At 34.2% G+C, this 144179-nt stretch overlaps 1 protein-coding gene across 1 annotated transcript; it reads left to right on the forward strand.

Moving 5' to 3' along the window:
• Window positions 1–26457: 26457 nt before the first annotated feature.
• Window positions 26458–102016, forward strand: LOC113522201 (connectin-like). Its single transcript, XM_031911033.2, has 3 exons — window positions 26458–26585; window positions 82495–83559; window positions 96532–102016. The coding sequence occupies exons 2-3, from the start codon at window positions 82518–82520 to the stop codon at window positions 96945–96947; spliced, it is 1458 nt and encodes a 485-aa protein (XP_031766893.2). The 5' UTR covers window positions 26458–26585; window positions 82495–82517; the 3' UTR covers window positions 96948–102016.
• Window positions 102017–144179: the final 42163 nt, after the last annotated feature.

Here is a 144179-nt window from a genome sequence, read left to right on the forward strand (position 1 = left end):
CGACCAGAGCGAGATGCACACGCGAGTTAGTGCGAGAGAGCAAGTGCCACCAGCTGACCGAGACCGCTGAAAGAGGTAAGCAAGGTCACGAATTTCACTTTTTGACCGTTAACGTTTTTAGTTTAAAATAAAATCACTTTTATTAGGTTTAATATGATTTACAACACTAAATTATTTTAACGTTTATTTAGTCCGTGTAATTACGTTTAATTTGGTATATGATAAGTACTCAAAATTGAATGTTTTATGCGATTTAAATAATTACTAGTGACAGCGCAATTGATAACAATGTTTACGACACGAAAACTCTTTGTATTGTTAAAACTGCTCATATTATTCTTAAATATATTCCATGTACAGAGATTGTATAGTTACAATACAAACATTACATTAACGTAGCAACATGCAATGTTATTTTTTCATTAATTGTCTAAATAGATATATTTGGGTTTCTCTGAAAAAAAAAAAACAAGTCTGACAATTCTTTGATAATCAGTTCGCACAAATCATCGCATCACATAACTTAGTTCTCATTGTCGATAAAGTGGAAGAGATCAGTTGCTAGGACACAGTATAAATGGATCAGCTTGCTTTCAACCAATAATAAAGGGGTATATTATGTTATATTTCCGGTCCAGTGTAAGACCTTGCGCACTTACGCTCGAGCGGAAATGGCGCCGTATCAGGGATTTATTTTCACAACAAATGTAAATATATTTCATCGAAAATATCTTCAAAATATTTGTATTTATTTATGCTATAAATATAGGTTTTAATATGAAATTCAAAGTTGAAAAAATTTTACTAATAATAATTAAGAACTATGATAGAGCAGGCATTCTCGGAGGTGTTTTTGTTAGATGTAATACGAGATGATGTGAACCTCAGAAAACCCGAAACCGAGAAAAAAAGGAAATATCTCGACCTGGCTCATAAGCTAACCAAATGGGCGGAAGGACATCCACCGAAATTATTCCTATCGTTTTGTCAGTAAACGGTTTTATTCTAACCAGTCTGGGGCAATACTTCAGAAGGTTGTGATTTTTAGGCAGCTCTATTTTGATAAAGATACAGGGGATGATATTCAGAAAATGCGATCCCTGTAAGACTTCGATGGGCTTTTAATTTTACTTTCTACTTTGAATCCTCAGAAAAGCCGATGTCTTCAAAATATATAAAATTAATCATTCTGGGGACCAAGTTTACTGAATATTCGAAACCAAAAAAGTTTACCGAAATTAAACAGAAATCGCACTTGCAAAGAATCACCCAGAGATTTGTGATCCTGTGATATTGCCCAAATAATGTGCCAGTTTGTCTTCCTGGGTCTCAATGCCTTCCGGCTGATTGTGTTTCCGCCTGGGATTAGTTTGCTATGTTTTATTCTTCAGAGGGAAGAGGTGAATTATTGAATAATATAATGGTCTAAACACAACTAGTGAAAAATGTCACTTCATAGTGTTATAAGGTGCTATTTTAGACTACTTGGATACACATCTAGATACAAGAATATCTAAAAATACTTATGTATTATTACAGCATAATTATGGTACACAACTTAGTGCTTAGACCAACTACGTAATTGGCGTAGGTTGTAGTATAGTCAACTGGAAGTAGAAGGCTACTAAGATGATACCAGAATAATTTGTCGACTTTAATTCCCGGAATTTTGAACTTTATTGTTGCAGTTTTTATTTATGTACGACTGTAGAGAGAAAAAAATTATTTAAATTTATCAATAAATAAGATTGTGTTCCACCAAAAACCTGATCACATTTGTGGCAAAACCATTTACTTGATTTTAAAACTAAACTCGAGACTTAACACAATGAAAAATTGCAGGTAAATCGTATCTATATAGCTGACTTCTATTACCGACGTTTCGACGTGAATTGCACCACGTCGTGAACACGACAGGATTGAAATGAGCGGCGAAGAGACTGCGCAGGCTGTCAGACGAAGATGTCAATCCAACCTTAAATTCCGATAGTGTATTTAAAATATCTGTCAACAAAGTTAATGCAAAGTTTAAGCTTTGCGTATCAGATAGGGTTGGATAATTCAGAAAAGAGCAGCAACGAAGTAGAGAGTCCTTCACAGTCAACGGTAACTATATGAGATACAGCTATTCATCTCCGGCAACACTAGTCTCCACCACCGCTATATCCGATCCCCTTCCCTTTCTTTATAATTCGAATAAATAGTAATTACTAATTTTGCAATTCGACTACTAAATTAGTAAGGTACTAATTTACATTTATTTATTAATCAGGTCAACTCAGTTATCTTCGTGCCGATTCATACATGAACAACTACTGATGAATGATTTTAGCTATTAGTAGAATCGTATAGCGAATGAAAATTATTCGAATAATCCAAATGAACTGTTCAATCGGATTTTTAGTCGGATCTAGTAGTCGGATTAGTAAGGTCACGCATCGCTACGTTAAACAAATCTTTCAAGGTCTTATTATTTTTCGACAGACTGCGACCCCCTTTAATAACAAATGCGACCCCCTCTCCCCAAGGGTCGCGAAGCCCCGTTTCAGTAACGATGGCTTAAATAATCACTATGAAATTTAGTACTATATGGGACGGAGAAGGATATAGGCTACGTATTATCTGTCTCGTGGACGAAGTCGTAGGTAAAAGCCAGTATTAGTGACAGTTTTTTTTTTTATATATACACAAATAAAAAAAAACGTGTATAAAATCCAGAACTGCTAAATTGAAGTATCAACTTCAACCTTTGTTTCCAAGTGACATTCATTTGACTGAGTTTTACAAGGCCCGGCTGCTCGTAATATTTTTTATAGATTTAATTCAATTTCCCTTAATTAATACAAAAGAAGTTAGGTTAATTAGTTGCTGTATTTTATGGCAAATAAGCCAGCGTGGTACCAGTAAGCTAAATTGGCTACCTCGCGAACTGACTGAGTGAAAGCTTTGCCCATAGAATAAAATTGATGTAAAATGATACTGGAAGGGCGGTAAAAATGTAACACTGTTTTCATTTATTATTATTTATTATTGTTTCAAATTTAAATCATTTATTGCACGAATATGGGTACGTACATTAGATGAAAATATATTTTACAAGACCATTAAATGTACAATATGAATTTTGTTTGAATGTTTAAAAATATACTATGTGAATGCAGTTTACGAGTATTATTACATTAATTTTTACTTGAAATTTATCCACGTGTTTCAAACTGATTGAGCTGTAATATATACATTCATACCTACATACTTTGGCCGTGTGGTCCCGGCATGGAACAGACTACTCCTTTTTTACCCGTGGATGTCGTAAGAAGCGACAGAAGAAGAAAGAAGGGTGAGGAACGGGCGGTAGTGTCCGTCTTAAAACATTTCTAAAGCCTAACTGCGGTTGCCAACCCGACTGCCAAGTTGGTTTGATTTCTAATAAGTCGATTTTGATTCCTGAATATATAATATTTTATGACGATTTGATAAGTGGTTACACTGTCAAGAGGTAACAGACTCATTTTTAGATTTATAATATTAACATAAGTAAAGACTACGCTCTAGTCTCTTCCAGTTGAGATATCAAATAATATTTATAGATCCTTACAGTATTTTTTAACTGTACCCAATTAACCTTATTTCTGTACTTTGCTTTGGGAAGCCAATTACATTAGAGTTTTAAAAAAGAGAGGTAGTAAATATAAAACACACACTTGTAATATAGGAATTACTATGTTTAATTAAGTAGATATACATACATTACATGCCTACGTAGCTGGCCCGGTAAACGTTGTTTTGCCACACTTCTGCGTGGCGTGAATTTACTAGGTATAGAGAAATAACACCTGAGTCCTCAGGAATGGCAACGCATGGGGGGTATCATGGGCGAAACAGTATACTCTGTTATGTCCATGGTACTGCTCATGTCTATAGGCGACGGTTACCACTTTCCATCAGGTGGGCCGTCAGCTTGTTTGCCATTCTAAGTTGTATAAAAAAAAACTTCTGCCACTTACGACTCCATTTTTTCTTATCGAGATAAAAACTATCCTATCTGTTTTATTGTCAGGGAAGCAAAAGAGTGCACCTGATGGAAAGTGGGTATCGTCGTCCAAAAACACCTGTAACACGAAAGGAGTTGGCGGCCTATTAAATGTTTGTTATTCAATGTCTAGTTGAAGTCGACAGTTATACATGGCTTTGTTTTAGTTTGAAGGGTGGGATATGGCGTGAATTTATAGGGTACAGAGGAATAACATCTGAGTCCTCAGGAATGGCAACGCATGGGAGGTATCATGGGCGAAACAGTATACTCTGTTATATCCATGGTACTGCTCATGTCTATAGGCGATGGTTAACACTTTCCATGAGGTGGGCCTTGTTTGGCATTCTAAGGTGTATAAAAAAAAACATTAATAAAATTGCATTAAAATCGGTTGATCGGTTTCGTATATTAGTGTGAGTAAAGCGGGATTTGTATTTAATACTAGCTTTTACTTGCGGCTTTCTCCGCGTGACCGGGACATGTTTACTGACCAGGATAAAGAGCAGCCTATATCCTTCTCCGTCCAATATAATACGTACGAGATACCGAATTTCATAGTGATGGGTTAAGCCGTTAAACCGCTAAAGATAATAAACAAACCCATTTTCAAATTTATAATATTAGTAAGGTTTATTTATTTATTTATACTTTATTGTACACACAAAATTACAATGATATAATTTATATTAAATAAAGACGTACAACAGGCGAGCTTAACTCTGTAAGAGTTCTTTTCGCAAACCCTGAGCGGAAAAGAGCATTAATTACCAGCAGGCAGTATGCGTACAATATATACAAGGTTTTTTTTTGATTGATGAAAATGTTATGGTAACCCCGCCTGCGCTAACGGGATACGCTGGCGGAGCACCAGTGAAGGGTGATACATGAGAATGAAAACAGGCCAGTTAGCCCATCATGATGAATTCATCAGGAATTAACCATGATAGTTTCCAGGGAGAAGCGCGAGGAGGTCGACCTGGTTGAGTATATTGCTAGCACAATGGGATTTTCAGTCTCCATTACTAACAATCCTTTTCTCCCCAATATATATATATAAGGTTATACAATAAGAATAAAATTATTATTATTTGTTATTATTACAGTATGTTTTAGTGCAATACAGAATATATAAAAGAATATATGAAATATACCACCGTTCTTTCTCAATCTTTGAAAGTTAAAGAAAACAAAACGCAATACAAGAGAAGATAACTCGAAATAAAATGTTAGATTGTTTATTTATTTATCGTGTATATACGTGTGGCTCGCCCGAAGGTAAGTAACTACCGCTCTGCTGCCAGCCTTTTAGAAAGGAAAATGCTCTTATTAATATTGCAATATTATCATCATCATCATCACCATATCAGCCTTTATCTTTTCTTTTATACAACTTAGAATGGCAAACAAGCTGACGGCCCACCTGATGGAAAGTGGTAACCGTCGCCTATAGACATGAGCAGTACCATGGACATAACAGTGTGTACTGTTTCGCCCATGATACCCCCCATGCGTTGCCATTCCTGAGGACTCAGGTGTTATTCCTCTGTACCCTGTAAATTCACGCCATATCCCACCGTTCAAACCGAAACACAGCCATGCAAACACAACTGCTTCACGGTAGAAACACAAATGGGACAGAGGTACCCAAGCATAAACCTCCCCCCTTGGGAGGGTTTGCCATTTGCTATGCTTGGCAGGCGAATTGGCAACCGCAGTTAGGATTTGGAGATGTTTTAAGAGGGACGCCGTTGCCCATCTACCGCCCTACCTTAGTTGCCTCTTAAGACACCCACCGGAAAGGAAGGGGTGGCCTATTATATATATATATGTATATATGCAGGGACCACACGGGCACCATTATAGACTATCTTAATTATTTAAGTGTAACATGCACTTACTCCATTAAGTGAAATAAGATATCTAACTAGTTTAAACTAGTTTTAACTTTGCACTTATCAATTCGAAACTTGAAACTTTAACGACTCAACTTGACAGTAAAAAGATTCTTTGGTCTTTTTAAGACATTCACTGTGAAATATCTTATGTTTTATTTAGTCTTTCAAGTAATTAAAGTGGATTTATTTTTAAACTCCTTCAAAGTGAACTAAATATAAACTAAATAGAACTGAAATGGGTGAAAATGGTATGGTATCCCCGCCTGCGCTAACGGGATACGCTGGCGGAGCACCAGTGAAGGGTGATAGATGAGAATGAAAACAGTTAGCTCATCATGATGAATTCATCAGGAATTAACCATGATAGTTTCCAGGGGGAACCGCGAAGAGGTTGACTTAGTTGAGTATATTGCTAGCAATGGGATTCTCAGTCTCCATTACTAACAATCCCTTGTTTTAAGAGGGACGCTGCTGTCCCTCGCCCTCCCTTAGTCGCCTCTTACGACACTACGAAAGGAAGGGTTGGCCAGTTCTTTATTCATTTATTCATGCTAGGACCACACGGCGATATCTATATACGTACGGAAAATTAATGAATTCACTGTGTTTTTGTCGTTTCCGACAATTTTTTCGACGTTATCCGGAAGCCTTCTTCAGGGGGCGCTTAGCGTTTTGCCTCACAGCGCCTTGCCATTATTAATTTCCCATATGTATGTATATAGAAACTGATATGTATAGACGTATGAGTGACAAAATGTTTTTTTTTTTATACAACTTAGAATGGCAAACAAGTTGACGGTCCACTTAATGGAAAGTGGTAACCATCGCCAATAAACATGAGCAGTACCATGGACATAACAGACTATACTGTTTTGCCCACGATACTTTCCATGCATGGCCATTACTAATGACTCAGGTGTTATTCCTCTGTACCCTGTAAGTTCATTGCCATATCCCACCCTTGAAACTGAAACACAGCCATGGAAACAAAACTGCTTCACGGTTCAAACACAATTGGGACACACAGAGGTGTGTTGTCAAAATATTTAAATGTTAATAAACAAACATTTTAACATGTTGACAACAAAGTTTTAAAGTTATAATATTAGTAAGATTATTCCTTTGGCACTTGTCTAATGAGGCTTTGTTCCCCGGCCATTTGATAATCTGATATTTCAGTGTATTTCCTCAGCGAAGCTATTGAATTAATTAGCATATTCTATTCTAATTGCAATTTAGCGTCAATCAACTTAATACCGTTCTCGTATATCATAAGACGAGGGTAGATTTGGACAGATTTCTCAATCCTTTGGGAAATCAAGAGGTCCACACCGCGAACCTTTGAGTCACTAATTCGATCCATTCTTAGGTACAACGGTGTTTCACGTAATAGTGCAATTTAACTTGGTATGTACCCACCGGGCATAAAGTGTTTGAGTGTAAAGTTTAATTATTAAATATATATTTTTTTATTATTTATTTTATTTTAATATTACATCTGGAATCAACAGCTTATATGTAGAATGATTAATAATATTATATTTACACCATAAATTAGCTAATAACAGATTCCCAATTTGTATACCAGACAATATTACGCTTTTTTTGGAGGGTAAGTTAAATTAAATAGAAATATAAAAAAAAAATATAAAAATAAAATCTATAAAGATACTTATTTGAAACGTCGCATCGCTGGAAGTTCAGCAATAATTAGTGTAAAAGTGTGTATTATTTGTATGTGTAGTGTTGCGTGAATGTGGTGTACAAAGAAACAAAATGTCATGTGGTGTAAAAAAAAGTGTATTCTGCGTGTATTTTTTTGTATAAAGGTTTTGTATAAATTATTGTTTTAAAATATTGAGTGTAACGGCTAAATATTAAATATTTTATTATTTTAATATATTAAATATTTAAAACAATGAAATGTATAAACTAAAAATAGAATTAGGCACAATAAATGTATGACGATCCTCTAGGCATTTCATAGGTTATTAATTACTAATTACGAGCGGTATTATTTGCTATTCTCATCTTCATGTATAATAATAGTATATATATATATTTGTGTAAGTATATTTATTATCTATATTTATTTATTTATTTAAATATGTAAATCCATTTATACTTGTTAGTAGTGTTGCAGCAAGTTGTAGTGCAGTGTTCTGCATTCTAACGCTCGCCTAAAGATGACTGCGAGATAACGCTATTAGCATTAAGTCCACCTTGTACACATACATGTACTAATTATTAATTAATTAATATAATCATATTTTTTTAATAAATATATTGTAATTAAAACCAAAAAGTCACGTAATACCTACTGGGGAAAAGCTAGGTATTGGATTAATAATAAATTAAAAGAGAAGGAATAACAAAATACAAATAAATTCGCTTTCCTTAGCGAAATGCGAGCAAAAATTTATATTGAGCACTGGTATTTACAGAGGAGCGACTTAGCGGCATGTTGGTAAAGTGAGATAAATTCACTACTATTACGTAGGAATGTACTGTACCAGTAGTAGAACGTTTTGTATGATGAATATGTAATAATCTCGACTGAATTTGCTACAACACTACTCTTACTGTATTAGAATAATTTATAATATAAATATATAGTTCCATAAAAAAACCGACTTCAATTATTTTAAATACACAAAGTAGGCTTAGGCGATGTAAAAGCCAACAGCTCAATAGTCCTTTTTTTTTTATACAATTAAAATGGCAAACAAGCTGACGGCCCACCTGATGGAAAATGGTAACCGTTGCTTATAGACATGAGCAGTACCATGGACATAACAGAGTATACTGTTTCGCCCATGATACCCCCCATGCGTTGCCATTCCTGAGGACTCAGATGTACAATCATACATGCTTCTTTATTGCCGACGTTATGACCATGACTTGATTACGACTGGACTAAAGTGAGCGGCAACTTCGTCTGGCAGTTCGTAAGTATATCGTTTTAAAATAAGAATTTTCCAAATCGCTTTATGATCGGAGTTATGAGGTAACAAACATAAAAAGAAATACAAACGAATCGAGAAGCTTTTTCTTTTTGAAGTCTATTGAAAGTCGACTGTTTTGTTATTTACACGATGGACATTTTGAAATTTCCGTTTGTGTAAGCAGTATATTTGCACAACACGTGTGCTTTGTAGCATATAATTTTTAAGGTTTATTTTTAAGGGTTTTATTATGGCCGGACTAAAATCTACATAGTAATTATGTATGCAAATAAAATGTTCGTTGTTTGCACTGGCCATAAATTTTTTGACTGAAACGTATCTGTGTTTTTTTTTTATATATCTTAGAATGGCAAACAAGCTGACTGCCTACTTGATGAAAAGTGGTAACCGTCGCCTATAGATATGAGCAGTACCATAGACATAACAGAGTATACTGTTTCGTCCATGATACCCCCTTGCGTTGCCATTCCTGAGGACTCAGATGTTATTCCTCTGTACCCTGTAAATTCACGCCATATCCCACCCTTCAAACCGAAACACAGCCATGCAAACACAACCGCTTTACGGTTAAAACACGAATGGGACAGAGGTACCCAAGCAATCGACTTTTGTACAAAGTCTCCCTCTGGTAGACTGTCCACTGCTGAACATTAGCCTTCGCCATAAGGGTGGTTTTGCCAGTACTAGTTTGTACAGTACTACTTTTGGCAGGTGAATTGCCAACCGTCGTTAGATTTTGCTGATGTTTTACAAGCTCATCCCTCGACTATTAAGTTTCCTTAATCGTTTTTTAGGACAAACGACTTTTGTACAAAGTCTCTCTCTGGCGTGTGTATGTGTCGTAAAGGAGTATGCATATATTTTATCAATACTCTTTCTTTATTCCTTTTTTTTATATTAATACCCGCCCACTATGTACTTTTTATTATAACACATTTGTGATTTGTTAATCTTTGTCGGGTGCCCACGATACAGGTTCGCCTAGTGTGGGGCCCATTGTAAGTATCTTGTGTTTGTAACTTTGTTTTTTCTTTTTTTTTGTCTCCACGCTATGGTGAAAAGAGGTGTTAAGTGTGAATTCCTTAATGTACGTGGTAATGATACTTATAAATCTCAGAGTACATTGATTAATTAATTAGAGTGTTTTATGTGTGAGTCTTTGAACTATTTTGTCTTTTTCTTGTGCATAAATTACGAGATGTTTGATGTATTTAGGAAGATGTGTGTAAATTAATGACAAATAATATCTATAGAATTGTTCCCCCGACGGTACTCAAGTAACATAAGCCTCTATCCGAAATTGTTCAATGTATAATGACAGTGTCCAATCTGATAAGGGTCAACCCTGGGGCCAATCTGAAAGGAATTCCAGTTAATGTGTCCGTTATTCGAATAGGGACCTCCATCTTGGACGGAATAATCTACCAATCACATGTGTGGGCATTAAACGTGTATCGCGACACTATTGCTGTGTTCGTATAATTACAGACGTACGTTTTACATACAGAAGCGGCAATGGTTGCTAAAGTAATTTGAAATTCACACAGCAAATGGATTTATAGTAAGTAATAAACGATTGGACGTATGGGTACGGTTTAAGATTATTCACGGTTGAATAGTTATTGTAATTTGATGTTTGAAATGGAAACTTGGACGTTAATTGCAAAACTTTCTTTAAGTAGTGCCCACTTCTTGATGGGGTAGTAAAAAGTTTATGTGCCAAGAACAAGTTTTGATTTGTTTCTCTAATAAGTATGTTCAATATTTGAGCATACTAAATGTTTGGTTGCTTAATACCAGTTGCTAGGGAAACTACAGTGTGAAAACGGATTCTAGCAATGTTATAGAAGATTTTTCCCCAATCATAGCAACATAGATTTTTTTTATACAACTTAAAATGGCAAACAAGCTGACGGCCCACTTGATGAAAAGTGGTAACCGTCGCCTATAGACATGAGCAGTACCATGGACATAACACAGTATACTGTTTCGCCCATGATACCCCCCATGCGTTGCCATTCCTGAGGACGCAGGTGTTATTCCTCTGTACCCAGTAAATTCACGGCATATCCCACCCTTCAAATTGAAACACAGCCATGCAAGCACAACTGCTTCACGGTTGAAACACGAATGGGACAGAGGTACCCAAGCAATCGACTTTTGTACAAAGTCTCCCTCTGGTAAATGTCTTACTGCTTGACAAAAGCCTCCTTCTAGTGCTTCCATCTTGCACGATTGATGGCCAAGCTGTATCAGTTTTGTGGAACTGTCTCGAAATCGTCTCTCTATGGCATACGAGGTCTACCGCGACTTCTTTTTTGTTTATCAGGGAACCAACATGGTTTGGTCCACCTTTCCCATGTTTTAGGGCAATAAAGAATATATATAGTATATGACAAGTAATTTGGAATTTCCTATATCAAATTATTAACAAATTACGAACCAGTGAAATTAGTACAGGAAGGCTCTAAATTTTTTTATATTTTTTAGGAAAATATTTCTGTTCATTCGCGTTCGATATATATATTTCTTTTAAACCGAGTTCAAAAAGAAGAAAGTTCTAAATACAATTACATTTTTTAAATGTCCATTGGCTCATAACTCCGTTGGCTTAAATCGATTTAAACAAATATTTTTTATTTGACAGGACACCTATAGATTATCCTATGGAAATTTTATTAAAATAATTAGTTTTGTCAAAAAAAAAACGAGTTCCAGGTTTTTTTTGTGGAACACAATTTTAATTACTCTCATTCAATTTTTCCAAATTATCAAATCTGAAAAGGCAACATCCCTATTCCAATGTTTGACGCTGTATCATCTTTAAGTTTTTTATTAAAAAAATTTTCAATCATACAACATTTATTGGAATGTGATTTAAATATATTAATTTAATTACAATTAACTTTGTTATAACGATTTTTTTATGGGTGAAATTGGAATGGTTACCCCGCCCGCGCTATCGGTATACACCGACGAATGCAGGTCAGTTGGCCCACCATGATGAATTCGACAAGAATTAAACATGTTGGTTTCCAGGGGGAACCGCGTGGAGGTCGACCTGAGAGGGTATATTGCTAGCAATGGGGCTATGAGTCTTCCATTACTAACAATCCCTCTCCCCCCTGTTATAACGATTATAATATACACAATAACCATTTACAAATCGAGTATTGTAATTACAGTAAAGTAGATTTCCATATTGAATATATTTTTGGCGCGAACCGCATAAACAATTATTTGCACTGCGCACGTCTGAGCCTATTTACTTTTTCTGTCAAGAATCATTCTTCTGAGTGTCAAGAGGCATAGAAAAGGCCACCCCTTTCTTCCCGTGTCGTAAGAGGAGACTAAGGGTACTTAATGGTCGAGAGATGAACAGCAGCGTCTGTTTTAAAACGTCATTAAAGCCTAACTGCGGTTGCTAGAGGGGAAGGGATTATTAGTAATGGGGAGGTTAATCCCCATTGTAATCAATATACCCTATCACGTCGACTTCCACGCGGTTCCCCCTAGAAACTATCGTGATTAATTTATCGTCGAATTCGTCACGATGGGCTAACTGACCTGCCTTTTCATCCTCACCTATCTCCAATCACTGGTGCCCCGCCAGTGTATACCGACAGCACAGGCGGAGTTACCATGCCATTTTCACTTGTTAAAAAAAACTGCGGTTGCTAATCTACCTGCGAAGTATTTTTATTTTTTTTATGAATGATAATGGAATGGTAACCCCACCCGCGCTATCGGTATACACCGGTGGGCCACCAGTGAAGGATGATAGGTGAGGATGAAGTAGGTCAGTTAGCCCACCGTGACGAATTCAACTAGAATTGTTCACGATGGTTTCCAGGAACCACGTGGAGGTCGACCTAATAAGGCATATTGCTAGCAACGGGGCTGTCAAATTCCATTGCTAACAATTCTTTTCCCCCCACCTGCAAAGTATTGCAACTACTGGCAGAACTCTTCTTATGGAGAAGGCTTATGTTCAGCAGTGGACAGTTAATGTAACAATAATAAAACAAGGACACAGCATACCTTACTAAGTAGTATATAATTCTTTTCAAAAATTATTGAAAAAAATTTTGTTTGAAGTCTAAAACTAAAGTTTCTTACGTCTAGCTTCAGTTATAACAGAATTCCAATACAAAAATGTATTTATTTCATCCCTTTAGAAGTAAATTCAAGGTAAATCAAAAGTGAATAAATATATTAATTTTTGTTTTGAATCAAGAGTCTAAATCTAAAATTTCATGTGTAACTTCAAAACTGACGAAATTCCATGCGAATTTTTAACCCCCGTTTCACCCCCTTAGGGATAGAATTTTCACAAGCTCTTTCCTATTGTTTACCTACGCTATATAAAGTCGTTATCTCCAAAATTTCAAGATTCTAGGCTTATTGATTTTGGCTGTGCGTTCATATGTGGGTCAGTTAGTCACTCACTCAGCATTCTCTTTCTTATACATACACATGCGGAAAAATTAAAACATAAAAAAAATCTAAGTTTTCGGCGAAATTTCAAATAGCTGTTAAATTGTTGAAAAAATGGTTGTATTGGAGTAAACAAAAGCTTTAATTGTTGGATTTTGCAAAAAAAAAAATTAAAGTAATGTATCGTACAATCTTAATATCATGAATTTTTTTTTAAATTTTACGCTGGTATATATGTATATAATATGTATATAATTAGTTTATATTTATATAATATATATGTACCTATATTAGACCTTATTATAAACATTTGGCAGTGATATCGAATGCGAAATTTTAATTTTCAAGATATGTAAGCTTATAGAATGACTCGTCACAACTGTCCATCCTATATGCACGTAGTACATAACAATCATCATGATTGCATCTGTCTTGTCATTTGCAATTCGAGTATGCAAATTGCAATATGTTTATTCAGTTTCACTGTGTGCACATAATAATAACATATACTACTACAACCACAAACCACCATAATTAACTGGGAAAAACAATTAACTGCTACTCACATGCCACTATGGAACCTAGACAAAGGAGTTATAAACAATGGCTCTACAATTATTTATGAGGTCAGTGCACTATCTACAGTGTGAAATTTAAATCATTTATTTTAAAACAAGTATTTTACCAGTGAAATTAAATATTTTTTCCAAAGAGACAAAAATTTTAACCTCCCGTACAGTTGGAAGGTCTGAGTTAGTATGAGAAGTTAGCTAATAAAGGAATAAACCTTATTGATTGCTGAAACTATTATTAAAATCAGTTTAGAACTTTGGAAATTTATTTATTTAAATACTTTTGTACATTTATCTGTAATATAAATGGCAGGGAATCCATCCTCACACCTTAGAACCAGAATGGTCACGCACAATGCGATTTCACAGGAGCTTTCTACCGCGAACACTTGGAAATAATCTTGCTGCGGACGCTTTTCCTAGAGACTACAGCATGGGGTTCTTCAAAAAGGGCATATTAAGGTTTCTTAAGGGTGCATTGTCGACTCACATGACGTTCCATCCCATCCCATCAGTGTAACAAGCGTCCATAGGCTACGGTAACAGCTTAACATTAAGTGGGGCGTATGCTTTCATTTAAATTACAAGGTACACAGGCGGATTTGTCCTTTGAAGGGATTTCTTTGATTCTTCCTGCCAAGCGTGGCAACCCCCCAGTCCGCCCCCCCCTCCCTCCTAAGGAGGAGGCTTATATTCAGCAGTGATCAATTAAAAGCTAATATGATGATGATGATAGTGAATACAGATTAAAATGACGGTTTCAATTATAGAAGTCAGTAATCGCCTACATAATAATTTGCATTAAATTAGAAGTGCGCCATTTAAAAAAAAATGTTATACTGGTTTTGTCAAAACGTTTGTAGAGAGGGGCTTTATCTAGACGTTATTAGTCCAGCAATTTCTATCAAAGTTACCCACCTAATATTGTCTATGGTCATATTTAGACAATACTCCTGAGACAAAGCTTGGAGTGGCATGTCCTCCAGTGTCGAGCCTCCCTTTGTTCCTGGCCTCAAAGTTGATTCTTTTAGATCTGGCACAAAGATTAAACTTTACTACGCATTAATAGAATATGTTATCGTTGTTTCTGCTAATTTTAATGGGAGACAGGCGTGACAGATATGTGTGTATGTATGTATGTACGTAATAAAATATAATAATAATAGTATCACACAATTACCTAGCTCTCAAGTTGAGATATCCTGTGTTATGTAAGAGTTAGTGATATATGGTAGTACCTATATATTGTAGTTACAGTATTTACACATATATAGGCCCAATAATAGATATATTAACTATAGGTTATCAATTAATAATATCTATATATTCACCAGAGGGAGACTTTCTACAAAAGTAGATTGCTTGGGTACCTCTGTCCCATTCGTGTGTCAACCGTTAAGCAGTTGTGTTTGCATAACTGTGTTTCGGTTTGAAGGGTGGGATATGGCGTGAATTTACTGGGTACAGAGGAATAACACCTGAGTCCTCAGGAATGGCAACGCATGGGGGGTATCATTGGCGAAACAGTATACTCTGTTATGTTCATGGTACTGCTCATGTCTATAGGCGACGGTTACCACTTTCGATTAATTAAGTTATTATGTCTCTAAAAGGTAACAAACAATCTCTCTTTCATCAAACTCATTTAAATTTTTTTTATACCATTAAAATGGCAAACAAGTATAGAGCCCGTCTGATGACTGGAAGCAAGTGTGCGTTGCCGCCCCACAAGAAATTTTTTTTTATACCACTGAGGAGGCAAACAAGCATACGGCCCACCTGATGGTAAGCGGTTACCATAGCCTATGAACGCCTGCAATACCAGAGGTATTACGCGCGCGTTGCCGACCCTAAATAAACCTCTTTACCCTCCTTTTGAAGAACCCCATGCTGTAGTCTCTTGGGAAAACCTCGGCAGGGAGCTCATTCCATAACCTGAGTGTTCGTGGGAGAAAACATCTCTGAAACCGCGTTGTACGCGACCATTTCAGCTGTAAGGTATAAGGGTGAACGATGTCGATGGCAAGCCGAACGATTAATACACCATTTTTGAAGAACTTCACAGCCAGTCTCTTGGTAAAATCTCGGCAGGGAGCTCGTTCCACAGTCTGAGCAACCGCGGGGGAAAATTTCTTTAAAACCACACTTTATGTAACCATTTTGGTTTATTATTATAGTAAAGGTCTCTTTATATATAATCTTTTATTTATTTACGTTCATTGTTAAAAACGCTACGTCTTTTCTATTGCACCAAATCTAGTCTCCCCGAGCATAGATAAAGGAAATACCGTGAGTCAGGAACTGTTTTTTTTTATATTATAACCACAGGAGGTCGCTTTTGTCTACAACGATACGCCTACAGGCAAACTTTCATTCTTCAGAACTAAAGTCTGTATTTTCTGGATTAGGAATATCATGTCTAGAAATAGAACATTTACATTTATCAAATATTTATACTTGAAACGTGATGTTGTGTTCACGAAGCTACTCAAAATGTCATCAAAAGTTTTATTTTATTTATTTTATTTTATTTTTTATTTATTAGGCGCACATAACAGAAGTTTACAAATAAAAACTTAAATTATAATATGCAAGTACATAACGGGTATCAGGTAAACTTGCCACAACATGTGCACACAGCATAATCCAATAATAAATGCGACTGCAACAAAGCTATTAGGTTGCAACTATTAGTGAAAAATTTAAACATAAAAATAAACATAAACATAAAGAAAGTTAAATAAAAAACCAAAACAAAATTATTTAAGAAATTTCTAAATACTACATTATTTTATATAATTGTCTGCGAAATTGATAATTAATTTTAGTAATAAATATGCTCATACTATAAATTTCTAATAGAGTAGTCAGAGATATTTGTCGTTTTTTGCTATAATGTAACACATGCGCTCATTTCGTCGAGCAAAATTTAAATATGTACAGATACTTAATTTTCCTTAAATAATAAAATACAGCTTTTTTTACCTTATGCTAAGATACCCATAATTATATTATCCGAGACAGACAATGGTGATTACTTATATAAAGAAATGACATCCCATCAAAAACATAAAATCTAAAAATGCCAAGTCTTATATCGCAATTATTCCGCTACAAAAAGTTTTGAGATCATATATAAAACTCAGTCACTTATTTTATTAAATGATTTCATATACCTTTTCAATAACTGTTACAAATTGTTATCAAAACAATTACCTTTCAACATTTACCAGAGGGAGACTTTGTACAAAATTCTATTGCTCGGGTACCTCTGTCCCATTAGTGTTTCTACCGTGAAGCAGTTGTGTTTGCATGGCTGTGTTTCGGTTTGAACGGTGGGATATGGCGTGAATTTACTGGGTACAGATGAATAACACCTGAGTCCTCAGGAATGGCAACGCATGGGGGGTATCATGGGCGAAACAGTATACTCTGTTATGTCCATGGTACTGCTCATGTCTATAGGCGACGGTTACCACTTTCCATCGGGTGGGCCGTCAGCTTGTTTGCCATTCTAAGTTGTATAAAAAAAAATATAGTGACCTTTTCAATATTAAACATCTTTATTCTATAAACAATATAATGACTTGGAAATTGCACAGCACTGTAAATACAAAAGAATAATGTAATATTAAAAGTATTAATTCGATTACTAATTAAGTGCATTTACAAATAAAATATTTTATTATTAAAACATGTTATGTATGCATTCTACGTAAAATACAGAATTCAATTTATAACTGTATCTTTGTTTACGCAAATAAATTATTTGATTGTTTGATTGATTAAATTATTTGATGTTTGATGATTAAATATAAATATATAGTAAATTTTTTTTATGGGTGATAATGGAATGGTAACCCCACCCACGCTATCGGTATACACCGGCGGGGTACCAGTGAAAGCTGATAGGTGAGGATGAAGCAGGCCAGTTAGCCCATCGTGACGAATTCAACAAGAATTGTTCACGATGGTTTCCAGAGGGAACCACGTGGAGGTCGACCTAATATTGCTAGCAATGGGGCTGTCAAACTTCATTACTAACAACCCCTTTCCTTTCATCATTCTTTTTAAAATTAACCAAAAAAAAAAGTAATTACATTCAATTTGTTTATTCCTAAGTTCCTGTTTATAACAGGGTAAGTACCTTGTAAGTTTGTTACAGTTATTATATTAAATTATAGGTATATATTAAAAAGGAAATCTTTAAATTTCATTGTAATCTCTCGCGTAATGTTATAAATTTCGTGTACAGGAACTAAGTTGATAATTGTTGTGAAGTCTGTTCGTTTAGATAAGCTTAATTAAGTAGCTTTGAATGTTCAATAAAATTGGTTCCGAGTATTTTGAGTAACTTTTACAATCAGTAGATAGATAATTAGTTTTTACAAATATTTTTATTACATTTTTAAGAAATTTTGCAACGGAAATATTTAATTAACGGTTTTTTTTATGTTCTGTGATATCATTGCCAGTAAATAGTTATGCCATGTGGTTCCGCTATACATTGGGTATTTGCTTTCCCGTGGGTTTCGTAAGAGGCGACTAAAAGAGTTTAATAGTCGAGGGACGTGCAGCAGCCCCTTTAAAATAATACCAAAGACTAACTGCAAGAGTATCTACTGATACAAAACTTCTTTTAAGATCTATCCTTTAATTCCTTGTTGTTGTTTCGTTTGCAATGTTACTAGATTTAAATTTATTTAACACACACACACACCTACAAGCGCACGCACACGCATACACGTATGCGCTCATGCACGCGCACCCGAACTCACGCACGCACGCATGCACGTACGCACGCACGCACGCATGCACGTTCGCACGCACGCACGCACTCACTCACGAACGCACACACAAACACACACTTTATTTTTTTTATCTTGACTGTGTTCATTTTGAAATCTTCATGATTATTCATAATGAACCATTTGTTATGTTTCTCAGTTTAGAATTTTTAAAAAAGCCTAGAAGAATTTATATTTATTTATTTATTTATATTATGCAAATGTTTGAGTCGCATGCACCTTTTCGCAATTGTATCCTATACATCCATGCATTTTTCAAATATGATGAAAAATAAAATAATAACATATATTTTTTTTATAATCATACTTAAATATGTAGATAAACAAATTTTAATGAACTTTGCTACCCAGACAGTCCACGTAAGTTGCTATTTTTTTGTAATTTACACGAACAAAGCATAGTGTATTATATTGCTGTTTACCATAATTTACAATATAATACTACATTTATAATATAATACATTTATCACCGAAGATCGGTTTTTAACAACAGCTTGGCCTTCGACAAAGGCAGGATATATATATAAAATAAACTACATATCTGTCACGTCTGTCTCCCATTAAAGTAGACAGGAACAATGGAACACCAAATGCTTCAATTAAAACAAGCCTCTATAAGATTAAATAACTTTGTTTAATGGGTGACTGCATTGACTCCATAATAGGTGCGAATGAAGTCAGATCATTTAGCAAATCGTGTCGAATTCACTAGAAATTAACTATGTTGGATTCCAGGAAGGATCGTGTTGAGGTCGACCTAAAGGGTATAAGTGTAGTTCCCCTTACTAACAATCCTTTCATTGGAATGTTGATAAACGCAATGAGCCTATTCAAATAAAGACGATTCGAGTTTCCGCGTGGAACAGAGAAAACCTTCCGGCGTAAAACAAATTCTGACCGGCCGCAACAATAAAGTCAATTTGTTAACGCTTATTAAAACAAACGTTTGCTAATTAAGCTGTTAAAAGTTAAATATAATTAGTCTAATGAAACGTGGAGTGTGTTAATTGGATTGAAACTTCACGAAGCCGTCTTCTAGATATCACTTCGATGTACACGCGACGAAAGGGGAACACCGTTGCAGAAAAAATATTGTGAGTCACAAAAGAAAAAACGATTTTAAATTGTGACAGAACGCAGTTCTCAAAACTAAACTACTGGATAGATTTTGATAAAGTCTCTTTGTGACCAATATGTAAGTATATCCTTGTTAGAGAACCGATAATTCCTTCTAAAACTTCCTCCCTATTCATGCTGTAGAACTACAAGCGCCCTCTGTTGCACGAAATACGATTGTTAGTTTTTGACAGTTAAAAAAAGGAACTCATGACGTGTGGTGTGTGTAAAAGAAGAAAATTTCCGAAAGGCTAAAAACTAGTGTCCTGGGACTAAAGAAAAAGCAGCAGACGAAATCCAGTAAGTCCTTATCCTTTCCCTTTTATTCGGTTCTCTATGAAATAAATAAAAGAGCAAAATTTTAATATAAATCGAACAATCCTTTTAGATAAAAAAAGATGTTTCCAAATCGGTTTAGATCTAAGGAAAGTTATAAGATGACAAACATTAAAAAATACGAGAACCAAATTTAGAGCCTTCTTCTTTTTGAAGTTGGTTGAAAATTGTCTCTTTGCATATGTCTGATTCATTTGTGTTTCTGCCGCGTAGCTGTGTTTAGATTTGATGGCTGGGACATGATAGTGAAACTACAGGGTACAGAGACTTTTCAGGAATAGCAACGCATCAGTGGTACCTTATATGTGTCGATTTGTTCATATTGTTGTTTATGCATATTTTTGCCGTGAAACAGGCATAAACTTGCAATGGTGTGGTTTGGTTTGAAAAGTGGGATATGATGGTGTACAGGTAATAATTACAAGGAACAGAGGCATAATACCCTCATCACGTTAACCGTTATTTGTCCATTGCTGAACATAAGCTTCTCCCATAGACTGTCATAAGGAACGGGACAATGGGGGGAGGGGGATTTGTCAGTAGATGCCATGCTTAGCAGGCAGGTTAGCAACCGTACTTTATCTTTAGGTGACGTTTAAAGAGGGAGACAGCTGCTTATCCCTTGACCATTAAGTGATGTGCATGTGGCATCCATGTTCACATGTTCGCATCTAAAGGTTATTACTTTCCATCAAGTGGGCTGTCAACTTGTTCGCTGACCCAAGTTGCATAAATCAAAACAAGAGAATAAAGCCCGAATGTTATAAATATACTGATTGCGATTTCTTAAAATAGATATTTCACTCGGAACTGACAAATTATCCCAGTTGAGGGCAGCAGAAAGCTTAAAGTCGCTTCCCGAGGTGTGGCGAAGTCTATTCTCGGAATTTCCAGAATAATCGACGTACTCAGAAGGATTCTCTATGAAAGGACAGATTACCTTTGCTTTAGTTCGCCAGCTTTACTTTGTAACCGAAAGGTTCTTAAGGCACCTCAATAAAATTTACGTCACGATCTCTCGTAAGTACTTGTATATTTATTGCCACTATCTTTACTATTATTATAAATTTGTTTGTTATCTCTTAGCGTCTTAATAACTTAATCAATCGCCACGAATTTTAGCTTACATACGTTGTATTTTTAGAACGCTGTCGTGTCACTACCCCTTCCTTTCTCGTGAGCATCGTAAGAAGCAACTAAGAAAATGTAAAGGCCGAAGAATAGGCAACAGCATCTTGCTTAAAACATCACCTAAGACTGACTGCGGTTGCTAACCTGCCTGCCAAGCGTGGCACAATCCCCCAAAGGGGGAAGATGTTTTAAGAGGGACGCTGCTGCCCATCCCTCGCCCTCCCTTAGTCGGCTTTTACGACACCCACGGGAAAGGAAGAGATGGCCTATTCTATGCCGGGACCACACGACAATCATCATTTATTCATTATCATCATTTATTAATCATTGATAATATTTAGTATCAATTCTAATCACTTTTTGACTCAAATAATCTGCTCCCGCTTATTTATAAAACGCAAGCATAATCCCCAACGGTGCTAGTTTTAAAAATTACAATCCAGCAAACAATTCCTCTATTTCTTGATGTAGACACATAACACGGACGTTAAAAAATATCTCACTTAGTTATATTTTGTTTCAAAAAATTAAAAACTCCGGCACGTTGGTACGACGTTGCGAAGCAAGTTTTTTTTTTATTTTCTAGGCGTGTCGTGTACTCGCATCGTAGCTTGCAGATGTGCTTATAAAAATACAAGAACCGTCATGGCGGTGGAGCGTATCATGTAAAATTTATACATACAACTTTTTGCGTATTCAGAAACGATGTTGAATGTATTGAGACTGCGTCAAGAATGGGTGGCGGTATTTTTTCTTGAACACTGAATGTATCAGTAATTTACATACATTTTCAAGTTACACCAAAAAGATAAATATATTTGCATTACTTATAGTACACAAATAACAACACATATAAATACATACAAAAAAAAAAAACAATACATATCAAATAATAAAATATAATAATAAAAGGAAACAATCCTACTTCTGGTGTTACTGAAGTCTGACTGACTGACTTCAAAAGTCATGAGTTTAAAAAGTTTGTTAAGTTTTTTAAGTTTGTTGTTTTTATGTTTTTGCATCAATTAAAAATTTTGCACTAAATCTTCGCTTAGAGAAAATACGAGTACCGTTAAAAAATTAAATTCGATCGATTGACAGCAGTAGGCTCGATCCCTGCCATGTTTATTTTTTCTTTATACAACTTAGAATGGCAAACAAGCTGACGGCCCACCTGATGGAAAGTGGTAACCGTCTCCTATAGACATGAGCAGTACCGTGGACATAACGGAGTATACTGTTTCGCCCATGATATCCCCCAGACTCTGTACCCAGTAAATTCAATTATTTGTTTTTAGAGAACTAATTGTATTTAGAGAACATTTCTCTGATAAGTCTAATTTTGAAACCGCCGATATTATTGGCCTATCAGTCAATAGTTGCTGCAAAAAAGAAACAGGTCCACTTGTTAATAGAAATATACCTGAGCCCCTTTATGCAACTGCGACATCTATTTATTGTCACGTCTGTGGTTAGCAGCCACTCCTCGGAATACGCAGTGTCGGGAATTAAATTAGAATAAACATAATTAAACAGTTGCCCCCATTTGCTTCGACTTTCAAAATGACCGTATTTAGGGGATTAAAAGGCGACCCAATGTTAATAACTCTGGATTTGGGGATGAAAAAGATGCATTTCGTGCCTTTTGTGTGCCGATTTTTTTGGGGTCCCTAAACTAAATGGCGAACGTGGAAACAGTAATACGAATAATTATGTTATAATAATCAATTACATACAATCTTTAAGCTAAGATATCTGGTGGCACAACCCAGAACAATCAGAGTAAACCCAGAAAATTTTGTTTTTTACATTGATTTGACTGGGGATCGAACCCAGGACCTCATTTGTATAAAGCAACATGCCCACCACTATGCCGCGGATATCGTACCTTATTCTCTTGAAATTCATAAAATTATACCAAATATAAGTATACTAAGAGAATTAACATAATTCAAATGAAAGGATTAAATTACTTCCACATGGCACCCTGGAAACCATTGTAAATAAGTCCTGATGAATTTGTCCCAATGGATCAACTGACCTGACTTTATTCTCAGCTAACATCTGTTACTGGTACGTCGCCAGCGTAAACCGATGGAACAGGCGGAGTTACCATTTCGTTCAACATCATATTCCTGACCCCAATTTTATAAATTTTGAAATCGACGTAATATGTCCCATTTTTATTCATATAACCCAAGGTATTGGCTTTGAGTTTTACGACCGCTCATCTGCATATCAACCCTCCTTAGAAATGCATCTTTGATCATATCCGCTACTTATGGTATGGAGGAAAGGATTGAGGAAAAAGAAGGAAGATTTTGGGAGTGAGTAAAAAAAATTGGTGGAAAAAGGGATGAAGGATTTGTGAGAAAAAGGGGAAAGAGAATACTGCAGTTGCAGAGGGTAATCTGGTCAGAAAATGTATTGGATTGGGGTTGTATACTCGTATGCCTTTACTCTAGAACCGGACATGTCACTAGAGAAGAACTTTGGCTTACAGAATACGATGTTACCATTCCATTATTATCATTAAAAAAATTTTGGAAAAAGGATTTGTCCAGATCAGGTACTAGGTCAAAATGTTTCAACTTGTGTAATGCTTGAAACAACTGAAAACTATAATCTCACTACGGTGACACGAGCGGACAAGTAAAAACTTAAACACCTACGGAACCCCATTAATGTTTGCTCAACACACTATTGGTTGGTTTTTTACTTAAATTAACAAGCGACCCGGTTCCACCCTCGTATAATGGCACATTCCCTTCGATTTATTTTGTCACTAAATGGAACTGACTGACATTGGCTCGTTTTTAAAAGCTAATAATCAAGTTTGTTGGGGGAAGGGATTGTTAGTAAATGGAGATTAAAGGCCCCATTGCTTGCAATACACCTAACCATATTGGCCTCCACGTGGTTCCCCATGGAAACCATTGTGTTGAATGCTAGGTGTATTCATCACGATGGACTAACTGACCTGTCTTTTCATCCTCACCCATTATCCTTCACTGGTGCTGCACTAATGATGCACACAGGCAGATTTGCAATTGCCGTCCATTAAAAAATCATGTTTGTTTGTTTGTACATTCACTTTTAATATAGATATCAGATTATAAAGAAAATTACAGTGTACTCAGGGGTATTTATCCCTTGAAGAGATTTTTTTCAGTCAACCTTGAGATCCCGAAAGAAGAAAATATCTATTGGCGTGTATAGGTACATATAAAACATAACATATAGTGAAAAAATAATGCGATGCAGCTCAAAGAACCGACAACCGATGGGGACTTTTTTCCCCCACTTTTTTTCTTTGATCTATGTGATTAGCCCATTGTCACTTCAGCTTGCTTATCTTCCTCATTTGTCGCTATATCGTAGGTGTCGTCAGAGCCGACTAAAGGAGGGCGAGACATGGGCAGCAGCGTCCCTCTTATAACATTTCTATAGCCTGATTGCGGTTGCCAATTCGCCTGCCAAGCATGGCAAAACCCCCAAAGGGGGAAGCTAATGTTCAGCAGTGAACAGTTAAAGGCTGATATGATGATAATGTCTTAACCATCATCACCATTTCAGCCATTATCCGTTCACTGCTGGACATAAGCCTCCCCCATAGACTGCCATAAAGAACGGTCCTGAACCACCTGCATCCACTGACTCCCTGCAATACAATTGTCTCAATATATACTCAATATATATTATTGCATCACAATTATAGCATAAATTATATAATATGCATACAACTAATCGTTTAATTAAAAGAAGCAGATACCTTATTAGTAAACTAACCAAAGGTACAAACCTGTATTTATTTGCGGGGAATTCATACACATGTTCATATTGGTTGATTGAATAATAAGCTTATTAGGTATTCTGTGAAAATGTATAGCTCGAAATTAATTTCCAACTAATCGCTACTCGACATTATAGTTACTGTTTGACTACAAAGTTATGTCTTATTTAGCTGGCATTTAACTGTAATAGTTACTTCCGTTTTGTAATACGAGTACTAAATTGTTTTACTACGTTATTAGAATTTTTAAGTAGTTTAGAAAAAGTTTAGATTTTTAACTCATCTGTGCTTTTAATAGACTTCGAAAAAGAGGGAAGTGCTCAATTCGATTGTCTTTTTCTTTTGTTTATTAGCTTAGAACTCCATCATTTATAAACCAATTCGGAAATTTCTTATTTATCTTAGCGCGTATGTGTGTGTGTGTGTGTGTTTGTGTGTGTGTGTGTGTGTGTGTGTGTGTGTGTGTGCGTGCGTGCGTGCGTGCGTGAAAGGCTGCGTGCGTGCGTGTGTGCGTGCGTGCGTGCGTGCGTGCGTGCGTGCGTGCATGCGTGCGTGCGTGCATGCGTGTGTATGTGTAAATGTATGTGTACGTTCATAATTTTCAACAGAAAATAATTAAAATTTAAATAAACAAATGATAAACCCGACCAAAAGACAGTCTTAATGTCCAATTGTAGTACAAATCAAGAGTCAATTAATTGCTTGAATGCTTCCATTTGTTCCTAATTTCATTTAGAGAGTGTTTCTGTGATAATTTCCACAAAACTCGGTTACCTTTTTATTGTTTTATTGAAATATAGACTAAGTAGGATTTTTTTACAGAAAAAGCACAAGCGTAAATCATTTACAAGTACAATAAAATGTTTAAAATTATTATAACAACAGTGTTATTTATCAAATCAATCATATATGGTATGTATATGTGTGATTATACTGAGATAGGATAAACCTATAATCACATTGTCAGCGTGGAATAATAAAGATTTTGTTTCCTTTCAACAGCTTATTCAGATACACATATACATAAATTAACTTCATTCTATATCGAAGAATTAAGGGGATTGTGAAATGATGATGATGGACACGGTTTAGCGAAAGGGATTTGTTATGCTTAATAAAAAAAAAATATCGTATCGCTAAACGGAATGATCTTACACGTATTTCGCAAACAATTTGTCAATGGTAAAATAACTTTACGTTTTCATTTCTCCATTTCATTACCGTTCTGTTTTTGTTAAACTTTTGATGCGGTAATGTATTGTAACTAATACGTTTTCAACGGTGTTATGTTGCGCATGTTTCAAGCTCAGTAGACGAGCGCCAAAGATATTTTGAATTGAACCCTAAACTCAGTAGATTCCGTAGCGTCGTAGAGTATGGACGAGTAGTAGTGAATTTACTACGAACTTGACGTTTCGGTACTTGAATGAACTGTATGTGATAAGGACTTTCAGTGTGAGCGTATTGTTTTCGGTGGGAAGTTTATTGGATTTGTTGGGTAAGATATTTTTGTAATATGACGCTTTTACACTTTGTTTGTGACAGTTTTATAAAAATAGTTTGACTTAAGTTTTAAGTTATTAGTAACAAATGTTTTGGTATACTATTAAAATTAATTATGCACTGGAGAATTTATTTAAAATAAATAAAGTATATTATAATTATTTAATTTATTGGTGTGTAAAAAGAACTCTTTATATGAATACATTTTTAATAATAATAATTTTAAAATAATGAAATATATTAAGAAAAGTAAATAATTTATTTGAAATAATAATATATATTTGTTAAATTTATAAAAATAAAAAAAAAATATTTTTATAGATCATCGACAATTACACAGCTATTCGTAGTTTATTTAAGCAACAATTTTCTATATTTTATTATAATTAAAAAAAAAGATACACGCAAGATTGTTTTATCAACGGACCGAATAAAGGAGAAAAAATGGCTAAAAAAACTCCAAAATATAATTCCAATAAAAACATAGTTTTGCGATAATCGGGCAAAGAGCCCGAACGAACTTGTGTTCATGTAATATGAACGAAATGTGATATTGGATCAAGAGTTACATTTAAGGATGGAGCTTCATAAATAAATGGATACAGGATAGTGGAATTTCATAGGAGAAACACATAAATTATTTATTAGTCTTTTTTGTGTCGGTTAAACTTCAAAATGAATGAGATTAATTTAATTTTTTTGGGCGTGTGATTATGTTATTTTTTTAATACACACTATTTATATTTTAATATTTATTATATTATTTTATACATATATGCATAAACCTTATTGCTAATTAGTCACAATACCTAAACAAATGTAAAATTATTTTGCATTTGCAAAGTGTTGAGCTTCTTGCGAGTTCTTCTCAGCAGATAATAATATTCAGAGTCCAGCAGTAAAATTACAAAAAAAAATAACAATTTCAAAGAGCTTGTAAACAAGTCTATTTAAATAAACATTACTTCTATTATATTATTATTGTTCTTTTTTATTTTGTTTCATAAATACAATTGGTTGTCAATACAGCTTATCATTTTTTCTTTCTTATTCTTTTATTTTTCCAATAGACAAGATTTACTCTTCTGTCAGCCAGAAACATTGGCATAACCATAATAAAATATTAATGAAACAAGGACAACAGATTTTTTTTAGATAAACGAATTATTTAAAATAATATTATTAAGGATCCTTTTCATTAATTTTTATAACAAAAATATATATTTTTAGGTGACAATATTAATTTATTAAATCCGAAAAAATAGCTCCGGGCTTAACGACTTTGCAAGAACGTGCACAATTTAAACATCAACCTTACCGCAAAAATAATTTTATACATTCTTTTTTTTTTATTTAGCCTATTTAGAAAACAAAACTCTGAGTGATTAAATATTGTCGGTGTAATAAATTTTATTTGTAACATTATGTAACAAAGAATATAAACTATTGCAATAAAATTTATTACTTTTTTTTTATTACCTTTCACTTTTAGTAAAATAAATTTTCTTTTGTTTAAAAATAAACAAATGTTTGACATACTTTTGTAATAATATAATAATATATATAAAAAATTATATAAGTGTAAACATGGTATTGAAAACCTGGTTATCAGAAGTTTCACTTTCTTGTGGTGATACGGATTCTGCCTTACGATTGGACAAAAGCTCTTTCTATTTTCATTTCTGATAAAACTGTTAATTATTACAGTTTTAACGTTACACTTACATTATTAATCCACTAGTTTTTAGTCTCGACTTCGTCTTCGTAATCGGGATTTACCTATTGATTGAACGGGACAAAAAGCAGCCTACGTCTTTCTCAATCCTAAATACTATTTGTGTATTAGGGGAAGAGATAGTACTGACTAGCGGCTAGGTTTTTATTAATATACCCTGTCAGGTTGACCACCACACTGTCACCTCTTGCAATTATTGTGGTGAATTTTTAATTAATATCTTACGATAGACCGATAGTCAGATGGCTTACTTTTCTCTTCACTTGCCATCCTTTATTGATGCCTCTTCAACGTATACCCGTAGCGCTGATGGGATTAACCTTCCATTAACATCCATTAAAAAAGTACATGTGCGCTAAATTTATGACAAGTATGGGGTTTAAAAAATGCATTTTATACGAATCATAATAGGGTTTGATTTGTATAACCCGCCAATGTAAGTATACTAGTCTGTTAATATTATACACTCTGTGAGGGAGGCCTATTCAACTCGACAGGTTATGCGAAGCGAATTCCTTTGTGATTCGTATAAGGTGGACTTTTGAACATAGTTGGAAAAATTAGTTTTTATTGTACAAAAATATAATGATAAAAATATTTAATTTTAAACGTAATGTACAAAAGCGAGATTATTTCTAATAAGACATTTCTTCCAGCAAACCTTTTCATGTGAATTAAATTTGATATTTAAAAATAAAAATAGGCAATCACACGATTTGTATACATTGCAATAAAAATACTTAAAATTATTAGTATAAACTTATATTTTATTAATTACACAAAATATAAGAAAAACCCTGAAAATATATATGTATTACAATAAATAATACATAAAAAGTACTAGTAATATAATACCCTATCAGGTTCACAATCCCGTGGAAACCATCATGGTTCTTGAATTCGTCACGATGCGCCAACTAGCTAGCTTCATCCTCACTCATCATCCCTTACTGATGCTCCGCTAGTGTATACCGGCACAGGCGGGGTTACCATTCCATTTCATTTCAGCCGTTAACTGTCCATTGCTGAACGTACACCTTCCACATAAGAGGAGTTTTGCTATTAGTTGCCACGCTTGGCAGGTGTATTGACAACCGCAGTTAGATTTTAGAGATAAAGAGAGACGTTGCTGCCCATCGTTCTACCATTAAAATGCTTTAGTCATCTCTTACGACACCCACAGAAAAAGAAGGGGTGGCCTATTTTATATCGGGACTACACACACTTACAATTCCAATACATTTCAATACCATCCATAAAAACCTTCTAGTTGAGTCGTTAATAATAAACAAACAAATTAACTTTGACATTGAAAATATAGGTAATTATTGTAACATTATATTACACCTATTTCTAGTAAGCACTACAGGTTATTAATATTTCATATTGGAGCCATCATTAAGTCGCTTCAATGTAACATATTCAACGAATATTATATGTATTTGTTTGCTACTAAATCATACATAAGAGTGTTTACAGAAATATCTAGTAATACCTAAGTATTTATAAACAACAATCCTATTAACATTGTAAATTAGCAAGTCTGTATATACTTTATATGTTTAGGTACTAAGTACTAAGGATGATATCCTTGCATCGTTAACTGTCCACTGCTGAACATAAGCCTTCCAAGGGGGAAAGGGATCGTTATCAATGGGGAGGTTAGTCCCCATTGATAACAATATAACCTATCAGGTCGACCTACACGCGGTTCCCCCTGGAAACCATCGTTATTAATTTATCGTTGAATTCGTCACGATGGGCTAACTGACCTGCCTTTTCATCGTCACCGATCATCCCACACTGGTGCCCTGCCAGTCTAACCGATAGCGCAGGCGGGGTTATCATTCCATTGTCATCCATTAAAAAAACATAAGCCTTCCCCATAAGGGGATTTTTGCCCGTAGTTATTACGCTTGGCAGGCGAGTTGGCAATTAGGCTTTCGGTAATGTTTTAAGAGAGACGCTACTGCCCATCTCTCAACCAGTAAGTTCCCTTAGTCGTCTTTTACGATACCCACGGGAAAGGAAGGAGTAGCCTATTCTATCTATGTCGGGACCACACGGCGATATTTGATACTCAGTCACGCTTACATCGTTGAAAGGATTAGAAAGAAATATGGTACAAAGATAGGTTGTATCGTAACTTAAATAATAAGAGATAGAAAGAGAGAGGTAAAAATTTCTATAATTTTATATCTTTAATATCTCAGCTATAAAACTTGTTAATCATAAATTACTTGGATTAGCACTACAAAGTAACAATGAACCAGTAGTGGCTACAAAAAATAAACAACGCCATTAGCGTTTACAAAGTTACCCTCATAAACACGAAATAATGCAAAGGTTTACATGCTGAGACCTACTTGAAGAACTTTTTGATATGATACCTACAGCCTTATTTCACCATCGCACCGCTCGCCTTCGGCAGGGAATCCATCCTCCTTAGAACCAGAATGGTCATGCACAATGCGATTTCAGAGGAACCTCCTCCCGCGAATACTCAGGTTATGGAATAATCTTTTTGCCGAAGCTTTCCGTACAAACTACAGTATGGATTTCTTTAAAAAGAGCGTATTAAGGTTTTTCAAGTGTCAGCAACGCGCGAGTGACATCCCTGGCGTCATAGGCGTCCGTAGTCTACGGTATCTTAGTTTACCATCAATCAATTAATCAATCATTTTTATTCGTATACATCTGTAACAAACTCTCTTACTTACAATTATAATACAATTCACATTAATACTATATTCAAATCCATGCATTTTTGTCATTTCGATAGTAATTTATTTTATAATATGCTTTTGTATAGAGAGTCATTTTTACATATATAAAAATTTAAGATATACATCTTAAATTTTCTTTCACTTAAATGTAAAACCTCATCTGGAAGTTTATTATAAAAACGTATACATTAGATGGGTCATATGCTTGTTTGTCACCAAAGTAGTGTAAAAAAATACTTTTTTTTATAACACAGGGGCAAATGAGCATGCAGCTCACCTGACAGTAAGTGACTACCGCCGCCTATGAGCACCTACAACACCAGAGGCATTGCAGGTGTGCTGCCGGCCTTTTTAAAAGAAATTTGCTCTTTTCTTGAAGGTTACGATGTCATATCTGTTCGAATTTAGAAGCACTTGTAAACAAGTCTATTTGAATAAAGATAATTTAAATTTATATTTACAGGTGGTAGAGCCACGCTGTAATACCATATGATATTGCAGCATGAATGGGCCGGCTCGACCGGGGAAGTACCACACCCTCACAGAATACCGACGCTAAGTGGTTGCACTTTCAGTGCGATCACATTCCGTATGGTGAGTGAGGGAGTCCGGAGGCCCATCCCATACCCATCCCATACCCATCCCTTCCCTATTCCTAAAATCCTTTCCCCAACCCCGTCCCCCTATCTTACAACACGCAACCATGGCAGTGGAATTAAAAAAAAATAACATACCCCAGGGAGGTACCAGTAACCATGTTGCTGGAGAATCCTCTCTCGAGCAACCACGCTCGGGCTGCCCTGCGTATTCTGGGGGGGGCAAAATTCCGCTCTTTGGAACCAAGGGCAAACGGAGCAAGATTTCTACGGCATCCCCTTCGCTCAATGTGAGCTTCTGCAATATCAGGGGATTACATTCTAACCTAAACGCTGTCCACCACCACCTAGAAACGGCGCGGCCGGCATTGCTCTATCTAACGGAGACACAGATATCCTCTCCAAACGAAACTTCATACCTGACGTACCCGGGCTATAAACTTGAACATTGTTTTGTTTCGCGTGCCGGTGTATGCGCGTATGTCAGAGAGGATATCTGCTGTCGCCGCCTTGGAACTCTTGAAGGTACGGACCTGTCTGTTTTATGGCTGCGCGTAGACTGCAATGACCATCCTCGCGTCTATGCTTGCCTATATAGGTCCCACAGCGGTAACATCGAAACCGACCAACTCATTGAGCACGTCCAAATGGCTACAGATTCCCTGCTCGAACAGATTCCTTCCGCTGAAGTCGTGATTCTTGGCGATTTTAATGCCCACCATACCGAATGGCTTGGTTCACGTACAACCGACTATGCGGGAAGATCTGTTCATGACTTTGCTTTGGCTTATGGTCTGACGCAGCTTGTTTCCTCGCCTACGCGAATACCTGATGTGTTGGACCATTCACCTTCACTGTTGGACCTTCTGCTGACCACCCACCCAGACAACTATGTGATTTCCGTCGAAGCTCCGCTTGGATCGTCGGATCACAGTCTGGTGCGGAGCAAGGTGCCTCTCATGAGTCCGATTCCACCACGTTCCACGGGTAGACGTCGTGTTTGGCACTACAGGTCAGCAGACTGGGATGAGATGCGGATTTTTTTCGCATCTTACCCATGGAGGCAGGTTTGCTTCACACTGGATGATCCCGACGCCATTGCCGATTCCATTGCTGATGTGGTGCTTCAGGGAATGGAATTATTTATTCCTAACTCTGTGGTGCCCGTCGGCGGGAAATCCCAGCCCTGGTATGGAGCCTCTTGTAGAACAGCATCTCGTCTGAAACAGGAGTGCTTCCTAACCTGGGCTAAAGGTGTGGCGTCGCGAGATCCTAACACCAGTGCTCTTAAAAAGAAGTATAACTCTGCCTCTAGGTCTTTCAAAAGAGTTATAGCCACAGCGAAGTCAGAGCATATTAGTAGAATTGGCAAGAGATTGGCTAGTTTGCCCTCTGGAACTCGAGCTTTCTGGTCTCTTGCCAAAGCTGCACAAGGGAATTTCTGTAAGTCATCTTTTCCACCATTGCGCAGGGAGGATGACTCGTTGGCCCAGAACGCTAAGGAAAAGGCCGATCTTCTTGGATCCATCTTTGCGTCAAACTCGACATTGGATGACGGGGAGAAATCACCACCGACCATCACGTGTTGTAGGAGCTCTATGCCTGACATTAAATTCACGCATAGCTCAGTGCGTAGAGCACTTTTCTCCCTCGAAATCCATAAGTCGAGTGGGCCCGATGGTATTCCTCCAATTGTGCTTAGGACGTGCGCACCAGAGTTGGCTCCGGTTCTTACGCGTCTTTTCCGGCTTAGCTACTCATCGGGCATAGTCCCAAAGTTTTGGAAGACTGCTCTGGTGCATCCGATCCCTAAAAAGGGAGATCGCTCAGATCCAGCTAACTATAGGCCCATAGCTATCACTTCCTTATTCTCGAAGGTTATGGAATCCATCATTAACCGTCAACTGCTCCGGTACCTAGAAGAGCACCAGCTGATCTGTGATCGCCAGTACGGCTTTCGACAGGGACGTTCGGCTGGTGATCTTTTAGCTTACTTAACACACCGATGGGCAGTGGAAATCGAGAGTAAGGGAGAGGCCTTAGCAGTTAGTCTGGATATCGCGAAGGCCTTTGATCGGGTGTGGCATAGAGCGCTGCTTTCAAAGCTACCTTCATTTGGGTTGCCTGCGAGACTGTGCATTTGGGTCGCCAGTTTTCTCAAGGAACGTAGCATTAAGGTCGTAGTCGACGGAGCATGCTCTGATTTAAAACCTTTGAATGCTGGTGTCCCGCAAGGCTGTGTACTATCTCCGACTCTGTTTCTTCTGCATATCAATGATATGTTACAGATAAGTAATATTCATTGCTATGCAGACGACAGTACAGGAGATACATTATATACCGGTCATGCAAAGATCTCGCGGGCACATACCGATGAGTGCCGGAATAGACTTGTGTCTGAAATCGAAACTTCACTCCATCAAGTTTCGATCTGGGGTGAACAAAATCTTGTCTAATTTAACCCCAAAAAGACACAAGTCTGCGCGTTTACCGCAAAAAAGACGCCGTTTGTCGTATCTCCTCACTTTCAGGGCACTTCCCTTGATAAAAAGTCGAGTCTAGGAATTCTGGGCGTTGATATATCTTGCGACGTCCAGTTTTGCGGTCATCTGGAGGAGAAGGCTAAGATAGCTTCCAAAAAGTTAGGAGTGCTCAATAGGGTGAGACGATATTTCATGCCAGAACACCGCCTGAAATTATATAAAGCCCAAGTCAGGCCGCATATGGAATACTGTTCTCACCTGTGGGCAGGAGCGCCACAGTACCAACTCCTTCCGTTAGACCGCATTCAGAGTCGGGCGGCTCGAATTATCGATAGTCAACGCCTTACTGTCCGGCTTGATCCACTGAAACTGCGCAGAGATGTTGCATCTCTGTGCATCTTCTACCGAATTTATCATGGGGAGTGTTCTGAGGAATTGTTCGGATTGATACCTGCTGCTGATTTTCACCACCGTACAACCCGCCACAAACTAAAGTTTCATCCCAATCATCTGGACGAGTGGCGGTCTTCCACCGTGCGTTTTTCAAGGCACTTTCTTCCACGCACAACCATTCTTTGGAATCAACTTCCAGCAGCAGTATTTCCGAACCGATACGACAACATAACCTTCAAGAAAAGAGTATATTCCTTTTTAAAAGGCCGGCAGCACACCTGCAATGCCGCTGGTGTTGTGGGTGAATGATCACCCATGAGGGCGGCGGTAGTCACTTACCATCAGGTGAGCCGCATGCTCGTTTGCCCCCTGTGTTGTAAAAAAAAAAAAAAAATTTGAATTTGGAAACTAAACTAATTTGTAGGTTTTTTTTTCTTTTTCTTAGGGAATGTCGTTTCCCAAATTGTTCAGATCTAATTACATTTAGCTAACGGGATACTAAACGTAATAATAAATTTGCGGTTTACTTAGTTTGGTCTTAAGTTTTTCTGTTTTTAACTAAAATGTACATTACATACCCAACTTTGAAGTGTATCGATTAGGTACTTTTAAAGTATTATCGTAAAAACTCTACAGTGCAGTCTTTTGGGAGCACATTTTTGTAGCGCAAGCGAATACAAATACAATCATATATCATCTAGTAAATTCTCGTTCTTTTGATATTGGCTGAGAAAATGTTCAAAGTATTTTCTTGTTTAGAAATATTTTATATTCTTATCTAAATTTTTTATAATACTAAGAATGGCAAACGAGATGAAGACCTATTAGATGGGAAGTGGCAATCGTTGCCTATAAATATGAGAAGCACTACGAATATCACAAAATGTATGTTACGAGTTCCTAAGGACAATAGACTAATTAACGTTTTGAATTGTTCTTTCTATTAATTATCTATGCAATGTAATACAATAATTAACAGTATCTATGGTATTTGTCTAAATTAATATGTTGGTAACATTGTTTATAAATGTTGTCTGTATTGTTCTTTCCTTTCTCTGACTTTTTTTCTTATGAATACTACGTGTAATGTCGGTCTGATTTTATAAAAATATATTTTGTCTATTTTTATTTAATCTACGTATTTCAATTATATCTGCATATCTCTCAAATTGATCCTCCTCCAAAATTTTCAAGTAAGCATAGTTGCTTGAAAAAAAAACACGAGATGCAAACGTCATTTCGTGCAAAGTTCTCCTTATTTAATTTCAGACAACAAATTTTTGTTAAAGCTTTTGGGTGGCAACCCCATATGGGCAAACGCAGTGTAGAACGACCCCCACTAGACAGGGTAACGACCTCAAATATATTGTAGGGAGTCAGTGGATGGAAGTGACTCAGGATCGTTCTATATGGCAGTCAATGGGGGAAGCCTATTTTCAGAAATAGATAAATTGCTAATATGTTAATGTATTGCATTACAAGATATTCTAATATTATGATTTACTAACCACAAATACGGTCCGACATACTTCATTATTCGACTTGAAGCGCCCTCACACATTAACGATTGGACGATAGTTTATTGGAATTGGACAATTAGTTGGCAAACTATGAAGTTTGAATGTAATGATTGACTGATTTTAAATCCTTTAAAGCGTTTACACATACCCCATATAACTTCATGCTTTCCATCTATCAAACGATGAAAAGTTTACGATGTACTCTCTGCTTAATACATTTAGTTTGGGCATTATATAAGGCTGGTAAATTGATTAGGATTACGCTATTTTTTTTTTAAAGGATGCTAATGGAATGGTATCCCCGCCTGGGCTGTCAGTATACACTGGCGGGTCACTAGTGAGAGATGATAGCTGAGAACGAAGCAGGTCAATTAGCTCACCGTGACGAATCTAACAATAAATCAATCACGATGGTTTCCAGGAAGAACCACGAGGAGGTCGACCTGATATAGTAGTAGTATATTGCTAGCAATGGGGTTACTAATCCCCATTACTAGCAATCCCCTCTCCACCCAGATTACGCTATTAGTAGCAGTCAATGCTCAAACGTTAGCAAGTGGAATTAAACAAAATAATTCTAATTAACTAACCAATAATAACGGGGAGAAAGGGATTGTTAGCAATGGAAACTGAGAATCCCATTGCTAGCAATATACCCAGCCAGGTCGACCTCCTCGCGGTTCTCCCTGGAAACTATCATAATAAATTCCTTGTGAATTCGTCATGACGGGCTAACTGGCCTGTTTTCATTCTCATCGATCACCCTTCACTGGTGCTCCGCCAGCGTACCCCGTTAGCGCAGGCGGGGTTACCATTCCATTTTCACCCATCAAAAAAAAAACCAGTAATATAGACTTCCGCAAAATAACAGCTAACTTGAAACACATGCCATTTAGATAATAGTGAAAAATAGTCCACAGTAGGTCATGTTATATCTTTCGCTTGGTATCATAGAAATTAGGACTTGAAATAAATTGGTTTCGGATAACAATAGAAAAAAATCATTTTTACTACTATTACTCGTAAACATCATCAAATTATCGTTTGGGCGACTCAATTACTATTTTGTGTACATTTTCAACCGATTTCAAAAAGAAAGAGGTTATCGAATACGGTTGTATATTTTCATATGTTTGTTACCTCATAACTCCGTCAGTTATGAACTGATTCAGAAAATTCTTTTTTGTCTGAAAAGATATACTTACCAGATCAGTATCATAGAAATAACATAAAGTCCGTTTAGTAGTTAAGTTTTTAAATCAAAATTTTGAAGCATTTGAAGTAAATAAGACAAAATCATAAATTGTTTCATATCTCTAAACTTCATTAGTTATAAATTGATTTGTAACATAAATTTGAGTACATATATAGCAGACCCACTGACGGAATCCCGACCTCTAAAATACCTTTGAGTTCTTAGTTACTCGTGAGTCCTCTAACACTTTATTGTCTTAAGAAGAGTCCTATAGTCAAATTGCGAGCCTAAAAATTCTAGTTATTAAAATTACTCTGAAATAAAACGCAAAATTAATACTGTGCCAAAATTAATACGTATATTTCATATGTTCCTGCTGTGTTCAAACAAAAATAAATACCATTTAATGGTACCACCGTGCTGTACTAATCCCTGTACCATATTGACAGCCGCGAATCCTTAATCCGTGTATATGTGAACAGGTTTAATATAAAATTAAAACATACTACAAAAGGGTTCCGACATCTATTTTTAAATAAAAAAATGTTATAACCACCAATTTACGTCGACGGTATTTTGAGATATTGACGTTTTTGTTACAAAGTTTTTGGCGGCTTTACGTTATTTTTATAATCTTTTGTTTAGCCTCGCTGTCTTTAATAAAATTCTACAAGATAAATTATGACAAACTTCACTGTGCTCAATTGAGTTGAAATTTTGCATACGTAAGTCGAGATGACTGTGCAGTTTTATTGTGTCGTCAAGCTAGTCTGATGATGGGGCCAGAATATAGATATAGGTTTTGGTAAAGTTCCGCTATCGTTAAGGCTAATATATTGAGTACGAATTTATTAGATAGAGACTCTTTATTGTTTCCTCCAAAAGACTACAATAGTAAACTTATTATCAATATAAACAATTACAAGAAAATATTACACTGAGAAAACAATGGGCGACCTTATCGCTAAAAGCGATCTCTTCCAGGCAACCTTTGGATGGAGTAATTATAAACAATTTGATCGAAGGCACGATGAAATTCTATTATTTTTAAAATATAGACATGTAATAATGTAAATACATATCCCTACTTGTTATATATACTTTTATATATATATATATATATATATATATATATATATATATATATATATATATATATATATATATATATATATATATATATATATATATATATATACGTATATACATTATAATATTTATTTCGATTAGTAGTAACGTAATCATTATTATAAGATTTTGTTAATGGATGATAGAGGAATAGTTGCCTCACCTGTACTAACGGTATATACTGACGGGGCACTAGTGAAGGATGATAGGTGAGAATAAAAAGGCAGCTTAGTTCGCCCACCTTTTACCAGAGGGAGACTTTGTACAAAAGTCGATTGCTTGGGTATCTCTGTCCCATTCGTGTTTCAACCGTGAAGCAGTTGTGTTTGCATGGCTGTGTTTCAGTTTGAAGGGTGGAATATGGCGTGAATTTACTGGAAATACAGAGGATATAGAAAAATAACACCTGAGTCCTCAGGAATGGCAACGCATGGGGGGTATCATAGGCGAAACAGTATACTCTGTTATATGCATGGTACTGCACATGTCTATAGGCGACGGTTATCACTTTCCTTCAGGTGGACCGTCAGCTTGTATGCCATTCTAAGTTGTATAAAAAAAACCTTGATAAATACATCTGAATTCAGCACGATGGTTTCCTGGAGGGATCACGTGGAGATCGACCTGGCAGGCTATATTGCTAGCAATGGAACTGGTAGTCCACAATTACTACTAGTGTAGTACTAGCAATTCCTCTCCCTATAATCTAACGTTCAATAGTACTGCATTGAGAGGTAGAATAGATTATTAATAATGGGGTTTAGCGGCTCCACTAACAATATATGGCTCGACTTCCACCCGGTTCCGCCTAGAATCCATCGTTGTTAATTCTTGATGAATTCGTCGCTATGTGTTTACAGACCTGCTTTCATCCTTACCAAATCATCCCTCACTGCCCTGCCAATGTTTACCGATAGCGTAGGCGGGGTTACTATTCCATTATCACGCCATTAAAAAATGGTGTTGCATCTAAAAGCCTGTCTCGCAAAAGTATATGAATAAAAATCGTACCAATTATAAAAAGTAGATACGTCTGTCAGATTACATTTTTGATTGACACAATAATAAATTTTAAACAACTTTACTTACTTAAATAATGTTTTAACACTGAAATTAATTCCTGTCGGTTTGCGTGGATTATGTCGAAACGTTTACAAAAGTGAGAAACTTTGGGATCTAAGCGGTTTGTCTTCGAGCAAAGAAAGTCAAACCACTTCCGAACATAACGAGGGAACAAAAGCCGAATTCTGTACTACGAGTATATTATAAAGTGATTTAGTGTAATGAAATTCAAAAAGTTTTCACCGAACAGTGGAAAGCCCTTTCTTCCGTTATTTCATTTCATTATGTCATATATAAATCATTATGTAGCCCAGCGGGGAAAAAGATAAGAACTATGTACCTCCACCTTTGAAGGACCGTCCTATTATTTGGTCGTCCAGATGTTATTATAAAAAGTATGTCCTAGATATCAACATATCAGCCTTTAACTACCCACTGCTGAAGATAAACCTCAACCTTGAGAGTATTTGTCAGTAGTTGTCACACTTGGCAGGCGGATTGGCAACAGCAGTTAGGCTTTAGAAATAATTCAAGAGGCATGTTGCTGATCGTCCCTTACGACACCCACAGGAAAGGAAGGGCTGGCGTATTCTATACCAGGATTACACAGCAATTTTTGTATAATCTCCTAGATATACAGAAATAATACTAAGCAGGTTCTACCTCGCAGATAACTGGCGACAATATCAGCTTACTTATTGTATCACACTTCATCGATAAATTACAGATTCATATTTTCTTCTCACCATTCACACTCTCACTTATTATTTATTTAAACTTTAATGCACAGTAAAATTCTATGTACATATGGCGGACTTAACATCGGACGGTGTTCTCTACCAGTCAACCATTGGACAAACTGAGAAATACGTAGCCACGGCATTTTTGAACAGAGAAAATAATAAAGCAATATTTGATAAATTCATGTTATGTATTTATCTATATATTGCGAGTGTCTCATATATCTTTTATAATATAATATATTTTTGTTTTTATAACTTAGAATGACAAACAAGCTAATGGCCCACCTGATGGAAAGTGGTAACCGTCGCCTATAGACATGAGCAGTACCATGGACATAACAGAGTATACTGTTTCGCCCATGATACCCCCCATGCGTTGCCATTTCTGAGGACTCAGGTGTTATTCTTCTGTACCCTGTAAATTCACGCGATATCCCACCCTTCAAACCGAAACACAGCCATGCAAACACAACTGCTTCACGTTTGAAACACGAATGGGACAGAGGTACCTAAGCAATCGACTTTTGTACAAAGTCTCCCTCTGGCGATATATGTATATACTATCCTAACACTAATATTTGTTTTATTGTTGCTTGTTATTTAATTTCATTGTTGCGCATAGCACTCTTTGTACAGGCTTTGACGAAGGACCAGCGTTGGTGAGCCGTAAGGACTCTCAACACATGCTGAGTAAGAGCCTTTTTAGTGACTAGAAATTGTTTTTATTATTTGTTGTTGTAATATCTATGTATATTATTAAATAATTTATTTTTCCTTTTTATTTTTTACTTATTATAATAATTAAGGAAACCTACAATCTATTTTTTTAATTATACTATAGATGCGTTAAAAGCGTTCACGACTTTAGCTTGTGATAGTGTCGCAATTATGTATCAATTTCCAAAAACAATTAAATCAATTAAGGTCAGTCGATTAGAATTATTTTGTTTAATTTCACTACCATTACTAACATAATATTACATAACTATAACATTTGAGAATTGACTATTATTATTATTAACGGAAGTTCAAGTATCCTATATCAGTGATTCTCAACCACTGTGCCGCGGCACTTTTGTGTGCCGCCAAATTTTAAAAGTGTGCCACCAAATTTTGCAAATATTTAAAATTTTTGTCATAAACTATTTATGCAGTGTGTTGTAGTAAGTAAATAATTTTTATCTTTTTCTTTGTGTGTCGCCAAATTTTGAAATCGTTAAATATGTGCCGCAACAAAAAAAAGGTTGAGAATCACTGGTCTATATAAATATATATCATCATCATATCAGCATTTAACTGTCCACTGCTGGACATAAGCCTTCCCCTCAGGAGGGGTTTTGCCAGTACTACCTTGCTTGGCAGTCGGATTGGTAACCGCAGTTAGGCTTTGGAGATGTTTTAAGAGGGACGCTGCTGCTCATCACTCGCCTTCCCTTAGTCGGATCTTACGACATACGGGAATGGGAAGGGCGGCCCATTCTATGCTGGGATCTACACGGCATTATATGAAATTACTATTTATATTATATATAAATATTCATTCCATATTAGTCATCAATTTCCAATCAATTATTAAGCTGTCAATAAGAAATAGATTTTAAAAATAAAAAAAAACAACATTAAATTTAATCTCTGAAATATAAATTTCGGTATTTTTAAGACTTTCATAATCTTACGACACTACTTTACCATAAAAATGATATATATATATATATATATATATATTTCATTTATTGCAATCCATTCTGTGATGGCTACGCTGCTGTACAGGTCTATAGACGCTTGTTACCAAGTTACCCTTTCTAACAGATGGACCGCTAGCTTGCTTGCCATTCTATGTTTGATAAAAAAGACTTAATAATATTACAGTATTCTAACGACCTTGGTGATGTGGCGGTTTAACACAGAGACCCTTCCGTTGTTTGCATGTTCAATCTACGCATAATATGAACATTTATATTCATGTGTACCTATGTATATCTGTTTTAATGGTCTGAACTCTGGACATTTAAATATTTAAAAAAGGTCTATGTAGTTTTAGTTAACTCTTTATGGTCCATTAACATTTATTAATGACAATGTTCTTATAGTTATTACAATATTTATATAATCAGTTATATTTTGTTATTGCTTTGTTTTGTACGATTTTTGACCATAAATTGATATCCTTAGAGTGCATCATTTATTAAAGATTTTTTTTAAAGAGTGTCCTAAAATAGAAAGTTAAAGAGAAAGTTAAGAAGAAAAAAAAAATAAGAAGAAAGTGCACGACCAAGAAATAACTACATGTGATAGGCATTTTTTTTAATGGGTGATAATTAAATGGTAACCCCGCCTGTACTATTGGGATACGCTGGCGGGGCACCAATGAGGGATGATAGGTGAGGATGAAAAGACAAGTCAGGTCGTGACGAATTTTCACTAGAATTAAGCACGACGGTTTCCAGAGAGAACCGCGTGGAGGTCGACCTGATGAAGTGTATTGCTAGCAATGGCTCAATTAGACCCCATTACTAACAATCCCTTTCCCCTAAAAAAGGCATTAGGTGTCGTATCGTATAGAGAGGTCAAAGGTTGGAAGAAAATACATGATTTAGTTGCACTAACAAGCGAAAATTCTTAAATAAAAAAAGAGAGTGCACCATAGAAAATATCATGAAACATGCTGACATATAAAAATCCCGTGTATGTAAACACAACTGCCTCACAGTAGGAACACGAGTGGGACAGAGGTACCCAAGCTACCGACTTTTGTACAAAGTATCCCTTTATAATATATAGTTATAATTTACAACAAACAAATCGCGTATATTCGATAATATCCAAGCTTAAACTATATAATTAATAAATGAATATCCAATACCTAATTAGGTAAAATTTAGTACTATTATTATAATCGTATCTATCGATACATGATAATCGACGCTCAATTTGTAAGCGGTTAAACCTAATTAACAGGAGTGGCCAACTTGACTAGACTCAAGATTTACTATTTACTGACGAAACCCTGTGCGATTTACCAATTATATACTTCTTGAAATCTCAAATAAAACACACAGTTCAGTACACAATTATGTAGTATTTGTTGGAGTTTTGATACTGGCTGTTGACACTGAGGTCTTTTAGAACAATGTATAATTTTTAAGTTTGTTCTATGTCAGATTTTTATATGACATATCTTCTATTTTTTCACTAAACTTATTATTTTATATCACAAATGCATATATGTTTTATTACTGCACTTTGCTATTTACAACAGTATTGTAGTTTTTTTTTTTTTTTTATTAAGAGGAAAAACATAAATGATCCGACTATAAGACAGTCTGCTGGCTGTGCTATTACTGATGATTAATTGTAGTATAAAACAAAAATCGATTTATTTAAATACTTCAAATATGTAGTATTTATGTGTTAACTTCAATAATATTTGGTACCCTTTAATAAAGTGTTATTGTAAAAGAGTGTAATTTATCTAATCGTGACCCAAAAATTGTAATAAATTATTGGAATTATAAAAAGATTGAATAATTTACTTATTACAGTAGTAATTATAGGTTGATAAGTACCTAATATAAGTGCCAGAGGGAGACTTTGTACAAAAGTCGATTGCTTGGGTAACTCTGTCCCATTCGTGTTTCAACCGTGAAGCAGTTGTATTTGCATGGCTGTGTTTCGGTTTGAAGGGTGAGATATGGCGTGAATTTACTGGGTACAGAGGAATAACACCTGAGTCCTCAGGAATGGTACCGCATGGGGGGTATCATGGGCGAAACAGTATACTCTGTTATGTCCATGGTACTGCTCATTGTCTATAGGCGACGGTTACCACTTTCCATGAGGTGGGCCGTCAGCTTGTTTGCCATTCTAAGTTGTATATAAAAACAAAAAAAAAATCGAATCAATAATGATTAATGTAAATGTAAAAATAAATTACGTACTTTATATTGGTAACTGTAATAAAATATTTTTTTTATATTAATAATAATTATATATTTTATTAAAGTGAGATACCGTTTCATAAAGTGTAATTTACAAATTTTTATAATTTATATTGAACGAGAAAAAGTCTGCATTACCATCAGTCCCGAAACTAAGCCAGACCTGTATCTTGGAGACTATAAATATATATAGTTTCATATAATATTTGAATGAAATATTTTTAAAATTCTAGAATATTTAATATATGTATACATATATGCATGTAAGAACTAACAGAATTTTTCTTCGTGCCTCCTACCAAACTGTTTATAATTACTACTCTCCATCCAAAAGTTGCTTGGAAGAGATCGCTTTTAGCGATAAGGTCGCTCATTGTTTTCTCATTGTGATTATTTCTTGTAATTGTTTATATTTATAATAAGTTTACTATTGTAATCTTTTGGAAGAAATAATAAAGAGTATCTATCTATCTATCTTATATATCTAAAGTTAGAGAGTATAAAGAGTTTCTAATGATACATAGATACATACATTAGGAATAATAATACTTTTATTTTAGACCTCTCTCAATTATTTTTTATTATTTACAATATTCTTATAGCAAATGTTAATATAATATTCTTATGAAAATATACACACACAAACACACGTACAGGAGGGAAAGGGATTGTTAGCAATGGAGTTTGACAGCCCCATTGCTAGCAATATGCCCTATTAGGTCGACCTCCACGTGATTCCCCCTGGAAACCATCGTAAACAATTCTTGTTGAATTCGTTATGATGGGCCAACTGACCTGCTTCATCCTCACCTATCATCCTTCACTGGTGTCTCACCAGCGTATACCGATAGCACAGGCGAGCTTACCATACCATTATCACCCATTAAAAAAAATACACGCCCACACATGTACGCAAATATACACATACACACACACACATTTGCACACACACACACACACACACACACACACACACACACACACACACACACACACACACACACACACACACACAGTATTTACATGAACAATTCCATTGGAATTTGCGCAACAGTAATTACTTTGTTTTTAATTAATTGAATCAAATAATAAAATAATATTAAAACAATATACGTATGATGAATATCGAGCTCCCGCAAAAAAAAAGCCATCATCATCATAATCATTATCTCAGACATTATTGTTCACTGTTTAACATGGAATTAAAAAAATACTAAATTCATTACTTCAACGCACATATGTACATAATTATTAGGTTGTTGAATGGACCATTGTAAAATCATTTACAATTTGTAAATTTATAAATTATTCATATATTTAAAAAGCGGTATCTATAATTACATTTCAAAGCAAATTAGTGACTCTTTGTAGGTAGCTATTACAGTCTAATTCAAATTACTATCAATTCACTATCGTTAAATTTAAACTGGCAATTTAGAAAACTTTTTTTTTAGTACCAAAAACAGTGACTTCGAAATAACGACATTTTCACAATTATTTTAGTGTTTAGTTTTATGGCGGGACTACACGTCCGAGTACGTGCGTGCGTGCGTGCGTGCATGCAAGCGTGCGTATGTGCGCGTGTGTGTGTGTGTGAGAGAGAGAGTGAGTGCGTGCGTGCCTGCGTGTGTTTGTTCACTATATGTATACTTGTATCGTAACATTTTCACGTTTTCAATTTCGTAATGGATATGCATTTTATTGCATTTTTCCAGTATGTCGGGTTCATTGCTATGCGTGAACCAATATGCACTGAAGCTTAGTACGCTTTCATGTCGATATTACATAAAGCAAATTGACAGGCACGAGCATTTCTATCCAGAAGTGCTTTCAGACCAAAATGTCGTAGTTATTACTACATTGAAAAATAACGTAAATCGTTTCATTAATTAAAAGATTACAATAGTAAACTTATTATAGATATGAACAATCACAAGAAATGTTCACACTGAGAAAACAATGGGCGGCAAATCGCTATCGCTAAGAGCGATCTCTTACAGGCAACCTTTGGATGGGGAAGAGCAGAAAAATACCTTTTTTTAACAGACGATCAGCATCGTCACGACATAGGCCTACTTCATAGACTGCCATAAGGAACGAGAGTTATGCCAATTTACCACTGGGAAGATTTTGCCAGTAGTTGCTACGATTGACCGGAGGCATGGCAACAGCAGTTTGACTTTTAATGATGTTTTAAGAGGGACACTGTTGAACAATCCTCAACCATTAAGTTCCTTTAGTTACCTCTTACGACACCCACGGATGGGGAAGCGGTGGCCCATTCTATGCCTGAACCGCAAGGCTGGTTAACAGTCGATGTTTGAATTAAATCTTTAAGAAACGAAATAGTTATGGCAACTCCAACTAGATGGCGTTAGTTTAGTCGACGTATCGTAGCGAATTCACTAGGAATTAATTACAGTGGTTTTCATAGCGACTGCATGTAGGTCGTCCTGACAGGGTATATATTACTACTACTACTGGGGGAAGGGATTGTTAGTAATGTAGACTACCGGCTCCATTGCAAGCAATATATCCTAACAGGTCAACGTGGTTCCCCCTGGAAACCATCGTGGTTAATTTTTACTAAATTCATCACGATTGGCAAACTGACCTGCTTCATTCTCACCTATCATCCCTCACAGATGGGGTTACCATTCCATTATCACCGATGAAAAAGAAGTTAAAAAAAATTAGTACTACTACTATATTACTGTCAATAAGGTCGCCACACTATTACTAATGCCTCCCCCCCCCCCACCAATGTCACTCAAATGTAGACGTATATTATACTAATATACGTCTACATTTAATATAAGTTCTACACAGTCATATCTTTGATTAAAAAGATTGACCCCACATTCATAAAACGTTAAACCTCTTATTAACCCATTATAGTTATTAAAGTGTTTTGTCTCTTTCTTTTATGCTAAATTCTTAATTTAAAAGTGACAAAACTATGTAATTGTTAAAATAGGTTTGTTAAATTTTGTTTCATTTTTTATAAGTAATGGGGAGAATGCCTCCATAGAAATATTTCGCCAAAAACAGGTCAACTTTTTTATGTATTGTGTGCGTATACAAGTGTACGTAAAATAGGGTAAGTAATGTACATATATCACTCAAGAAAATTGAAAACGGCACAGAATTGTTACGAATGTATTTGTAAGATCAAGACTAACAGTGCATAAAGAATCGTAATAGTATTTACTGAATCTTTAAATTATATTTAAGTATATAATATGTTTTCATTCTTAAATCAATGAAAATGGCCGTGATTTTAATTCATATATATGTATATTAATTTCTAAACAACATGTACATATTTATAATATAATAAGAAAAAATAGTTCTCAATTCAAATTAAAAAAATCGATCTGGTTAAAAAATAAATATCCAAGTACTGACAACATCGAAGAAAAAACCACGTTTCGTTTTAATTAAAAAAAAAAAATTACAGTCAAACGGCAAATTAGCAGACTTTATAACACTCGATGCCCTATTTATGTAATTTAAGAATCACTCCAATCGTCTGGACCTCAGTCTATAATACCCTGTATCATCTGAAATGAAGTAACAAATAGCTAAAGGTACAACCCAAATCACACAGATCCGAACCAATCCACTTTTAATAGAAGATAATGGAGTGATAGCCACGTGCGCTGCAGGTATAGACTGGTGTCCAGTGAAGAATGATAGGCGAGGATGAAAGCAGGTCAGTTAGCTCATCGTGACGAATTCAACACGAATTAATCACGATGATTTTCAGAGGGAACCGCGTAGAGGTCGACTTGACAAGGATTATTGCTAGTAGTAAGCCCATTAGACTCCATTACTAACGATCCTTTTCCCCCGTGAGACACGGAGAACAACGTATATGATCAATATATATATGTTTAAAATACAATTATACTGTTTAGGTTATTTGTATACAAAATGGGGAGGTAAGGGAAAGGGGAGGTCAGTCTTAATGTATACTTAGTTGATTTATTACGTGGAAGGAAGTACGAAATTAGACACAATTGTGTACAAGATTAATGGTGGAGGATACAACAAATTTTATGCTTTGAATGTTCGAGTTGGGATTTAAGTGGGCTTTTTACAACAAAGTGTTCATTTTACAATGGTTGTGTTGTTTTATCGATCGAATCTGAGACACAGCACTGACAAGTATATATTGCTCTACAAAAAATATTTTGTATTTATTTATTTATTTTATAACGCAGGGAAAAAACAAGCATGCGGCTGACGTGATGGTAAGTGACTACCGCTGCCCATGATTACCACCAACACCAGAGGCAGGTGTGCTGTGGGCCTTTTAAAAAGGAATACGTTATTTCCTTGAACGGTTACGATGTCGTATCGGCTCGGAAATACTGCTGTTTAAAGTTAATTAGAAAGCGTGGTCGTGCGTGGAGGAAAGTGTCTTGAAAGACGTACGATGGAAAACCGCAACTCATCCAGATGGTTGGGATGGAACATTAGTTTGTTGCTGATTTTTAATAATAACAAAACACAAAATTCTAAATTTAAACACTAGATAGATAAAGTTTGAAATTAGAACACGGATTCAGATGTCCACAAGTAACTGATACTTTTAAAGTATTTGCATACACCTTTACTTAATATAATAATATACTAGTACTTATATATATATATATATATATATATATATATATATATATATATATATATATATATATATATATATATATATATAATATACACGTATTTTGTAGACACAAAGAAAAGAGAAAAACGAATATAACAATAGGTAATTTGATAGTAGTAAAGAATGTCTAAATTTAAATAAATAAATAGAATAATAAAACAGCCAGGTGTCAATATTAAATTAGCAACAAGGTTTAACAATTTAAAAATCTTCGCAGTCTCAAGATGGCGAATTACATTACAAAAGCGTGTTTTGATTTTTTTAATAGAAAAATATTTGTTTCTTATGAAAGTTTTGACCATATTGATCATTAGGGGTGCTGTCAAGTTGTCTTCCATTAAAAAAATTAAGATATCACCTTATTTATTCATAAGTTTATTTTATAAAGATTATATAACTTCCAGCAGCAGTATTTCCGAACCGATACGACAACATAACCTTTAAGAAAAGAGTTTTTAAAAGGCCGGCAGTGCGCCTGCAATGCCGCTGGTGTTGTGGGTGATCATGGGCGGCGGTAGTCACTTACCATCAGGTGAGCCGCATGCTCGTTTGCCCCCTGTGTTGTAAAAAAAATAAAATAAAAGATTATATATATGTTCGCCTGTAAGAGACTTTTATATTAGGCAAAATTATTCTTGTGTTATTTGGATTAAGTACCATAACATAACATAAAACTTAAAAAAGTTGTAGGTGTACCTTAAAAATAAAAAATAATTTCATCACAGATTATTATTTATTAATTTATGTTCTTAAGTGGATACTAATATATTCTGGAGTGCTTATATTTTTTTATGTAATAATAAATATATTAGAAATTCAATATCGTTAAAATAATATTAAGATATAATTTTATTAAGTTATAATATAATAAATTATGTAGTAGATATTATTTCGATTAAACTAAAATAATTTAATAATATTATCCTATAACAATAAGCAAGGAATAAGTTATTTGAAAATATATATCTTTTATATAAATATCTCTCAAAGTCTATAAACTGAAGTGGCAGAGGCCTATCACATCTGTTTAATGAAGAACGGCAGATTGGGGGAAGAAATTATTGAAATAAAGGCCACGTACAGGAAAACGTTCCATGGATCGTTTTTTAATGGATGATAATGGAATGGTAAACCTCCGCTATCTGTAGGTATACGCTGGTTTTTTTTTATACAAATTAGAATGGCAAACAAGCTGTTGGTCCACCTGATGGAAAGTGGTAACTGTCGCCTATAGACATGAGCAGTACCGTGGACATAACAGAGTATACTGTTTCGTTCATGATACCCCCCATGCGTTGCCATTCCCTGAGGACTTAGATGTTATTCCTCTGTACCCAGTAAATTCACTGCCATATCCCACCCTTCAAATCGAAACACAACGATGCAAACACGTTGGTTTCCTGGGGTAACTACATGGTCGTTGACCTGATAGAGTATATTGTAGTAATGAGGGAAACGGATTTTTAGTAATAGAGACCCTAATTAAATATACCTTTCTAGAAACAGCCCCATTTCTAGCAATCAGGTCGACCTCCACGCTGTGCCTCATATTCAAATGGACACAGTTTATAGCTAAGTGACACCGTTGTAATGTATTTCTTTTTAATTTTGTTTATTGTTAAATATTTTTTGTAATTAAGTGTAAAATTAAGCACTACATAAATCTTTCTTTATTTCTCTCTCTTTATTTCTTTTTCTCTTTCTCTTTCTTTCGGTCTTATGGTAAACTTTAGTTTACTCCATCACCTGAAATTGTCAGAATGTTAAAGGTAAAGTAAAAAAGACCTAATATATATTTTCAAATTATTCACACTAAAATGCTGGCAATAATTAAACATTATAAATTAGTTCAAAGTTTACAAAGTGCCTGCGTTCCGTGTTCAAATACATTAGAAGACATTTACGGAAACGGAACCTTCGTATTTATAGCACCTATTGTATTTACTTTAGTATATATAATACTATGAATATACTAATTTAAATTCATCATTTAAACTGTCTCTGTTATCAGCTCTCAGTTATTTAGAACTTCGTTATTTGAATAGAATAAACTGAGAGTGACAAGTTAATATCGCCACAAATGGAAGTATTGTCATAGCGGTTTCATAATAGGAATAATAATTACGGTAGACCGTTGACAGCCCGCGTTCTATTAGAGACTTAAATCAGCTAGGGCTTGCAAGCAACAGATACCGCAGTGAGAACGTGCGTATGTCACGTGAATTATATCGCAAAAAAATATTGTAAATTTATCTATAATTTATGTACATGTATTATTTATTTTATATCATTTATTTATTACTAGCGACCCGACCCGACGTCGCACGGGTGGTCATGTTTAACATTTCCCTTCACTGCTCTGCTCCTTTTGATCGTAGCGTGATGAAAAGTATACTATAACCTGCACAGGAGTATGAAGAATAATTGTACTAAGTTTCGTTAAAATCCGTCTAGTAGTTTTTGTTTTTACAACGAACATACAGACAGACAGACAAAAATTTTACTGATTGCATTTTTGGCATCAGTATCGATCATTAATCACCCCCTGATAGATATTTTGGAAATATATTTCATGTACAGAATTGACCTCTCTACATATTTATTATAAGTATAGATTTTTTAATCGCAAATAAATTTTTGACGACCCTGGAAGGCCCATACGGAGTCTGAAGGGAGCAAGGGTACGTTTTATATTAAATACGTTTATGTGTAACATGTGTATGTATTGATCATTTGAACTAAACTTCAGTCCTTAGTTTATATAGATAGAGTGTCTCCATACAAATACTTCGAAAAAAGTGGATCAAGTTTTTCATACAATTTCGCGTGATAAATAGTTGTGTGTTCCCTTTATAACTTCTATAGTTATTTAGTTTTTTAATTTTTGCGTTTAAAAAATTAAATATAGATACACCAATATATATTATGTGCGTAAGTATATAGAACACTGATAAAAAAAAAGTAGACCCGTTTTTAAAACTGGATGCTCTATCTATATAATCTAAGACTCGACCTAATCGTAATTGTTTTTTTTTTTTTTATCAGAACGTTTACTCATACTTCACATCTATTTAGGACCTACTCATAGAACTAGTTGAGAACAATTGTGCGGAATAAGGCTTCATCACGAATATCAAGTTTCCTGTGACGTTGTTGTTGACTAGACACAACTAAAATCTGAATAATTCATGTTGCGAAACTTTCCTCGTCTTAAGTTCGTTTTATCGTGCTACACGCACTTTCTAAATTGCCGCCAATTTGTACTACAAAAGACAACTCAATTTAATTTTCATCATGTTACCAAAGAGTTCTTTGTTCGAATTTCAAATAACTTCCAATTGCGTACTATTAGTAACTGGCCAGTGTTAAAGTTTCATTTGACCCTTTTCTATAAATATCTTTTTAAGCAGCTTCCAAAAGAAGGAGAAACTCAATGCGTTTGATTTGGAACTTATTTGTAATTATTATAATTAGTTAGGTCAAATCTTGCATAGTAAATTAGATTACTTTCATCCGATCAAGCTAAAATTTTGAATACACCTTTAGCTCTGATGACAATTCAGTTATACAATACTCAACATTTCAATATTTTAAAATGGCTGCCGTCTCAAGATGGCAACCATTTTTTAACCACCTTAATATGAGTACCAAATGAAAGAGCTCGAAAAGAAAAAAAAATTATAAGGTAAGTAATATCACAGTAAATTTAATATTGCCGCTACTCCAAGATCACAGATAACATTTTAAATTTTTGTTTTTTTTTTTTTTAATTTGTTCTTAGACAGACTTGTTGTAACTCTGTTGACACTCACCATTACGTTGCTAATTTTGAACCTTATATCATATTTTTTTAAATCGATTGATTTGCTGGTTGAGTTTAACTGTTAGATTTAATGGTTTTAAGTTTTACTGTTTATTTATTAATTTAATGACCATTTATCATTTCTTAATTTTTTTTTTATAACAATTTAAATATTTACAATATTAGGTATCTACGAAATATCTCATCATCTTCAGTGTATGTACTCAACAAAACTTTCATGCGGAGCAAAATGTTCATATGTATAATACATACATACATATCTGTCACGCTTATCTCCTATTAGGGTGGGCAGAAATAATGGAACGCCAAATGTTCATTAACGGTTAAATCAACAAAATCCGTAGTTTAATGAATCTCGAGATTAATGTGCTCATATAAACACAGATAAATTACTTATTAAAAATGTGTGCGTAATTTTTTTATTACGCGTTAAGTGGCAATACACTAAAATCCTTACTAATATTGTAAATGTGAAAGTGAGTTTGTTACTTTAAGTCGTGCATAAAAGCTAGTCGTATATAATACAGAAAACTCTTAGACGGATATAAATATCACAATGAAGTAGCATAACGTCGGTATTAACTAGTTACTTCTAAAAACATTTTTAACCGACTTCAAAAAAGGAGAAGGTTCAATTCACTTGTATTTTTTATGTTTGTTACTCAGAAAGTCCTTTTTTTTATACAACTTAGAATGGCAAACAAGCTGACGGCCCACCTGATGGAAAGTGGTAACCGTCGCCTATAGACAATGAGCAGTACTATGGACATAACAGAGTATACTGTTTTGCCCATGATACCCCCCATGCGGTACCATTCCTGAGGACTCAGGTGTTATTCCTCTGTATCCGGTAAATTTACGCCATATCCCACCCTTCAAAGAGAAACACAGCCATGCAAACACAACTGCTTTACGGTTGAAACACAAATCGGACAGAGGTACCCAAGCAAACGACTTTTGTGCAAAGTCTCCCTAAAATGACAGAGTTTAATTGGCTTGGCCGGTTTATAAAAATTTAAATATGTACTTATTAATGAAAACATTTATATTTGAATTGGTCCCACAGAAATTTCATCAAAATCAATTCTGTAGTTCGATTTTTAAAACAAAATAACTAGTTACGTCATCATTGAAGTCGGTGTTTTTGGAATTTACTTGTCAATATTGCTTAATGATTATTTTTGAGGTGTTCTAGTGACGAACTAAAATATTCACGCATTCACGAATATCGGTTTTTGGTTGTGCTATATCTAGCGCAAGATACAAATACCTTCGTACTATAATATCTTAGTTCTTAATCTTACCGCCAGAGGTCCTATGTATTATGCAAATTCCAACACATTAATTATTTAGCACACAGAAGTTGGTAACACCTGAACAGACGTTAAGAATTCAATCGGGTTACCACTGTCACAGTTTAGGATGGTTATACACGTGCTGTTTACACGTGTTCAATGACAATAGACGTATCTGTTTATTCCATAGCCTCTGTATATCTGTAGAGTTTATGAATAAATAAACAGGTAAATTAGGATCAAAATAGCCAATACATCATCATGCATTAATAATCTGAATTCGAAATTAGAATTGAATTGAAATTTAAATTTGCTTATCCTCGTTTTCAAATTAATGGTTGAATAAAAACGTATGTCAATCCATCAAGCATGAATTATTTGCTTTTTTGTTGCCTTAGATGCATAAAAAATGTAGCGTAAATAAAAAAAAAAAATACATTTTGTGTTTATTTAACTTATTTATAATTATGTATTTAGCATTACTGTAAACCTACGTGGTTTCCTAATGCTTAAAATTACAGAAAGACATATTCTAATTTCTTTCTGTAATTTTGAATAATACAATAATAAATGTTAAAAAAAATAACATTATATGAAAATAAGATTATTATTATGAGGGGAAAGGGATTATTAGTAATGGGATCTAATAGTCTTATTGCTAGCAACATACCCTGTTCTTTCGACCTCGAAGCATTTACCCTGAAAACTATCGTGCTTAATTCTTGAATATAAAAGTAGGGATATATATTTATATTATTGCACGGATTGCATTTCCATATGTGTTTAAAAATAGAATTTTCATAGTGCCTCCGATTAAACTGTTTATAATTACTCCTCTCCATCCAAAGGTTGCCTGGAAGAGATCACTTTTAGCGAAGGTCGCCCATTGTTTTCTTATTATGATCATTTCTCGTAATTAGTTGTATTTATAATAAGTATACTATTGTAATTTTTTGAAGGAAACAATAAAGAGTATCTATCTATCTGTCTATAATCCATAAAAAACACTACCATCCCTTCATTACCATTTGATGCAAGTGTGTAGCCAGCTTTGTGTCAAAGTTCGTACTGTTGCCACTTTAACTTTTCGTTTTACTGCAGGGTTCGGTGCACGAGTCCAGTAATGTTCACATCTTATGAAACGGTCAGGACTCCACAAAAGACTGAGCTCGATTAAATGAATGTTTTATTTCAATATTTCGAGTTGTCTATTGTACAGTGGGTTTGTGGTGGTGGCATCTTATTAGGGTTCCGCATTGCAAAGAACCCTTACGGTGTGACTTTATCTGTCCTTACGACACCAACAGACATTTTTAAATTAGTTGTATATTTTTTTACCTTTTTTTTTTCTATATCAGATAGAGAAATATTTTATATTTTTCGTTTTTGGATAAATTCAAAATTAGGATTTTTTTCACTTTGTTCTCGCATAAGTGAATGAATGTATGAGTACATTTTATTTGAAATGAAATGAAATGAAATGAATTTATTTTGCTAGAATGCAGGTAATTTTAGATGATAGAGGTTTATATTTCCCGTGTACATTCTGCCTCTATGTCGGCGTGCAAATTTTTAACAATATAATAAATTTATATATATATTCTACATTATATTTCCTTTCCTTAGTCATACAATAAATTATTATTATTTATTACAGTAAACAGAAAAAATAAAAGCCTATACAATAGTTGTCCAAATTAATAAAATATTTTAACAACTGTATCTCTAGTGTAGGTTGTGAAGTGCATTTGTTTTTTTAGCGAAATATTCATTAATGGTATAAAACCCGTTACATAACAGCCAATTTTTAAGTTTACGTTTAAACACTGTATGAGCTGTTACTTCTCTAATGTTATTTGGTAGATGGTTGTAAACTTTAATAGCCATACAGTATGCGTTTCTTTTATGTAAATCTAACCTGCACTTTGGTACATATAATTTGTCGTTTGGTCTAGTTGTACGTGTTCTCGAGTCCGATATTCTTTTAAAAAAGCCAGCATGTTCCCTTACAAATATACACAAATCTCTAATGTACATACATGGCAGTGGAAGAATATTTAATTTCTTAAAAAGAGGGCGACAACTTTCTCTAATTTTTGCACCACATATAGCTTTAACACACCTCTTTTGCACAACAAATGCTCTGGAAATTTCTGCAGAGTTTCCCCATATTAGTAATCCATATGAAAGTATGGAGGATACGTATCCATGATAAGCACTCAGTGCAGCCTGTTCTGATACTGACAATCTTAATTTTCGTATCGCATGCACGAATCTATGGAGATTGTTACACAAGGCCTCTATATGGGCCTTCCAGTTACAATTTCTATCTATAATTATGCCTAAGAATCTGGTACTATCCACTAATTCCACTGATTGATTTTGGTAATTTATATTTATTTTTACAGATTTTGAATGATGTGTGCCAAAATGTATTATTTTGGTTTTATTTAAATTTACTTTTAAATTATTTTCTGTTAACCATTTTATAACATTTTGTAATGTGTCATTAATTTGTGTTTCTAAGTCATCTTTATTTTTACATTTTATTAATATAGTTGTATCGTCAGCATATAGTATACATTTATGTGTGATTATATTAGGCAAATCATTTATATAAGTCAAAAAAATATATGGTCCAAGAATGCTTCCTTGAGGAATTCCTACTTTATTTAATTTTGGGATAGATCTATAGATTTTTTTATAGCCATTAATAATTTTAAACGTCTCGGTACATTGTTTGCGATCTTGTAAATAGCTTTTTAGCCAACTATGTGCATTTCCTCTTATTCCGTATTTATATAATTTGTTTAATGCTATATTATGATCTAAACAGTCAAAAGCTTTAGTCATATCCAAAAATATTGCAGCTACGTGCTCCCTATTATTCAATCCCTCCGTTACAGATTTTATTAAATCGAAACAAGCCAAAGATGTTGAGCTATTTTTCCTAAATCCATATTGTTCTTGTTTTAAGATATTATTTTTAGTCATAAAGTCATTGAGCCTTTTTAACATAGCTCTCTCAAATATTTTAGAAATTACTGGGATAAGTGCAATAGGCCTATAATTACTCATATCACTTACATCCTCTTTTTTATGTAATGGCTTTATTATAGACATTTTTAGACTATCTGGAAAACAGCCTTGTTCAAACGACATATTAATAATGTAGGATAATGGTTTACACAAGTGAATAGAGCATGTTTTTAAAATTTTTGTGCTAATTGAATCATAACCTACTGAGTTTGTATTTTTTAATGTCTTTATAATATCCATAACTTCTATATCGCTACTAGGTGTCAAAAATATTGTTTTGGCATTATCATTCATACTGATATTATGGGTATAATTAGATTTTAATGTCGATTTTTTATTTATTGAATTTACGAAATAATCATTGAATAGATTGCATATTATATTTGGATCATTATGTATTATATTATCTATTTTAATCATATCAATTTGTCTATTTTCAGCTTCATTATTAATGTTATTATTAATTAATTTCCATATAGCTTTTCCTTTATTTTTGCTTTTTTCTATATATTTGTTGCATTGTATTTGTTGTGAAGTATTAATACATTTTTGTAAAATTTTACTATAGGTCTTATAAATTTTCGCATTTACTTTTTTATTGTGATTAGCATGTTTAAATTTTAAATAGTATATTCTCTTTTTGAGACAACTCTTTTTTATTCCTTTAGATAACCATATAGATTTCTGATTATTAGATTTTAATTTAATTTTAATTATCGGAAAGCACAAATTATAAAATAACAATAGCAGATTATGAAATGCATCGAATGCTTTATTCACAGTAACTTGCTCGTACAATTCACTGAAGCTCAATTGCCTCATGCTTTCACAAAATTTATTAATATTCAGTTTACAATAATCCCTACGATATTCTGTCCAGGACGTGCTACTTTTTCTTTTATTTATTTTTAGTGTGATAGTTTGTGCAGTTTCGTGATCAGATAACCCTAAGTAGTAAAGCTTAGCATTCACATTTTTTATATTGCTTGCGATTTGCATTATACAATATTATTGCCGTGTAGTCCCGGTATAGAATGGGCCATTTCTTTCTTTCATCATAAGAGGTGACTAAGGGAACAAAATGGTCGATGTATGGGCAGCAGCGTAACTACCAAAAGGGTGGGTTTTGTATGGGGGGGGGGGAATGGGGGAGGCTTATTATGTTCAATAATGGACAATTACAAACAATACAAACTCACATACATACATTTAGGTAAGGGTCCTGATGACTTGTAATACAGGTTTAATTTCTAGTACAGGCACCAGCTCCCACAAATAATATTATAAAAATATTTTGCAAGTTATAGATATTAAGTTCTTAATTGTTTGTGGTGAGAAATAATAATAAATATTTTGCATTTTGTTTAATTCCTTTTATGTATTTACTGTGTCTGACTTGCGCCATCTACCTTTCTCTCTGTACTTATTCATTCTTTATGCCAGGTTGTCTGTAAGAGATTGCTTTTAGCGATAAGGCCGCCTTTTGTATATGCATATTCTGTATAAATACTCCTTGTATACATCTCTACTGTGCGCAATAAAGAGTTTATTATTATTATTAAATAAATAAATACATAAAAATGTTAACTCGTTACGTTCCAAAAAAAATTTAATTAGAAACGTCCAACTATCTAAACGTCCAAACATCTATTTCCATCCAAAAACTTCCATAGGGCCAAAGCGGATTCGTGTTGCCAGTACGGCCGACCACATTATTAAAGTTTACAAACTTTGATAGCTTCTGACTTTCCTAATGATGGCCATCAAATGAAAACAAACGGGCCTAAATTCTCAACAGTGGAAAACAACATCGATGCTAATCTACATACTTTTAGTACTAAATTGGATCAAAAGATATTACCCGTACTTACATTAAAAGGAGACATCTAAATTAGATTATTAATTAGGGAGACTTTGTACAAAATTCGATCGCTTGGGTACCTCTGTCCCATTCGTGTTTCTACCGTGAAGCAGTTGTGTTTGCATGGCTGTGTTTCGGTTTGAAGGGTGGGATATGGCGTGAATTTACAAGGTACAGAGGAATGACAACTGAGTCCTCAGGAATGGCAACGCATGGGGGGTATCATGGGCGAAACAGTATACTCTGTTATATCCATGGTACTGCTCATGTCTGTAGGCGACGGTTACCACTTACCATCAGGTGGGCCGTCAGCTTGTTTGCCATTGTAAGTTGTATAAAAAAAAATATGCCATTGGCAGTTTTATACAATACGTTCGTACACATGGATTAGAGAAATATTAAAACCAATATTTGACCAATATTTTTTATTTGCATGTACTTCATTGTTATTTACCACATCCATATGCTTTCTTTACATAATTTATAATTTAACATTATTTGCCAACTGCTTTAGCCATGGTATGTGTACACCTACCTGAGTTATAATCTAGTTCATAATATTGTCTTTCTATAAATGTTTATAATGTTATCGATTGTAACCTGTTGTGTATACCTTTTAAATAAAATAAAAAAATAAATGAAAGAGACCACTGGAGCCATGCGGTCCTAGCATAGAATGTGCCACTCTTTTCTTTCCCGTGGATATTATAAGAAGCGACAAAGGAAACTTAAAAGTTGAAGGATAGACAGCAGCGTCCATATTAAAACATCATCAATGGTTAACTGTGGTTGCCAATTCGCCTGTCAAACGTGGTAATTACTGGCAAAACTTCTCTTCCCTTCCATCCTGAGTTCAGCAGCGTACAGTTAACGGCTAATAATTTCATAATTATCTCGTCTCGAAATTTAATTAATTTAAAATACTTATTAAATTTACAAATTGTTTTTGTTAAATCAATGCACCACCATTTACTCTCTCTGTTTAGCGTAACGGTATACTGATAAAGTCCGCCCTGTAGACATATTTCAATGTGTTTTTTATTTATGCAACTTAGAATGGCAACAAGCCGATGGTCCACCTGATGGAAAATGGTAACCGTCGCCTATAGACATGAGCAGTACCATGGACATAACAGAGTATACTGTTTTGTCCATGATACCCCCCATGCGTTGCCATTCCTGAGGACTCAGATGTTATTCCTCTGTACTCCGTAAATTCACGCCATATCCCACCCTTCAAACCGAAACACAGCCATGCAAACACAACTGCTTCGCGGTAGAAACATGAATGGGACAGAGGTACCCAAGCAAATGATTTTTGTACAAAGTCTCCCTCTGGTAAATGTGTGCAAAAGTATAAATAAATTAATAATAAATAAATATTTTGTCTAAATGTTAATCATGCTATGTACACATGTTTATCAATTGTAACCTAGCATACACTATAATTGTTTAGCAGTGGTCAATTAACGGCTGTTACAACAACAATACACTATAATTACCTATAATATAAACTACCTAACAACCTAACCCAACATGATTATAATGTTGTATGCCCCATTAAAACAAAATAAAAACTGTTCGTTAGTAAGCGTGTAAATTTGTTGTTAACGTCTAGACCAATTTAATTAATAGTGTCATAATTTTTGTTCAAAATTAACCTTTTTACATATATTGACAATTGTAGTTTTTTATAAAAAAGGAAATTGATAAAACAATTGAAATAGAACAAAAATATATATACAATACATCAAGTCAACAGACGGCAATTTTATTTACAATTAATTTAATATAAATAATAAATAATACCTATATACCTACAACAAGAACCAGCATATTTTACAAAACATAATTAGTGGTCCTTCGATAGCCTACGCAATTGGATAAATAATATTTTTATTTATTTAATTTAATTTATTTGACTAATTAAAATGTCAAAATCTTTTTGATATAAATTATTTTATTGAATAAAAATATTTTTCCCGGAGCCAACGTTTAAATAACATTTAATTGAATTTAAAATAATTTAGAAGTAATTCTCATATATATTTTGTAATGTTATTTTATATAACTTTATTGCTATAAGCTACTTTTTATAAGAATGGTAAGTTTAACTTAAAATCAATATATATCGATAAAATAATAAATATACAATTTAAAAATAATACGCTTACAATTTACTACTGCGAGTAGGTATAAATTTATTTATTTTAGGATCATAATCCATCAATGTTGTACGCCTACGGTAATTTTTGGCTTCTAATAAAATTGCCTTTGTTATCGACAAATCAGATTATAAAAGAATTAGGGACAACAGTATCCGTTATACATACATTCTAAATCGATGCCATAATAGATATCATGAATATTCAGAATATTCATTAAATATTAATATTTTACGGAATTAAATATATATATTAGCTGTATATTATATTGTATACATATTATTTGATGCTCTACCCAAATGAATAAGTACATAAACCATCTCTTGTGCTAAGTTAGAATGTAACCTACCCGTGTACTAATATATACCAATAAATTCCAATTTTTACTCCAATATATATATATATACACAAACAGATTACAAAAAGATTTGGCTTATAGTTTTACGACCGGTCGCCTGCCTGACGTCAATCCTATTTGGGAAATATATATTAAACAATTATAATAATATATAATAGAAAAATAAAATATTTATTTTAATCATTTGGTGGATAAAGATACAAGTCACAAAGCTGTCGAGAAGTAAATACTCAATTCGGCTATAGAATTATTTGGGGTAACAGCACGCAGTGGGGTAAAAGTTCGCAGGCCTTGTTTCTCAAAGCGAGGCAAGGGAGACGAACGTTCAATGAATTTAATAGTACTCGAGTGCCGATATCAGATCCCTACGCAGCTTATATGTGAATAACTTCGTAGGCGAAGTAAAACGGAATGTTCAAAATTAACTGAATTATTTCTAACGGGGATAATTCTATACTATCCTTGTATACAGGCCAGTAAATTGTTTTCATTACTTCCATGTGATTATTTTAGTTAATTTTTTTGTTTTTAGTTTAAGTTTTTTGATTGCTGACATACGGGATAGTCCATTCATTACTTCCTTCAAGGGAAGACTGAAATCACATCTTTTAATCAATTGTACATGATAATTCTATGCACTTATACATATGTATATATATATTTATCTATTTATTTATTCACGTATTTATTTATTTATTTATTCACAATAGTGTTTGTTGTATTTATATTATTTTCACCGGTACCTTTCCTGCACTGGATAACCCAAATTAAATTATTTTCTCTCTAACTACACTGGGTTGGCTGGAAGAGATCTCTTTCAGAGATAAGTCCTCCCTTGCTAACAAGTTGTTAAACTAATCGTCGCATATATTAAGTGCAACAAAGAATATATATATTATTAATATCTGCCTTGAATTATTGTAATTTAATGAAATACTTGTAATCTTACCCCAGTATTTGTAAGAAAAAGTGCGAGGTAAAATTACGTATGAATACGTAAAATCGTGTATGCAAAGTTTAACCTCATTTTATTATGGAATCGTTATAATTATTTTTGTTGTATAAAGAATATATATGTTAGTATAAAGTCATTATTGTTTAACATAATAAAACATAGGCTAACATATACATATACATGTTAAGTTGCAATGTTAATAACATTGCATTTTCTCATCATTGAATAAGACCATAGACTATTTTTCTTGTGGAAATAATCAAGATACAAATAAGATAAACATTTTAAAACCTCATAAACAATTCACAAAACGTAGCACAATGTAATCTAATAATACTGCCTCGAACTACTGTGAGCGCAGCCTGCCTTAATTTTAATTAAGTTCTCAAGTAATGCAATAGGTATAATGAAAGCTGTAAACAAACACTTCCTTTAGTTTGAATACAAATTCCTCAAATGTGTATGTTGGGCCTGATTAATTGTAAGACGATGAATAAGGTTTATATTTTGATATGTTGTTATTTAAATAATTATTTTACATATATGAGATTCGCTGAATCTTTATCTGTATGGTAAAAGAAATTATGTATTAAAATCAATTTATGTTTAAAATCTGATGATAAAATGACAAGTGATAATATGTGTAATTATATTTGTATGATAAAAAGTACTTTGATATAAAGACGTATATATTTTAATATATTAGATTTTTTTTTAATTTATTCAACTACATGTGGTAGTTGAAATTTTCAACCTTTTTTAAAAAGATGGAAGTTCTCAGTTATGAACTGATTTTTATCTGAAAGGATATACTTATATATTAGTCCAATGGAAATTTTATTAAAATCGCTTCAGAAATTTATGTTTTAAATCAAAATATTTGTTTTTGTTTCTTTTTAATGCAATTTAAAGCAGCAAAATAGCTGAATATTCGCCTGATGGAAAGTGGTAACCGTCGTCTATAGACATGATAGACATGAGCACAACAGAGTATACTGTTTCGCCCATGATACTCCTCATTAGTTGCCATTTCTGAAAACTAAAGATTTTATGAAACACAGACTTAAATTATCGTATATTTTTAATAACAACTTTATTGAGGTATGTGTAATTCGACCAAGAATTGAGTTCTTTTTTTGTAACTCTTCGTTTTACTGTATGAATTTACTTATTCGTTTCGAAATAAGATCAGCGTGATTAATTTAAACTAGTTCACTAATAAATATTAAATTTGTCGTGAATTTAACGTATTTATTTATTTTAACGGAATAAAATTTAATAAAAATATTACGATTTCGTTAGTGTATTCCATTAGAGACGGTGTATGGCCTTTCACACCTATCTGCTGTGCACTCTAGCTCCGAATTGAACATGCCAGTGTAACCAAGTGGCGGTGACACATTGCATGTAACGTGCTGAATATTAACTAGACAAACTTCAACGTGGTCATTCCATAATCTATTTACGAGATTAGACTTGCCGTGTACCCATTAAGCGTCTGAATAAATAAAACACAAGTACATTCTTAACTGTAAGAATAGTCGGATACACGTAAGTCAAGTGTATTTTCATCGATAATGCTCGACTAGTTTCCAAGTCGGAGTTGATAAAAATACCGGATTGATAAAAATACATTTAAATCAATTCGATTCTTTTTAGTGTTATATTATATATAATGTGTGTGGACGAAAGGACTGTATGCTGGTATGGAAACACGGTGTTTTAGAAAGATAATATAATTATATAAAAAATAAACATAGGAAACCAACGGAGTAAAAAAGCGAACCAAAAAAAAAACTAAACCTGACACACACTTCAAATTAGAAACAAAACTAAAAAGGTGCGTCATGCACAATGTGTATTTACGAAACTGTTAATAATAAAAAAGACACAAATAATATTATAAAAGCAAGGTATTTTCAAATTCAAACTCAGATTCTGTTTTGCAACTTTAGCCATTTTTCTTCCTTTTCGTTTTATTATTTTTATGCATTCATTAAAACTTTAATAACCACTATAATTGTATATATATTTAACAGATTTAACACCAGATGGTGTTCTATACCAGTCAACAATTATTTTTAATTTATTTATTTTATTATTCATGTACAATGCAGTTTACTTATTTAGTTATCAGTATGCTAGACAGCTGGCTGCTTTTTGCACATACCATCGAATTGAACAAACAACGGTAGGCAGGTGTACATTCAAGAATTAAGGAATGTTTTTTATGCAACTTAGAATGGCAAACAAGCTGACGGACCACCTGATAGAAAGTAGTAAGCTCCACCTATTGACATGAGAAGTATCGTGTACATAAAGTACCTAATACTTAAGTGTAATTACATTATTATAATATTATAAACTAATATAAATGTACAAAAAATAAGTAATTTAAACAAATAATATATAAGTATATAATAATAATACCAGAGGGAGACTTTGTACATAAGTTGTTTGCTTGGACACCTCTGTTCCATTTGTGTTTCGGTTTGAAGCGTTGGATATGGCAGTTTACAGGGTACAGAGGAACAACACCTAAATCCTTAGGAATGGTAACGCATGGGGGGCTATCATGGGCGAAACAGTTTATTATATCCACGGTACTGCTCATATCTATAGGCGACGGTTACCACTTTCCATCAGGTGGGCCGTCAGCTTGTCTGCTATTACAAGTTGCATAAAACAATATAAAAAAATATCCATCATTACATGGATGAAAATAATGCACAGTATGATTTAAATTATACTAGGTACAGGAGCGTACTTCGAATAAATATTTATTTTTTCCAGCTCAACTAACAATTTTCGGTAGTATAACACCAAACAGTCCGGTACCGGTAAACGTGAACGCAATTCACTAAAAAAACATCGAACAAATACTCACAAAAGTGTTTTCCTAAATTTAGACAAAAGCGAATACAAACACCAATTTTGCCTGTGTGTTAACAACTAGGCACATATTCATACGTATGTACACACCAATGTAAAAGTGTGTTTATAAATAACAAGATTATAACGAGACCGTTTCAGTACATAGAATTTTTTTTTTTTAATTTATAATGGTGATTAAAATAATTATCAACTTGGAGATACCTTGTTAATGTTTACTTACTGATATAATAAAATTGTAATAATACAACCTATGTATATAAGGGATTTTTTTTATACAACTTAGAATGGCAAACAAGTTAACGGTCCACATGATGGAAAGTGGTAACCGTTGCCTATAGACATGAGCAGTTCCATGGACATAACAGAGTATACTGTTTCACCCATGATACCCCTCATGCGTTGCCATTCCTAAGGACTCAGGTGTTATTCCTCTGTACCCAGTAAATTCACGCCATATCCCACCCTTCGAACCGAAACACAGCCATGCAAACACAGCTGCTTCACGGTTGAAACACGAATGGGACAGAGGTACCCAAGCAATCGACTTTTGTACAATAATTCACGTATCATCCCTCACTAATAAACTAATTAATACCCAGTAAGTGTAGAAGCTGTACTGAACTATACATATATATTGATCTGATAACACGATCTACATGATCAATTAGGTATTTTTTTAATTTATACTATTTGATGGAAGACAAATTTCTCAGGAACCAGCTTATATAGCTTATGAGATGAGTTACAAATGTTTACCAGAGGGAGAATTGAGTTGTACAAAAGTCGTTTATTTAAGTACCACTGTCCCATTCGTGTTTCAACCGTAAATCAGTTGTGTTTGCATGGCTGTGTTTCGGTTTGAAGGGTGGGATATGGCGTGAATTTACAGGGTACAGAGGAATAACATCTGAGTCCGCAGGAATGGCAACACATGGGGGGTATCATGAGCGAAATAATATACTCTGTTATGTCCATGGCACTGCTCATGTCTATAGGCGACGGTTACCACTTTCCATCAGGTGGGCCATCAGCTTGTTTGCCATTCTAAGTTGTATAAAAAAAATAAAGATGTATGTACGACTAGATTTTTGACATTGACCTCTCTACCTATCCCGCAGCGAACTCGCTATGTAGACAGATAAAATTTCATACTGTACCTGAGACAATTTCCTATAATACCAAGTAACGCCACTGATATTCAAATAGCATAAATCTGGTCGTATATTAGCGATAAATCAAGTGCTATCGTAAATTCCGTGAGAGACAGAACAGATTTGTTTTGGTGAAAGATACACGTAGTCGTTTAGGTACACGGTATCACATAACCAAACTTTGTACCTATTGCGGAACTAATGTAATAATGTTTGGAGTCACGACGTGATAACTGGGAGATAATATTTGTATTTACTAATGAAATATGACGGAAATTGACTTGGTAGTGTAGTAAATCAACACACTATCTCATCTTCAGATAGGTAAGGATTCGATCCTTACACAATACATATTGGGTTTGCTGGAAGAAATCTCTATTGGAGATAAGCTCGCCTTTGTGCACTATTATGTTTGTTTTTACATTTTAATAACCTTTTGTGTACAATAAAGAATAAAGAAAGAAAGAATACAAATATTTGAATTTATTATTGTCTCTTGCTATTAGTTTTTTTTTAATGGATTATAATGGAATGGCAATCAAAACAAAAACTTATAAACATCAAAAATTGCAATTTTTTTACAAAATTTAGCAATACTTTTGACCATTAACAAAAAAAAAAAAACAATCCAGCAATCGGTAAATTTAATTAAATCGGTATTTGGTAATCGAATGATTGGAAAATCATTCCAATACGGGTAATCCGAATGAATTGCTCAGTCGAGTAATTAGTAGCTGGATTAATAAAGTCGCGCATCGCCACGTTAAACGAATCTTTCGAGGTCTTATTATTTTTCGACAGACTGCGACCCCCTTTAATAACAAACGCGACCCCCTAACGATTGCGACCCCCTGGTTGAGAAACGGTGATTTATAAGTATCTATTCGTATATATATATATATTTTTAATTGATGATAAGGGAATAGTAACCCCGCCTGTGCTCACGGTATACGCTGACGGGGCACCAGTAAAGTGATAGGTGAGAATGAAGCAGGTCAGTTAACCCATCGGGATCGCTACATCTCGAATTCAGCAAGATGGTTTTCAGGGGGGACCACGTAGAGATCGACCTGAAAGGATATATCGCTAGCAAAGGGACTGATAGTCCGCATTACTAACAATCCCTTTCCCCCTTATACGTACATATTAGCGACCCACCTCGGCTTCGCATGGGTGTAAATGCTTACGTTTTTTACATCAGCTAATTGCATAATGTAGCTAGCAATATACCCAACCAGGTCGACCTCCTCGTGGTTCTCCCTGGAAACTATCATGGTTAATTCCTGATGAATTCATCATGATGCACTAACTAGCCTGTTTTCATTCTCATCTATCACCCTTCACTGGTGCTCCGCCAGCGTATCCCGTTAGCGCAGGCAGGGTTACCATACCATTTTCACCCACCAAAAAAAAATTGTATCATGTATGAATCAAATGGGTGTAGTAGATTATCCTAAATAAATAAACATAAGCCTTCACGGACTTTTTATAGACTTTTAAAGGAGATACAATCCCACTATACATTGTTCTATTATATCTCAAATGGATTAAGTCACGTTTTCGATTAAATCTCCCAGGAGGTTTGATTTTTTCCGACATCTTCCACAATCATCGGATTGTGGAATATGTAAATATTACGATTCATATTTCAATCAATTTATATAAAACATTTTCGAATTATACCTATACCTACCTCAGGAATCACTTTTTTGTTAAATGAAAATCGACAGTTAAAAAAGCAGCAGTTAAATTTTTTCCGTTTTTCTTACTTGAAATTGTATTCGGAATGAGTGGAAAAATAATAGAAAATAACTATTCAAAAATGCTTGTAATTAAGTTTACTTGATTAAAAAATATTCTTATTGTAATGTAAAGTATGTTTTTGTACCTACCCCCTTATTTATAAAAATGTCAAACCTCTCCAAAACCTATTTTATCTATTAAACTGTTTGGTTCCTTTCTTTTTACTTCATTTTCCAATTTGAAAAAAAAAATTACAAAACAGTATAATTATTAAAATACATTTGTAGGAGATTTTAGTTTTTACAAATAAGGGGTAATTGAACAAATTGTCATGAAATTTGGTACACGTATTATTTATGACGGAAATGGACATTGACAACTATATTTTCCGGTCAATCGACATGTACCGATCACGCGGGCGAAGTCGTGGGTAAATGGATAACGGAAATTTAATAAAGCTACTCTTTTTGTCGTTTTCATTTTATACGAAAGGCTTCCTTGTGATGAGTGTTTACATCATCATATGTCACATTGTCATGTTAAGTTCATTAATTTCCGTTATCCCCTTAAAAAGTTTAAGTTTCAAAAAATATTATCGTGAAAATGTTAATCAAATAACATGGAAGAAATTTACTTCCTAACATCTACCTATACGTGGTACATATCGGATAATCTACGATAATTTTCCATACGTACATCTACTCCGGGCAAAACTTGATGATAGGTCGTATATCAGGGTACAAATTGAACTCAATATAAAACGGAGTTTTTCCTGCGATCGACTTACAACCAGGTCGGGTCGTAAAAACGCTCAGCTAAGGCCGTAATTCTACCGTCATTACTTCCTATTTATTTTATATCACCGATCGATACCACTTCGTTGAATTTTTCAAATTGAAAGTTTATAAAGTCTAATAACACTTTGATATAATATATAACTACCTATAATGATGTGGTGTACTCTTAGTAGTATACCACCAACCTACATATACATTTAAATAAATACACATAATATTTAACAGAGATTTAAAAGAGTGTTTGTTGAGTTTCTTGCGGGCTCTTCTCAACAGATAACAAGCTTCCGAACCCTGCAGTAGATCAAAAAAAGTGACGATTTAAAAGTGCTTGTAAACAAGTCAATTTAAATAAAGATGATTTGAATTAGAATTTATAAACTCCAAAGGTCATCTGAATCTGATAGATCATAAAACGGCCCTGTGATATATTATCTCTAGATTTTTTACGAGGGAAATATTGTTATTAAACAATACTATAGTCTCGTTTTACATACCATCAGGTAGATTTTAACATGATTCTTCTGAAAACTATCGTCGTTAATATCTGGTAATCGTCACCTGGTAAATGGCCTTGTGGTCCCCGCATAGAATAAGTCAGCCCTTTTATTCCGTGGGTATCGTAAGAGGTGACTAAAAGAGGAACGAACAGCAGCGGCCCTCTTAAAACATTTCTAAAGCCTAATTACGTTTGTTAATTTGCCTGCCAAGCGTGACAATTACTGGTAAAACAAACACAAACTCACGATCGTAACCTACGTTCCCGTGATACTCTCCAACTATCTACCATATCTCCTCTCACCGTACCGGTTTCGTATCAAATTCTTTTGTCTTACATTCCTCACGGCTCTGGAATGCGCTCCCTAATACCATCAAGAGACTTCTGTCTAAAGCGTCATTAAAAAAAACGTTTTGTCCCAACAGTAAGTATTATCTATTATTCTCGTCTTCTTGTATAATATATTATAGTATATCTTATATTTATTATTTCTCTCTTTTCATTTAAGAGTTTCCTCTTGTCGGTGCAACTAATTCATGCGTCTTCTTCCAGCCAGCTCTATCCCAGGCCATATCCTTGACCTCCCTATACGACATGACACCTAGTGTTTCTTTTATCTGTCCCATGTAGTTATTACTCGGTCTTCCTCTTCCTCTTTTGCCCTCTATTTTTCCTTCTACTATGCTCTTAAAATTTATACTGTTATTTATATATATTTATTTGCTTATATATGTAAATTTTAGTATGCATGTATATAAATTACTACCAGTATCACATTCGTGTAATTTGACACTTCCCTAAGGTTGACAGGGAGAGAATGCTTTTAGCATTAAGTCCCTCTTGTACATGTATTAATAAATAAATAAATATTAAATAAATAAAATAATTACTATCATATTTACAAAAGGATCATCAATGATGGAAAATGCCATTAACAGACCCAATTGACCCGAATGACAGCGGCAGACTTGCCTGTGTTAAATTTAAATACGCTCAGTGAAATGTACGGGTAAGTATGTAGAGTGTTACTCTAGTTAAGTCTAGTTACGTTCAATCACAATGGGGTGACAGTCGACAAATACCTCTAATTGCCCACCCTATTAATTTTTTGACTGTCAGCATACTTTTTTTATTATAACACGGCATACGACCGCATTCGAGTATTCTGACACTTCTCTAAGGTAGACTGGGAGAGAATGTTTTTAGCATTAAGTCCGCCATGTACGCATTTTTTTTTATACAACTTAGAATGGCAAACAAGCTGATAGCCCACTTGATGGAAAGTGGTAACCGTCGCCTATAGACATGAGCAGTACCATGGACATAACAGAATATATTGTTTCGCCCATGATACCCCCCATGCGTTGCAATTCCTGAGGACTCAGGTGTTATTCTTCTGTACCCAGTAAATTCACGCCATATCACACCCTTCAAACCGAAACACAGCCATGCAAACACAACTGCTTCACGGTTGAAACACGAATCGGACAGAGGTACGTAAGCAATCAACTTTTGTACAAAGTCTCCCTCTGGTATTTGTATATGTACTAATGAGTAAACAAATATGACTACACTATCCTGAGTGAACACAGAAACATTCCATGAATACGATCAACCAAATGTTATGTATATATGTATATCAACGAGTCTATGTTCTATTTACTTTTATACTGCTAAGTATATATTCTGTTATATGTATAACAACTTCAGATTTATGAATACTGCCTGATTTAATGCAAACGAGTTGCTGTAATACTGTACTGCTGTAATACACGATAATCCAGGGATACCGAGTTTAAATCTTAGCCCAAACTCCTTCCTTCAAATTTGTTTGAACATTTTCAGCCAGGAAATTTAAAATCTACATATTTGTAACCGTCTCCCAAAAGGAGCAAGTTCTAAACTCGTCAATGGGTATTTTTTTGTGGCTAGGCTATGCGATTATATCGTTAATATTAAATGCTTTTTATTTGTTAAATGATGCAATAAAGAAATTTGGGGGGGAAGGAATTGTTAGTAATGGAGACTGAGAATCCCATTGCTAGCAATATACCCATCCAGGTCGACCTCTTCACGGTTCTCCCTGGAAACTATCATGGTTAATTCCTGATGAATTCATCATGTTGGGCTAACTGGCCTGTTTTCATTCTCATCTATCACCCTTCACTGGTGCCCCGCCAGCGTTTCCCGTTAGCCCAGGCGGGATTACCATACCATTTTCACCTATCAAAAAAAATAAATAAAGAGATATACTTTTTCTATTATATATTATTATACCACTTAAAGAATATATATCTTATCGAATATGTTAAGTTAATATTAGTTTATGTTTTCTTAATTCGTCAATGCATTGCTTACGTATTTCTCTATTTGCCCAACGGTTAACTGACAGAGAACACCATCTAATATTACGAGTGAGTCTGCCAAATGTCCATATATTTACGTTGTGCATGAAAGTTTAAATAATTAAATAAATATTAATTTTGTCACATTTGAAGTCACTTTTTTGCAAATCAAAGTTTAGTTGTCACAAAAATTTTCAACATTTATATTTTGCTTCAATATAGATACATACTGATGTAATATAACTATTCGACATTCATCATTACCAGCAGAATCAATTCCCTGGACGGTCAACATATTGTATCAATTATGCAAGCCTTTAAACATCGTATACCCGAATTGTGGCCAATGTCATTGATCACTGTCCACCGAGTGCGCTCCGTACTTTGCCTCGAAACTAAATCAATATGAATAACTGATTCGGTGTGTATGGACGACACAGTTTAGATTGCATTTTCAATATTTGATTTATATATGTTTAAGCTACTGCTAAGATTTATAATGTTTAGTCTACTCTGTGTACCGATGGAGTAAAAATATTTAATATGTGACAATCTTTACATTCCATGACCTTCATTTTCATGGCCGTGTTGTCCCGGCATAGAATAGACCACCCCTTCCTCGTGAGTGTCGTAAGAACCGACTAAAGGAGGACGAGGGATGGGCAGCAGCGTCCCTCTTAAAACATCTCTAAAACCTGACTGCACTTGCCAATCCGCCTGCCAGCCTGCCGGCGAGGCTTATATTCAACAATGGACGTATCAAAATCTTTTCATTCAGAAAAAAATTTATCCTTAAGATGTTGGATAAGGCACTATAGTAACAAAACTCCATTCCAGTCTATATGAAATAAATTATTTTTAATTTTTTATCACTGATAATGTAACTTTATATAAATGAAAGATTTTTTAACATCGGTTAAGTAATATTTGAGTTCATGCATTACAAACAAGCATACAAAAACTAAGTCTTTTCTTCTTATAGTATTAGTTTCGAAGAGCAACAGTAGCTTGTTAATAATGGATTGTTTTACATATATTCTCATGTACTGTTCACTACATATTACTATTTATTTATAGAGTGAAGTAAAATACCGGATTGTGTTTTTGACAGCTGCTTTACCACACGCAACAACATGGCTGCCTTTCTTAGTGTTGCCCTTGTAAAAGCATATCATAGATAAAACAAACATAATGTTGTACATTGTATTTATCTATAAACTACAGGTTATAATTACAATTAACAATAGTTGTAAAGCAAAATTTATTTGTAAACACGGGATTCCTCATTCTAAATTCAAATATTTTTAATGTAATATCTCTACAAACATCGACATGTATGTTTACATAACGTTCACTAGTATTTTCATTATTAGCCTAAGATTTAAAATCTAAATCCCGTAGGTATGAAACTTATTAAATGAAATGAAATGACATTAGAGAAAATATAATATAATGCACTCAAATTTTCCTACTTTCACCTGAAAGTAGTAAAATAAATAAATGACCTGCAGTAATTTTTGTTACCCGTGTATCAGTATTGTCTGTGTCTAAAGTTTTATTCTATTTGATAGTGCTGTTGGTTTTTTTTTTTTTATATAAAATCTACACGTTTGACATGAAGTTCATTTTTTTGTACGACAGACAAAATTGAAAATATTTGAAATTAGAATGCGAACTGATATATTTACTTATTATATATTTTATTTCGATTGAACTCATTTTCTTTCTAAGCAAAATACACCCTGTCCGGCTGTAAATAGCTTTTATTTTCATTCACTAATCAACAATATAACATACGATCTACTTACTTGTAATGGTATATTAATAAATTAATAACGGTATAATCGCACCTAAGTACTTTTCTAAATGTAAACAAACTTGGACTATTTAATAAATTTCAAGCTATGTAAGTTTCGAACTTAGCTTCGTGCCTAATAGATTATGTATCGATATTGACAGTTATGTTGCCAGCGCTATGGCAAAGTTTTCGTTAAGTTGTTTCGCTTGAGGGCGCTCGTATCTCAAAGTACTCTTGTCTTTGCTTTTACAGAAAATCGGAGTTGGTGAAAGCATCAAATTTTTGTCATATTTTGTCTCGTCTTCATATACTTTGTGGTTTTTTGTCATAGTCCCTTTTAAGCGACTTTAAAAGGAAATAGGTTCTAAATTCAATTCAACGGCCTTCGTGACATAAAGGGATGTTGCTTTCCGTAATGAGAATCTAAGTTCGATTCTCAGCTGAGCGGAATTAAAAAATTAATTTTTCTAAAGAGTCTGTGTGTTCTCGATGATGGCTCCAGATATTTGTCGCCTGATCCTCATCGTGCTCATAACACAGGGCATCCTAGTATGAGAACCAGGCAATTAGGATTGTGGTACCTATTAATTAATTATAAGATTAATCGCCATCCCCACATAGAATGATCCACCCTTCCTTTCACGTGAGTGTCCTAAAAAACGATTAAGGAAACTTAATAGTCGAGGGATGAGCAGTAGCGTCCCTCGTAAAACATCAGCAAAATCTAACGACGGTTGGCAATTCACCTGCCAAAAGTAGTACTGTACAAACTAGTACTGGCAAAACCACCCTTATGGCGAAGGCTAATGTTCAGCAGTGGACAGTCTACCAGAGGGAGACTTTGTACAAAAGTCGATTGCTTGAGTACCTCTGTCCCATTCGTGTTTCAACCGTGAAGCAGTTGTGTTTGCATGGCTGTGTATCGGTTTGAAGGGTGGGATATGGCGTGAATTTACAGGGTATAGAGGAATAACACCTGAGTCCTCAGGAATGACAACGCATGGGGGGTATCATGAGCGAAACAGTATACTCTGTTATGTCCATGGTACTGCTCATGTCTATAGGCGACCGTTACCACTTTCCATCAGGTGGGCCGTCAGCTTGTTTGCCATTCTAAGTTGTATAAAAAAGAAAAAGTTATAGGCTGATATGATGAATATTAATAAACGCACGAAATTTTATATATAATTTTTTTATTACTTTTATTGAGTGTAAAAGAATAAATTAACTAATTAAAAATTAAACACGTACCTATTGTAAAATAATTTCAATTATTGAATAATCTATACTTATAATAAATCTGTAGAGACGTCAATTCTGTACATGAAATATATTTCCAAAATAACTATCAGGGGGTGATTAGTGATCGATACTGATGCCAAAAATGCAATCAGTAAAATTTTTGTCTGTCTGTCTGTATGTTCGTTATAGAAACAAAAACTACTCGACGGATTTTAACAAAACTTGGTACAATTATTCTTCATACTCCTGAGCAGGTTATAGTATACTTTTCATCACGCTACGATCAATAGGAGCGGAGTAGTGAAGGGAAATGTTAAATATGTCCATTCGTGCGACGCCGGCACGGACCGCTAGTATTTTAATAAACTCATTAATTATTTCTAAAGTAAAAAAAGGTTGTCCTTCTCTCACCTACTCGCTGTGCCCAACAGGTTCCATAATTAGAGATCTGCCAACTACATTATAGAATGCAGTAAGAATTAAATGAATGAAATACAAACGATATATAAACCTCCTTCGCCTTATCAAAATAGGGGAATCGCCAAAAACCATTAAATCCAAAATAGATATGGGGCAATATATTCGCCCGTTGTATTCGCACAACCATTCATTTATTATAAACCGCAGCTCACTAAAGGGATAGAAGTTTACACATGACCCGATTTTGTTAAACATATCCCGAACGTGTTGACATATAAATACTGAACTGTATATAACTTCACTTATAAATTCTAATTTAATCCTTATTATTTCGGAGGAAAGGAATATTATTAATGGTGACGGTAGTTTATTATCAAAACGGCCACACAGCAGTCTATTGTAGAATGCTCTCGTTTGGCTGTTAGGAGTAATAGATGGAGACACATTGCGAGGACCTCAATCACAAAGGAGAGCCTCATTGACGATCCACTATCATTATAAAAACCACGACCACTCTGTCAAGAGTGTATGACTGAAGGGATAGTACACATGCTTGTAGTATTATATTGCCTATATTATTAGTATCTACGGTCCTACGTCACTGTGTGACCTGCGTTGCGGAAATTACTTAACTTTGTTCTAGTTACATGCCCCTGTTTTACTGTATAAACATAGACTACCTAAATAGTATACTGTCTTATAGAATTTCGAATAGAAATTGTGCGTTCACATTTCGCGTTTGTATTTTTATTGGGAGAGTGGAACATAGCTGAAAAATAATAAGTAATTTTCTTTTTATACAACTTAGAATGGCTAACAAGCTGACGGCCCACCTGATGGAAAGTGGTAACCATTTGAGCAGTACCATGGACATAACAGAGTATACTGTTTCGCCCATGATACCCCCCATGCGTTGTCATTCCTGAGGACTCAGGTGTTATTCCTCTGTATCCAGTAAATTCACGCCATATCCCACTCTTCAAACCGAAACACAGCCATGCAAACACAACTGCATCACGGTAGAAACACGAATGGGACAGAGGTGCCCAAGCAATCGACTTTTTTACAGTCTCCCTCTGGTAATTATATGTAAAACAACAACTGTATTTCTTTATTTTTGAATGTCGGTTGACTAAATTTTTTTTCATTTTACGATATTAGTTTACAATATCGATCACGTCTGTCTTTCATTATGGACATTATGTTTTGAAAATAAATAATAAGATTATATTAATAAGATTTCCTACTCTATTTTTATCGGCACATTAACTTTGGGGTTGCCAGACTAGTATCTATTTTTGGGACAAATTTGTCCTTTCAGCTATTTGCTTTAATATTTAACACGGACTAAGGCCTAAAATATAATCTACGTTTTATCATAGTATAAATAATGATACTTGTTCCTGTAGTTTTAATAGGTGATAATGTAATGGTAAACGCCGCCTACGTTGAGAGATGACAGATGCGGACGAAAGCAGGTCGGTTAGCCCATCCTGACAAATTCAATTAGAATTAACCACTATGGTTTTCAGGGGGAATCGCGTAGATGTCGACCTGACAGGGTATACTGTAATGGGACTTTTTTTGATCCCATTACTAACAATTCCTTTCCCCCTGTTCCTATAGTTAATCACGGATCATAGCGTTTTTGTATGAAGTTGTATGAAAGAGGTGTGATTTTATTCCATTTACACGGATAAAGTCGCGGGCACTGCTAAGATCATCATGTACCTAATCTAAATATTATTATGGTCTTTTCATTTAAGAGCTTCCTCCTGTCGGTGCAACTAACGACCTATCCCAGGCCATATCTTTGAGACATCCCTATACGACATAACGCCTAGTGTTTCCTTTATCTGTTCCATATAGTTATTCCTCGGTCTCTATTTTCCACTTCCTCTTTTGACCTATATTTTTCCTTCTACTATGCTCTTTAAAAGATCGTCATGTCGTATAAGGTGGTCAAGCATTTTGCCTCTTCTATTCTCTATTGTTTTTATTAATGTTCTTTTCTCATTCACCCTTTTCAAGACTGCCTCATTCGTTACTCTTTCTGTCCAGCTTATCATATCCATTGTCGTCCATGTCCACATTTCGAATGTTTCAAGCATCTTTCTTTCCTTTTGCGTCACTATCCATGTTATATACCCATATAATGCTGTGCTCCAAATTTAAGTTTTTATAAATTTCTTAAGGATCATTACAGTAACCTACTAATCTTATTAATGTGAAAATTAAGTAAAGATGTTTGTATATTTGTAATTCAACCACGCTTAAACAGCTTTTTATTTAACATATACGATATTTTATACATTAATCCATGCAAGCAAAGACACGGGAAATAGACAATTATTTAATAACGATAGATGGATGTATATTTTTTACTCTTTCACTTATGAACGGAATTTCAATTCCGTTAATTTTAAAAAAATTGGTACATGGGTAGGTTATATCTTAAGTTAGCACATACGAGTAGAATACTTTAAGTACTTATTCAGGCGAAGCCGCAGGATACAGATAATAGGATAATAATTCGTATTTAACTAATATTAAAGTGTCGATTCTGATAAATTTAAACGCTCTCTACATTTGTCATATAATTATTAGAAATGTAGTATTGAAGCCTAATATACTAATGCCACAAATTCTCATAAACAACTCACTTATAGTCATTAAAGTATCGGCTGATACTCAAATACCTAACTTTGCCCCAAATTGGTATATAAATATGAAAAAATAAACAATAATTGGGAAAAGATTACGTAAACATAAATTATAGGGGAGGGAAGGGTTTGGTAATGGAGAACGACCCGATTGCCCACTGATACTCCTGCATATACTGATAGCACAGGTGGGGTTACCATTTCATATCATCTACTGAAAGAAACGTATATGATATTAATAATAAATTTATATTATTAAATCAGTAACACACTCATCATCTTTCAATCATACTTCAGCATCCCACACTTACCATAATATTACCTTTTAAGACAATAGCTCCCATAAAATTCTTACTTAATTTATCTAATAGACATGTTGACATAAGTAATAAAATATTTAATTAAAAGTGGTAACGGTCACCTATAGATATGAACAGTAACAGGCACATAACAGAGTATACTGTGTCGCCCATGATACCCTTCATTAATTGCTATTTCTGGGGACTAAGTTATTCTGCCTCTCTACCCTATAATTTTATAGCCATAACCCACCTTTCAAATCAAAATAGAGCTATGCAAACACAACTGCTTCACGAAAGAAACATAATGGCACAGAGGTACCCAAACAGATGAATTTTGAACAAAATTATCTCTGGTATAATATTTTATCTACTAATATTTTATATATGAAAATTCGAAAAGTTAAATAGATACTCTTTATTGTTACCTCCAAAAGATTACAATAGTAAAGATCTTTCTTACTCGATCAAGTTTTATAGCTAAACAGATTTTAATAGAAATTCGTGCATGTAATAGGTATATTTTATATATAAAAAAAAAAAAATTCAAAAATTCAAAAATCATTTATTCATGTAGGACATTTTAGCCACTTATGAACGTCAAATTTTTACATTATAATTTTATATTTTCCCTACCGTCCAGTTCGGTATATAGATCCAATTGAGAAGAACTGGCAAGAAACTCAATTGAATTACTTTTTTTTTTTTTTTTTAAAGCCAGTTTATTTACAATGTATATTTATATAGGTGTCTATGTCTAACATTAAATGAAAATTCAGTGCATGAACAACTATTGCCATGCACACTCGTCATTCAAGTAATCGTTTAGTGAGTAATAGGCTTTGCTCAGTAAATATGATTTAACAGATGTTTTGAATTTATTTAAGGGTAATTCCAACATATCCTTTGGTATCTTATTGTAAATTTTTATACCTATTCCCATAAAAGACCTATTAACTTTTTCTAAACGATACTTGGGGACAGCAAGTTTGTCTTTAAATCTAGTATTAATATTATGAATATTGCTGTTTTTTGGAAATAAGTCAAGATTTTTATGAACATATAGAATATTTGAATATATAAATTGAGAAGCAACGGTGAGAATATTTGCCTCTTTGAATTTCTCTCTTAATGAGTCACGACTCTTCATACAGTAGATCGCTCGAACGGCACGTTTTTGTAATATGAATATATTCTTAATATCTGCCGCTTTTCCCCATAGTAATATTCCATAAGAGAGTAAACTATGAAAATAACTAAAATAGACTAATCTAGCAGTATCAGTATCAGTGTACTGTCTAACTTTACGCACGGCAAAAGCTGCTGAACTTAATTTCGCTGCAAGGCTTTGAATTTGTGCACCCCATTGTGTTTTATTATCTAGTGTGATTCCTAGAAAGACAGTAGATTCTATAAATTCAAGAGATTCGTCATTTAATTTAATATTGCAATTAGTATTAAAACTTTTAGATAGAGAGAAATTAACACATTTTGTTTTTTTAGCGTTTAACATAAGATTGTTAGTTGTAAACCAGTGCAGGAGACGCCGCAAAGCACTATTTACATCGTCATAATTATTAGTCATTCTATTAACTTTAAAAATCAATGAAGTATCGTCTGCAAACAATACTATGCCGCATCTATCCTGCATGGCATATGGGAGATCATTAATGTAAACTAGGAATAAAAATGGACCGAGAATAGATCCTTGAGGTACACCCATTTGCACAAGTGACCCGTCAGACGTAGCGTTGCTAATCTTCACTTTCTGTATATTCTTTATTATACTTATAAATTACAAAGATAATGCAGTTATAAATATAGTAAGCAAGGGTGGGCTTATCTCTAAAGGAGATCTCTGCTAGCCAACCCAATACAATGATGAAGGGATGTACCTAGTTAGCGGGTAACTATGTATTTATTATTTTCTTTCTTTCTATTGTATTGTTTATATTATTTATATACTATTGGAGATTGTACTTATTTATATATGCTTTTCACATTTTTAAATCTTGGATGCCCAACTAGTTTCTATTTCAATATAAATCCTTATTCATGAGCGTGGTTTACAACAATGAGAAAAGAAGAATGAGAAAAGAATATTAAAAAATTAAAAGCAATAGAGAATAGAGGAGTTCAAATGCTGGGCTATGTTATAAGATATGATATAAGATATTCATAAAGAGTTCACTAAAGGAAACAATAGAGGGCACAAAAGGAAGGGGGACTAAAAAATCACTACATGGGATAGATAAAGAAAAGCTAGGTATCATATCGTATAGGAATAGAGCTGGCTGGAAGAAAATACATAAATTTGTTGCCCTGAGAAAAAATAACATTTAAAATACTCATGAATATAAAGGTTTGTACTCGTATAGGGTATAGCCTATTATATCATAGATAAAGGATATATTTTTCCTAATTCATACTAAATCCCTGGAAAACAGCAGATTATTTAATATGTGTTTATAAATAATAATTAATTAATTAATCATTATGAAGAAAACAACTTTATGAAGAAAATTTTCTTGGAAGAACTTGGAACCTGGAATAATTATATCACATAGCCTGTTTTTTGAATAACTGGCTCTTATTAATAATATTAAATTCACAAAATACATACCTGAGATTATAGTGAAAATTTATAACGCCTTTTGTGTCACTTCTCATTAAAATATACTATAAATACAATATAATAAATATAATACAATAAAATATACGTACATAATAAATATATTATTATTATAAATGTTGCAATGAAGTATAAACAAATAAAACAAATCGCCATGTCGTCCCAGCATATAATAGGCCACCCCTTCCTTTCTCGTGAATGTCGTAAGTGGCGACTAAGAAACAGCGAGGGATGGGCAGCAGCGTCCCTCTTAAAACATCTCCAAAGCCTAACTGCGGTTGCCAATCCGCCTGCCAAGCGTGGCAGGCAACTACTGGCAAAATCCCCCAAGAGGGAGGCTTATGTTCAGCAGTGGACAGTTAAAGGCTGGTATGATGACGACTATGAACTATAATAAAACCTTTCGTTTAAAAGATATAATCGTTAAAATCTCATTAGAATATTAGCGTAGATATTGCATCACGAACGGGAAAAACAGTAAAAATTGAAAACTTCCGCTGTTTTTAAGTAGCTTGAAACATAATATTACCTTTATTCGTTTACATTAGCTCGCTTTTATCGAGTCAACTTGTAATAGAATCTACGGATATTTATTTTACACAGTTATTGTTAAAACATTATAGATAATAGAACACTAGTTCTACTACAATTGTAATAAAATTTTGTTAAAATCGGACTAACTAAATTTGTTAAAAACTTTGTCCTTTTATGCGAATTACAATGGCTTACAAGCAGGCAGTTGACTAAACTTTTTTTCTTAATTAATAAAAAAAATGTGCTTCTTTCTGTGTTGCAAGAATTAAAAATTTTCCAGATCAAACCGATTTTATAAAATTGAATTTGATGCTATTCTTTCTAATATGCTATAAATATACATAAGTACGTATTGCACATAAATTAATATATTTTATTACAATGGCGGTTATTGTTAATAATTTTGAAAATGAAAACATATTTCTATACTCAAATATAGATTAAAAATATTCAATAAAGATGAACATAATTTTGAAACATTATGCACTGTCTATCTTACTCTTTCAAATAAACTCATTACAATTTTGTTATGTTTTTATTTTTAATTTATCCTATCAAGAGAGAAATACAAATTTCTCCCTCAAACTTAGTATTAACTACATACACTTGTAACCCAATTTACGCAAACATGGATAAAAAAGTTGACCTGTTTTTTTAGCGAAGTATTTGTATAGAGGTACTCTATCTATATAATCTAAGTGCTACACTAACAAAAGATAATTATCATTATCAATCCTTATCTCTGTGTCTACTTCGCAGAGTCTGAGTGTAATCTTTGCAATTATACCTACTAATTTACTAAAATCTCTATTTAATTAAATAGCTTTTAATTTTCTATAGAATTAACAGAATTATTAAGCATTAACTTTTATCTGCGTCTCCGTCCGTGTGATCGGGATATATTTAAAGGCTTGAATAAAAAGTACACTATATCCTTCTCCATCCCATATATAAATTGCTATTACTATTAGGTATGCTATTAGGTAACAAACAAACTCACTTTCATATTTATAATATTAGTAAGAATTATATTTCACAAAATATTAATTTGATCATTTATTAAAAATTTGTAGACGAAAACTAATTTTCAAAACAAACAATTATTTTAGCTAGACATATTCAATAGGGGATGCGAATTTTCTAAACATTGTTCTTTATTGATTTCAAAAAAATATTTAATTAATTTAACTTTATTGTTACAGATATTTGCACTGCGAGATACAAAATGGAGCAAGTTACTAAATATTTAATTATAATTACATCTCTAATGACAGCAAAGCTGAGATTTACAGAAAGCAAGAATAATGCAGTACCTAATACTACGAGAAATTACTATCCGATACCTTACATCAATATTTGCGATATAATTGGTCGGTCGTCAAAAATATACTGCTACTGCAACAATATTGATCCAGAATTGACCACAAGGGCTGATTGTTGGATTTTTAGTGAAATCAAAGAGGATGATCCTATATGGCCCAATTTCTCATCGCAATCAGGATTAGAATATATCACGTTTAATGTACGATCAGAAAACGTGTTAACTTTTATACCGACGAAGGCTATATCTTCACTCGATAAACTAAAACAGATATCCATACAATTTGGAACTATAAAAAGAATACCACCGTATGCTTTTAAAAATTTACCCAAACTCCGCCAAATAATTTTAAAATCTAACAAAATCAATATTTTGGAGAAGTATTCCTTTTCTCACATGATGTCACTCTCTAATTTGAGTTTGGACGAAAATGAAATTACCGAATTGAACACCGACATCTTTTTTGATTTACCAAATTTGCAAATTTTGGATTTGTCATTCAACAATATAAGTTTAATACACGAAGGTTGTTTTAAGCATCTGGACAATTTAAAAGAATTAAATTTAGACAATAATTATATATCAGTAATTACAAAAGAAATGTTAGAGGGTCTGGAAAATCTTTCTAAATTAAACATTAGATATAATAAGCTGACAATGATTGGCAACTTAGCTTTCAGTGATTCTTCGGGATTAAAAGAGTTGCTAATAGATAATAATGATATAGAATATGTTTCTGAACGTGCATTCGGTGGTCTTTCACAGCTGAGAAAACTCACTTTATCAGGAAACAGACTTTCGAAATTCTACGAAGATGTACTCGACGAAGTAAGAAATCTTGTAATTTTGGATCTACGAGGGAATCTGTTGGAAACAATATCGTACGAGGCAATTCGGACGGTCGTGGAAAACGATAAATCAGCTTCAATAGCAGTATATTTGGATGGTAAGTTAATGATTTTATTTGCACTGATTATGGGCTATTATGTTAGTGATAATACACCTGTCTAAATAAAAATAAAATTATATCATGCGTTACTATCTGTCATTTCGCTCAATTTTCTATCGGTATAGGCAAAGAAACGAATGTCAAATTATTGCAAATATCCCCCACTTCATTCATATAATATCCATGGTGCTATTCTTATCTATATGCAACGATTACTTCTTTCATTCAGGTGGGCCGATAGCTTATTTGCCATTTAAAATATCTTAAAAAAATCATTCGTAATTTGTTTCATATTCACCGATACCGGAGACTGACTCTTGCTTTAGATGTCACTCTATTTAATCATTATAGGTTGGACAATTTTTCTCCCAATCTTTCCACTTTTGTATTGTACAAAGTATAAATATTTCGTCAATTTTGTCAATCTTTCATCCAACATGTTTCTGAACGTGCCTGCCTGTTCAAATTCGAATGCCCGAACTAACGTAGCATGTTCTTTCTCGTTTTAAATCGACAATTTCAATCCAACCTCGCACTATTGTATTACGAATGCGGTCTACCAGCCTTACCTAGCAAATTCTGCGCAGTGTTCGCATTTCAACCACATTAATTCTACTTTACTTGCATTTCATTTTAGTAAATATGACTGTACTGTTCTCTCGTTCAAAGAGAGTATGAACATACTCTATTTGCTATATGAAATTATGTCAAATAAATATCTACTTTTTAAAGTCTATACTACTATTGATTGTGTGATATTATTTAAAGTTTTACTTATGATAGTACAGAAAAAATCACAGTATAAATAAGACAATAGATATAATGTATTTATTTATTTAAGACAAACAGACAGCTAGAATAATTCATAATTACTCAAATAGTAATTTGACAGCTACTAAACTTTGCATGTAGGTAGAATATTTATATGGTAGAATCATTATCATCGTCATTTCAGCTTGTGTCAATCCATTGTTGGGTATAGGCCTTTCTTAACGCCTTCCAACATATCGATCCTCTGCTTTTCGCAATAGGCCACACATGTCATCATTTTTGCCATTAACTGCTCACTGCTGAACGTAAGAATTCTCATCGAATGTCAGTTCTTCGAGCTATATAACCATTGCCATTTTATCTTGCTTATCTTTCTTGCTATATCGGCCACTTTGGTCCTTTAGCGGATATCCTTATTTCAGATTCTGTCACGCAAAGGAATTCCGAGCATAGCCTTCCCCATAACTAGCTGAGCAACTTGAAACGTCTGCATACAGCCAATCGTATAGGACCATGTTATTTCTTTTTTATTGCATATAATATTTTTTTTATACAACTTAGAATGGCAATCAAGCTAACGGCCCACCTGATGGAAAGTGGAAACCGTCGCCTATAAATATGAGCAGTACCATGGACATAACAGAGTGTACTGTTTCGCCCATGATACCTCCCATGCGTTGCCATTCCTGAAGACTCAGTTGTTATTCCTCTGTACCTAGTAAATTCACGCCATATACCACCCTTCAAACTGAAACACTGCCATGCAAACACAACTGCTTTACGGTTGACACACGAATGGGACAGAGGTACCCAAGCAAACGACTTTTGTACAAAGTCTACCTCTGGTGATATAATATAAAATAATTATAAATATTAAAAAATAAATTGCTCCAATAGTATATAAAAATGTTATCTAAAGTAGAAATTACTAGCTCTATTTCAAATATTACTAATTTATACGTCGTTCTTAATTCGAATTTCATACGTTATTTAAATAGTAATTAAACACATTCCAAATAAACAAGGACAAAGATACTGCTTGGATAGAAACGTCGTATCTATTTTGTGGTTAAATCGAAGAACCTTCAAATATCAGTTGTCCAAATCTAATATTTAGGAGGCACAGATTCTGCCACGCAAAGGCTAAGCATAGCCCTCCCCATAACTAGCTGAGCAACTTGAAACATCTGCATTCGCCAACCGTATTTTATCGTAATTAACAAGAACACCCAACTGATTCAATTTTATTGGGCACTTCTATTATATAAAAATTAAGGCAAATGTTAGGATTATATATAGGATATGCCGTGTAGGACGACCCCCCACTAGATAGAGTGACGACCTGAAATACATTGCAGGAAATCAGTGGATGAAGGTGGCTCAGGACCGTTCTTTATGGCAGTCTATAGGAGAGGCTTATGTCCAAGATAATAAATTGTGCCTTATAAGTCTATGGGGAAGATTTTATGTTTAGTATTGACCAATTTATTGGCTGGAATAAGAATGAACCTAGAATTAAGACGATGTAGAGATTGTTTTGCCATGTGGTCCTAACATAGAATAAGCCACTCCTTTATTTCTCGTTAATGCTTCATTTCTCGTTGACTAAGCGAAATTAAAGGCCGAGGGATGGGCAGCATCTTTCTTAGAACATCACCAAAAGCCTACCTACGGTTGCCAACCGGTCTGTTAAGCATGGCAAAGCTAAGACCTGGGGGGAAAGGGATTGCTAATAATGGAGACTGAGAATCCCATTGCTAGCAATATACCCAACCAGGTCGACCTCCTCGTGGTTCTCCCTAGAAACTATCATGGTTAATTCCTGATGAATTCATCATGATGGACTAACTGGCCTGTTTTCATTCTCATCTATCAACCTTCACTCGTGCTCCGCAAGCGTATACCGTTAGCGCAAGCGGGGTTACCATTCCATTTTCATCCAATAAAAAAAAATTTGGCATGCCCCTACAAATTTTTACTTCAATGTATGTGCCCATATACAGACGTGGTGCTGTTTATGTATGTGAGGAAACGTCTTCAGTAACGATCCAGTCAGAGGAGTATTATATTCTTTAGTCGAAACCTTGTAAACATTTTTATTCACACATTTTTAATTCTTTGGATTTTGGAGGGGTGTGCCATATTACCGTAGACAATCTATGTCTGAGAAAATTTAATAAATAAATATTAAATTAAAAGAGATAAAATGTTTTTAATTTGGTAAGCGGTGCCTACATAATGTAATAATTATTACGTTATTAATTTTAATACATCATTTTAATCTTATAAAAGCATTCAGCTTAGAAATTTGAAATATTTTATTGTTGTATTTACTAATATAATATTATAAATGTAAAAGTGAATTTGTTTGTTTATTTAACTTTGCCTTGACCAGTCGCTATGAAATTTGGTATACACGTCCTATATGGGATGGAGAAGGATGTAGGCCACATTTTATCCCAGCCAGTAAACATATGTCGTGGTCACGCAGAAGAAGTCGCGGGTAAAAACTAGTAATCTCATATAAATAAACGACTATCAAATAAAGAAGTTTCCAAATTCGTCTGATTTAATTTTGGGCTGTATCGTTAATTTTGAACTTGATTTTCAATCTGGCTGCTGAGCAATCAAAGAATGGAGCAGAGAAATAACCTGATAAGGGGAGCAAACTGAGCAGTACAGGTGCGAACCGGCGATGCCGATAGTAATCGACAAACAATTGACAGTTTTTTTTTTATAACAATAACAATATGACAACCGCAGTTAGACTTTGTTGATATTTTAAGAGGGACGTTGATGCTTATTCCTCGACTATTAAATTCCTTTACGATACCCACGGTAAAAGAAGGAGGGTGTAGGTACTATATAACTTAAATTATGTTGTATCATGAACTTTCTAATTTTTTCTTTGTTTTCTAAGTTATTTTATTATTTGTGCCTATCAACCCATCCCTTGATTATTAAATTTCCATACAACACCTACGGTAAAGAAAGGGGTGGTCTATTCTATGATGGGACCATATGGGCAATTTTTTTAATACTGTGTATAAAACATATTATTTGTCAATGTGTGTGTGTGTGTGTGTGTGTGCGTGTGTATGTGTGTGCGTGCGTGTGTGCGTGTGTGTGTGTATTAAGGGCCATAGTTGCTATTTGTAAAAGAATAAATAAAATTAATTCACTTCAAATAAAATTTTAAAATACCATCTTTAATTAATGATATATTAACATAATATTTCATAATTACTATCGCAACAGTTATCGCAGATGTCACTTATTACGCATGCATAATATAATATTACGAATTCGAGTCACACACGCAATAAATCATCCCCAGTCCCCGACCTTATCCTCAATGAGGGAAGTCGTGGCTATTACATTAGACTTAGTGATGAATTTCCTCCCTAATAACATGTGTAAGACAAATATTACACGAACTTTCTGATCGTATATAAATACTGATTAATATAACGTAAACTAACTTTTACTCTCAACTTCGTCTGCGTGATCGGAATATAACTGGTAATGATAATGGAATAGTAAACCTATTTGTATACTTTGGCGTTGGTGGGACCAGGTCTCAGCTCAGTCTCAGCAGGAACCAGCTCATTGTGACAGAATCAATAAGAATTAATCACGATGGTTTCCAAGGAGAACCAGAGGAAGACTTTGTACAAAAGTCGTTTGTTTGGGTACCTCTGTCCCATTCGTGTTTCAACCGTAAAGCAGTTGTGTTTGCATGGCTGTGTTTGAAGGGTGGGATATAGCGTAAATTTACAGGGTACAGAGGAATAACACCTGAGTCCTCAGGAATGGCAACACATGGGGGGTATCATGGGAGAAACAGTATACTCTGTTATATCCATGGTATTACTCATGTCTACAGGCGACGTTTAGCACTTTCTATCAGGTGGGCCGTCAACTTGTTTGCCATTCTAAGTTGTATAAAAAAAAGAACTACATGAAGGATGACCTGATAGGATATATTGCTGGCAATGGGGATCAACGTCCCCATTATTAACAATCTCTCTCTCCCAAATAAACATTAAGATAAATAGTAATAGCTAGGGGGAAAGGGATTGTTAGCAATGGAGTTTGACAGCCCCATTGCTAGCAATATGCCTTATTAGGTCGACCTCAACGTGGTTGCCCCTGGAAACCATCGTGAACAATTCTTATACACCGGCGGGACACCAGTGAAGGATGATAGGTGAGGATAAAGTAGGTCAGTTAGTCCATCGTGACGAATTCAACAAGAATTGTTTACGATAGTTTCCAGGGGGAACCACGTGGAGGTCGACTTAATAAGGCATATTGCTAGCAATGGGGCTGTCAAACTCCATTGCTAACAATCTCTTTTCCCTAGAAAAAAATTGTCGCGGTTAATGCTTAGTTAATTCGTGACTATAAGGAAAGAAGAAAAGGAAGAAATTAAAAGAAAAATTGGTTTAAATTCAAGATCAGCTCTAAAAATTGGAATAAACCACTAAAGTGCACCAATACCAAGCTGATGACTGGTCAAGATATAAAAATAATCAAGTATTATTTGTTATAATGATACACTCAAGTCCTTTAGATAGTTAATATAAAACTAGGGAAATATAATCATAATTAGACATTGAAATAAAAATAATGAAAGAATATAAATTGACCAGATTTCATTCTCAAATATCACCTCAGCAATGTACAACACACATATGAATGTAGGATTTCCATTCCATTTCCTCCCATTGAGAAAACAAATGTTTGCGCCGTGTTAACATGGGGAGGCCTTTTACTATTGCACTTTCAACCGACTTGAAAAAAATGGAAGTTTTTAACATTCAGTCGTATTTTTTTATGTTTATTGCATTATAACTCCATCAATTGATTTGGAATATTCTCTTTTTATCTTAAAGGTTACATTTATATATTGATTGACGTAGAGATTTCATCAAAATCAGTCGAATAGTTTAGTTTTGAATTCAAAATAACTGGTTTTACCACATTTGAAGTCGTATTTTTTTTTATGGACACAATCTTGAATTACGTTACTTTATTTCTTTGAATATGTTAATCTCTGGAACTCGTGGACAGATTGGAAAATTCTTTTTTACATTTGATAGCTCATTTCTTGAGGAAGATTGTAGACTCAACATCTCAATACGACCACGAGCGAAGCCACAAAACACAGCTAATGCACTATAATTGCAACTAATAATAAAATAATGGAATTACAAACCTGTAACTATGATTCATCGTACGGTCCCAGTACAGAATTGGTCACCTCTTCATCTCTTTTTCCATGGATATCGTAAGAAGCGACTAAGGGAGGGCTAGGGATGGACAGCGTCCTTCTTAAAATATCTCCAAAGCCTAACTGCGGTTTTTTTTATAGGTGATAATGAAATAGTAACCCCCCCCCCCCCCTCCCCGCGCTATCGGTATACACCGGCAGGGATTCAACGAGAATTGTTCACGATAGTTTCCAGGGGAAACCACGTGGAGGTTGACCTGATAGGGCATATTGCTAGCAATGGGGCTGTCAAACTACATTGCTAACAATCCCTTCCCCTCGCCTAACTATAGTTGACAAGCCGCCTACCTAACGTGGTAACTGCTGACAAAACTTATGAGAGAGATTTATGCGCAGCAGTGAACAATTAAAGGTTTTCCAATTAGCGTAGAGATCTATTAAATAAAACTTCCAAAGGGAAAGTTTTTAATAAAAAGGCTGGTATAGCAGATATGATAATACGATGAACAATAATTATTACAAGAATAATGAAATTAGCTGCTAAAAAATAAAAATAAAATCCCATCATGATAATTTAATTGGTTGGGAACTTTGTAGATAATTATTTCAATTAATAGTAAATTACATAAACTGAAGTTATTAGAGAAATAATAGACTAATTTTAAATCAAACTGTAAAAATTAGACGATGAACACTTGCCCTAATAAAACTTCAATAAAGTAACCTATTATTAATTTAATAAGGCACCAAGAACTAAATCGAATAGGTAGAATTTCCATAGTGAATATATTATTTCCTTGTAGTTACTGGTTTCATGAATCAATATTTTATTCGTTCAAGGTTCCGTTTAATTTGTTTTGTGTTGTTATTAGGATTCCTATTTATGACAATTTATAGGCAACTATTAATTAGTCTCAACCGACTTTAGAAAAAGAAGAAGTTCTGAGTTTCTATTTCTCTTTTATATTTGTTACTTTTACCAGTGCGAGACTTCGGACAATTAGTCGTTTACTAGGGTACCTCTATCCCTTTCATTTTCTAGTCGTGAAGCAGTTATTTTTGCATATCTGTGTGATAATGGAATAGTAACCCCACCTGCGCTATCGGTATACACAGGCAGGGTACCAGTGAAGGATGGTAGGTGAGGATGAACTAGGTCAGCACATCGTGACGAATTCAACACGTATTGTTCACGATGGTTTCCAGGGGGAACCATGTGGAGGTCGACCTAATAGGGCATAATGCTAGCAATGAGGCTGTCAAACTCCATTGCTAACAGTCCCTTTCCCCCCTCTGTGTTTAGGTTTGAAGAGTGAGATATAACTGTAAAATTACAGGGTATTTAACACTTTAGTCCATCAGATGGGCCGTCGACTTATTTGCCGTCCTAAGTTGTATAAAAAACTCGTCATTTTTAAATCGATTTGGAAAATTCTTCTTCTACACATTCAGACTGATTATATAGAAATATCATCAAAATCGATACAGTAAATTGGTTTTTAAATCAAAACAACAGATTTTGTTACAAGTCGATGTTTTTTTTTGTGTAGCGAAATTTTCTTGTTTCTTTACAACCTAATAAGAAACATGACAAACCACTTGATTAAAAATAATAATCGAATTTGATAATTATTGATTTTAATTTAATTGTATTAAATTGGTTTATTAATTTATTTTTATTTGATATTAATATGTTCTGTATTTAATAATACACCGCCTGCTTATTTCTCGGCTTGCCCAATGGTTGACTGGTAGAGAACACCGTCCGGTGTTCAGCCCGCCATACGTTCATAGTTTAACTGTGCATTAAAGTTTAAATGAATAAATTAACGAACGAAGTAATAAATAAGTAAATATTGAAATTCTACATAAAAAAATATTGAAGCAAAATATGAAGTAGATACAAAATGTTTATTGGGAGATTTATTAATGTTTCAATTCACTAGCAAAGCGTTTTTAAAATAATAAATAAGGACGATTATAAATCTGGACGAGTGACGGTCTTCCACTGTGCGTTTTTCAAGGCACTTTCTTCCACGCACAACCATTCTTTGGAATCAACTTCCAGCAGCAGTATTTCCGAACCGATACGACAACATAACCTTCAAGTAAAGAGTATATTCCTTTTTAAAAGGCCGGCAGCACACCTGCAATGCCGCTGGTGTTGTGGGTGATCATGGGCGGCGGTAGTCACTTACCATCAGGTGAGCCGCATGCTCGTTTGCCCCCTGCGTTGTAAAAAAAAAATGTTGAAAATTGTTCTGTTATTTTTGAAAATGGACAGACAATTGCAATGTCGTTTACATTTTGACGGTGCATACATCAAAAAGCAAAAACGAATACTCTTCTAAAAAAAAACAAAATCAGATAAATGACATCGAATTAAGTAAAAACCATGTTCCAGCCGAGATAAACAGTTCAACCCTTGCAGCTGCTAACGAAAGCGATAAAAAATATTATCTGTGGCATATTGGGAAATTGGCTTCACCGCTGAAACATAATCCTTTTATTTCTTATGTTTCATAGCTATCGCGGACGTAAATCACCGGCCACGAGGGCCAAATTGTACCTATATTTTGCGAAGGGACCCGATAAATTTGCCCTTCCACATCGCAGAAATGGCTTTTATTTGCAAAAAAAAACCTCTTTATTTATTAGGTGTTTTATAGGACTATTGTGTTTTGATACAGACCGCGTTTGATTATTCACGATCGTAGTTTTTGTTTGTCAAACAAAATATTTTATTGAGCAACATTTAAAATGAACAGGATCTGAATTCGTCGATATTTTTGTTTCTATGATATCTTTACTAATTCAGGATGGATTTGGCAAATATTTTGGCACTCTGAAACATAATTGCAATAGGGTGTTGATCCCATATTATTTCTGTTTGTGTTTGTGAAAAGAGATTGTTAGTAATAAAGGGTGGCAACCCTATTACTAGTAAATTTTCCATACGGTACCTCGTAGAATCCTCGTAATTAATTTCTTGTTGATTCATTACCATGGGTCAACTACCCTGAGTTTATTCCCATCCCTTCCTCATAGATATTCCGCCAATATTACAGAGCAGGCGAAGTTATCATTGTAATATTATCTATTATCAATATACTCTATCAGGTCGACCTCTACGCAGTTCCTCCTGGATGTTTCCAGTCGTGGTTATGTTGATATCGTCACGTCCCTCATAATACCCCGCCGCATATACCGATAGAGCAAGCGGAGTCACTATTACATTTTCACATATTAAAAAAATATCATCTATTTAAAAAAAAATGCCCTCCTTTGTTCATAAGCATGTGGGAGAACGAGACAATACATATAATTTAATATTCTAATCGCAAACAAATTAATATCATTTTACTTTAACTTGCTTAGAAATGTTTCGATTTCATTATATACAGGCACTCGGTGCAAAGCAATCAGTATTCAGACAAAAAAAAAATGACAACCCTAAAAGGCATCATTATAAAATAATTTATGTATTTCTATTTTGAGCATCAAATTGGTGAAAGTTCGTCGAATTAACTAACCGTAAAATCAATATAAATGGGATGCTTCTGATTATTTGATGGAACACCTTGTTGTAGAAAGGTTAAATCGTTAGCAAGTATTCTGTTGTTGCTAACACTTTGAACTTTATTACGGTTTAAACGCAATAAAGCAACTGAATTTTCTGTTCACTTGAAACTATTTATTTATTTATTTAAACTTTAATGCACAGTAAAATTCTATGTACTTTTGTCGGACTTGACACCAGATGGTGTTCTCCTAGTAATTAATTATTTATCTATTGAATGTTGTTTTATTTTTTCATAGAAAATCTATTAATTAATAATTTCATAAACATTAATAGTGATATAGAAACCAAAAGATAATTAAAAATAATTAAATTGACACGTAAAAATTTAATTATTATGTTATATTATATTATTATTTCCAACTTGAAGCATGCAACTAAAAATAAACATAATAATTAAAACATATATTGTTAAATAATTGTTTAGAAGTATAATTAAAAAACTTTATATTTGAACTAAAAAAAATTATTTAAAATTAAAAAAGAAACATTACTATTTTCTCCAGGATTTCATAAGAATCACTTAAAGAAAAAAAAACATTATGCAACTTAGAATAGCAAACGAACCGACGGCCCACTTGATGGAAAATGATAACAGTCGCCTATAGACATGAGCAGTACCATAGACATAACAGAGTATACTGTTTCGCCCATGATACCTCCCATGCGTTGCCATTCCTCGGTACCCTGTAAATTCACTGCTACATCCCACCCTTCAAACTGAAACACAGCTGTGCAAACACAACTGCTTCACGGTAGAAACACGAATGGGACAGAGGTGTCCAAGCAAACGATTTTGGTACAAAGTCTCCCTCTAGTAATAAAAATGTTTTTTACTATTTTTATTTTTAGGATATTTTTAAAGATATTTTATTGTCACACACCTAGTGGTAACCTATTTCTCTAAACTGTCGCCGAAGTTCCCCCTATCTGTGTAGTGCAGGTTGCAACGTTGGCAACTTTCACACAGTCTCATACGTCGCCGGAATGCAAACGACCTGATTTTGTCTATGAATTTCGTGACAATTTTATAAACCTTGTAAAATATTACCTTCTTATTCATTCCTTTTGTTACCTTCAAATATATAGTAGACACTATATGTTTTATAATATAATATATATACCTACTTGATATAAAAGAAACATGTCTAAAATATGGCCGTGTGGTCCCGGCATAGAAGAGGCCACCTCTTTCTCGTGGGTGTTATATGAGACGACTAAGGAAGGGAGAGGGATGGGCAGCAGCGGCCCTCTTAAAATATTTCAAAAGCCTTACCGCGGTTGCCAATCCGTCTGCCAAGCGTGGCAGTTGCAACAGTGGACAGTTAAAAGCTGATATGATGATGATGATGTTTGAACATATAAGTATTTAAATATGTATATTATAGATTTACATTTATTTGTATTCATGCTTATAAAGGATAAACTAAATGAGTACCTCACATAAACGCGTGGTTCGTATATAAAATTTATTTTTATATTTCGACCTTCGACTTTCCTTGGAAAAAGTTGTTTATTTTCATGAATAATTTTGCTGATATTTAAGTAGTTTACCCTTTAAATTATAACTTCCATGTACCTTTCTAAATAATACTAAATAAATTGGAATTGTTTTTAGGTACCGCGAATACCGAGGGAGAAGTCATGAAGTTAATTTAATTTTATTTATTTTTTTAGGTAAAACTCCTTTATAGTATTGACAATATCATGAACTTATAGCATTTTTAATGTTGATTACATAGTTATAGTAAATTTTCAAATTATAAATGTATAAGTTCAATTATTAAAAGTTGTTAGAATAATATTAATATAAAACAAAAAAAAAACAAACATTGATAGAATTAATTTGATTTAATTTGTCTGCTTTTTGGTTTAAAAATACCTAGATATTAGAAACAGAAGTATGGAGTACATGTGATTTATGGTTTTTATATTATTATTTACCAAAATTCGAAATTGACACACCTTTTGGATCGATTCACGGCCTTAATCTTATAAGTAGGTACCTTCTATTAATATACATGTATTTTCAATTTTCTTTATCGCCCACAGGAAGTTTTTCAATAAGAGATTCTAAAATCAATTTAATTTTATTCCGGATAATTGCTTATTCCCGCTAATAGCATTTTGTATAATTTTATTTTCAAACCAAAGCTTTATTTTTAAGTCTCAGCTAGTCTAGTATTTGGCTTGGATTTTATCTTACTTCGTGTTTGCTAATAGTAATTATCTTCATAAGACTGCATAAGTAACATAAACATTATAGCGTGAAGATAAACAGATCAAAGCCCTTTACGAGGTAGACAGAAAAACCAAGTACCAAATACATACATGTATACATAACTACATTTCATAATTCATCCCATAAGTTCTTCACTACTCCATTAGATATCTGATTACGTAGGTCTTTTTTGATACATGAATCTTTTTCACTTTCATATTGTATCGGTTTCATCAACCTTTTAACTAGCATTATAAAAAAATACTATTTAATAATTCTTATAACTATGAAATATTCGTGTTATTAAAATACGATAATAATATTCTAATAATTATTAAGCGATTGAAAAAATAATTTCATTCCAATAATTTTATACACACTATAATTAACTTTAATTTTAACACTTAATTATTATAATTAATGGAATTGTTGGAATATAATATTTATATTTTAACAATTGCAAATAAATTGATATAGAAGCAAATTTTTATCTTTAGTGCATAGATAAAGAATCAATTTATTTGCAATTATGTAGTAAATTATCAAGTGTCTAATCATAAATTAAAATTATTGCCACTAATTTTATTTAAATAAAAATTATACTTATCAATAAAAACTCTACGTATATTTATCAATTACAGTGTAATATTTCTTATATTATTTATGTATTGTTTATAATTACCCCTCTCCATCCAAAAGTTGCCTGGAAGAAATCGCTTTTAGCGATAAGATCGTCCATTGTTTTCCATTGTGATTATTTCTTGTAATTGTTTATATCTATAATAAGTTTACTATTGTAATCTTTTGGAGGAAACAATAAAGAGTATCTATCTATCTACTATATATGTTACGCTCTATATACAAAGCTTATAGATACATTATTTTTTCAGGTTCTCAATGTTGACTGAAAGAAATTCCTTCAAGGGATAAGTCAATCTGTGTACCTTATCACTTCCTAAATAACACGATACCTGTCACACGTGAATACAATAAGCTTTATACAAACATAAGCGAAACAGTATACTCTGTTATGTCCACGGTACTGCTCATGTCTATAGGCGACGGTTACCACTTTCCATCAGGTGGACAGTCAGCTCGTTTGCCATTCTACATAAGTTGCATAAAAAAACAAATAAACTCTAATTGCTCGTCTTGTTTCAGATAACCCACTGAACTGCGATTGCCGCTTGTCCTGGGTATACCTTCTACGGAACGAGACCAAACACAACGCGTTGCTGAACGCACTCGAGAAAATCTCATGTGTCATGGAACCCCATGGGCACGACGGGAAGGATAAAGTGTACAATAAGAACTTGTTACCAGACGATAGCTATGATTATTACGATACTAATAATAATGATTATAACAATTTTATTAAACCTACAAATAATGAAGGTAAGAAACTTATAAATATACCAATAGACGCACTTCCCTGTCCGAAGGAGATAATGAAATCTATCGAGGAAACTTATGGACACCCAGTCCAAAATGAAATTAAGGTAAAAGCATTCTCGGTCGCCGGTAGAATTAGCCCCGACTTAACTATAATCATATTGCTTGGCAAATTGTTGTATTAATTAATAATTAGGTTAATTAATTAATTGTTGTAAAATTGAAAGTATATTTGTGATATTAGATGTTAAATGTTAAATATACTCTATCACTAAATATAATGTTAAAGATTAAATCAGAAAGTTCTTTATCATTTTATAAGCTAGGACCGTTCAATACAGATGTCTTATAAACTCCTTTGTAAAAAAGCGGACATTTAATATAAAAATAGAATATTTGTTCACGAAATGAAATTTTTGGACAAAAGAAAACTGTGGCAACGCTTTTCGAATATCTCTAGTTATTATGTCAATTTCTAGAAGTTTTTTTTTTTCTGATAGTTTATAAAATACAGAACTTCTTCGAGTCTTTTTTTTAAGTTTGTTTAATTTGAATTCAGAATTCTTAACGCTCGCTTCACAATATATCAGCTGTGAATAACAGTATTTTTAATAATTAAAATTATTTAAAACAAAAACAACTTTTAGACACATACAACAAAATACTAACTACTCGTATTTAATGATAATAAATCTACGATTATTTCCAATACAATATTTTAAAAATAAATTTAAATTATCCAATTTTTAATTTATTGTAAATGTGTCCGTTTTTTTACAAAAGCGTATACTAATTTTGATGTTGTCATGTAATAATTATTATTTATAAGTATAAATGAATTCGTCAACGCATTTCTTTTCAAAGTAGTATTTTAAATAAACCTGATTAACTTTGTAAATAAAATATTGTACAAAACTTTCAATATTTATAAGTCTGTTACTAGAAAGAAATATATTATTATTTTTACAGAGTTATTAAGTTTTATAATCGAAACTGGCGTTTCAAATATTTTTTTGAAATGAAATGAAATTTATTGCGATGAGTGTGGTAAGTTTAGTTTAGTATTACAATATAATTTGCAAATAACAATTTATTATTCAAATCAAATCACAGCAAAATAACTACTTACCTATTGTAATATCTGTTTTTTTTTCTATACTGACACAAATAGTCATTAAATTAGGAACTAAAATAACAGTGTGTAAAATACTTAAACAAGTAGCTAAATGAAAAATGTTTCAGTGTAAGGTTTCCTTAATAATTATTACTTTTTCTTGAAATTATTCTTTAATAAAAAATTAAAATATAATAAGATTATTTACTAATTGGACCAAGTAAAAAAGCAGATTAAACTTAATCAATTGACAACATGTAAGAAAATGCTGAATGTCTGTAAGTAATTAATAAACTTTTGCGTTGTTTACACATATTTTGAATACACAATCGGAACTTAACGACTTTATAACCCAATGGTTCTATCTACCGAGCGTCACTATTGTCCGCGGATAGTACATGAAGCAATAGAAGTTAGGAAAAATCCGAAAAATTTCAATAGGGAAGATGAAGGGTTTCGTCAGCATGGAACCCATGGAATGGTGATTAGTATACTAAAACATGCGATAATTTGTTTAGACGCAGTGTAGATACCGTGATTGCGGTGTGTAGGGTGACTCTAGAAAATAATGTGAGGGTACCCAAAAATACTACGCTAGCTGCCAAACGAAGACGCCGCTCACTTTAGTCCTGTCGTGACCACGACGTGGTGCAGTCCACGTCAAAACGTCGGCGATAAAGAAACAGATATGTAGGTACAATTTACCTGTAAAAGCTTTTACAATTCGTTAAGCCCCGATTGGGTATTTAAAATATGTCTATAAATTAATTAATTTGAAAACCTTATATAGTATCTTCAGATTTAATTAATACATACTATTCAGAAACTCCAATTATGAATCTACTGAGATTCTTATTTTAATTAAAATATTTGTATAAATTGTATTAAAAAGAAGTAAGCATTGAGTACCCCAAAAGAATGAATTTTTTGCTGAAGGATATCATATAAAATTTCACATAAAATAATCTTTCATCAAACGACCTTAAAAAAAGAAAGATCTCAAGCAATTGGGCATTTTTCTATATAAGTATTTACGTGTGTATGTGTGATTTTTTTTTGTCGCATAGATAGAAAATCTCTGCAACATTTATATTGATTTAACGTTGTAAATATTGTCTCTTGTCCAAATATCTATTTCTTTGTTGTTGTCGTTGGAGCAACCAAAATAAACATTTGTCTTTGTTTCATTTTATATTTAATTCAAATATTTTGTATCATAAGAAGCCAAAGAAGAAAAAACAAAATACGGTCAATGTATCATTGTTATTCTAAAAGCCATAAAAATGTGAATAAAATAAATAGATATTTTACTGTTATAAAGTAAGATCATTCTTATATAAATAAACGATGAGAAAATGTCACTTGTTGAGTAAAATCATACTCAACTTGTATTCAATTTATATCTCTGTGGTCTACAAATTTATTTGTAAAATTGGTTATATTATCCATTAAAATTAATATTATTTATTATTATAATTTAAAAAAAAATGACTGAACTGAACTGAAAAACCTGTACATTTGGTATATATACTATGATATTAAACTATAATATTGATTCACTGATTTAAGGAATCAAAGAGTATATAATCATGATAAGTTTTAAATATGTTAATAAAAAATAGTTTAATTAAAAACAAATTAGCTTTTTACTACAGATAAAATTCAGCCAAAATTTTACTGGAGCATATGATGCAGAGGAAGACTTACTTTTGTTATTTAAATCAAGAGGCTACTCCACCAACAATAACACTCTAAAATACAAAGAACATTAACTTTTATTTACACGACTAGATCAATTTTAAAAGTAGTAAATAAAATAAATGAATATACAGAAAACTCAGCTATTAAAATATAAAAAATGTGACATTTTTTAAAACAAACTATCAAAGTAAATGTGTATTTTTAAAGCTAAGCTTAGGAAACGATATGCTCCATTATGACTAAATAATTAATTAACTTAAAAAAAAAGAAACTGTTCTATGTTCAATAGTATATACTTTTATGTTTATTTTACAATAAGTTTTAATAACAAAGTAAACTAAATTCCCACGAAATATTGTCGTATGTACTCGTACGCCCCTGAACAATACGAAATAACAAACAAACTGTCTCGTGTCGTATTTGCAATGTTCTAACTGGTAACAAGAGAATATCTCAAAAACAAAAGTTAAGTTTACAAACAAACCGAGACCGAGCGAAAAATTTTATAAACAAACACACTGCTCTTACAGTACACCAAAATTTTGTTTCGCAAATAAAAAATATGGCTATCCTACCAAATAACAAATCATTAAAAGAATCCCTTCTTGTTTAGGATGATGTAAGGATTCAAACAATATCTCATACATCCAAATTAGTCCAGGCATTTCAAAATTATAGAGAAATAAAGAAACTCACACGCATATATAAATACTCCTTTTTTAGTAGTTTAAAAATCTGAAAAAATTTTTAGTAATACTGAAACAACTGAATACTGAATGTATACAATATTTCCACCAAATATGATTTGCAAGTAGAAAAAAATATAGTGATATTTAAATCATACATAATAATTATGTATTAAACCTGTCTCCCTTATACTCGTATACAGAAATAATGGAACTTCAAATGTTTTGGTTCAAACAGACCTCTTCTGTCCTCTATATTCATCAATCTATTCATTCGTTGGTTGCGAGTACATTCAACTTGACAAAATCTTTGTAAAAAAAATAAGTAATGCTATTAAATTCTCTCGCCTATAACACAATGGATTTATTTCTGAAGCACAATTCTTTATCTCTCCCAAAATAGAATTTCAATTTGATATCACAGCGAAATAATGATTCTAAGGATCAGTGTAAACTAAACTTTTAGTAGAACTGCATTAGAAATACTTTATATTTAATTCTTAATGGTTCATATCATAATAAACTAAAATATCAGTTTGAAATTTTAATTTTAGAAATAAGAAGGGAATGGCACCTCAGAATTGACCTCAATATAATCTCAGATGGAGTAGTCAGAGGTATTTTTGGAATTGTGCCATTTCTTGGACCTCGTAATCATATCTGTGACTCATATCAGATTCAAAATTCTTCTCACTTAAAAGAGTATAAACTTTTAATTCTAAAAGGCTTATTATACTATCAATAATATATAGGATCGGTAAAAAATTATATAAATATCTTGTAAACATGGAACGTGTGGCGATTTTAATTTCAAATCTATAATTTAAGTCTACGTTTTAATAGATATAAGTGTTATTTTAAAAAATGTATGTTATTTTTTTAACTACGAGTACACAGAGTGATATCGAAGCTATTAACAATTTTATAAGGGAATGTAAAATAAGAGAATAGTAAACTATTACCGTGTAGCGTTAATTCCCGTCTCTAATAAACCACAACCCATGCAACGCTCTCGCGTTCTAAACTTTCGTCTCGAATTTAAAATGAGAGCATTCGAATAAATTTTTCAATACTTAGGTTGATAAATAAAAATTTTTTTTTGTTTCTACCATCTTCAAAAATAATGAGATTCATAATTCAGTTGCATTTTAAGTTTGTTACCTCATAACTTCATCAGTTGTAAACCGATTTGAAAAATTCTTTTTTTTTATCTGAAAAAATATACTTACAGATTGATTCCATAGGGATTTTATCTAAATCGATTGAGTAGTAAAGTTTTTAGATCAAAATCATTAATTTTATCACAATTGAAGTCGGTTCTTTTTTATAACACAATCCTTAATTATTGAATATTAATTCAATTATTGAATATTAATTCAATTATTGAATATTAATTCAATAATTAATAAATTCAATCAAATAATAATATTTACGAAGTTTCTACATTATACTCATATTTTACAGCATGGGTAAATACTTAATTTTACTTGTGGTTAATGACCTCGATTTCGCTCTATATAACTGATAACGAGAATTTAATGAACTTACTATATCGCAAGGATGCAATGTAGAAACAATGTGGTGTCAGTGTGGAGTGATTATTATTATTGTATCCATCTAAGTAGCTTTCCAAATTCCACATAATTATTATATTTTTTTTAAATAGTCATATGCAAAATATAGTCACATGGCATCACTGACTTTTATGAAGCACTAATGAAACGGAACAATTCCATCATACATTATTATATTATATTTAAAAAAATTAGAAAGCATTTTCGACGAAAGTTCTCAGCCGACATTTTGAATAATTATCGTCATATTTCAATAAATTAATGCAAAACAATATTAAGCTATACGTATAAACGTTCCTCTTGAACCAATCTATCTATTGATGAAAATCGCGTTAAAATCCATTGCGTAGTTTAAAAGATTTAAAGGTCTGGTTTACTGTATAGAAATAGATATAATATTACTTAAATTACTTGTACTTTGTTCTACTGTCTTTATTTATTTTTTATTGTTTGTGCAAACGACCATTTCCGAAACACTATTGTAAGCGCGAGTCAAGACTCTACGACGTAAGCACCGTTCTGAAAAAGACTTCCAGATAATGTCTAAACAACAAACATTGTAAGTTCATTAAATTCTCGTTGTCAGAAACAACAAACATATTAAATTCATTAAAATCTCGTTGTCCAGTTGTATATAGATATGTACCTATATATTTAATAGTATATTAAGTCCTTCAAATAGATAAATCTGTTGAAAAATCTAGAGTTTAAATTCTAATCAACTTTATATTGAATTAAAATATTGTTATGTTAAATATAAAGTTTGTTGTACATAATAATTTAATTATAATAATATTGTTTATAACACACAAATGTTATGTACTTACTAGTACATTATGTAAATATATAAATTAACAAATAGTACAGTAATATAATTGTATACATAAACTATTATTAAATGAATTGTATGTATGATTGATATTCAACAAACTGCCTGCACATGAAATACTTCATATCAATTCACCAATATTAATTGAAAATCGAAAATTTTCATTTTACCTATCATAATTTTATATTCTTTATGATAACTATAAATACATTATGTCTAGTCTTCAAATCTATTGTAATAAATAGTTATTTTTACCCGTGATTCTATTGTTTATTTTTTTGTTTAAACATTTGACTGTTGTTGAATCCCCTACTAGATGGAGTTGCGACCTCAAATATATTGCAAGGAGTCAGTGGATGTATGTGGCTCAGGACTGTTCTTTATGACAGTCTATGAGGGAGACCTATGTTCAGCAGTGAACGAATAATGGCTGAGATGATGATGATTATGACTGGCTCTTGTTTCCCGCATTTAGATCCCATTTTAATGAATTGTTATACTACTATCGTGGCAAAGAAACATGACCCGTTTGATGGTAAACGGAGTGACTGTAGCCTATGAACGGCTGTAACATCAAAGATGTGACGCATGCGTTGTCGGTCCTTAAGAAACCTTATTATGCATTTTTTGAAGAGCCCTATGCTGTAATCTCTAGGAAGAACCTCAGAAGGAAAACCATTCCACCACCTGAGCGTTCACAGGTAGAAACTCTTCTGAAACCGGACTGAGCGTGACCATTTTGATTCCAGGGCGTGATATTGGATTCCCTTTCGCTGCTACTAACTTACTATAAACTTTACTACTATTACCTTACTATAACTTAACTACCATTAGCTTTCGCTAGTACTAACTTACATTCTAAAAGAGACCCTTGTGCAAAATTTCATGTGTCCGGATTTAGATTCTGATGAATTCAACAATACTACTACGATGGTTTCCAGGGGGAACCCTGTGAAGGGCGATCTAACGGGATGTGTATATTTCTTGCAAAGCGACCGCTAATCCCCTAATCTCTTCTCCTAAACAACTGTACTTGCATTACTATGTTACAATTTGAAGTGTGAAATATGATAGTTAAATTACAAAGAACAGAAATGTAACATCTTAATCCTGAAGGCTGACAACGCATTATAATCGTAATTTATTTGTCCATAGCATTGTTTTTCGACAACGGTTACCAATTTTCACAGTTAGAAATCTAATTAACAAATATCTTTACTTACTAAACGATTTAATCTAATAAAATAATCAAACTATGTCTCATGATTCTATTGCACGGTTCTTTTCAGACACATTTATAAAATAGCTTAATATCTATTCAATTGAAAGATTTTATTGAAATTTATTCAGTCATTTTCCCAAAGTTATACTTCTTATTTCTAATCTCATTAGCTAATATGAGTGAAAAAAATATGCGAACTATTTTACGCTCACAGTTTTACGGCAGTATATTATGATATATACATATACATACACGTTAACATTCCAGTGCTGAATGTAAGCCTTCCCTATAAGGGGAGTTTAGCCAGTAATTGCCACGGGGTACTGCTGCCCATTCTTCGAGCATTAAGTTCCCTTAGTCACGACACCCACTAGAAAGGAAGGGGTAGCCCTTTCTATGACAGGATGACACGGTGAAACAAAAGAAACACACACATATACGTATGTGTATGTTTATATATCTTTTGTTTTTTTTTATTGTAAGTACTTAGATAGATACTCTTTATTGTTCCCACCATAAGATTACAATAGTAAACTTATTTTAAATATAAACTTAATTTTTGTTATTCCTGTGTAAATATTTAGTTTCAGCTGTATACTTGCAAGAGTGAAGTAAAACTAAATAAAATATGGTTGCAAATATCTGCGGAGACTTAATTTAATTTTAAATATCTATTTATTGATTAAGATTATAAAAAAACACTTCAGACGTTCAACGACCTTATAAAAAAAAGAGATTCACAATGCAACTACTATTATTGTATATTCTCAATCGACTTCAAAAAGAAGCAGGTCTTCAATTCTATTGTATTTTTTTTTCTTTTTATCTTTACTACGTCATTACTCTGTCGATTCTAAATCGATTTGGAAAATTCTTTTTTTTTTTCCTATAGAAGATTGTTTCTATGGAAATTTTATTTAGTTTTTAAATTAAAATAACTAGTTTTGACACAATTAAAGTCGTTTTGTTTTTGTAGGGCTCGATTTATATTTATTTTAATTAATTTTACCCGATATCATCGCCAACTGATTGTGAGGTGAATTCTTTTGATTAACAAATAATTATCGAAATATGACGACTGATAATACGTTTTTATAAGATATAATTTATTGCATAAAGTACTTTATACTCAATCAAATCAAATACGTACGTCTTCCTCTAGAAAACGCCAAACTGCTGTATTGTTCTGTTTAATGAAAATGGCAGTGAAAACGTACCTATAGTTTTTGTTTGTCAATTATCTAGAGGTACGTGATGGATAATTTACTGAAGGAGTTCCCAAACTTATTTTATCTACTGCCCACTTAAAGAATAAATTATTTTTTAGCGCCCCCATTTTTTCACCTACTTAAAAACCACTATTACTTCAAATTAAATTAATCAATTATTAAGCGTAAATTGTGTAAATTAATAATTTTTTTCTGCATCTCTTAAAATGCCCTGCAGCGCCCACAAGGGGGTGTTATCGCCCACTTTGGAAAAGACAGGATAGTCAGAGATATATAATAGACGCTTTTAGTGCCTATATTTCTTTGCGGGCCTTATTAATACACCCTGATTCAGGAGACACTTAACTCAAATGGCAAACGGAAAATACAGATATGAAAATAAATTTTCGTCTAAATTATTTTTTATTTACTTTAAAAAATAAAGTAAACTAAAGAACCGATTGTGACAAAATTTCTATGGGACTAACCTGTAAGTAAGTATATCCTTTCAGATGAAAAAGGGATTTTTCTAAATCTATTTATAATTGATGGAGTTATAAGATAACAAACATAAAAAATACTGAACTAAGAATCCTTTTTTTTTTAATCAATTGAAAACGAGATATACATTGCTTTTAAAAACTTTTATATTTACAACTTCTATAAATACAAAATTAATATTTTAATATTTTCTGATATTCCTTTGAAATTAAGCTATAAACGTGTTTCAATAGCCGTGTGGTCCCAGAGTAGGGTCACGCCTTCCTTTCTCATAGACGTCGTAAGAGGAGACTAAGAGAAATTAATAGTTGAAGGATCGGCAGTAATGTCCTTTTTAAAACGTAACCAATGCCTAACTGTGATTGCAAACCCATCTGACAAGTGTGGCAACTACTGGCAACACCCTCCTAATGTGGACCAGCCAACTTCCTTTCCCGTAGACGTCGTAAGAGGAGACTAAGAGAGCTTAATGGTTGAAGGATCGGCAGGAATGTCCCTTTTAAAACGTAACTAATGCCTAAGTGTGATTGCAAACCCATCTGCCAAATGTGGCAACTAATGGCAAACCCTCCTAATGGGGACCAGCGTAGGGTCACGCCTTCCTTTCTCGTAGATGTCGTAAGAGGAGACTAAGAGAGTTTAATGATTGAAGGATCGGTAGCAATGTCCCTTTTAAAACGTAACCAATGCCTAACTGTGATTGCAAACCCATCTGCCAAGTGTGGCAACTACTAGCAAACCCTCCTAATGGGGACCAGCGTAGGGTCACGCCTTCGTTTCTCGTAGATGTCGTAAGAGGAGACTAAGAGAGTTTAATGATTGAAGGATCGGCAGCAATGTCCCTTTTAAAACGTAACCAATGCCTAACTGTAATTGCAAACTCATCTGCCAAGTGTGGCAACTACTGGCAACACCCTCCAATGGGGAGGCCTATATTCAGCAGTGGACAGTTAACGACTGATAATGATGATGATACCGATTCAATAATAAAATATGTAAAATATATTTTATTCAAAAACCCTTTTACATCAAAGTACCTACTTATTCAATAAATATAATGAAATATAACAGAAAATGAGTAGGTAGAAAGCGAATACAGGATATATATATATATATATATATATATATATATATATATATATATATATATATATATATATATATATATATATATATATATATATATATATAATATATAAAATATATATATATATAAACCTTCAAAAGAAGGAAAATAACACACATATCCAATTCAACTTGAAAATATTAAAAGTTTGTGTTGATAAAAACATGGTAGCATTTGTAAATATAAGAAAATTAGGCTCCAGAGAAAAAATGGCCGCCATATTTCTTGATACTTTTTTTTTTTTATTTTGCCTTAAAAGGCTGGCCGCCTTGGGAACTCAGTGAACCACACAAAAATGAGTTTTTTTCACACCTAATCTTGAATGGAATAATTTGTCTTGGAATGCGTCTAATCATAATTTTTCACCCTTGTTTAATTTCTTGGGTATTCATTAAAATTTTCAATTAGAAACATAAACAGAGGAATATTTTATAATTCTTAAAATTTGGATACATCAATTAGTTGTGGTTGATTTGCAAATGGTTACTGAATTGAAATTTTATTAAATGGCAATATTAGAAATCATAAAAGATTACTGTTAAAAGAACTTGTAAACAAGTCTTTTTGAATAAAGATGATTTACAATTTAAATTTCGACTTTGAATTGTACATGTATTGTATATTAATACTAAATATTGTAAACAACTTGACATGTACAAAAATTGTATTTGCACACACTACAGTGTTGGAGTTTAATCGTCTGTAAACTGCAGGTAAACAAATAAGTAAATGTAAATCATATTTTACTCAATTATTGAGCGACTCAAAAATTCTCAGAATATCTTTACTTTTCAACCGACTTCAAAAAGAAGAAGGTTCTCGATTGTATTTTTTTATAATTGTTGTCTCATTACTCCATCAGTTCTAAACTGATTTGGATTTTTTTTTAATCTGAAAGGATATACTTACAGATCGGTACCATAGAAATTTTATCAAGATAGGTTCAATTGCTTAATTTTAAATCAAAATATTTAATTTATAGCAGAAGGACGAAAAGCTAGTCATCAACAATCATTTTATTTACCAAATAAGCTCGACTAAGAATTGAACCCGGGACGTGATTCACGCAAAACAACGTGCCCACCACTGCGTCACGAAGGCCTTTAAAATGTATACAATACAAAAATGTATATTCCGGAGATTAAATCCACCACAATCGGAAGATGAAGCAGTGTGTGTAACCACTACACCGCAAATTTCATCATTTATTGTCATCCATTCACACGTCACAACTCAATGGTACGGAAAATGTTTTTGATTGATTGATTCATTCTGTAATTCTGTGTGTCATTGAGCTTCAATAAAATCTTATAACCTTTCAAGCGTCATCCGAAACCCACTGCGATGGCAGGTACTGTACTTAATCTATATACTTACTTGAATTAAGCGATTGGCACTGTTGTCATGAATTAGTTATTTAAATAACTTTCTCGATAAAATGAGAATATGATAACTATAAAAGACTAACTAAAGTATGATTAATATAAACGTTTTTTTGTACATACCCATTTTTTTATACAACTTAGAATGGCAAACAAGCTGAGGGCCCACCTGGTGGAAAGTGGTGACCGTCGCCTATAGACAGTGAGCAGTACCATGGACATAACAGGGTACACTGTTTCGCCCATGATACTCCCCATGCGTTGCCATTCCTGAGTACTCAGGTGTTATTCCTCCACCATTTGTATGCTTCCAGCTACAATATAATAATATAATTAGTTTTAGTTAACTGTAATCTCATTTAAGTGAATACTTCTATTTTTTTGAGAAATAAATATCTTAAACTGTAAAAGAAACTGGCTACGTACTACGGTTTTAGTGAATTCATAATGAGAGCGTGGACTCTTTTCTTGAACAGATACTAATTTGAAAGTTTGAATGATAAAAGAGTCAAATATAAACCAGACTTATAAAATTGTGTGCGAAATAAAACGGAGTATTGTCTTTTTTAAATTTAGAATAGTAATTTGAATAAACATGGAAAAATTTCCAGCTTACCGATTAAATTTGAATTCGTTTAAGAAAATAGAAAAATTCTAAGAACGAGTTTAACTTATTTTTTAACGAATTCCATGGAAGTTTGAAAGAAAGACTTATTAGTGGGTGGACACAATTATCTAACTTGACATTTGTGACATAAAAAAAAACAGATTAAAAATATTTCAGAGGTCTGAACATGAAAATTTTTAATGATATATTAACTTAAAATATTCTCGTGACTGTTCTCTTCAGTAGTGGAGGCATTTTTAAGAGATAAAAATGGAATGGTAACCCTGCTTGCGCTATTGATATATGCTGGTGGGGAACTGATGAAAGATGATAGATGGGGATGAAGTTAAATTCTAGGTCCATCGTGATGAATTATTTATTCACTATTGCACAAAAAATATTATATAATAGAATAATCTATATAAATAATCTATAATATAATATCTATATAGGTGGGCCGTCAGCTTGTTTGTCATTCTAAGTTGTATAAAAAAATATACCTAAATGGTATTTGCACGGTTCTATTTAGTAGATGTTTTCATGAAATAATAGTCGAGCGGTTTATTATTTATCCTCTACAATGATAATGCATCATTTTGTTAATGGGTAAAATTCAAACTTTTTTATAAAATCGGTCAAGTATTTTTTTAATTTATCCATTACAAACAAAAAATATTTTCTCTTTGTAACTTTAGTTTAAATATACTGAGTTCGCTTGTTTATTTGTTACCTTTAGTATCTTAACCATTCATCCAGTCATCATGAAATTTGGTATTCAGACAGTATTTTAAATGGAGAAGAACATATTTTTATTCCAATTACGTAATTGAAGTCACAGATATAAAGTAGTTTATACATAAATGGTTAACGGAAATTTAATGTACTAACTATATACTCGTATGTATATCGTTTTAATTAATTTCAACTCGTTAAATCTATGTAATATATTTGTAGAGATGTGTAGACGTGGGCTTGATGATATATATATATATATATATATATATATATATATATATATATATATATATATATATATATATATATATATATATATATATATATATTCAGAAGGAGTGAGAGAAACAAAGACTTAGTAAACGATATTGTATAATGAATAATATTTACAGTAAAACAAAAAAAAATATTTTCTCAGATAAAATAAGTTGCGATACAAAATTTAGTTCATGAAAAAAATTTTGAATGGAAATGAACAATAAGATTGTCAAGATATAACGTCAGTTTATACATTATTTTTAATGTAACTATATGTATATCGTTTTAAAGACTCGTTAAATCATTTCATCTATGTAATATATTCCATTCATTATCTCCTTAAATAAATGTTTTAAAATTACATCCACCCAACTCTATCTAAGTTCAATCTGGTGATTAACATCACAGGATACCCACCTCATTTTGAAAATATGATTAAATTACCTTCATAAATAACGTGATATAAACCTTATAATCTCTAGAAACATTATATATATATATATATAAAGGGTCGCTATTAAATCTCTCTTTGGAATAGAAATGTAACAAATTCATTTTATTACCGACCCAGAACTCTAATCTTATTGATGTTTTGATAAAAAAAATCTCAAACCTCCCGTATCCAAATTGCCTAGAATGCTGCCAAACTGGAAAGCTTCCAAACGGAGATGTATTCATCTAAGTACCATTATACATTTGCAAGATTAATATTATTGTTTATTTAAAGTATTGCAGTTGACATATAATGCAGTGTTTGTTTTGATTTCATCATTATTTCGCTGTCTCCTTTTTCGACCAGCGTTTACCCACAGCTTCATCCGCCTGACTGGAACAAAATGTAGTCTATGTCGCTTTCCCATATACTACGTGTATAGCAAATTTTGTAGTGACTGGTCAAGTCGCTAAGCGTCAAGAGGACAAACTCAATTGCATATTTATAATCATCTTCATCATCATACCAACTATTACCTGTCCACTACTGAAGATAAACCTCCCCCATAGACTAACACAAGAAACGGTGCTCAGCCACCTGTATCTACAGACTCCCTGCAATGCATTTAAGGTAGTTACTCTATTATTTTTCATTTATATTATTATTATTTGATAAAAAACACAAAGTTACAAACACAAGATAAATGGGCGCCACACACTAGGCGAACCTGTATCGTTGGCACCCAATAAAGATTAACAAATCACAAATGTGTTATAATAAAAAGTACATAGTGGGCGGGTATTAATATAAAAAGGAATATAAAATTGAAATAGTGAAAAAAATAATAAAATCAACAATATAAATACACAAGCAATTATAAAACACTAATAATATATGCTCTTAAGAGAAACGAAGTTGAATAAATGAATGTGGAGATGTTCGTGAGTATGTGTCAATGTGTGTAGTGTAATCCATATGAAGGATGTGTACTGTATGTTATTACTTTCCAGACCATAGTTCCTCAGTTGTAACATAGTCGTAACATAGTAATAACATAGTAATAACATAGTCGTAACATAGTGATAAAAGATAATTATTTAATTTGTGTTTCATAATATGTGAACTATGACCTATTAGTGGACACACTTTGTTAATTTTATAGTAATCTATCTTGTGGGTATTCATCCTGCACTGCGTTTGCCCTTTACGTAACCACTCAAGACACTTTCTTCCTCATCAATTGTCGGTTCTTAGATCTATGTAACCAGCCCACTGCCACTTTAGCTTACTTATCCTTCGGACTATGTCGGTTACTTTGTTTCTTTCTGTGGATATTCTCATTTCGGATCCTATCACACAAAGAGACTCTGAGCACAGCCCTATCCATAGCACACTAACTTGAAATTTCTGCATATGGGCAACCGTGTAGGACCATGTTTCGGGTTTGTAAGTCATCACTGGCAACACACTGATTAAATACCTTCATCTTTTATTATGTTTTAGGCATTTATAATATTGGTTAGGATGCCATCGATTCTAATAAGATTCCGCTGAAAATAAAGGAGGAAAACGTCTGTTGAAAACATCGCAAATTGGGTAATGGAATTAAAGTGGATAACGAGGTATTGCAATTTCGGCGACAAATGAATGAGAATTTTCTAGATCAGTTTGTGAGACACGCAATAGGTTTAAGTATGGCATTTTCTAAAAAAGACGGTGTATTCAGGCAAGTGGTTAAGGACGCAGGTGTAACAGAAATAGAGTATCTTTTATGAGAATTAAAGAATTTAGTATGGGAAATAAGCCTATTGGATGAAAAGTAGTAATCGTAAATATTACAGAATACACTGGCCCACAATATCCTATTATAATATATTATATTATAATATGGCGGGGTTGCCAGTAGTTGCCATGATTGGCATTGGTATATAACGAAATCAAGCTTTTCGAAAATTTTAAGAGGGACGCTGCTGTCCATTCCTTGACTATTAAATGCTCTTACTCGCCTCTTACAGCACCCATGGGAAAAGAAGAGATGATTCTATTCTATATCGGAACCACACGGCCATATTATAATATCTAGTATGTTAATTGAAGTAACCCATTCCTTTAATCTAATGTATAGTATTCATAAAAACGATCTCAAAAAATATTTATTTTCCTAAAGAGAAATTAGTACCAAACAATAAAAATAAATTTAAATTCTCACACAGCACTGATCTATATACCAATAGGTACTGCAATACTTATTTTAAGGCTGTAGCCCACTCATACATAACAATATATCTCCTTCGGAAAATACACTTTATATCCTGAGGAGATAAAAACATAATTACAAAAACCTCTTAAAATTCCTATCACTGGCAAGAATTAGAAGCAAATTTAAAAACAAAAAAAGGTAAACACAATAGATCAGGCAAAGCCCGCAGTGTTACTGGTTTTTCTGTCTGGAAAAAGACTGTCTTTAAAAAATAATAATAATATACAGATTGTCCTTTTTTGAGATTTTTAATTTAGTTGTTTTTTGGTAATATTTATTTTCTAGGAAAATAAAAAAAAATTCAGATCGTGTTAATGAATAGTAACACTAGTTTTAAGGAATGAGTTACTTTAATTAACATACTATATAATTAATTTAGTATTCCCGTGGTCCCGGTATACAATAGGCCACCCCTTCCTATCTCGCGGGGCGTTTAAGAGGCGACTAAGGGAGGTCAAGGGATGGGCAGCAGCGTCCCTTTCAAAACAACTCTAAAGCCTAACTGCGGTTGCCAATTCGCGTGCCAAGCGTGGCAAATACTGGTAAAACCCCCTTAGGTATATGATATGATTGTGGGTATATAGGATATGATGGTGATGATGATGATGATGATGATGATGATTAATTAAGAATATCATATCATCCAGTATTCTTTTACCTTTTTAAACTTTATGCATCATACAAAATAGACACTTCAATGTAATATATAATAAAAAAGGCATCATTACACACTACACTAAAAGTAGTTTTTACAGTATGCTACCACACTATTAGCCACATTGAAGCCTTTATTTTTTCTATCTTTTGTTCACTGCTGAACATTATTAGGTCCCCCCTAAAGAGCGGCGTTTATCTACTTACATCAATCAACTCCCTGTAATATTTATGAAGTCCTACTCTAGTGGACAACAACCCCGACCTGAATTATTTAAAAATAGAAGGTCACCGTCCTAGTAAATTAACATCTGATGAATTGCAAAACGGAATAAAATTGTAGTAATTATGTACATGTTCGATAGATATAAAATTTGTCACTAAAATAGTTTTAGGTTTATACATTGCTTTATAAAAAGTGTATACATGTCTCGTTGTAGACTTACGTTTATTCACATTTCGAACGTATCAATTCAGATAATATAAAAATTTCATTATTAAATTTACTTTACTAATTAATACGTGCAGTAAAAACTTTCTATCCCTTTTTACAAAATTTGCGCGAACAGAAGAATATGAAATTTGGCACATTTATAGTTTATATAGAGAAGGAGTGCAGAAAGATATTTTTTCTTTAATTATTCATAAAAACATTCAAACAAAAACAAACAAATCAACAAAAAAAAACATTACATACACTACCATGTATTTAAAACACACATACATACATATATATCTCGTCCTTCGACCATTAAGTTCCCTTAGTCGCCTCTTACGACACCTATGGGACGGGAAGGAGTGGTCTATTCAATGTCGGGACCACATGACTATATACAAGTATATAGTCCTAGATTATATAGATAGAATGTCTCCATACAAATGCTTCGAGGAAATCGGGTCAACTTTTTCATACAATTTTACTTGATAAATAGTTATGTGTGTTTCCTTTACAACTTCTATATTTATTTTGTTTTATAATTTTTCCGTCTATTTAATGCGTAAAAATTTATTTCAATTATTAAATAATTAAATATAAATACATCAAGATACATTATGTGCGTAAGTATACAGAAAAATGATAAAAAAACGAGACAGCTAATTTACAACAAGTTGACAAAAAGTTGAACCGTTTTTGAAACTCAATGCTCTACCTATATAATCTAAGTATATAACATATACATCATTATCTCCCAATGAACCTAACATTCATAGTCATAAATATACAACAGCTTTGTAAACAAAAACTTTTTACAGACAACTCAAAATGCTCTAAACTGTAAAGACTACATTGTCATATCAATGTGACTTCCTTCGTATATGTTTGTTGTAGGCCTTAACCAATACTTATAAAATCATTTGTCCTGATTATCAATACACAACCAAAACTACTAACCCCCTCCCCCTTTTCATACAAACGTCACTCTCATACGTAAATGTCAAACCTCTCATAAAATTGATTTAGCTATTAAACTGTTTTCTCTCTTTCTTTTAAATTCCAATTTGAAGGAAAGTGACAAAACAGTATAATAGTTAAAAATAAATTTATAGAAGGTTTTAGTTTTTATGGATAAGGAGTTAGGTTTATTTTTGTTTTATAATATAATCATCCATTAAGAAAGGATTTTTGAAAATTTCAACTTGAAGGAAAAACGTGACAAAGTCGGGGGTAACAGCTAGTATTTTATATCATATAGAGTTGATTTTTAATATTAATATTGTGTAAAACAACGTTTCGATTAAAAACAAACTCAGTGCCTCTTTATGGATTTACCGTTGGAGTACTTAGCTGTAAAATCAAGTTCATGTCTCAACAAATTTTATGGGAGTTTAAAATTTCTGTACATTGTCGATTGGAGAACTATCGAAACAGCTGACTCCAGTATTTATTATGTATAAAATAACACTAACCCCTGAAACCCTACATTGTTTCTCTCAATTTCACGTACACCTAAAATCCGGTTGGCACCCAGCCAGAACTAAATCCCAGGTTCGAACGATAAAATACAGAAAAAAATAAGGAGTACGAATCTGCACACAAGAATATTATAGAGTAAAAACATTTGCCCTTATAAATGAATGCAGTCCATTTTTTTTTTTTTTTGTTTATTTTTATTAAACGCGAGCAAGGTTTTTTATTTGATGATTTTTCGAGCCCGAACTGGACAGTGTGGTCCATGATTGCGAATAACCGAAATAAGGAAATTCTTCCCACAACAGATGCCGCATCATGCCTACTTGCGAAATGCTTTTTCACGCTCCGCTTGAAGAGCCGGAGGTTTTAGGTAGAGAGAAACACGTCAACGGAAAGGCTGTACTTGATCAATTACTTTTTTATTTTTTTAATAAGTAAAAATTTAATGGTATCCCCCCTCGTACTATGAGGAATGCCAGTTCCAGAGCCAGTGAGGGATAAAGCATGTCAGTTAGCCCATAGTGATGAATTCCACGACAGTTAACCACGTCGACTTTCAGAAACAACCACGTGAACCATCGATCTGATAGGGTATATTGCTAGCAATAGGGCTTACAGATCTAGATAATAACAATCCCTTTTCCCCGATCACCTTCGTTTTTTTTAAGTTTAAGACCTAAAATACGGATTCATATAATCCGCTGATGAAATTTTAATAGCCAGTTAATATTATACTCTCGACGCGAGAAACCTAGTAAATTTGGCGAGTTATGAAAACGAGTCCTGTTTTGGGGGTACTTTAATTTAACGATTAAAGAGTTTTCATAATATCGTCTGTATGACTTCATTTGTTAATTACTAATTGTAAATATAGAAATACTAGCTGTATCCACCGGCTTCGTCTGCAGTGTTATGGTGATATTTTATAGCATATAATAACTGTCCTTATAAGTAAGATAAGCTATAAAACTGAAAAATAATTTTATAAAATCAACTAATAGTTCAAAGAAACAAACTATTCAGCTTTATTATGTTATATATAAATTATTGTGAACTGTATGTAAATTTAAAACGCCGGTTCGTATTGAATCAAATATTACTTTATTTTTCCTCTATTCAATAATGCACCGCATACTTATTTCTCTGTTTGCCCAATGGTTGACTGGTAGAGAACACCGTTCGGTGTTAAGTCTGTCAGATGTACATAGAATTTCATTGTACATTAAAGTTTAAATTAATTAATAAATATCAAAAAATGAATAATAAAAAAGAACAAAATACAAATTACAAAATGTAACACACATTTATGTAAATATATGTAAAGTTAAATGTAATAACAAGCTGATTAACTAACATGTAATTTAGTTGAAAAATCTCGACTAGTTTCGGGATTATCCAGGATACTTAGTGTAACTAACTAGTCGAAATTTCTCAACTAATAAACACGTAAGTTAATTTTGTTACTATTATTATTAAAATATAATGTATACATATGAAACTTTTACATTTAAAATATGTATATTTTCATGTTTCCATTTGATGAGAGAAGTAATTTTTAATGCTCCTAATAACAATTTTATAGCTCATTTCATCTAGTAAGAAGTCTAGATTGTATTTGAGAAACGAGAAACCTTCTTCCGCGTCTTATTATTATGACATTAAGGACTATATTTGTATATCTGTATATTTTGAATTCTAGTTTCAATATTTATTATACATCGATACCTTGAATACAGTTTGGGCATCTATCTCTACTACGTATCACTGTAATTACACCAATATTATATAATACTAGGCTGTTTAAAAATGTGTTAAATTAGAATATTATCTATCTATGTACTAAATTTAATTCAGATCTGGACAGCCGTTTAAGCATGATTGACTAACAAATATTCAAACTTTGGATTGTTATTAATGGAGTCTAATAACTACTACTATCAGGTTGACCTCCACGCGGTTTCCTCTGGAAACCGTCGCTGTCAATTCTTGTTAAATTCGTCACGATGTTTCAACTGAATTGCTTTTATTTTCACTTGTCATCTTTCTTTACTGGTCCATCAGTATATGTGTTAATGGAAGCGGATACAATTCCATTTACAAATCATAAAAAACATCCAAAAATGAGTAAATATGTATAAATGTGTAAATATGTGTAAGTAACATACACTAAAACTGTAACCTAAGGTAATATATGTATAATTTTAATAAAAATCGATATATAGGTGGACACAAATAATACCTACTCTGTAGTAACATATCATATATTGCATATTCTACATGGGGAAAACCACAAAATATAACCAGTATTATAATAATATGAATAATAAATCATATTGAATAGAATATAGAACTATTCAAATAACAGGGTGTGTGTATGTGTGTGTACAAAGAAACTTTCATGTCTCTACAAAGGCTATTTTCAGAAAGGGTACTGGGTCAAATAAGTAGATAATTCGAATTTAATGTAATTCAGAATTGCAAAAACTTTGAGATATTAGAACTTCAATTGTATTAAAATATGTTGTTCTCGCTTACAATAATTAATTCCCATTTATTTTACATTTCAACTAAATTAATAGGTAATTTATTCCATAGGTAATATAGAATTTACAAAAGTTTTTTTTATACAACTTAGAATGGCAAACAAGCTGACGGCCCACCTGATGGAAAGTGGTAACCGTCGCCTATAGACATGAGCAGTACCATAGACATAACAGAGTATACTGTTTCGTCGCCCATGATACTCCCCATGCGTTGCCATTCCTGGGGACTCAGGTGTTATTCCTCTGTACCCAGTAAATTTTATTATTATAATATTTTATTTTTAGATATATATATATATAAAACTCCTCCGAAACGGCTATACCGATATATATATATTGGATTTCTTTGGAAATAACAGAAAAAAGGTCATCATCTATTATCGATATCGCCCATACATATCTATATATTTCTTTTTGCTGGGTGAAAATGGTATGGTAACCCCGCCTGCGTTAACGGGATACGCTGTCGGAGCACCAGTAAAAGGAGATAGATGAGAATGAAAACAGGCCAGTTAGCCCATCATGATGAATTCATCAGGAATTAACCATGATAGTTTCCAGGGGGAACCGCGATGAGGTCGACCTGGTTGAATATATTGCTAGCAATAGGATTCTCAGTCACCATTACTAACAATCCCTTTCCCCCTGGATATCTATATTAACGATCGAATTTATCACTTCGATATTATGTATTGCATAAAAAATATTGATATATCGATTATTATATATATATAGATGGGTGATAATGGAATGGTAACCCCACCCGCGCTATCAGTATACACCGGCGGGGCACCAGTGAAGGATGATAGATGAGGATGAAGCAGGTCAGTTAGCCCATCGTGACGAATTCAACAAGAATTGTTCACGATGATTGTCGACTACATTATATATTATATATACATATTTTAAACTCTAAAAGAGTTTACAGCCTAAGGTAAATATAAAAATTTAACAACTATTAAACTAATGATATTAAAGAAGTTTACTCTTGTTTTATGCTAAATATTTTATCAAACTCTTGCTTTAGGTTATTGATATTTAACTACGAGTATGTTTGTAGAGGCATTAAATGATCAATCAATTCAATAAATGGAAACTAATAAAGTTAAAGCTATTTTATCGTTATTATTCGAATTATTTTAACCTATATTTTAATCTTTTACGTAAGAACGGTATTACTTATTGTAAAATTAAGTCATTTTCGGCTTACTAATATAATAAAATAGTAACTAGACGATACCTGTACATCATCATCATGAGATCATCATCATCATCATCTCAACCATTAATTCTCCACTGATGAGCATATGTCTGCCCCTTGGGGTTACGCCAGTTTTATCACTTCAGACGTCTGTATGTTTATTTCAGAATCATACAAAAACGACTACACTAAATTAGACACAATTTTCATAGTTATATTCCAGAAGATCCGACTTAAAATACGGCCTACGTTTTATTTCGATGCGCCATCTAGAAGTAACTAGTTACATTCTTCCAAAATGAATGAAAAAAAACTGTTTATTTCTAAATATGTCGAACATCTAACAAATTTATTTTAAATATTGAAGTGTTTTGTCTTTATCGTGTGTGCTAATTTCTCAATTTGATGGAAAGCGAGAAAACAATCCAATAGTTAATAAGAATCATAGAAGGTTTTCGCATTTTACTTTATTTATAGTTTTAGTTTTTATTAGTACAATGGTGTACCATTCCATATTCATCCATAAAAAAAAAGCTACACACTCGCCTCCACGTCGAAACGTCGGATCAGCAAATAAAGTCAAGTAGGTACATAAATCCTATTTACCTGCAATTGCGTCGCATTAAATTCCGATAGTGTATTTAAAAATTTAATTTGGTATAATAGCGAAATATTTATTGTAAATACAAATATAAACTAATTTTCTAATAGATTTAAGTTAAAATTAGTATAAATTTAATTTATGATGGTCCGTAAAACAATAATTTCTGCGAATGTATCAACTTAAAATATTAGTTTAAGAATAGGTTTACATAAATACATAGCGCTTCAGAATCACGCCCTTTACTTTAATTATATATACTGCTACTATATATACTATACGTACTATATAGTACATACAATCCATAGAGGATAAGTACATATACGTTTATGGGATGCGTGACGGATGTGTGGGTGTAATGGCCGGGTCACACTTATCGCTAACTGAAATGTCCCTCTGAGATTCATCTAAGTAGTTGACCAGTACAAGAATTTAGGTACAGAGGGGGGCAGGCGGGTTGACAAGGGGTAAATGAGTCTTTAGAACTAAAAATAGAGGCGCACATACCGTATAAATGGTAGATATATATCTTTTAATCCACTGAAAACGAAAGAAAATTAATGAAGCACTAGAGATAACACCCAAAATACGAGTAGTTACCTTTTTATCTTCACTAACATTGAAGTCTAAAGACGCTCCTTTCTCATCTAATGAAAACGTTTAAATAGAGCCATAGTATAAATATATATAAACAACTACTTTTTATAATAAAGCTATCACTAGTTATATATATATATATATATATATATATATATATATATATATATATATATATATATATATATATATATATATATATATATAACCTATAAAATAACCTATGTCACAAGCTTATAATGTAGCTTTAATAAGAGAGCTTTCTTAAGAAAAGAACTGGCTGAAAACCAGCGCTGTGCACCGCTAGAACACTCGCAGCATCAGCTGAGCCAGTTCCTTTTGCCCAATATGAGACATTTCTTATACATAATATTTCTGTAGTTTCTTTTGTAACTATGAGTTTTTCTGGTAATAAATATTTTATATTCTTTATACAGATAAAAGAGTTTTTAAAATCTGTTGTATAGTTTTTGTGTTTATTCATTATAAACAAACAAAGAATCGTATTTTTACCTTTTATAATATTACTATGGATAATAATTTATTTTATACGTAGTTTCACAGTGTGGAATATAAATTGTATCATGTATTGAGCTCCTGTCCAAATTTTCCCAAGAGAACTACAGCATGGGATTCTTCGAAAAGGTTTCTTCGCTGTCCGCACATACACTCCATACCTATGTAACCCTAGTTAGTGTTGCCAGATAAGGATTTTTTTTTACATTTTGAGTAAAATATTTGTGCTCTAAACTTTGGAGAAGTGAAACAAATGGAAAACTTTTTGTAAAAAAAAAAATTAAATGGGCGTGGAGAAATTTGAATATTTTTTGAACAGACTGGTATTTGTAAATTGTATAGAAGTACATAAATGCAATAAAATATAGCGATAAAGGTAGCATTATGAGGCCAAGAAAACAGTAATGAAAATGTGTTTTTTATCATTATTCTTGAAGTAAGTATATAAAAATAAGATAATTAAAACTGACATAAGCTCATGATTGAGTAAATTTGAATAAAACCGTATCAATTTAGAGATAAAAATTTTGATATTTGGGAAAAAAATCGCATCTGGTAGCTCTGATCTTGATTTTTGCGGGTAAAGTACAATGACGTATTAATTATATCATCCTCGATAAAAAAATATGCGTGTACATGTAGTTATATTTTTTTTATGGGTGGTATAATATAATGGTAACCCCACCCGCGCTATCGATATATACCGGCGGGGCACCAGTGAAGGATAATAGGTGAGGATGAAGTAGGTCAGTTAGCCCATCATGACGAATTCAACAAGAATTGTTCACAATGATTTCCAGGGGGAACCACGTGGAGGTCGACCTAATAGGGCATATTGTTAGTAACGGGGCTATCAAACTCCATTGCTAAGAATCCCTTCCCCCCCCCCCCATGTAGTTATATTAGTGTGTTACAATAATTATGTTAAATCTTTTTCACCACCATTGCTCTTTCTGTTTTTACCCAAAGGTTAGCTGATAAAGTTAATGTAATAAAAAATAAATAAAATAAATAAGAACTTTAGCAGAAGGAGACTTTGTACAAAAGTCATCAGCATGATTACCTTTGTCCCACCATTGTTTCTTGCCGCCAAGCAGCTGTGCTCCATTTAAAGGGTGAGATATGGCGGTAAAATTACAGAACACGGAGGAATAAAAACTTAGTCTTCGTAAATGGAAACCCATGGCTGATATCATGGGTAACACGGTGTATTTTGCGATAGTAATGTACATCATTGACACATACATGTCTATAGGCTATGGTTGCTTGTGGTTAAGCCACTAAGATATTTTTATTTTCCACAAATTTAGAATCCTTTGTTTGATATGTTTCAAATACCTATTATAACTTCAGAATACCTATAGATAAAGTATTCTAGTCGAGATACACATTGAAGTCATGGAAATGTAACTGGCCAGTAATAATGACACAAATTATAACTGGCCACTAATAAAAAAGAATCTCTACGATCTTTAAGAAAAAAAAAATATTCGTCATTTGTTAGTATTAAAAATATTTTTCCCGCTCTTCACTGAACTATGTTCCCCCACTTTTTTATGAAAATTTATATTTTTTAATGTGCCTTCAAACAAATTTCATAAAGATACCGTTATATAAATAATTAAACTTGAGAACTGTCGCGTGTGGTGTTTATTTAAATTTTCCACAAGAAACTGACACGATATCCTACAATCGGCCAACTTCGTCAGTTTGGTTCCAGTGTGTGTGCTATTTTTTAATAGCACACTGGATCGGATTACAGGTCAGTGGGTACCGTTGTGTTATTAGTATTTGTCGTCCCGTAGTCAAGACACTGTGTAAGTTTTATGCAACAACACCCCAATAAGATCGGTAAAGTATGGAGTAATTGTGTACAAGCCACTTCGTCAGCTTGATCATTTCAAGTTTTTAGAAAATACTAGTTTTCAAATTATATAATATATATAATATCATTAATATAATATACTTAAATTTCACGTAGATACACTCGTTAAATTTAATACATAAAATAACCACCCAATTAAAAATAAACGTGAAAAATGCTTAACTAGAAAATCGGTAATAGAATGTAGGGCTTATTAAAATATGTTTATATTATAAAGCAATAATTCATAATTCCGTGTATCTTGATGAACAGGTCTAGAGGGGGAAGGGAGAGATGTTTTCACGCATTAATGATTCCAGAGGTATGTTTATTCATTAGAAAAATCCAGTGGCATTCAAATTACAAACCAAAAATCTAACGTTGAGTCCAAACCAAACAATTTACGAGGTTATGTTTAGTAACAAAATAATATATGTATGTATATATTGTAGATTAACACAGAAAGATGGTACAAAAAAAATTATTAAGTGCTTAACTTACAAATACAGAATAGATATAAAAAAATATTATTATTTCCTATATACATAAACATAATTTAAAATAATTTATATATTTATTTAAGACAAATAGCTATAACATATATACGTAATTACATACTAAAATAATATTTTAACAGTAACTAAAGTTTGCAAAAATATAATTATGTAAAATATTTTTTTTAAAACAACCGACTTCATTTCTGGCAAAATAATAATTTTATGGGACCCATCTGTAAGTATATCCTTTCAGATAAAAAAAAAATCCAAATCGATTTATAACTAACAGAGATATGAGGTAATATAAACAAAAAAAATAGCAACGAATTGAGAACTTTTTCTTTTTTTTATACCTCTGTAGTGGCAAACAAGCATACGGCTCACCTGATGGTAAGTGGTTACCGTAACCTATGAACACCTGCAATACCAGAGGTATTACACGTGCGTTGCCGACTCTGAAGATTTTTTTTTTAATTTGGTTTGGAAAAACGAGAATACTTTCTGTGATTTTCATTCGCAGTGTCAGATTTTTGCTTCTCAAAGTAAAAATAGCAATTTAATTCGTCATGACATCAATATAAAACCAATAGAGAAGTAAACCCATGGATTGTAAAAAGAATTGAAAAAATCCATTCAAAATTGCCAGCTGTCTAGTTCAGTAGGTATAAAAAATCATAGTAATTTAGAACCGCCATCAATTTTTTGTTTTTTATATATAACTTAGAATGACAGACAAGCTGACGGTCTACATAATGCAAAGAGGTAACTGTAGCTGTCGCCTATAGACATAACAGTACCATGGACATAATATACTGTGTCACCCATAATACGTTTCATACGTTTCGATTCGATGAGGACTAAGGTGTTATGTACGCTGTAATTTCATTGCCATATCCCCAACTTTGAAACCGAAACACCGCCATGCAAACACAACTGCTTCACGGCAGAAACACCAATGGGACAAATGTATCCAAGCCGATCAATTTTATGCAATGTCTTTCTCTGATAAAATCTATTGAAAATCGCTTAAAACTATCTCAGTTATAACTTTTGTATATTTATTTATACGTAGAAGGAAAATTGAAGTATAAAAACATAAGCAATACAAAACAAATCCACTTTCGGAAAGTAGGTATTTTCGGTTTATCGTTTTTACTCGTCAGTTCCGCTGCCGCCTCTAACCCAAATACACAATCGACGGAAGTGAGTTCCTCAGAATGATGGCTTCTTTACAAAAATCTTTGACGTTCATTTCCTTTAGAATATCCCTTGGAGGCTTTCTTCGTAGGAATTCTTAAAGGTTGAATTTATTTATTTCACCGCCATCTCTCATTGGATTCGAGAAATGAAGTAAGTGTAATTAGGACTTTTCTGTTTGGTATTAAAATTAAAACTTTTGTCTGGCACTCACTTTTTGTAATGCACAGTGATTGAAATATGTATCTTAAATCCAGAGACAGAAAGTTGTCGTTTACACGTAAAGTGATTTAACCTTTATTTATCGAAATGAAAATTATTCAAATAATATACAGAATATTACAAACAGATTATTTGTCCGTCTAAATCGGTGGATATTTTTAGCTAAAAAGTTCGGGCATTTTTAGAGCTCGAAAAATCCAATAAATTTTGAAAATAAATGATCAATGAAGTACGAGAGACGTGAAATTGGCAAATAACACAATTAACTCAAATGAAAAATCTATACATATAAAATACTAGTTATTATCCATGACTTTATCCAGGATGAAAAGCCTATATAGTTTTGCATACAGCAGAATCTCGATAATCCGAACATCGTTTATCCGAATATTCGATTATCCGGACAAGACAAAACGAATCATACATAAACTGAAACGCATCAGGGAATTAGCCGCAATGAAAAGATTTCATTATTTATTATAATTTTGGAAACTTTATTGATTTATGTTATAGTTGTATTTATTATTAACGTGTTTTAGGAATTGTGTTTCCATATTAAACTTTTGTAATCCATTACCTATATAGTTCGTAGATTTTTTTTATATCATATTATCTAAATAACGTATGTAAAACTATTTACATAATAAAAAAAATATTAAAATTTAATTATTGTTTAAGATAACTTTGAATTCGATTATTCGGATATTCGATTATACGAAATACCAGGAATTTTATTCGATTCGGATAATCGAAGATTCTTTTGTACTAAATACTATTCATGTGCCTAAATTCATAACGACTAATTGAGTAACAAGAGCGTTCATAATTTTTACTTATCAAAACATGATAACAACGTAATAATTTATAATAAAGATTTGTTTTTTTTTTTTCAAAAACAATTTAATAATTTTTAAAGTTTCTGACTAATTATTTAAAAGTACTCTGCTAGCAAACTATAACATTAACCATAGAATATACTGCTTATAAATCTACCACTAAAAGCTTTGCACCTAGTTCAGATTTTGCATCGGAATTTTTCAAATACATTTTTGCCATAAAAATTCAAATTCTCAATAACAGTTTAATAAAAATATTATAGCAAGATTATCGTTTTAGTTCGCTAGCTGAAAACTTTTTAAAAAATCAATCTGAAATTTTGGAAATTATACCTTTTTTTAATTTACCAGTTATAGCGTTGGCATACATCGTTATGAACGCTCTTAAGATGCTAAAGGTAACAAACTAAAAAAAATAAACGTGTTTATACTTTTATAAATATTAGTAAGGATCTATTACGTGACCGTGTCTATTCATATCTCACTAACTAACCTATTGATCAGGTTTTTAAAAAAAATTACGTATTAAGAACAGTTCCTTATTTAACATATATAGTTAAATTTTTGCTGTAATAAAATATGTTAAATATTTTTATTTTGTCGTGGTAATTAATCACGGTAAAAATTCGTCGCGCAAATGACGTTGTGTATACAATATATGTATATATATGAAATTTAAGTTTTTATATTAAATTTATTTCTTATAAATTTTTAAGTATGTGCTTAAATATTATTTGTGATAAGTATGTACATAAATCCGCGACTGAAAGGTATCGCTTAGACATAAAGTAACTTAATTAATTATTTTTAGATACCTTATACTTGGGCGTCTTAACATGTACTTAAGTAAGCATAATTGTTTGAAATCCGTCGAGACGTGCAACTGACATACGAGATTGATAGGCTCCTCGTTTGGACATAATATTTCTAGAAATACCAGTAAAATAAAGTAATACTTATTACAAAAATATAAATTTTTCAATATCGTTTTAATTTTTATTGATATATCTAATATTTTAGTATCTAGAATACTAACGAAGTATACTAGGAAATAAAAATATGCAAAAGATTTTAAACATAGTGAAAACATTGTAAGACCGATCTAAATCTTTAAAAAATATAAACCAAAATTACTTGTTAAAACTATAGATTTAGATCCGATTTTCACTGACATTTAGATATTTTTGTACAGCTTTTATCTGTACAAAGCCAGTTGTTAGCGAGTAGTTAGTAAATGATAATGTACATCATAAAATACTAGGAGAGTAGAAATATGCAGATGATTATGGCAATACCCATAGACTTAGTATTACTTACTACCTAGTTATATCAAAATTTGAATATAATCGTACATCCCTGTTTGTGCTTATGTCAACAAAAATTAGTTTAGAACAACCAATCAATCTATAAGGAAAGTGCGTGAATGAAATGCTACCTAATTTCCTCTATCAAAGGAAAGGACACTGTTGTCACTAGAAAGACAATGGATATGGACAGGAGAAAAATCTTATTATACAGACGTCACGTTGACTTCTGTTGTAATAATTTTATACACAAGAGGATCTATTTGTTCATACGTCATTTTCTATGGTTCTGAGAGAAATTTTTATGTCTATGATTCTTCTGTTCAAGTTGTTTACCACCAATTGTAATTTACGACTCCTGAAAAGTGATTCTTAGAGCAAGTCACTAGTTATTCTTTAAAAATCTATACCATTTACACACTGTATTAAATATGCATTACTAAATACAAATATATCAGACGATCAAACGAAAACAATGCTCTACCAAGTTCCTGGCGATAAAAAATTGTTTTTCAGATGGCACCTCTGGAAAACTAATTCATTAAAATTGCTGTTCCTGTAAATATTATATCTGTGGCAGCTACCACTCAACGAATTTACCGAGCTTACTAAATTAATCTTCGTACAAATCGGGACAATGGGAGACTATTAGCAATATAATACAAATACTTGCCGGCACATTTTCTGCTTATATAGATATGTTTCTAATGGCCAAGTAAAATGCATTATAATAATTTGTACAATTCATAATGACAAACAAACTGATTGCTATCTAATAAAAGGTATACCTACGCCTATAAACATGAACAGTAAAATTGTATTACAGAACCCATTGTAATTCCTATAGTACCCTCATGCATTGCCATTCCTAAGGACTGATGTATGCCTTCGTAACCTACGATTTCGCTACTATACTATACTACTATATCTACCACCACACCAAACAAAAACACAGCTGTGCGAACACGGCTAGTTAGTAGCAAAAGGAGTCTTGTAGTCCTTTTGCCGCTAACAACAAAACTAAGCTAACAACTAAACAACTGACTTTTGAAATTAAGTTTTACAATTCAAAACAAGAGATAAATGACAAAATCAGACAGGAAGTACAGCCAGTATGCACTGGGGGGAAAGGGATTGTTAGTAATAGAGACTGAGAATCCCATTGCTAGCAATATACCCAACCAGGTCGACCTCCTCGCGATTCTCCCTGGAAACTATCATGGTTAATTCCTGATGAATTCATCATGATGGGCTAACTGGCCTGTTTTCATTCTCATCTATCACCCTTCACTGGTGCTCCGCTAGCGTTAGCGCAGGCGGGGTTACCATACCATTTTCACCCATTGAAAAAAAAAAAGCCAGTATGCTCTTTCGATGTTCTTAACAGTACTTCAAATAGATTAAGACCTATTTGACTTTCGAAATAGACTCATATATTTTTATACATAGCTTGTTTATTTTTTACCCCGAATCTAATTTAAAGCTTTTGTCTACTATGGTCGTATCCCACCTAAAGTACATAAACACATATTATACAGATTTTGATAAAACTTTACATATACCTTTCGCCAACTAAGGGCTAACATCTATACTGTAGAAAGTTTAGAAAATTACTCCCAAAAGGATAAAATAGGAAGTTCAGAAAATTATCCCCATAGGGGTAAAATTGTAATTCAAACTTTGAATGTTACATTAACAGCTGAACATAATTGTATAAAATTATGTCGCGAGTTTGTCTTGGAACAGAGATGGGACGAACCTATGGTGTTATTGGTAACAAGCGACAAATTAACTACCAATAAATTAAAAAAAAACACTGAATCTAGAACAATATTTATCATTTTGAGGCGAAATACATAGAATAATGGTCACATTTTTTTATTGTTATTTTTTTATAAAAGCATCTACACAAATTACATAACATATTTTCTCATGCAGCCTGTAAGACAAAGTACGGGTGTCAATAACAGCCCTGGAGTCTAAATGGCGCAGAATATTTGCTTCCTTTGAACTCCAGTTTACCAGGAAGGAAGTTCCTTTAGGGCGACTTTTGGCGAAAAGGAATAGGGAGACGAGACAGATATTTAAAATGTTTATTTTTAAGCTACTTCCAAAAAAATATTTAAATTTCCTCTGCTGTTACGAAATTACCAATTTTGATCCGATTTCGATAATTACTAAGAAAATCTAAACTTTCCTTATTGATTTCATGCTAGTTTTGTTACGTTTAAAGAATATCGAACTTGTTGCGAAGTGAAATCGAAAACATATATGGTTCCATTTCCTAAATTAAAATATTTTAAATCGAATGTGTCTGGGACACCTGGTTGTTCATCAATGTGCCTATTTGTTTTTAAATAAAAATAAACTACTAACACAGTATAAATGTACCTACTATATAAATTCGTAACATTTATTTAAAAGTTAAAATAATCTGAATCTGTTTTCTTCATAACTGCCGTCCAACTTTTAAAAAATAGTTTACTGAAATTGGTATTATTTCACGAAACTCTATTAATACTCAAAGATTGACCACCATCATTGCTACCAGAAATTATATATACCTATATAATTATATATACCTTTCGTTTTAACCGTTAATCTTCGACTGCCATTTCGTCCACGCACGTTTTGCTTTTTGAAGCCGCCTATACTGCGTAAGTAAACTTGTGTATCTATCTAATGTTACTACATTTATGTATCTTTTACTTTCCCAGTCTATATAATATTAATCCAACAACCTTATTGACTGTCATTAATGAATAATTAATTAAATATATTTCGACGTATTTGAAATAAGTTTTTCCTTTACCCCGCAACTTTACCAATTCAAGCGAACTGAGTTCATGTAAATAAGTATTACACGTGGGCCCATAGCTTGGCCTATTTCTTTTATAGTTCCCAATAGATATTAGAGATGCCTTAATGACATGACGCTTTGTACGTAATGCCCAATTATCTTTTAGAGTACTTCCACCCCGTCCCAAAAGACTCGTATAGCTCGACGAAATGCGAACAATAAAGTTGATGGGCGGAAACGATTTATCGTATATTGTATTGTACAAGGGTTATATATTATTATTTATTAATGGCTGTATGTCAACAGAAGTCGTAAAGAAAATCATACTGAAATTGGTCCACGCTATAGACATTTATTTAAACTTTAATACACAGTGTGTTTATGTACATTTGGTGACTTCACACCTATTGTTCTCTAATAGTCAGCAATTAGGCCAACAGAAATAGCTAGGCGGTAATTAAGGAAACATAAATTAATTAAATTCAATTAGACATAACCTAATATTTATCCTATTTATACATTCATATCAGCCGTCTAACTGTCCACTGCTAAATATAGAGACCCTCCCAATAAAGAGGGATTTTACCAGTAGTTGGTAGGAAGGTTGTCAATGCAGTTGATTAGGCTTTTAGTGATGTTTTAAAAGTTTAAAAGGGACGCTGCTGCTTATCCCTCGACCACTGTACCCTTAATCGCCTCATACGACACCCACCTCTATGAGACCCCTACAATAAACAAAGTGAAGGTCCATTCTATGCCATTATCACACGGCATTTTTTATACATTATAAACATATAATTATATTAAGAAAAATATATATAAAAAAGTGTTTTTCAGGGTCGACAACGCACGTGTAATACAGGCTGTGTAATACCCCTAGTATTACAGGCGTTTATAGGTTGCTAGCTTGAAGACCAGGCGTATGGTTTTTTGACAATTATTATTATTACAGTGTGGAAAACATAACACCCTATTCCTCATGAATGTAGCACATTACCAAGAATGCACCATGGACGTTATAGTATATCCTGTCGATATTGTTGGTACTGTTCATGACTACAAACAACATTTACCACTTCCTATTGCGTGCAGAGTCATTGTATTTACTATACAACGTTGCATTAAAAAAAATACTAAAACTACGAACTTTATATAACGAAACATGACATTACTGAGTTTGGAGACATAATCCACAAAATGGCAACGCATTAGGGAAATACGGGTACATAAACCACCATTCCAATACTCGTTTTTATTCTAAGTATGTTAATATTGTTAGATTATATATATTCTTTATTGCACTAAAACATACAGTAACAACAATAAGTTAATAACAATGTTAGCAAAGGTGAACTTATCTCTAAAAGAGATCTCTTCCAGTCAACCTAACACAGTGGCATAGGAAGTAGTGAGTGGGCAGTAATAGTGCTAAACAGAAATTAAAAGAAATATTTACATAAATAATAATTCATTATATATATATATATATATATATATATATATATATATATATATATATATATATATATATATTGAACGGTGCGGACTGCCGTTCGGTGAGCGTGGACTGTAGGGGCGTTGGTTCAGGCTGGAGTGAAACGCACTGATTACTTTTCTGAAGCCTCCGGTACCGTCTGAAGAGAGTATTTTTCCTTGTCCTATTTCTTCTCGAGAGTGTAGTGCGTCGCTGCTCGGATGCGAATGCCGCTCGTAGGTATTCTCCGCACGTAGCCGTATAAAGGGGACGTGGGGGGTATAGCAGCCCGGGGCGTTGGCCCCCTTCTGCTGGTGTCTCTCGCCGCACATTACCATGTGCAGGGTAGTTGGGGGTGGTACTTGCCGGTGGTTTTCATAGGAACGCACTAAGGTTCACTTGTAGACTGTTGGCGCCGTCTGGGCCGGTCGGCGCGGTCTTCGCCTGCCAGGTGAGACCCCATGGGGGGAGGCCCGGCAAACTGCCAGCGCAAGAGCGGCCCATGACGACGGCGCCACGCGCTTCTACACTATGGGACCGTGCCTTCTTCATCTGCTTCGCGCGAGCGGGTGAGTTCGCGCGCATATGGCTTCATCTCCGGCGGTCTAGCGTGCAGAGGCGCTATGCCTCTGAGGTGGTCCCATTTTGATGCGTCCGCGCGCTGGAACAGTCTAGTCGCTAGTTCTTTCACGTGTGCGTCCAGTGGCTGGATTTTGAGGTCCCTCTCCAGGGTGGCGTTTCTGACGAACTTATGCGCACCGGTCAGGGTACGCAACGTCAGGTGCTGTTGTGCTTCTAGTGCTCTTCTGTTTGTCTTGCTGACGAATGCGTACCACGCCGGCGCGGCATAAGTTAGACGCGGGCGGATGTACGTTTTATAAATTCCCGTCTTCATCTGGAGAGGGAGGTTTCCGACGAGTACCGGACGCAGCAGGTGCCTGGCTGTTCTAGCCTTCTGGCGAACCTTCTTGACGTGCGTTCCGAAAGTCAACCGGCGGTCGATTTCCACCCCTAAGTAGGTGGCGGTGCGGGACCACTCGATCGGGGAACCGAGCAGGCGTAGCTGTGGTGGCGTCCTTTTCATGTTGGCTGTGATCGCCTGTGTCTTGCGCACGTTCACCGACAGGCGCCATTTTCCTAGCCATTCTGGCAGGGCATCTATTACTGTTTGGATTTTTGACGCCGCGTGCTTATTGTTAAGCGACGTCGCGGCGTAGGCTGCATCGTCGGCGTAGAGCGCCAGTGTAGTCTGCTCCGTGGTTGGGATGTCGTCGGTGTACTGCGCATAAAGCACTGGCGATAAGCAGCTGCCTTGCGGGACGCCCGCTCGGATGGGACGCTCACCCGAACAGGTTTGTTCAACCGCCACCATGAACCGACGATTCCTGAGAAATGAGGCCACCACTTGGATGATATTCTTGGCATTTCTGTCTGGGTGGCCAACTTGTACAGCAGACCGTCGTGCCAGACCCTGTCAAAAGCTTTCTCCATGTCGAGGAATACTGCTACGGCGACTTCCTTCTTGTTGATGGCCGTTGTAAACGTGTGCAGTATCCTGATCAGCTGCAGGGTGGTGGAGTGCTCAGCTCTGAACCCGTATTGCTCTTCTCTGGGCTTGATGTATGTGTTTATGTGTTTGAGAAGTAGTCTCTCAAACACCTTCGATACATGCTGCAACAACGTGATTGGCCGGTACGATTCCGGTTTCAATACGTTCTTACCGGGCTTAGGCAGCGTGATAACTTTGCCTATCTTCCATGTGTTTGGGAAATGCCCTGTGCGCATAATACCATTGTACAGGCGTGTAACTGCCGCTATAGTGCGCGGTGGCAGGTGGTGCAATGCCGTATTCGTGATATTATCGCTGCCGGGGGCCTTCCGAGGCTTCGTTTTTCTTAATTCACGCTGCACTTGTCCCGGCGTAAACACCACCGGGTCTTCGTGTGGCGCTAGTGGCGGAGCCAGGTAGTTTTCAACGTATTTGACTACCATGGCAGCATGTTCGGTATCGGTAACCGGGTTCGGCTGGAACTGGCGTTCTAGGTGTTCGGCTAGGATTTCCGCACGGTCTGCTGCACGGTATCTCGGCGTCCCATCGCTCGCCAGTAGTGGTCGGACCGGGGGCTGGGATTGGGACAGCCGGCGGCATAGGCGGTGGATGCTATTCCAGTCGTCGCCGGCGTCTTCCAGTAATCGATCCCAGCTTTCCTTCCTGTGGGACTCAATGTCTCGCCTGATGTCTTCGGCGAGTTTGTTCAACCTCGTCTTGAGGGTGGGGCAACGTGTCGACTGCCAGTCCCTACGCAATCGGCGCTTCGCTTCTAGTTTCATCCTGGTGGCAGCCGGGATCCACTCGCGGGTCCTTGTTACAGGTCCCGGCTGCGCTGCGATGTCCATGGCGTGCTGTATGGAGACTGACAGGTTAGCAGCGAGTTCTTCGACTTCAGACGAGGTTGAGACTGCCATCATGGGCGTGTTGTGCTCCATCGAGTCCCTGAATTTTACCCAGTCGATCCGACGGCGTGGGAGGCGCGGCGTCAGGAATGTCGGTGTTTGTGGAATAACCATGCACACCGGCAGGTGGTCGGATTGGATGTCCTCGAGGAGGACTTCCTGCGTCGGTTGGCTGTCTAGTCCTTTGTATAAGGCGAAGTCCAATACGTCTGGAGCATGTGCTGAAATGTAGGGATAGTGAGTTGGAACCTCAGGGCCGAGCACGGTGATATCCATTCTCTCAGCTATCCCTAGTAGTGCTTTTCCTTCTGGCGTGTCGTTGTTGGAGTTCCAGGCCGTGTGTTTGCAGTTCCAATCGCCTGCGGCGTTAGTGGGCAGCTGCGAATCGAAGATGACGGCGACGTCTGCAGCTGCAATCCTGTTCTGTGGTGGTTTGTATACTGCAAACACACGGATGGGGCTTCTATCTACGCATAGCTCGACACCGAGTGCGTACATGGATGTGAGATTCACCCGGGGGAGCGGTTGATGCACTACGTTCCTTTTCACCAGGACAGCCAACCCGCGATATGCCTTCTGGCCGTCCGTAATCTCGTCCTGTCGGTATGCATGGTATCCTGGAATGCGGAGTGTGTCGAGAGCTCCCAGTAGTGTCTCAGAAATGAGACACACGTCGACACTGTACTCCATAAGCAGCGTCCGGAGCAGGGTTGTCTTCTTGCGGACCCCGTCCGCGTTCCAGTGCAGCAATCTTAGTCCCATTTAGTGTTGGACAGCCTCGCCATTCCTGCGGTGATCGCCGGTACTGGGTCCGATCCGGCTTGCACCGCAAGTAGCACCTCCATCAGGATGGTGAGCATAGTTTTCACCATGTCTGCCGTGCTTGTGTTGGTGGTGGTGGTGGTGGTGGTGGTGGAGGTGCTGGTTTCTTTAGCACGCTTCGCCGTCTTCCCCTTGCTGGCGACTTGTGTCTGTACTGCCTGTGTTGTAGGTACGGCAGCGGCGGTTTTTGTTGGGGCTGCAGTTGCTGCATCAGTTGTCGCGTCAGCATCGAGGGCGGCGACCGCTGGCGGGCGTGTGGTGTAGATGCTGCGTGCGGGGGCCTGCTCCGCGGACCCGGAAGCATTTTTCTTTTTGTCGCTGTTGCCTCTGCTTTTCCTCCCCCTCTTTCTCCTCTTCTGAGGCGGTTTCCGCGACCGCTCTGTTGCCGGATTGGCCGGGGCCATTAGGTTGCCCCTGTCCGCGGCTGTGGGGACTGTGCGGTCTTTGTGCGTTGATCTGGAGCGAGTTCTGGCGGTGGCTCCTGCCTTTCGGTTTCTTATCTCCCTCTTGAAGACCGGGCAGGAGACGCTGTTTGCCGTGTGCTTGTCCCCACAGTTGGCACACGTCGGAGGCTCTTCTCGGGGGCGCGGACAGTCGCGCGCCGTGTGCTCTTCGCCGCAGCGGACGCAGGCAAAATACCCGTGCGAGGAGTGCCGGAAGCTTTGGCACCTATGGCACTGTGCCGGGCCTTTTTTTCCCCTCCAGGCTTCGATTCTTATCCCCGGCATGCATAACAGTTCTGTTGTTTGATAGATGCCGGGGATGGTCGCCGGGGTGCGCTTCAGTTGTATGCACCCCGGGCGGCCCTGGCGGGCTTTTATCTGGCGGACATATTCTGGACAATGTCCAAGCTCCGCCAGGGCTTCGGTTATCTCCTCGACGGGTGTGTCCGCTGGTATTCCGCGGATGGCCACCTTCACACTCTTTTCCGCCGGCAGCTGGTAGGAGAACCAGCTGATGTGTTCTTCTTTTTCTAAGTCGGAGAGGTACCGCTGTATTACGCGGTACTCTTCCTCCGACTGGGGCGTAAAGCGCACCCCTTTTCCGTAGGGGCGCGCGTTAGGGGCGTAGTTCAGTCTGCCCTTCAGAGTGCGAAAGTGACGCACCCAATCCGGCAGATGTTCCACTATGAGCGGCGGGACTCTCTGTTTCTTCGCCTCGCGGGGGGGAGGGGGCGCTGCGGTAGCTTGCGACAGCGCTCCTGGATTCCTGGGCGTCCCTGCCGATGTCCCAGGCGGTGGAGTAGGCGCTCTGGCTGCCTCTGCATAAGAGGGAGCTGGCACAGCGTTTTCTCTTGGACCGGCAAACTGCGTGTCCCTCGGTCTCAGTCTTGGGTCCCTCTGTGCGAGGGGGGTGGGCTGTAGCGGTGGGGAGGGCTCTTGACAGGGGCGTTTGTACCCCTCCTCCTCGGTCTCTGGGCTTCGGGGTCGCCTGACCGGTCTAGTGGACGAGATCATGAACGATCTGCCCATGTCTCGTGCCAGCTCCATCTCTTCTACGGGTGGCGTCGGCTGGCCCTCCAACCGGGCCGCCTCGTCCCCGACCAGAGCCGCAATCCTCTCCTTCATCCCCTGGGACAAAAGGTCCGTCGCCAGCACTTGTCCCAAGATCAACGAGTCGCACTCTAATGTTGATCTCGGTGACAAACCGACGCGCGGACCCCCGCCCGAAATTACGGAGGGCCTGCGGCTCCGGACGGAGGTAGAGGCCGCCCAGTGGCGGGCAAATCGCCTGCACCCTTTCTCGGAGCGGTGGTGGTGGTGTCGGTGTCCGGTGGTGATGCTGGAGACATCGGGACATCGGCAGCGCTTCCGGGTCTTGCTGTTGTCCTTTGTTGTACCCTGCACATGGGTACGGCGTCGGTGTCGGTGTGGGCGGCGGCGGCACTGTGTGCGGCGGTTTCGGCGGCGAGAGGGTGGGGGACGGCTATCGTGCGGTTCGCGGCGGGCGCGGCCTGCGGGGCGTGCTGGGCATCGGCGTCGCCCAAACCGGCGCGAGAGGTGGTGATACTCGCGTGGCCGCGGATCGGCGCGGCTGGTTCGGCGCGGGAGACGCTCGGCGTCTCTATGGTGCGATGCGCGGCGCGCGAGCGGGAGCGCTCTCTCCCCCGCGGGGGGAGATCGCTGATCGCGGGCGCTGCGCACGGGCGCGCGCGGGGAGGAGCAGCGGTGGTAGGTCCCCCCTGCGATGATGGTACACTGTACACTGGTACACTGTGGCCCTGATAAGGGCCTTTTCGTCCGGCCGCCTGGCCGGGCTCGGCATCACTTTCACAAATTACACTTAGCACTTATGCTTCAGCTTCATTTGGTGTCAGCTTGTAGATGCCGTTGTTGTGCGGCTCTTGGAAGCAGCCTCCCGCGATCCTTACTTCTTGGGGGGGGCCAGTCCCCAGATGGACGTCGAACTAGGGTGGCTCGTCTCAGCTGTCCTATGCGACAGCCGGCCGTTGCCCGGTGCGTTTGCAACAACAAACGCACCAGACAACGTCTTCTTGTTGGCGCTGGCTATTGAGGGTCCGAGCGGTGCGACGGCAGTGAAAGGCGACGATCACGCAGAGTTGGGTGGCGAGGGCTCGTAGCTCGTCGAGTGGTGGCGCACACGCTGGTGCACGCGGTGTCTCTGCCACGACGGCTGTTCGGTGGCGCTGGCGCGGTGATGCACTCGGAGCTTGTGGTGGCGCACACGCCGCGAAGGTGAAGTGGCTCTGCTGCTGCGATGAATCTTCTTCACTGGTGCTAACGCTGCGACTGCTGGCCGACTGAATGCCGCTTGACGGAAGGCGGCCTATCTTTATACCCGCCCGGTCGCACGATAACATTTTCTAACTCGCGTTCGCGAGTCTGTGCGAGCGGGACGGGGCGAGAGTGACAGAGACGCGTATCTCTTTAGAACGGCACCATATGGCATCTCTTTATTTGTTACAATGGTCTTAGTTCTACTTATTTTTACAATTTCTATTCCTTATTCTACTTTCAGGTAATGATAACAACACACAAAGGAATGTTTTATTTAACTTACGCTATAGGTACAATGTAAAATCTATGTAAAAGTAACAGTATACAAAAACGATTAAAACTAAGGACTTAACAACTATAAATTATCTCTATGATTACATATATAAATGATTATAATGTCGCGAATATATATATACATACACACATATATACACACGTACATACATATATACATATGTTAAATACAACATATAAATATCAAATAAAAGAGAGCACAATGATGACAGTCTTCTAATCATTTTGATAATTTGATATCTAAAATGAACTGCCATTTTGTCAGTGAATCTTTTGCCTATCAACATCAAATTATTGTTTATTTAAAAAACTATATATCAGTTAATTTTTTTTATGTTATAAATATTATATTGTCGTATTTAATAATTTTATTTTACATAAAATATTGTCAATTTATTTACATAAGAATTAACGAATTTACTAAGTAATCATTCAACGACTTAGTGGTAGTAATCAATTAATATAAAAATGGCGATACCCTTTTGTAAAGGGCACTCGTGTTCGGAACATGTAAGTGAGTGGTACTGTGGTAAATAATGGTACTTATTTAATTTACTATTTTGTTTAAATCTGTGCACCGCTATTTGCTCTATCTGTTTGGCGTGGTGGTTGACGGGTAGAGTATGTCATCAGGCATTAAGTCCGCCCTGTAGACATTTTTCAATGTGTGCAAAAGTATAAATAAATCAATAAAATAAATAAATGGTACTGTGAAATATAATACTATCAAGGTAAGCAGAGTATTTATGCCGAATTATCCTAAAAATATAAGGAACTATAGACAACAATATCGTTATATCAGTACTAAAGATGAAAATCTTAGATTAGAAATCCTACTAACTTCTTTCTTCTTTCTTTCTTCTTCTTTTCTTTTTATGATATGTAATTTTTTTAGTATTATTGTATAAAAGTAAAACAAAGTAAAATGTTTAATGCTGATTAAAAAAAAAATTAAATTGTAATGAATATGAAATTTAATTATTGTTATGAAAGAGCGGTTTCTCCTAACACAAGCAATCTTTGCTTAACAGGAGATACCAAACCCTGTAATGTAACTAACTACCTTTGTATAAAGAAATAAATTTATTATTATTATTACTACTAATGAAATTCCCAAAAAAATAGGAATACTATTTTGAATAATATAAACGTGAAAGTTTGTAAAATTTTGGTATGTTTATATTTAATACATTTTTGTTAAGTACAATAGATGATAAATGGAAGTAATGTTATCGGCTGCATAGAGGTGGACTTGAGAATGTTTGGTACTCAATCACACTTATCCAGCTGATTGGCCAGATTTCGTAGTAATTTCTCTTACATATGGATTATATTGTGAATTTATCATATAAGATTCTTTTTATCCTAAGTAATAGTCAAGAATGTAAGTACTATTTCCTGCAATTTCGTCGCGTAAAATGAAATTTAAACATTAATACAACATTGAATAGTTATTTTTTTAATGAATGATAATGGAATGGTATCCCGCCTGCGCTATTGGTATACACTTGCGGGGCAATAGGGAGGGATAATTGGTGAGGAGGGCAGGTCAGTTAGACCATCGTGACATTCAATGATAAATTAGTCACGACGGTTTCCAGGGGGAACCGCGTGGACGACGACCTAATAGGGTATATTGATTGGTAATAGGAACTAATCTCCCTATTACTACCATGCCGTGTTAGCCATGTATAAAGAAGTTAGCCATTTATTATTTGAGGTCATCCCCGTTTGTTTTAGGGTGACATTGGAGAGATTGAATTATTTTTACCCGATTGACAAAAAAATGTAGGTATATTTTTCCAGTATATAGCCACAGTCTAAAATTTCTATCTCGCCAGTTGTTCAACGGACTCGTTAGATAGGACAATGCGTACCCCTTCCCTCACATTGAGTAGTTATTAGTTAATGAGTTTTTTTTAATGAGTAAAAACGGAATCGTAACTGGCTAACTAATAGACTGACGGGTCAAAAATGAGAAATGATAGATGAAGATGAAAGCAGACCAGTAGGTCCATCGTGATGCATCCAATAAGAGTTGACCACGATGGTTTCCAGGGGGAATCGCTTGGAGATCAACCTGATAGGGTACACTGCTAGTAACGGGGCTATATGACCCCATTAGTAACAGTCTCTTTCCACTCCACCCCTGTGTTTTAGGACACATATGGTATTAACCTAATATCTATCATATTATAACAATCCCTTTTCCCCTATAGGAGATGGTTATAATAACGTTGTTTAGTTAGGGTAGGTCATTTCTTTTGTTTGCTTAGTCTAGTTGCATAAAACATTATTGAAACTGACCCATTGCAATTTATACTGAAGACTCAGAATACAAATCTCAGTCGTATAATAATACTGAATTGGAGGGGGGAAAAGGGATTGTTAGCAATGGAGTTTGACAGTCCCGTTGCTAGCAATATGCCCTATTAGGTCGACCTCCACGTTGTTCCCCCTGGAAACCATCGTGAACAATTCTTGTATGAAGTCGTCACGATGGGCTAACTGACCTGCTTCATCCTCACCTATTATTCTTCACTGGTGCCCCGCCAATATATACCGATAGCGCGGGTGGGGTTACCATTCCATCGTCACCCATTAAAAAAATATGATAGGTATATTGTATGACGTAAAAATAGATACTAAACTGTTTACTTAGTCGCATGCCTTCGAAGCTACACAGTAATTACCAGTTATTTCTGAACTACACGGAAACGCCATTTTGAAACGTGTCGATATACATAATTACATTTCACCTCGAAAGTTGCCATTGGTTTCAATAGGACTTAACTGTTCGGCGTTAGTTACTATGCCCGAATTAACTGTAACTAGTAACTGTAAAACTAACTGTGGAATATAAATAATAGGTTCAATTTATATCGGGGCGTAGACACTAACGACTACTTAGTCTTTTTTTTACCTAAATCTAGCAATCTTTTGCTTATCCTTTGACCTATGTCGGTGAATTTCTTACCAGTTGAAATTGCATTCAGAATTGTGCGGTAAGATCATGAAAATATGACAAAAATATTTAAAAATAAATTCTCACAAAGAAAATATTCTTATTTTAATACAACTGATGAGAATAATACAATTTTATTAAACGCATCCATGTAAATATCATTATATCGCACTTTACGTATAAAACCTAAGCGCAAAACAAATATCCCGACTTAATTTGGCATAACCGTTGACATTTCTGCCGTGATTGTCACGAAGCGTCAAATCTATTTGCTCAAATAATTTACTCATAATTACGCCAATATGAACCTTAAATTCCGCGGAATAAGATCTAAGACGAGGCGTGTTTAGTTTTGTAGGTCTGAAATGCAAAATGGTAGAGATGTCGATGTATGTAGTAACACCAAAATGTTTGTTATAGTGCGGACATAAATCGCAATTTATATGTTATATATTGTATGTAATAATTATTTCAAAATATTGATAATTCTATAGTCTTATTACAGTATAAAAAACACCCAGTGCCTCAACCTTTGGCATATAATTGTTCTGTGTGGTATTGTTCTGTCTACACATATTCGTTGAATGGCTGATATGCAAAAGATATTTTTTAAACTGTGTATGAAAGTTTATGAGAATTTATGAATAGATATATGTTACCCTTCTATGTAAAAACTACTGAACAGATTTGAATGAAATTTTGTACGCGGTTAGGTTATATTATATCATAATTTAACATATAACATACTTTGTATACAAATTCACGCAGAGCCATGGAATGTAGCTGGTCTGTGATGTAGATAAAGAATATAACCTACTTTATTATACTCTATTATTCTATTCAAATCAATCATTTTATAGAATTATATTTTATATTGCCTCTCTTTTTTACTTATTCCACCACATCAGCTAGTGTACCTGCGCCATTTTGTTTATATTCATTCAAATAACCTTTATTCAAATAGACTTGTTTACAAGCTCTTTTAAATTGTCATTTTTTATGAATACAGCGTTCGGAAAGTTCTTATCTATTAGAAAGAGGCCACAAAAAACTCAACTGTTACACATTTAAATCTCTATTAACATTATTTGTATTTATTTAAATGTACTATGTCTGAAATTACATGATTGTAAATACCCATATATGATCGTCTAACAACAAGCACATTTGTCATTCAAATAATCATTTAGTGTTTAATGTGCTTTCTTCAATAATAGTTTAAAATAACTGCCTTACTCTGATCCATATATTAACGCATAACCGAAGTCACTAAATCTAGAATCTTGAAATTTTTCAATAAATTCCTTTATATAGCGTAGGTAAACAATGAGAAAGTAATTTTGAAAATTCAACCCATAAGAGGGTAAAACAGGGTTTGAAAGTTTGTTCGGAATTTCGTCAGTTTAGAAGTTAGATACGTGCGATTTTAGAATTAGGCTCATGCTTCAAAACAAAATCCACGGAGAAATCGAATACAACACGCGAGCGAAGTCACGAGCAAAACCTAGTATCTCTTATGAAATCAGAAAGTATGGTCACCGTGCATTCGTATACACAATATAATGTTAACATTGAGGAATTTATGTGACAAGCAACGTAACGGGTGGTGTTACGAATTAATTACTAGGTTCACGGGTCGCGGTTAATTAAACTGGTAATGTGGGCTCCAAATACCAGCCCCGGGTATGTACTGTGATTTTTTATTACACTCTTGCTCCTTTCTGGGTCTCTGTAACGTCCACTAATGACAACCGAGATATCTATCATTAATTTAAAGTTAATGGTTATTTTAGTCTCACCCAACTTCAAAATAAGATATCATACTCGTATGTAGCCTAAATAAAAGTATTACTGACGTTGTATGATTTGTCTCGTACTTTATTATTTAAAATAATTTAAATGAAATATCACAATACTTTCCAATCAACATCAAATATAAGAAAGCTCTCAATCAGTTGTATTTTTTATGTTTATTACCTCATTACTCCATTATTTGTAAACCGATTTGGTAAATTAATTTTTATCTAAAAGGATATACATATACATACTTATAAGTTAGTCCGATAGAAATTTTATCAAAATCGATTCCGTAGTTTGGTTTTTTAATCAAAATAACTGGTTTTGGAACAACTGAAACCAGTAAGAAAGTTTATAATATAAGAATAAAATGGATGAATTGAAGTTGCTTACTCTTTCACGCAAAAACTACTGAATGTATCCGAATGAAATTTGGTACATCTGTAAGTTGGTTAACTTATAACATACGATTAATCAATATAGATAAATCAGTATATGAACTATATACTGATTTATTTATTAAAATAAAGTCACTGACCAAAAGAAAATATGGTAAAAAGGTAGACTCAATGCTAATAGTATTCTCTACCTATCAAGCTTTGGGATGAACAGTAAATCACGAACACAGTACTTCATTTTTTTTTTATTAGTGAGAATGGTATGGTAACCCCGCCTGCGGTAACGGAATACGCTGGCGGAGCACTAGTGAAGGGTGACAGATGAGAATGAAAACAGGCCAGTTAGCCCAACATGATGAATTCGTCAGGAATTAACCATGATAGTTTCCAGGGGGAACCGCGAGGAGGTTGACCTAGTTGGATATATTGCTAGCAATGGGATTCTCAGTTTCCATTACTGACTATCCCTTTTCCCCCAGTACTTCATTATTAGGATGAGTAAAGATATATAGCAGTTAATACTATATACAATAAATAATATAAACTCAATAAGTGTAACACAAAAATTGTAATCACAAAATTACGATAATAATATATATACATACATACATGTGAAGGAAAACAATATAAATATATAAGTTAATAATAAAATATAAAAGATTCATGCAGGTGAAGCCACAGGATACAGCTAGTAGATATCATCATCATCATCATATCAGCCTTTAACTGTCCACTGCTAAACATAAGCCTTTGGGGAGTTTTTCCAGTAGTTGCCACACTTGGCAGGCGGATTGGCAGCCGCAGTTCGGGTTTTAGAGATGTTTTAAGAGGGACGCTGCTGCCCATCCCTCGCCTTCCCTTAGTCGACTCTTACGACACCTAAAGAAAAGGATGGGGTGGCCTATTCTACGCCGGGACCACACGGTTATAGTACTAATAGATATAAACGGGGCGAAAGGGATTGTTAGTAATGGGGTCTAATAGCCCCATTACTAGCAATATACCCTCTCAGGTTGACCTCCATGCGGTTCCCCCTGGAAACCGTCATGTTTAATTCTTGTCGCATTCATCATGGTGCGCCAACTAACTTGCATTAATTCTCACCTATTATCTTCCACTGGTGCCTCATCGGTGTATACCAACAGCGCGGGCGGGCTTACCATTCCATTTTCACCCATAAAAAAATAGATATATAGGTACGTATAAAAAATATAGTCAAGAATTTCCTGTATATTTCCTCCATCATTTTTCAACTATTTTAGTCGGTTGAAAATGTTAGTAAGCAACTATTACATTAATTTGGACATTTACTGCTTGATTGAAAAGGGTCGTTTTCCATCGGTATCACGTCCGACGTCATCTTATCCCGGTGGGAGTGACTGGAATCGTCGATAACATGTCACACACTCGGCACACATTACTATATAAATGTCATTAGTATCGGAAATATCTTATTTGTATTATGTCTTATTAATATTAATGAAATAATTAAGGGATATCACCAGAGAGCGACTTTGTACAAAAGTCGTTTGCTTGGGCACCTCTGTTCCATTCGTATTTCTATCGTGAAGCAGTTGTGTTTGCATGGCTGTGTTTCGGTTTGAAAGGTGGGGTATGGCAGTGAATTTACAGGGTACAGAGGAATAACACCTGAGTCCTTAGGAATGGCAACGCATGTGGGGTATCATGGGCGAAACAGTATACTCTGTTATGTCCGTGGTACTACTTATGTTTATAGGTGGCCGTTACCACTTCCCATCAGGTGGGCCGTCAGCTTGTGTTGTAATTATTGTGTTGAAAGTAGCCTCTACCAAGCGACCATACTAAGTTTTTGTTTATTTAATAAATGCTGCTTTGCTTTTAGCAACCAATTCCAGTGCTAATTAAGACCAATAAAAAAACGACGAATGAATTGTCCGAAGCGACAAAAACACTAAGTTCATTGATTCACGTTACATATGTATATAAACATCGAATAAAAGAAATGAACATAAGTTTTAAAAATAATAAAACACTCTTTCGATTGCAAAAAAAAAAAAAATAAAAATTATAATAATGTAAATTATAAATGATATAATCAATTACAGTTATTTTA

This window comes from Galleria mellonella, unplaced genomic scaffold (genome assembly GCF_026898425.1).
Source record: "Galleria mellonella isolate WM207_F2 unplaced genomic scaffold, CSIRO_AGI_GalMel_v1 utg182, whole genome shotgun sequence".
Classification (NCBI taxonomy): domain Eukaryota; kingdom Metazoa; phylum Arthropoda; class Insecta; order Lepidoptera; family Pyralidae; genus Galleria; species Galleria mellonella.

Bases quoted from the DNA above. Each gene is read 5' to 3' on its own strand.
- LOC113522201 (XM_031911033.2), top strand. From the start codon at position 82,518: ATGGAGCAAGTTACTAAATATTTAATTATAATTACATCTCTAATGACA. The intron at 83,560-96,531 runs GTAAGTTAATGA...GTCTTGTTTCAG, and splicing joins AATAGCAGTATATTTGGATG to ATAACCCACTGAACTGCGAT.